The sequence below is a fragment of the Pseudorca crassidens genome, chromosome 10 (genome assembly GCF_039906515.1).
Source record: "Pseudorca crassidens isolate mPseCra1 chromosome 10, mPseCra1.hap1, whole genome shotgun sequence".
NCBI lineage: Eukaryota > Metazoa > Chordata > Mammalia > Artiodactyla > Delphinidae > Pseudorca > Pseudorca crassidens.
Genome location: NC_090305.1, coordinates 104,276,459 through 104,419,444, shown reverse-complemented (window position 1 = coordinate 104,419,444; position 142,986 = coordinate 104,276,459). Strand labels below are relative to the sequence as shown.

General features: G+C 53.0%; 2 protein-coding genes across 2 annotated transcripts; one reads left to right on the top strand and one right to left on the bottom strand.

The window, feature by feature from the left end:
- Positions 1–61,926: 61,926 nt before the first annotated feature.
- LOC137232939 (guanine nucleotide exchange factor subunit RIC1-like) lies at positions 61,927–62,548 on the top strand (the record flags this gene model as incomplete). Its single annotated transcript, XM_067755777.1, has 2 exons — positions 61,927–62,272; positions 62,361–62,548. Coding segments are annotated over 2 exons (534 nt in total), but the record flags the coding sequence as incomplete, so codon positions are not given.
- Positions 62,549–65,859: 3,311 nt separating this feature from the next.
- Positions 65,860–131,553, bottom strand: WNT7A (Wnt family member 7A). Its single transcript, XM_067755603.1, has 4 exons — positions 131,284–131,553; positions 126,383–126,609; positions 108,869–109,140; positions 65,860–66,673 (listed from the first exon to the last, which is right to left on the bottom strand). The coding sequence occupies exons 1-4, from the start codon at positions 131,352–131,354 to the stop codon at positions 66,194–66,196; spliced, it is 1,050 nt and encodes a 349-aa protein (XP_067611704.1). The 5' UTR covers positions 131,355–131,553; the 3' UTR covers positions 65,860–66,193.
- Between the last annotated feature and the right edge of the window lie 11,433 nt (positions 131,554–142,986).

The window sequence follows — 142,986 nt, the reverse complement described above, 5'->3', positions numbered from 1 at the left end:
TAACGTAATTTAAAAACCCCAAGAGGAGAAAGACCATCTTTTGTATTTACCTATATTTTTACTCTTTCTGTTCCTCTTTCCTGATGTTCCAGAAGTTCCTTCTTTTATCATTTCTTTTTTCTTCAAGAACTTCCATAAGCCATCCTTTTAAACAATTTCTCTTATTTTTCTTCTGAGAATGCCTTAATTTTCCCTTTATTCCTGCAGGATAATTTTGCTGGATACAGGATTCTAGGTTACGGGTTCTGTTCTTTGAGTGCTTTGGAAAATGTGCTACTTCTTCCTTCTGATCTCTGTGGTTTCTGATGAGAAACCCACTGTCATTTGATTTGTTTTTCTCTTTTAGGGAAGGTGTTGTATTTATCCTACTGCTTTCAAGATTTTTTTTTTGCCTTTAAATTGAAGCAGTTTCATTGTGGTGTGTCTTGGTGTGAATATCTTTGAGATAATCTTATTTGGGATTTGTTCAGCTTCTTGAATCTGTAGGTTTATGTCTTTACCAGATGTGAGGATTTTTTAGTTGTTATTTGAATACTTTTTCAATCCCACTGTCTTTCTCCTCTCTTCCTGGGACTTTGATGATGTGAATGTAAGATCTTTATTATTTTTTTAATAGTCTCATACATCTTTTTTTCCCCCAGTTTATTTTCTCTGTTATTCAGATATGGCAGTGTCTACTGTTCTGTCTTCAAGTTCACTGATTATTTCCTCTGTCTTATCCACTCTGCTGTTGAGCCCATCCATAGGGTCTTTACAATTTCAGTTATAAAATTTCCATTTTGTTCTTTTATATCTCTTCTGTTTCTTTGTTGAGACTTTGTATTTCTTCACTGAAGCTTTGGGTTTTTTCATTTGTTTCAAGTGTGTTCACAATTGCCTGTTGAAGCACTTTTATAATGGCTGCTTTAAAATGCTTGTCAGGTCATTCTAACATCTGTGTCATGTTGCTATTGGAATCTGCTATTGTCTTTTCTCATTCAAGTTGAGATTTTTCTGGTTGAGATTTTCTAGGTACGGTGAATTATTTTCAGTGGTATCTGGGACATTTGTGTATTATGTTAGGAGTCTCTGGACCTCAGTTAACTATTTTGTTTCAGCAGGGCTCCTCTGACACTGCACTGCTGGGGTAGGAAGAGTCATCTCAGTGCTGTCAGGTGGGAAAGGGAATCCAGGTTTTCTAATAGGCTTCAGTTGATAACTTCGAGGCTCCTGCCTTGTTATTGCTGGGCATTGAAGTTTCTCACTAGACCTCTGCTGACATATGTGGATGTGAGGGAGAGGGAAACTTTGTTACTGCTCCTCACATGGTCCCCTTCACATTGAGGGGGTGTCTCATCACACCGAGGCAATGGTGAAGATCCTGACTCCTACTTGTCCACCTCTGACACCTCCCCAGAGGGGTGGGGGTGAATGCTCTGGCCTCCCACTCAACCTTTGCTGATAAGAATGGGGTGGGGGCACAGTTTTTTCCACGAAGCAGTAGGCTGGTTTGGCTAGAGGAAGGCAGTTACCTAACAATTTTCTGCCTGGCTAGGTTTGTTCTTTCTTGGTTCTTTCACTAGAAAAATCAGACTTTTTGAAGTACTTTTAAATTTCTGTACCTCTTGGTATTTCTGCTGGCTTTTCCAGCACCCAGTCTGAGATCTAGAAGACAACAAAGAAGACTCGGGAAACTCACTGCCACGTCTTCTTGAGTCTCGAGGTCTCTAGCTGGTCTGCTTCCTTCTGTCCAACTTTCAGAGTATTTATTCTCTATATGGAAGAGGGTTTTTAGTTGTCCTTAGAGGTATAGGCATCTTGTCCTGTGTGAAATTTTGATTGGTAACTCATTTATTTACTTGTTATAATTCTTTCAGATTTTTATTTTTCTTTAATTAGTTTTTGGTAATTTGTGTCTTTTGATAATTTACTCTAAATTGTCTAATTTGTTGGCAAAAAATGTTCATAATGTTCCCTTATTATCCTTTTAATTATTAAAGGATGAGTAAGAATATCTCTTCTTTCATTCCTGATTTTGTTAATTTGTATTTGTATCTTCCATCTTTTTTTCTTAGTCAGTCTAGCTGAAGTTTTGTTGATCTTTTCAAAGATAAAAATTTGAGATTCATTGGTTTTTCTCTGTTGTCTGCCTATTTTCTATTCCATTGATTCTGCTCTAATCTTTATTATTTTATTTCTTCTGCTTGCTTTGCATTTAACATGGTCTTCATTTTCTAGTTTCTAAAGACAGAAACTTATGTTATTGATTTGAGATCTTTATGCTTTCCTGATATAGGTGTTTAAAACTTTCAACATCCCTGTAAGCACTAGTTTAACTGAATCCCATACATTTTGATATGTTTTGTTTTTGTTTAATTCAGGTCAAATATTTTCGAACTTCCTTTGTTGCTTCTTCTTTGGCTCATAGGTTATTTAGAAGTGTGTCATTTAATTACTAAATAGGGATTTCCCATATTTCTTTCTAATTTAGTTTTGTGGTTGGAGAGCATATTTCATGTGATTTTCATTTTAAAAAATGTATTGAGACTTGTTTTGTGTCTTAACATGTGTTCTATCCTGAAGACTATGCCATGTGCACTTGAGAAGAATGAGTATTGTCTTCTTGTTGGGTGGACTATTCTGTAGATGTCTGCTAGGGCTAGTTGGTTTATAGTGTTTGGTGTTCTATTTCCTTTTAGCTCATCTTCCTAGTTGTTCTATTATTGGAAGAGGGTATTCAAGTCCACCCACTGTTGCTGAATTTCTGTTTCTCCATTCATGTCTTTTAACTTTGTGTATTTTAGGGGTCTACTCTTAGATGCAAACATGTTCGTTTGTTTGTTTTTGATCTGGACCTTTTTTAAAGGCTTTATTGCATTTGTTACAATATTGCTTCTGCTTTTTATGTTTTTGATTTTTTGTCCCTGAGGCATGTGGGATCTTAACTCCCCAACCAGGGATCGAACCCGCACCCCCTGCATTGGAAGGCAAAGTCTTAACCACTGGATGGCCAGAAAGTCCCTGCAAACATGTTTTTAATTGTAGTGTCTTCCTGATGGATTGGCCCTTCTACCATCATTAAAATGTTCTTGTTTTTCTCTAGTAAGAAGTTTTGTCTCCAACTATTATTGTTGAATTGCCCATTTTTCTTCCAATTATTTCAGGTTTTGCTTCATGTATTTTGAAGCAGTACTGTTTTGAGGCTCTTGTTAGGTATATATATATTTATAATTGGTATATCTTTAGTTGATCATTTTATTATTCTGACATGTTCCTCTTTGTTCCTTTAGTAACATTTTTTGGCTTTAAGTCTATTTAGTCTGATTTTAACATAGCCACTCTAGCTTTCTATGGTTGCCGTTTGTAGAGTATATATATTTCCATCCTTTTTCTTTTCAACTTGTCTCTTTGCATCTAAGGTTTGTCTCTTGTCAGCAGTTTATAATTGGATCTCACCTTTTTATCCGGTATGACGATCTCTGTCTTTAGATTGGGATGTTTAAACCATTCACATTTAATATAATTATCAATATAGTTGGATTTACATTTGCCATTTTGCTATTTGTTTTCCATGTCTCTTGTCTTTCCTGTTTCTCTGTTTTCCTTGACTGCTGTCAGTTGTGTTAAGTAAATATTTCTTAATGTACCATCTTAATTTTTCTGTGGATTTTTCCCCTACATTTCTGAGTTATTTTTTTAATGCTTGTTCTAGGGATTTTAATATGCATCTTAACTTATAACAGTCTCCTTCAAATTAATACTAGTTTAATGCTAGTAAAATATAAAAGATTTGCTCCAGTATAGCTCTATTCTCCTCCCCCTACTTTATGCTGGTATTTCCATATATATTACATCTAGATATGTTGTAAAGCCAAGAATACAGCATTATAATTATTACATTATGCATTATTTTGTATTTCAAAGGCATTAAAAGAAGACATGAGAAATATATATTAATAGAGTCTTTTATTAAATTAAGTATTTACTATTCCAAGTGTTTTTCATTTCTTCCTGTGATTTGAGTTACTCTCTGCAGTCATTTCCTTTCAGCCTGGAAGACTTCTTTCAGAATTTCTTTTAAGGTAGGCCAGTCAGCAGTGAATTCCGTCAGTTTTTGTTTATCTGGGAATGTTTTAATTTTGCCTTAATTTTTGAAGGGTAGGTTTGCTGGACATAGTAATTTTGCTTGACACCATTTTCCTTTTATCACTTGGAATAGGGCATACGACTGCCTCATGGTTTCCATCATTTTCTGATGAGAAGTCAGCCATTAATCCTATAGTTGCTCCTCTGTACATAATGAGTCAATTTTCTCTTTCAAGATTTTTGCTTTCTCCTTGGCTTTCAACAGCTTTAATGTGATGTGTCTATGTGTGAATATTTTTGTGTTTTCCAACTTGGAATTTGTTGAGCTTCCTGGATGTGTAGTTAATGTTTTTCATTAAATTTGGGAAGTTTTGGCCACTATTATTTCAAAAAATTTTTTCTACCTCCTTCTCTTTCTTTGCTTCTTTTGGTGCTCCCATTACACATATGTTGGTATGCTTCATATTGCCTTATGCAGGGGTCCCCAACCCCTGGGCTGTGGACTGGTTCCGGTGTGTGGCCTGTTGGGAACCGGGCAGCACAGCAGGAGGTGAGCGGTGGGCGAGCAAGCAAAGCTTCGTCTGCCGCTCCCCATCATTCGCATTACCGCTGAACCATCCCCGCCCCCCCGGTCCATGGAAAAATTGTCTTCCACAAAACTGGTCCCTGGTGCCAAAGAGGTTGTGGACCACTGGCCTTATGGGTCTCTGAGGTTCTCTTTATTTTTCTTCAATCGTTTTTACTCTCAGTTCTTCAGACTGGATAATTTCTTTTGATGTATCTTCAAGTTCACAGATTTTTCTGCCTCCTGAAATCTGCTGTTGAACTCTTACAGGGATTTTTTTCATTTCAAATGTTGTGCTCTTCAACTCTACAATTTGATTTTGATTTTTTCCTATACTTTGTATCTCCTAATCAATAATCTTTTTGTTGATTCACTGTTGTCATACTTTCTTTTAGTTCTTTAAATATGGTTTCTTTAGTTATTTGAACATTTTTGTAATAGTTTCTTTCAAGGACTTTTTTGCTAAATCCAACATCTTTTGGCACAGAGGGTCTTCCAGGGTGGGCCAAGGTTAAGGAGGCTCCCTCAGTCTGGAGCTGTGGGTGATGCCCGTGCCAACGGGCGCTGGTGATGGAAGTGATGATCTCAGAATTGGAAAAACAGGGAGAGCCAATGAGTTTATTATCCTGAGTTGTGGTTGTTGGTGGGGTAAAGATATCCCTGACTGAGGCTGCGCATGTGAAGCAAAGAATGGAGAAGGTCCAAGCTATTCACAGACTCCTGGTCACCTGATTTGAGGAAACAGGAAATGGCCCAAGCACAAAGGCCACACAGCTTTCCACTGTTCTTATCTGAATCTCAGCAGTTTTTCAAGCATAAGAGCTTCTTGGGTTTGGGGCAGTGAATGGGGGTAGGAGAGGCAGGGAAGTAGGTTCCTTTAAAGACCTACGTGATCCCGCTGTCCTGGCAGAAAGAATTCCAGGTGATTTGTCCAGAAGGTCCCTCAAGCTGCCCCTCAGGACCACAGATGCCATTTGTGTACCCACAGGACTGAAACCATAGCCGTGGAAACTGAGGCCCAGGGTGGAGAAGGGGATTCTGAGTGGGGTGCAGAAGTAGGATGCTGGCTGTTCCCCCAGGCCACAAACCACCTCAGTGGAAACTTCTGTGACCCTTGAAGTGTCTGATCCATGAGAAGAGCAGATGCCCCTCCTACCCTGGCATCCCCTGCAGCATGGATGACACTGCCCCCACCCAGCTCCTCTCACTTCTCTCTCTGACCCCCGCACATGTTGGGCTTGTCCAACACCAAGGCCTCTGCCCCTGCTTCTCTCGGCCTGGGGTGCTTCTGCCCAGTTCCCCACAGGCCTCACCTCCCATGTCATCCTCTTGAGAAGCTCTCCTGACCACCCAGCATGAAGCGCGTCTCCCTGGTTGTCCTTCACAAATCTGAGTTTTCCTCTTTTTCAGTCTCTAATCCCCATCTGCAGTTACGGAAATCATTTACATATTTGTTTCTGGTTTGCTTCTCTCTTTATGGAAGGAAGTTCCCTAAGCTCAGGAACCTGGTACCGGGGCTGGTGAGGAGACAACAGTCACACCAACGGATGTGGGGTGAAGGCTCAAAGGGGGATGAGTGAGTTAATGCCGTGATCCCCGGGCCCTTAGTGTGAAACTCCTCTGTGAGGGGTCAGCCCTGTGTGGCAGGAGGACAGTGACGGGGCCGTACCCTGCTGAGAATAGGGAGGTGGCTCTGTGTCTGTATAATCCCAGGCCATTTAATTACCCAGCGAAGCTCTACTTACTGGGGGCCTATAATATGCTAGGAGTGAATACAACCAATAACATTTCCTGCCATTCTATACACACAGGATAAATAGCTCCATCATATAATATCATTTAATATCTGATATGATAACAGCTGTTAGAAATAAAACAGGGAGATGAAGAAAGAGTTGGGGGGACCAGCTGCAATTTAAGGCAACATACATACAATGGCATGATCTCCAGCCAAGGGAAAGAAGGAAACCCTGCCACTTGTGATGGCGTGGGTGGACCTGGAAGGCGTCATGCTAAGTGAGAGAAGCCAGACAGAGAAAGACAGCTACTGTGATATCACTTATACATGGAATCTAAAAAAGCCTAACTCATAAAAACAGAGAGTAGAAGGGCGGTTACCAGGGGCTGGGGGTGGGGGAAACGGGAGACGTTGTTTAAGGTACAAACTTGCAACCAGTGGATAACTAAGACCCGAGAGCTAACGCACAGTTGAGTGATGAGTTCAGTCAACAATACTCTACTATAAACTTCAGAGTTGCTAAGAGACTAGGTCTTAGTAGTTCTCAGTACAAAAAAGAAATGATAATTATGTGACATGATAGAGGCGTTGGCTAAGACTACTGCTGTTGTGATCCTATTGCAAAGTGGAAATGTACCAGATCAACACTGGTACACCTCAGACTTACACAGGGTTTATGTTGATTATATCTCAATTAAAACCAGAGCTTAACGCATATACCTCCCTGAGCTTAGTACATACAAATATTGATTATATCTCAATTAAAAACCAGAGCTTAACGCATATACCTCCCTGAGCTTAGTACATACAAATATTGATTATATCTCAATTAAAAACCAGAGCTTAACGCATATACCTCCCTGAGCTTAGTACATACAAATATTGATTATATCTCAATTAAAAACCAGAGCTTAACGCATATACCTCCCTGAGCTTAGTACATACAAATATTGATTATATCTCAATTAAAAACCAGAGCTTAACGCATATACCTCCCTGAGCTTAGTACATACAAATATTGATTATATCTCAATTAAAACCATAGCTTAACGCATATACCTCCCTGAGCTTAGTACATACAAATATTGATTATATCTCAATTAAAACCATAGCTTAACGCATATACCTCCCTGAGCTTAGTACATACAAATATTGATTATATCTCAATTAAAAACCAGAGCTTAACGCATATACCTCCCTGAGCTTAGTACATACAAATATTGATTATATCTCAATTAAAAACCAGAGCTTAACGCATATACCTCCCTGAGCTTAGTACATACAAATATAGTAATGTATAATCATAGAATTTCGCATTCATTGTATCTAATGTTATATGAAGTATGTTATGTAGTATCTGTGTATGTTATAGTGTTGTATCTAGTATACGATACCACGTATGTAATCATACTATAAAATTATATCATATGATAAATTATATGCTGATTGCACATACGTGATTATCACATATAACAATGTAGGGTATTGTGTGTAAAGAGTACTCAGAATTAGAGAGATGGCATAATCATGACACAATAGTACCCCCTCACACCTCATCACAGTCAACCAGCATCAAACTCTGTGATCTTATTTTATCGTAATGTCTGTATCTGTGTGTGTGTGTGTGTGTGTGTGTGTGTGTGTGTGTGTGGAGTGGGTGGGAGGGGCGAGGGGTTACCTGGCATAATTACAAGAAAAGGGAATCCCAGACTTTAAAGATACGGATTTTTAAGAAGTAACCACAAAACCATCATTGCGTCTGAAAGAATGACAATAATTCCTTAATATTTTCTAACTTGGAATGTATTCAGTCCTTCCTGTTCACGTTAAGTGGTTTTTTTTCCCCACACCTGATTTAATCAAATCAGGATCCAAGCAAGACTGACATATTCCATTTGGTTTATGTCTCCTGTGTGTCTTTGAATCCATAATATATTCCCCCTTTTTATTTTCACGCCATTTATTTCTTAAGCAAACCAGGTTATCTGCCCTTTAGACCAGTACGTGCTTTAGAATGAATGAATGAGTTAGTGAACAAATGATCACTCACATCCTCTCAGGCACTTTTTCAGGAAAAGTGGGAGAGTACTGAATTCAAACTCAGGCTTTGGAGGGTGTGTACAGCCCATGGGGCTTGAATTTACTTATTGGTTGTTTTTTCCGGAAATCCTTATTTCCCGAAACTTGTCTAAGCAGCTGACCTCTGGCAGGAAATGTGGAAACGGCAGCGTCTCCCAGACCATCTGCAGCTCCCTGGACTGAGCAGGGATCCTCTGAGGGGCTGGGCGTTATTTATGGAGATGTCCGAGTGACAGGGGGAACTTCTGGCCAGGGACTGCCCGTGGTGTCACATCCTTAACCTGCTGACATCGGAACGCCCTGGAGGGAGCATTTCTCCAAGGAAAGGATGGTGGGTCAGGAGCCCCCATGGCGTCTTTTCAGAGCGATAATAGAGATATCAAAAGGGCAATCTGTCAGGCGCAGTCGGTGGCAGGGATCACTGCGGCTGGGCAGGTGGTGCAGAGGAGAGGGACGGGGCCCGGAACCAGATGTTACATTTCCTGAAAATAGACATGTCAGGTCTTTGGGGCTGTCAGGTGCCCCCTCATTAGCCCATCAGCCTGAACGGAGCCACGGAGCACTGACATCTCACTCAGCCGTGGCACCCGGCGGGGACCCGGGTCCAGCCTGGGACCCAGGCCTGGGCTTTGAAGAGGCTGGGGAGGTAGGGCTCCGATGGCCAGTCCTTTCCCCTTGGGGGAAACTGAGGCTGAGACCCCAGCAGAAGGTACTGCAGAGCCCGATGGGCCAGGGTTCAACTCGAGGGACCCGGAGGGATGATTCTGTCTGTGACTCGGGACCCATGTGGGAGGGTTTCTAGTGCCTAGTTGTTCAAGGCTCTCCTGAGCGGTCCCTGAGCTGCACGGCCCCTCCCCATTTTTGCCATATTATGGAGCACTTGTCCTTGGACTGACCTTTCTTTAAGCACATTCAATTTTTTTTTAAATTTAAACAAGTGGAAACTTGATAGACTATCTTAAAAACCCACACAAACCACCACCCCAGCCTCACCTACTAAAAATGAAAGGTAAGGGCAGAAATAAACTCAGTGACTCTTAAGCGACAGTGGTGCTGAGCCAGCAGGTCGGTCTCAGGACGCCTGGCCTGAGGTCTCCTCTCGGTTCTGACAGCAGAGGGCGGCGTGGAGGGTGCCGATGACAGGCAGGCAGCAGGCTCCCCACGGAGCCCTCGGGGGAAGGAAAAGCCACGGGGACAACCTGCTCGCCATGCACAACGCCAGCGACACCTAATAGCCAGGTCCCACCCAATGCCACGGTCCAGACGGGAAGCTCCGAGGTCGGCGAGGACCCCACTCAAGGCCACACAGCCACCGTGCTGCTGCCAGGAGTCTCGTGTCCAGGAAGGTCCCTCTGCTTCCCTGCGACCAGCTGGGCTGTAGTGACTGCTGTGTGGCCGTGACCCTGGGCGGACTGCCCGCCCTCTCTGGGCCTCGGTTTTCTCTTCTGTCCAGTAGGAACAAGAACCCTCCCTTTTCCAGGTTGGTTGTGAGATGTTAAGAGGAACCCATTCATTCAGCAGATACTGACTCAGCAGCCTGTGTCTGGCACCTAGTAGGTGCTCAATACATAGAACCCCTTCACTTCTAAAAAGTGACTTTGTGGCATAATGAACACCAAGTACCAGCACCTACTCCACGCCAGCACCTGCCTTGGGGCATCACCCATGCTCCACTCAACAGGTATCACGTAACCATTTAACTGACAAGGAAGTGGAGGTTCCGCCTGGCACAGAGCAGCGCTGGGACTCGGACCCTGACACAGGCCCAGGGAGACCAGACCCGCCCGCGGCCTTGATTCGAACATCCAAGCTGCCTGCCAGCGATTGCAGAGGCAGGTTCTGAATTTCCAGACCCCAGAGAAGAGCGAGCCTGTCTCCAGCCTCTTGGGGGAGAAGATGTGTAATTATTTTGGGCAGATTGAATGCTTCTGACAGAAAGAAGGAGGGAGGAGGGAACACCTAGCCCCACGTTGCAGGCCGCCGGTATTTCTCTTGCAACGAGCACTGCAGCCCGAGACGCTGTAATTAGGACCTGGTAATAACAGGCTCGGTATCTCCTGCACCCTGTCAGGGAGAAGAATCCATCTTATAGGTAATTGTAGGGTTGGCGGTTTCTGAACGTCTCTTTCCGCTAGGCCGGGCCTTTCCCGGGGCGGGGGGGAGCTGGCAGGGCTCTCTGCTCAGAGAGAGCCTGGGCTGGGGTGAAGGAGGGTTGGGGGAGGAGCCTCCCTCTGAGCTGAGCTCAGGGCCCCGAAGCCACTGTCTGGATCCTGGCCCCGGCCTCCTAGTCTGGGTTCTCTGTCCCCCACCCTCCCACTACCCACCCTCCACAAGCAGCCAGAAGGCTGCAGCTACACTGGGAGTCACACCACGTCCCTCCTCTGCCCCGCACCCTCCGTCACAGGCAGCCACAAAGCCCTCCAGTGGTCTGCAGGCCTGCATCATCCGGCCTGGCCCTCTCTGTCTCCTACCTTCCGCTAGCTCACTCTGCCCAGGGCCACTGGCCTGCTTCCTGGGCTCGTGCCTACACAGTCCTGCCTCAGGGCCTTTGCACGTGCTGTTCCCTCCTCCTGGAATGCTTTTCCTCTAGAGACGTGCTCCCTCGCCTCCTTCAGATCCTGGCCTGGATGCTCCCGTCTCAGGATCATCCCCTCCAGGGCCTACAGCACCTCCTTTATATTTATTTATTTTTTATTTTTTGCGGTACACGGGCCTCTCACTGCTGTGGCCTCTCCCGTTGCGGAGCACATGCTCTGGACGCGCAGGCTCAGCAGCCATGGCTCACGGGCCCAGCCGCTCCGCGGCACGTGGGATCTTCCCGGACCGGGGCACGAACCCGTGTCCCCTGCATCGGCAGGCGGACTCAACCACTGTGCCACCGGGGAAGCCCACCTCCTTTATTTTTCGCCCTCTATGTTTCTCCTTACTCTTTGTTTCCCCACAAGCCTCTCAGCTCCAGGAGGCCAAGGGGTTTTGTCTGGCCAGCTCACTGCTGTGCCCCAAGTGGCTGAAACAGTGCCTGTCACACAGTGGGTGCCCAATAAGTGGCTCACAGCTGGCTTGGCTCTCGACCCACGTGTTCTCTGCTTCACATGAAGTTCTGATCATCACCGAGGATGCACCCACAGGTCCCCTCCTCTAGGAAGGCTCCCTGGAATCTCCTCTAGGAAGGCACACCCTCCCTGCCCAGGCTTGTCGAAGACACTTGACCTCCCCACACTCAGTCACCGTCTTTTCCTGAATCGGTCGCCATGGACTCCCCAGGGCCGGGGCCAAGGCTGATGTCCTCTGGGTCTCTAGGGACCGGCCATGGCCCTGGATCCTAGCAAGTGCTAAATAGATATTTCTGACGAAATGTGGGCATGAAGGGGGTGAGTGGCTGGGGAGGTGGGTGACCAGGGAGAACAAACAGTAATGACCACTGAAATTAATCAAGAACGTCCCATGGCCAGGCACTGCGCTGTGCGCCCTGCCTGCACCTGCTCACTCCTCAAAATAGCCCCGTGAAGCAGCTATGGTTAGCATCTTGCCCATTTTACCAAGAACAGAGGTTATTTTAACAGGTGAGGTCCAAACTGTTTTGGTAGCACACACTTATTGGTTAAAAAAATAAATGAGTATAGATCTCTATTTTTGCCCTTTTTTCATCTATAAATTATATATATATTAATATTTATACATACACATGCACAGAAATAGAAATATTAAAGAGATGGATGTTGATAAAGAGATGGTTTTATGTGTTCTTCCTTTCCACAACGGATCTTGCACAACCTCTGGGTCTGCACATCCCATTTTGGAGCCAAATATGCCACAGATGCGTGATGCAATGAACGAGGGAATGAGTGAATGCCCATGAACCATGGTGTTCAAGAGCTGAGGCTCTGGGCTCAGATTGTTTGGTTGCCTTCTTCACTTATTAACTGTGTGTCCTTGGGCAAGTTACTTAACCTCTCTGAGCCACAGTTTTCTTATCTATAAAGCGGAGATGGAAATAGTCTTGGCTTCACAGGGCTGTGGTGAGGACTAGATGAGACGGTCTACATAAAGTACTTAGAACAGGGCCTGGTACCTCGTTAGCTGTTGCTCTTGGGAAAGTAGTTCTTCCCGGAAATAAGGCTGAAAAAGTGGCCAGGGTCAGAAAGTCAAAGACTGAGAACACTGGGGAGAAAGCTCGTCATCAAGTCCCCTCTGCTGTTTGTCTACACTGACATGGGCTGGAGCTGAAACCCCTCTTTGCAAACAGCATGTGAGGGGAGAGTGTGGAGATTGGGGAAGACTCAGCCCCGTCTCTAACTTGTGTGTGGCCAGATCGGGCTCTCTGTCTTCACGGTGGGATGGAGAGCAGTGCACAGCGGCTGGATGACTTAATGGCGTGAATGTGCTCTGCCAGTCGGAGGAGAGTGTGCCGGGCTCTGGGTTGCTTGGCGGGGTCATAACTCGTTCTTCTTCTGCCCAAATTGGCATCCTCAGTTCCTGGCTTACAGGGATAATTTTTCCTCAGCCCGGCTGTGGACAGAGTACATCAGAATCACCTGGAAGGCTATACACGTATAAAACCAGCAACCCTGGCCTTATTACAGAGGGTAGACTCGGAACTCTGGATTTATAACAAGCTCCTCAGGACTGTGCAGCACAGCCGACTTGGCAATGGTTGTATTACGTAATCCACATTGCCTGCGTTATAATGTTTAAGGGGCTCAGAATTTCTCTCTGTGAGGGGCTATAGACCAGTGGGCAGGATTAGACAGGGCTAGGGTGGAAATGTACCAGCAGTGTGACTTCGGATCACTTGCTTTATGGCTGAGCCTCGGTTTTCTCATCTGTAAACAGGGGTAGTAAGAGCACCTGTTTTCCTAAAGCCTCTAGCAGAGGCCTGCCTGGTAAGTGCTCAGCAAGTAGTAAGTATGCTTATTATTGCTATAATAATAATAAAAAATTGTTATTTGATGCAAGTATATATAAAATATAATTTTTTAATTATAACATAATTGTATATAATTGCTATAATTAATAATAAATTAGTTGCTATAATTAATACAGCAGAATCGACCCCTCCTCTGTCTTCAGGCACCTCTAAGTGTGTAACGTACTGTGCGTAGGTTAACCATTCTGTCTTTCTGTTTAATAAGGGAATGACTGCATTCCCAACAGCTGAAGCTGAAAAAATGATACAGCAGATTATTAAAACAGACACTTTTCAATGCAAATACGCTCAAAATTTTTCACAGTAAAATCGTTTTCTTTAATTACTTTAAAAGACAGCAGTGCTCTGTAGTTCACATAGTATTTTTTAAAAAGCAGTTAAAAAGCCCTCTAATAAGTACTTAATGAAAATAAATTTACCGAAGGGTAGTGATGATGCCTTTTGCATTAACAGTAATATTTGGAGGGTAGGTGGAGAAAATATCAAACAAGAATATAGACATTTAAAACTGCATCTTATCCAGCCTTTATCTGTTTACTAAATCTTGCGTGTATTAGAAGAGGTGATTCAAGACACTCAGCTTCAGTCGTACTTCAAACGCCCAATAGACTTCGGCATCATTTGACATCAGCAAAGTCATCGATTGGCACATATAATAGGAACTCTTAGATGTTTAGGTCTTTGACTGGCTAGAGTCTCTCAGCGAGGACTCTGGCCTTGTAAACCTTTTCTTTGTCCTCGTTGGTGTGTTATAATTTTTAATTAGATAAAAGGGCATCTTATTGTGGGTACTGTGATGGCGGCTGTTACTGATAAAATAAGAACACACTTAAGAAAAATTGAAACGTACGACCCACTGTCACAAGAACTCTCTAAGCAGACTCAAGGGTGGTTTGAAGTTTCTCTATGTGATTTTTTAAATGTTTCATGCAAAGCGGTCATTGCCTTTGTAATTACCCGGATAGTTCATTTGAAAATTTTCTTGTCCTTTCAAAGCTAATACAATTGGAGTGAAATTGCAAAAAGAATACTTAGCCCTTGAAATCTCGTTCAAATGAGTATATTTACAAAATCAAATGTTCAGTGAAAAATGCCTTGAAAACTTAGCCTAAGACCAGGGATTTGGTATCTGGGCTTTCCCCGGGTTAATGCGCAGAATTAGATGATGCAAGACATTTCTGTGGGCATTTTATCTTGAAGGGTGTTTGCTGGTTTCTGTAGTGAAAGAGCTGCATTTAATACCAGATGAGACTCATCATGATCTCAGCTACCCAAACTGATAATCAGAGAACCTGGTTTTAAAGAACAATGCGGGAAGGATGGACGAGTAGAATCTGCAGACATTTCGTGATTATTTCTGGTACTGCATTTTTCATCGTTCATGGACTGACGGTCATTTATGAAAGATGCTGGGAGTCATAGGAAATCACCACCACCAACTAGAAGAATTATCAGGGTGTATGATCAACCAGGATTAAAGTGAGCCTCTAGCAACGGAGGGACCAACAGATACCACCGCAGTATGACCTTTTATTAGACCCTAACATCTTTGGGCCCTTTTAAATTGACTTGAACATTTAAAAATAGAAATAAATTCCGGCCTTACAGACTAACCAAAAACAAAAAAAGAAAAAAAAATTCCTGTGACATCATCAGAGTTTATCAAAATTTTGACCAAGAGAATTTGGGATATGGGAAACGCAAATTTAAAAAGCTATTTTCCACATGTTTCTTAGAAAGGCAATGCTTTCGTTCTTCAGGTGTCCATGATTTCACCAAGTCCTGTCCATCCCTTTAGCAAAATGTCTTGTCTATTGGCTCTCAGCATCTGTGGATCAGTTTGTCTTTTCCAGTACTTTAAAAGCGTTCTAAATCCTTTAGGCCTTCAGTATGCTGGAGAAATACACATCCCAACTATTTGCATCTTAAAGAAATGCAGGTGGGTTACTTTCCTCTCGAATGATCTTCAGAGGAGTTGGAGCCCTAGCTTGAGTAGGATGAACTTGATCAGTGCAGCATCCGCGGTCGTAACCTTCACAGCGCGGTCCTGAAACCTCACCCCACAGGGGACTCCCAGTGCAGGAGGCCACGGACCCCACTTTGAGAAACAGCTCTTTACAGCGCTTGTCTGTTTTTCCTTCGGTGCTAGGTGCGCCACTGACAGCGTGATTTATTACCTTGTGGGCCACTGGAATGAGAGGCACACAGACATTTGTGGAATGTCATCGGTGGTATTTTCACGGAGGCTCATCACTAACGTGGTAACGCTGGCGCCAGATTTCACTGAAACCCCAGGCATCCCTGTCTTGATCACTGGAGTTCTTAACACATCCTGGTATCTGATAAGGCAGGTCCTTGACCCTCTTCTTCAGGCATGTCCTGATTCTTCTTGCATTCTACGTAATTTTTGTGTGTTTTATTTATTCGTGTTTTAAATTGATATATCATTCACATATAATAAAAATCCATCATCTTAAAGTGTTCAGTTCAGGGTTTTATGTTATATTCACAGGGTTATGCTTCCATCACCGTTATCTACTTCCAGAATGTCGTCACCCCCAAAATAAACCCTGAGCCCTTTAGCAGTCACTGCCTATTGCCCCTCTCCCCAGGCAACTGCAAAGCCACTTTCTGTCCCTATGGATTTACCTGTTCTGGACATTTCATATAAAAGGAATCACACAATACCTGGCCTTGGTGTCTGATCTCTTTCGCTGAGCATAGAGTTTTCCGGGTTCATTCCTGTTGCAGCAGGTGCCAGTACTTCATTCCTTTTTTATGGCTGAATAATATTCCACTGCGTGGATAGACTGCATCTTGTTTATCTGTTCATCAGTTGATGGACATTTGGGTTGTTTCCACCATATGACTACTGTGAATAGTGCTGTAATGACATCCATGTACAAGCTTTTGTGTGAACATATGTTTTCAATATATACCCAGGAGTGGAATTGCTGGGACATACGATAACTTATGCTTAATTTTGTGAGGCCCCTCCAAACTTTTTACCACAGCGGCTGCACCATGTTGCATTCCCACTAGCAGTGTCTGAGGTCTTCAGTTTCTCCACATCCTCGCCAGCACTCCTCATTGTCTGTCTTTTTTATGACAGCTGTCCTGGTGGGTGTGGAGTGGAATCTTCTTGTGATTTTGGTTTACTTTGCCTTATGACCAAGGATGCTGAGATCTTTCAAGTGCTGTTGACCCTCTGTACGTCGTCTCTGGAGAAATGTCTGTTTAGATCCTTTGCACGTTTTTAATTGGGTTGTCTTTTTCATTGTAGGAGTTCTTTATAAGGTCTGAATACTAGACCCTTGCCCGTCTGTTTGTGGATTGCCCCTTCTCCTGTATCAGTTACTGGTACCAGGATTTATCTTCCTGACTACATAAGAAGCTTCAGTAAAGACTTAGAGTGGCCACATGATCTGCTGGAGCGGGGAGGTTGACTTTGAGCTTATACAGCTGGGGGATATCGGGAAAGTTATGTACGGTATCTGTGCCTCAGTTTCCCCTCTCTGTAAAATGGAGATGATAATAATAGCGCCGACCCCCATCTGTGGCCGAGGGGATTGCGTGACGTAAGGAATGTGAGGATGCCCGGAGGAGTACCTGGCCGGTGGCAAGGTCTCAGTCACTGTTCGGTTGGAGTTGCCATCCTCCTCCGCATCGCCATCTCCAACCTTCTCCACAGTGTGAAACAGATGACTGTGGATTCAGTGGATATGTGTCTGAATAGTGGACAGACCTCTCTGTAGCCCCCCCTTACCCCTTCTCTGCAAAGTGCCAATCTTCACCTGTGAATTCACGCCTCTCCAGGGGTCAGCCCCATGGTCCTGGTGGGGCCACCCTAGCTCCAACCCTGACACATGTCAGTCTGTGCGTCACTGTCCCAGCCACAGCGATTGGGTCCCGGGTTATCACATGCCCGAGGCCTGGCCAATCAGAAATAACCAGGCTCTACTCTAGATCTTTTGAGTTCTCTTGCCCCCAAGGACCTAAAGCTGGAAGGGGTGGGGTGTTGACACCTCTGCATCCCTCTCTTCACCACAGCAGGGGACCTGCCTGGGCAAAGAGCCAGTGCAGAGTGGGTGACCGCATAGAGGAGGTGAGAGAAATCAGTAGCAGTGACATACCTTGACCCCTGCATTAAGCCTCACCTGAAGGCGGATCTACTCTTTGCCTTTTCAATTGGTGAGAAAAAAAATCCCCCTTATGCTTAAGGCAGCTTGGGATGGGCACCTGAACGTTTCCTAACCCATAGTTGTTCCAAGTCTCTGTGACATACAGATTTACATGTATTGCTACTTGCGTTTTTAAAAAGATTTGTTCCGCAAATGTAAAATACGGTGCAGCCGGTGCTGAAATCGCAAGATACTTGGCCTTTGACGAGCTTTTGAATGCCTGTCTCCGCACCTCCCCCCCTTCTGAAAACCGCTGGGTTACCTGCTTCCCTCCACACCCTGCACGCATCCTGAGCTGCCGTCATGTGCCAAGCTGTCTTGTGCCAACACTGCCATCCTATGGCCACGCAGTGTGGGACTCAGTGTTTCCTATACCTTTTTCCTGTCCCAGGAAGGAATTATTATCACCTCTCCCCTTGTATCGCTTCTTATTAATAATCAATTCAGCCCACTTCAGGCAGCTTCCTTTTGACCCACACGCTGCCCTTCTCCTTGTCGAATCCCTTCTGGAAATCACACCCCCCAAACCCTTGATCCGTCCCTCTGTTTCTCTAGCCACTTGTGTGTCTCCCTTCACCCCAGAGATGCTCTACTTTCCATTATGACCAGGGAGCCTCGAAGATGCTAGTGATGTTGGCAGAGATGTGATTTCTTTTAGGAGCTCACCGCACCTCCCCCAGTCTGTGATTGACCATCTGCGTACCCCCTCCCTCACGGGCAGAAGGCCCGATCCAGAGGAGACCCTAAAAGTGTTTGTTGAGGGAACACACTGCAAGGCTCTACCTGAGGCATATACAGTGAGCCTTCCTCTGGGCCAAGGCCCTGTGGCTTGGAGCTGAGACCCGCTGCCCTCCCCCCTCCACTTATAAGTATATTGCAGTGGTTCCTCTTCTCCTGAAATCGAATTCATAGATATTATTCACTACTTGCAACCCATAATCTAAACAAATCAATATAATGCCCCAGTTGTAATATTAAAGAGAAGTAAAAGGAAAATCATTGTAACCAAATGATACCTATTTCATCACGCGAGTGCTCGGGCAGGACTCAGAACAGAGGATAAAGTTGTCAGGTGATTGTGCCAATTTGTAATGAACATGTTTAGATTTAAGAGAAATAGGACACCTTTAACTGAAAAATGTAATACTTTCAAACAAGGGCTAACACATGTATTTACACATAGGCATAGGATGTACCATGTATACAACAGCTGCAGATGCAGACGGACACAGGTGTGGTTTATAGTAACTGGGGAATGCAAGTGATGTTACGAAGCAGCGAGCAACTCTTGGCAAGGTCCTGGGAGAGAGAAAGCATCGCCTTCCCTCGATTTACACAGTGGTTCCACCCCTGGCAAGATCATATGTATTAAAAACAAAAACCTTGCAAAAAATAATAAAACTGCTTTGTGTTCAGATGCAAAATAGAGTGAGATTCTAGACTCTGGGAATCGCAGAGAGGGGTGCCGACAGCTCTTCCTGGTGGGACAGTCCTGTGTGTTGAGATGTCCAGCTTCTGGGATCCTGTCTGCTAAGTGGGAATAGCTCCACCCCCCAACTACCGGGATGAACATAAACACCCCATAAAAGTCCACATGCCCCTGGGAGATAAAACTCCCTTTGAGAAATCCTAGTTTAGAAAGAAGTCTGGCAGCTGCAGGGGCCAGGGTTGACTCTGTACAGCCTCGGGTAAAGGGCTCCCTGAGCCTCGGTTTTGTCCTCTGTTGAATGGGGCTTTTTGATGTGAGGTAAGATGGTGAGTTGGTGCGTGACAGGTACCCAACAGGTAGGAGCTCTCTCTTCCCTCCCCTGTAGTCCTCGGCCAGGCCTCGAAGCCCTCACTCTTCCTCCCACTCCAGGAAGCTGGGCTTCAGGCCCACCTAGCCCTGTGTGCTTCCAGAAGCTTCTGTGGGTTGGCCTTGCATTGCATCTGAGATCCCTTGCCCTCCTAAAGCCTCTGCCGGCCAGAAGCCTGAACCTCTCTAGCCGTCTGATTCCTTCACTCAAATGTTGCTAGAGCACCTGCTTGCTGTGCGCATGGGAAAGCCCGGGAAGGGTATGAAAGGAGCACAGACTGGGGCTCAGATTTAAGGCACAGCCGAAGCCCTGTGCTGTCCGAAGGCAGCACAGAGGGCTTCCTGGAAGAGGGGGTACCTGAGCAGGGCCCAGCAGGTGGGGAAGGTTTGGACATGGAGCTCTGAGGACAAGAGCATCGTGGGTAGAGGAAGTGTTGGGGTCAGTGGCTGAGAGGCCGGGACATGGGAGGTGGTCCGAAAGTCACTCAGTTTGTCAGGGGCCGAGTTCAGGTCTGCTGTGCTCTGGCCTGTGCCTCCCTGGTGTCCTGGCTTCCAGCGCGCTCCTCCAGTCCTCCTCTGATCCTCTGCTAAGGGCAAGCTTCCCCAGTTTGCTGTTAACCTTGTCCAGCCCTGCTCAGACCCTCCATGGCTCCCATCTCGCACAGGGTGTTCAGCTCCTTGGTGACTTGGACCCACCTCCATGCTTCTTCATACCCTTTAGTTTATTTGTTTCTTCATTCAGTACATACTGAGCACCTACTACGTGCCAGATCCTGCTCTAGAGGCCAGACAATTAGTAAAACCCCAACACAGAGGTTCCTGACCTGATGGGATTGACACTTCGGTAGGGAAACAGACAATAAAGAAAACACAAAAATATAAGATGAAGGAGTTAAGAGCAGGTAAGAAAAATACAGCAGGGTCAGGAGACAGAGAGCAAGGAAGGAGTTTTCTTAAATATGTATATTTTATGGGCCTTCCCTGGTGGCGCAGCGGTTGAGAGTCCGCCTGCCGATGCAGGGGACATGGGTTTGTGCCCCGGTCCGGGAAGATCCCACATGCCGCAGAGCGGCTGGGCCCGTGAGCCATGGCCGCTGAGCCTGCGCATCCGGAGCCTGTGCTCCACAACGGGAGAGGCCACAACAGTGAGAGGCCCGCGTGCCGCAAAAAAAAAAAAAAAATTAAAATTAAAAAAAATGTATATTTTAAATGTTAAGGGTTGATCAGATACCATTTTGTCATTCGTGGTTTTTTTAAAAATCCATATTTTGTTCCTGTGAAAGTTTTGTGTCTAATTCTGAGGATGAATTCTGACTGGTCTTGGTTGATCTCGGCTGTCCCACTCCCCTTGGCCAGGGATTTGTTCAGGGATGGGCACAGGTCCATTTTGGCCAATAGTATTTAATGGAAGGACTGCCAGGGGCTTTTGGGAACAATTTTACTAGAAAGAGATATGCATGGAGAAAGCCTTTTGGCCATAGCTTCCCTTACTTTTTGCTTGAGCTGCTATCATGAGAGGATGTGATACTGGGGACTGTGGCAGCCATCTTGTGACCATGAGTAGAGATAGCATGGCATGCAAAGAGTGGCAGAGTGGCAAAGTAGAAAAACTTGTGACCTCAGTGACATCACTGAACCCCTGAATAAGAGCAGGGCCCCTATTCAGTCAACACTAATGTTTTAGATAACACTTTTTTATTAGCGGGTGTTACTGGTTATAGGTGTGCTGAATTATGGCTTCCCGCAGGCCTCAGGCAGTAGAGCAGGCTGAGTGGCTGGAGTCCCAGGCTGGTAGCTTCTGACCTCAAAAGTGCCTTCTATTTCCCCCGGTAGCCAACCCACAATATCATCCCTCTGCACACCCTGGAGGGATGGGGCAGAGGTTGGGAAGCCCTGCTTGATGCCCAGCAAGTCCACCATCCTGCTGTTGTCAACCATGCCCATCTTCAGTGATCGCCCTCTGCTCCAGTTCTTTGGAATTACTCATGGTTCCCCAGACAACCCCAGGCCCTGTCTAGCTCCATGCTTTTGCACTTGCTGTTCTCTCCTCCTGAATTCCCTATTTGCTCAGCTCTTTCTGGCAAACTCCTACTCACCCTTCAAAGCCCAGTTTGAGATTCAGTGTTGCCTCTTGTGTGAAACTTCTCCAGACCTCTGCTCCCGTGTCTCTTTTGCGCTACCCTGCCACTCCCTCCCATCGGTGGATGGTCTCTCCAGTTGAAGGCCTTCCAGGGACTGGCTTTCATTTCTACCTGTGGTCCCTGTTCCTAATTCAAGGACCAGAGGGCTCAGCCCAGAAGCTAATGGTTTTTGTTGGTGAGGGAGTGAGCGAGTGAATGAATGTTCTCAGCTGCCAGACTGAGGGCAGAGGCTGGGCTGGCCTCTCCTCTGCAGAGCACAGCGCAGAGGTGGTGCTGGCACCGTGGTTGTTCTGATGATCTGGAGGTGATGCTCCAGGAAGGCGGGGCAGGTGGAGGCCTGCCTGCTCCCAGACCTCCTGCTTTCTCTAACCTCCGCTCTCTCCCTGCATCGCGGGTGGGCAGCTTCCCAGGGGCCAGTTCCACCCTAGTTCTTCCCCAGGCCTCTGCCAGCTGAGTTATACTCTCTGCCATCTCTGGGATTCCGGGAGCAGCCCCCCCTTCCTTCGGGTGTGCTTGGGGGGTGGAGTGGGACACTGGAGAGGAGACAGGTGACAGTCCTTGCTGCTCCGGGGAAAATTAATTAGCCTGGGTTCTGCAAAGCACTTTAAAGACAAAAGAAAAGAAAGAAAGGAAATTCACGCGGCAGTCCCTTATCGGGACAGTTACTACCTGGAGGCTTACCTCTCCCCTCTGCTAGGGCAGGCTGTGTCCCCATTCCATTACATACCTGTTTTTCTAGAAAATCCAACTTCTGAAATCCAGGCACTTCGGTGCACAGAGCAAGGAGAGGCACATTTGGGTTCCCTCTAGGTGGGGCCCCAGCTGCTGAAAACCGGTTCCCAGTTGCCGCTGGGATGCTGGGCTTCACATAGGATCTAGGATTCCAAGGCCAGCGACCCTGGCCGGGCCTCGCCTATTTGAGCCTCCGGATTGCAGCAAAATGGGGGTGGTGATGCGTCCCTTGGAACCAGGGTATGACAAGTACTCAGTACACTGAGCTCCCGGCCTCTCCTGTCGGGACAGAGCAGACGGAGTCCGCGCAGCCCGCAGGTAAAGGCTGGGCCTGGAGTCTGGGCTTGGTTCCCCACAGGCCACCCAGCCAGCCTGCCCGCTACAGGGCGGACTCCAGCTCTGAACCGCAGAGCCAGCTGCCCGCCGCCAGGATGCCAGCTTCCTCCACACAGTAGGAAGGGCCTCGCCGGGCCACAGGCAGGCGACATAGTGGACTCTTGGATGACCAGAGTCATCTCCTTGAGATACCCTGGAATGTTCCCTCTGCCCTTTCCTGAATTGGAAGCAGAGGCTCAGAGAGGTCCAGTCTGTGGTGAATGGATCCCCAGCTGGGCTTCCCGGCTTCACACCCCAGCTGGGCTGGGGGAGGGGTGGCCGACAGGGAGGCAGGTGAGGTTTGGCAGAGGGAAGCTCTGTGAGCTTTTTTTTCCCTTACATCTTTATTGGAGTATAATTGCTTCACAATGGTGTGTTAGGTTCTGCTTTGTAACAAAGTGAATCAGTTATACATATACATATGTTCCCATGTCTCTTCCCTCTTGCGTCTCCCTCCCTCCCACCCTCCCTATGGGGCTTCAGAAGTTTGGCGTGGTTCAGCTCAAGGTGGGTGACGCTTCCTTCTTGGGGACCCCTCCCCTTCTCGGGTGCTGGCATACCTGTCAGGCAACAGGTGGGCCTCAGAATCAGCTCATTTATGGTTCCAGGTGAGTGATGGGGGGCCCCCCACTGAGAACTGGGGAGGAGGGGCCTCGGGCTCCAGATGAAAGGCCAGAGGTGCCCCCCCGCCATCTCCACCCCTCCCCACCTGGAGCTCAGGACGCAAGAGCATTCTGGGAAACCAAGGCGCTTGCTTCGCCATTCTGTGCCCCACGGGGGCCCGCCTCTCCAGCTGGGTCCCTTCTGCCTTGGAAGGGGCATCACAGGTGCCTGGTGGGTGCAGGCCTGCACAGGGCGCTTCAGGGGCTCCTGGACAGGATGCGCTGCTGGCGGGCATGGTCTAGAGCAGGTCCCTCACCTCGCTCAGCCTCAGCGTCCTCTTCTGCAAAATGGGGGTAAGAACGAACGTCCCCCGGCCCCACAACAGCGTCACTGAGAAGATGAAGTGAGATGAGAAGTGGCTGAATCAGGGGCTCCCCGGCACTGGCCCAGCTTGTGCAGGCACAGGGGATGGAGAGAGAGTGAGCAGAGGGACACCACGTCCTGAGGGCAGGCGACACGAGGGCTGTTGTTGGCGTCTGCCTGCTGACAGACTCTGAGCCCGTCTTTGGCCCCAAGGAAGCCTGGAAGCAAGGATGACGGCGATGGGGCGCTTGCTATGTGCCAGCCCCCGTTTTAAATGCTTCACCTGTTCTGAGTCATCTAACGCCTCCACCACGCCACCCAGGAGGCTGGTATTTTATGGCCATTCTCAACCCTGGGGTGAGGGACTGAAGCCCAGGGAGGTTGGGTCGTGGCCTGAGGATGCCACACGCAGCTGCAGAGTGCAGCGCTAGGATCCGAGCCTGTCAGGCTCTGAAGCCACTACTTCTACCCATGGGATCACTCTGCCTTCCAGAGAACAAATGCTCAGGATCTCTATACAGCAGAGAAGTATAGGATCAACGTCGTAAAGCAGAGGGAAGCGGAATCTGGGAGATGCCCGTTGTTCTTCGCCAACTACAGCTTCTCCTGCTCACGCCCCGTCAGGGGCTCCCCAGTGCCTATGGGACCAGTGCAGGGCCCTGGGTGCCCTGACCCCTATGTCCGCCTCACCCTCCACCACCCACGTCACCTGCTGGCCACTCCTTGTCCAGCCTGGTCTCGCCGACCCCGTTGCTCCACCGACACTGCTCTCTCTGCCCAGCCCCTCTCTCCCTTTCCACAGGCCCAGCTCCCTGGCTGCCTGGGCTCCCGGGTCCCTGTTGCCCCCCATCCCTCCTTGGCTGGTGGGTTCCTGGTCCTGCCAGTGAGACACAGTCGCTGCAGGAGGTTCTCAGACCTGCCAGGTTTAATACTGTGATTGTTTTATCACATTTTTCTGTCTTCTTTTTAAACCCTTGAGGGTACCGTAGATACGTAAGTATCATGTAAAGTCAGGAAAATAGAGAAGCAGAAGGCAGAGAAGGGCTCTTAAACTGCACCCCTCCCCAGGAGATGGCCGCTGTTACTGTACCTGGGGTCTGGCCAGCAGGCCTCCTCTCTTTTTTCTACTCGTGTGGTTTCAAAGCATTTCCTTAAACTTCCGCAGGCAATGGGAAGTCCCACCTTTTCCTTTCTTATTTCAGGACCTATCCGCAGGGGATGAGTAAGTCCTCCTGCATCTAACCTACATCCCTCTTATGGGGTTCACCGCGGGTCCTGTTCTCCAAAGCAGTGGACCCCTGAGAAGCTGCCGTCCTGGGTTGCAGTGGTGGGCAAGAAAGAGGGTCTTCACTGGAATCTGGTCAGAGGGTCAGGGGCTCCAGGAGCCCCATAAAATGAGGGATGGAGGGTCACTAAGTAACCTTGGCAACCTGGAAGACCAGCTCCAGGGGGGCAGTGCCTCTGCCTATCCTGTCCGCTCCATATCCCCATGGCCTGCAGCAGGGTTCCCAGGGCAGGCGCTCCTGCTTGTGGAATGAAAGAGGCTAGGAGTGCCATGTGGAGAGGCGGGGAGATGGACCAGACCAGGGAGGAGGAGACCTCGCCCACCGTCTAAGGCTTGGACATCAGGGGCTGGGCTGTCCCTGCAGGGTCGGGGGCCAGGGTAGAGTGGAGGGGCTTCCTGGCAGCCACCCAGCCATCATCCAAGAGGAAGTGGAGGCTACCAAGTCAGAATGCCTGAGGGCAGCCTGGCTTTGGAGCCATTTATCACCAGCAGCAATTCCAAGAATGCGGAGCCAGAGGAGAGAGGGAGGCTGGGGGAGCGGGGATGCCCCGCCTTTCTCCAAGAAGCAGAGAACCCAGACCCTTGGCATCTGGAGAAGGCAAGTCTCGCCCGAAGACTCAGACTCACAGAGCAGTGGGGGACGCTGGCTTTTCGGGGGTGCCCACCGCATGCCAGGCACTGTCGTGACCCTTATGGCACTAAGTGCTGCCACAAGCCCCGAAGGTCACACCCTGGGGCCTGGCAGAGCCAGGACTCACACCCAGAGCTCACACATTGATGGAGAGCGCTCCGCTGGAACCCAAGCCAGGCGGGGCCTGCTGTCTGCTCAATTGCCTACATGGCTCCCATCTGCTCAGAGGAGAAGCCAAAGCCCTCACAGTGGCCACAGCGCCCATGTGCTGCCTCAGGGCCTTTGCACTCGCTGGCCCCACTGCCCGGGATGCTCCTCTCCTGTTACCTGCTTGGCTCACTCCCTCTCCTCCAGGTCCCTGCTCAGAAATCACCTCCTCCAAGAGGCCTTCCTTGGCCGCCGTGATGTGACCTGCTCTCAGACAGCAGCCACCAGTTACTTAAAATATGCGACTCAGAATCCAGGCGTGTCATGAGTGTCAAATAGGCACCCGATTTCCAAGACCTGGTGTTTAAAACAAATGTAAAACAAATCACTAATAATTGTTTGTATTGATTACATGTTGCCATGATAATATTTTGGATCTATTGGATTAAATTAAATATATCATTAGGATTAATTTTGTCTTTCTTTTCACTTTTTTCCAAGTGGCTGTGAGAAAATTGGGAATGACGTGGCGCTACCTTCACTCCGACCTCTTTTCTCCCAGCGCTCACCCGCCTGCCTGTTACAGGCGCCCCTGCCTGTCTGTCTACGATCTGGGCCTCCCAGGAGGACAGATCCACTCCTGTTCCCTCGGCTGTAGCCCAGCACACGGGGCAGTAGCTGCTGTTGAACAAGGTGCCTGCTCTGTGTCTGGCGTGGCCCTGGGCTTTGTTCCTGAGCATCTGAGCTTGGGGTAGGGGTGGAGAGTCAGGGGAGGAGGGCTGAGGTCCACAGGGGTGGGGGGACAGGGCACGACGGGGATTGGGGTCCAAGCAATGTCCCTGGCTCGCTTTGTCCCTCTGCATTTTACTGTCTGTCCTCTGAGGCCCTCGTTCTGCGCAGAGGTTCTGATGGGCTCCCTGGGGTTGTGCCGTGAGCTCTGGAGGGCGGGAGAGGCTGGGGAAGCTGCCGTCTCCGCTGATTCACACCTGAACCGGGCAGCATGGTTGAGCGACCAGTGCCCCGGGGAACCGCCGCCTTTAACGTGGCCCCGCGGCGGGCAGTGGGAATGGAAGAGCCGGCGATTTGGGTAGGAGGTCCCCGCACCTTCTGGGGTACGGGGACAGGGGCCAGACAGAGGGGCCTGGGGACACACACAGGTGGACATGGCCTGGTCCTCCTCCTTGACAGGGGTCTCGAGAATTCCAAAGAAGTGAGGCAAGGGCAGGGGGTCCGCAGAGAGCGGCTGCAGGATTCCATTGGCGAGTGTGGCCTCTGCCTGGCTTGAGCAGAGGATTCCCAGAGGAAGTGACGTTTCCCCTGGGTGGGGAAGGCTGGGTGGCACCTGAGGGCAGCTGAGCAAAGGCATGGAGGGGTGTGGCGTGGGCAAGGAGGTGGTGACGCTGAAGCCGAGGCCCCTGGTGGTGGTGGGAGCCCAGCCAGAGGGGTTGTCAGGGGCCCGGGTGCCCTCGAGGGGACCCCGGCCTGCCCCGGGGCTCCGTGGCAGCTGCTCGGGGTCTGCCGACCAGAGGGCCCAGGCATCCCTGCTAAGAGGATGCCAGGAGGTCGGCCAGCCCGCAGTTCGTCTCTGCGTACCCAGATGCCTGTCCAGCCACAGCTCGCACACCTCCACTCCCTCCAGGGTGGCCCATGGCTGGGAGAAACGTCTCCTCGTTTAGGGGGATCTCAGGGGGCGGGGAGAATGCTTGGACTCCGAACAACTTCTAAGTGTCTTGATTTTTGAAGAACCGTTGGTACCCTAGAGTGTTCAGATGCCTTAGAGCAGGGTTTTTCAAATGTCTCCTTTGTCTCTACCAATCTGGTATTGTTCTTTGGTCTTTGGTCATTTATATTTTGTTTTATGTTGTGAAAGAATGCTTGTCAGTTATTTTGTTGACAGACCTTCAGCGTGAATCTGTCTGGTGTTTTCTCATGATTAGAAGGAGGTGACGCATTATTGGTGAAGATGCTGCAGACACGCTTCCTGGAGCCTCTTATCAGGGGTCTCCACCTCTGCTGTCGTTCGTATTTTTATTGAAATGGGTCCCCTTTTTAAATTCACTGCCTGACTTAATCTAACCATAAGAAACACTGTCCCCCGAATTATGATGGGTTTGATATGCGATAGCTGTTGAAATGGAAAAGCTTTTTTCCTGTTCCGCGTAAAATCAACTCGATGCCCTCCAGGGCGATGTGCACCACTTTTGACAAATATTGCTTTAGATTGTGTAGGATCTTTGGAACTGCGCAATGTTGCTCTGGTTTATTTTATTATTATTGTTTTCAAAGAGTCCTCATAGCTGTCAGAACTGTTTGCCTCCTTGATCCCTCTTAGATTCAGTATGTTGAGAACTTTTAGGAGTTCAGGCCCGAGTCCTCCGTCTCTGCTCCTACCCGGCCTCCTCAGCTTCCCAGTTGCCTGGAGGGGTGTAGCTTGTTCAAACTGCACACTTCTTTTTTTTTTTTTTTTTTTTTTTGTGGTACGTGGGCCTCTCACCGTTGTGGCCTCTCCCGTTGTGGAGCACAGGCTCTGGACGCGCAGGCTCAGCGGCCATGGCTCACGGGCCCAGCCGCTCCGCGGCACGTGGGATCTTCCCAGGCCGGGGCACGAACCCGTGTCCCCTGCATCGGCAGGTGGACTCTCAACCACTGCGCCACCAGGGAAGCCCCAAACTGCACATTTCTTGACCCTGAGAAGCCTTGGCCAGTGTGAGATTCCCACGCTGCCCCCTCAGCACCCTGCAGAGACGTTTATCACGCCTCGGCTGGTATAGAAATTCCAATCAGGAAAAGCAGAGAAGCCTGGGGAGCTCTGAGGTCTGGCTTCCCAGAGTCAACCACGCACGACCCGGGAGCTTGTGTGGATGTCTGTGGAAGCTGCCACGTGAGCCCAGGCCACGCCAGAGCCACGTCCACTCTGCCACCCCGTCTCATGGGAATTCCGCTCCCAGGAAACTCTTCCCCCAACAGGACGGGGAAGGGACCCTGGGAAACGCTGTTCCCAGGCTGTGTGGGGTGTGAGGCTGGGCAACAGCCATGTTTCATCCCGTCGGCTTCCGCAGACGTGCGTAACGTGTTCCCTTCTGTTTAGCGATGTGACAGCACCATGCGTATACCTACCCTCCCACCAGCGGAAGGCAAAGTGCCCCCCACCCCCGAAGAGGAAGCGTGGCGTCTGTCATCGGGTCTCTTCCAGCCGAGCCGCGAGCCCTTTGACACTGCGACTTGAATGCTGAGATTCGTGTGCCTTGGATCACGACAGGATGGAGTTGGGGGTCGGGGAGGAGAAAACTAATGGGTTAATATATGCAAGGATATTCATGTGAAAGCAAGAAAAATGCACATAAATCCTAGTCATCATTTCTGCCGTCAGCCCTGTGGCCTCAGCTGCGTCTGGAGCTTCCTTTCGCCCTCGCCGTCCCGTGTCCCGTTGGCTCTCATCTGAGCGTGGCTCCTGGCCTCATGGCTGTGTTCCTGAGTGAACTGTGCCACTCGTGCTTCTGCCTGTACTGACTGGGCTGCTGTAGTTTCCTAATAACCACAGGGCACGGGTGTACCTAGAGGTGGCCCTGCGTCCAGAGGCCTGCCCTGTCATTCTGCTGCCAGCACCCCAGAAACCTCCGCTTTAGGAGTGCCAGGCTGCTCCCCTGATGAGCCCCGTGACAGGGAGCAGCCCGACTAGGAAGGGGTCCAGTGGGGAGCAGAAGACGGGGCATGTCCTGATGGGTGCCGGACAGCAGCCCAGCTGCCCCCCACCCCATGCGAGGTTTGAGCCCAGCTGCTCCAGGCGCTTCAGGAGGTGACCTGGGGTCTCTGGAGACCCGCTTGGGCCTCTTTTATCTTGCCCTGCCCCTGAGCCCTGCTGTCTGCCACCCAGGAAGCCGGGCCAATTCTGGGCTTGGAGTGTGGGGAGGGCAGCCTGGCAGGGCCGCCAGAGATGCTCTGTCTCTCGGGGATGGGGAAGGATGCACTGTGGGGTTCGGGCCGGGGCACGAGCAGTGCAGGCCGCGGTGGGTTCATAAAGCGCCCTTTCACTACCTTGCGGGGTGGTGGCAACTCGGGGGATCCACAGCAGCCTTGGGGTGTGGGGAAGCCAGTTCCCAGGAGACAGCTTCAGGCCCGTGTGGCATGACGTCTCGGTGGGTGACACTCCTCCAAGATGCGCACACACAGAGCCTGAAGCCGAGGCCTCAGGAACACTTCCTCTGGGCACCACGTCTGAAACTTCTCACTGTCTTCCAGGACATGTTGCATCTTCCTTCCCAGGTTCATTGTCACTCTTCAGCCTTTTTTTGAAAGGCTAATGGCCTTTCTGGTGTGCTCTAACACACCAGACACCCCAATTACATTACATTACATTCATGGTTACCGTTTGTCCACAAGGACAGGGTTATTTTTGTTTGTTTTTTATCCAATACATCCACTGCCATAACTTCAGCAGCTGGTGACTGCTTTGCACGTAGAAGGTTCTCAATGAAGACTTATGGAAGGAACACATGCTGTGTGCTTAGAGTAGGGATGTGGGAAGCTGTCTCTGTCCTCAAGGAGCTGACATTCTTGTGGTGACAACAGATGCAGGAACTGGTGACTGCCATCTGGGAGGCGGCAGAGCCTCTGGCTGAAGCCAGCCCAGGGCTCAGAAGAGCTGAAGGGGGCGCTGGGCCCCTGGCTGGCAGGGGAAGGACATCGGAGTCGGGGGAGGAGCAGAACATGGAAATTTAACATTAATACCGCAGGACCTAATTCATGAAAACATCTAATTACAGGATGCCGGGGTTTAATTGTAATTTTGGTAATGACCTGCAACTGCATACAAATTATAGGGTAATCAACTCAGACGTGCTTACAGTTGCTGTAAATGCCGTTTAATCTAACGTGGGGCGCAGACAAGGGCAGGCTGCTCGGGTCGTCCTCCATTTGGCTTGTAATGTCACAGCCAAGGAGGTGACTAGCACGATGCTAGGCTGCAAGTGCCAGCTGCCGTGCATTCCCCCTCCCCCCCCCATGCATGAAGAGTGGCCTGTACATAGGCCCCAGTTTAAACTGCAGCAAGAGAGACTTAGGTCAAGCCCAGGCTGATCCGGAAGGGCTTGGAAGAGGAGGAGGGTCGGCCTGCTGGTTGGTTTGGGCAGGTGGGAGCCGGGAGATCGTTGCTTGGCTGGGTTGGCTTTGTTCGTACTCGCAGCGGGTGGACCAGTTAGAAGTTGGAAACCAGTGGCCATGGAGGTATTTTATTTGGGCTGCACAGCGTTCTGAAGGAGCGGATCTGAGAGCCTTGGACGGGGCGCCCGCTCTCTTGTAACCACATCCCATCTTGTCTCCTGTGGTCACCCTGCAGCCCACTGTCTTTCACCCTCACTTGCACCTTTACTGCCCGGGCCCTGGTGGCACTGAATCGCCCACACGCTTCCAGAGGCAGAGACTCTGGTAAGAGGAACATGGGCTTTGGGGCTGGACACCCAACGATTGAAACCCACACTCTGCCCCTTGCCGGCTGAGTGGCCCTAGGCAAGGAAAGGGATCCCTGAGCCTCTCCGTGTGTGAGAGAGATTATGCGCATGTATAAAATGCCCAGCTTTCAGGGTCAGCCGACACGTTCTCCAGCTGCAAGAGGCAGTCTAGCATCGTGGATGAGAGCGTGGGCTCTGGTGCCAGCTACCCGGGTTCCCATCCCAGCACTGGCATCTGTGAGCTTTCCAAACTTGCATACCCTTGGACGCCCTCATTTCTCTATCTGTAAAATGGGGATGGTTGTACAGAGTGCTGCCTAGCTCAGAGGGTTTATGGAATGAGTTCATGAATAGGAAGGGCTTAAAATAGTGCCTAGCACACAGTAGGCACTCAAGAAATGGTAGCTGTGAATACCTACCATGTGCGGGGAGCTGTGGGTAAAGTGGAAGACAGGATAGCTCACGTTCCCACACAGGCGCACGAGTCTCCTCTCCCTCTCCTTGAAAACTTTCCCTGGCTGATCTGCCTGGAGAACTTGTATTCATCCCTCAACACCCAGCTGGTTTTTCCCTCTTCTTTCCAGTCTTGGCTACTCCCCTCCTCCTCTGGGGTAATATCTGTTGGATGCTGGCTGCTCTGGTGGCATCCAGTTCAGGGGGCCATTGGCTTGTCTCTGTCTCCGAGTGGAAGTGTTCGGGAGCGTTTAGGTGGCTGGCCCCCCGGAACGCGGCACCCAGGAGAACTGCTAAACGTTGGTTGAACTGGTCCTATTGAATTAGCAAGCAAGGAGGCCCCTCAGAGGACTCAGTGCCAGGGTAGATGCTTTTTAATTCATTTTTTCTTTTAAAGGAAACATGTTTGTAAGGAAAAATGTATGTATTAACAGTAACTAATTATATAGGGTAAAAGTAAAATTTTCCTTCTCAACCTCTCGAATTCTCTAGAGACAGCCAGTGTTTATAGTTTCTAGTACTTCACCGCAGACATTTTCTATACATCTACATGCAGTATATATTTCTCTACAAATGGACCCTCAAAACACACGTCTGCATCTCCTGTTTTCAGTTGCTACTATTTCTTGACCATCCTTCAATTTCAGATTTCACAGACCACCCCCATTTGTTTCAGTGGTGCGTGGAGTTCCAAGGTACCGATGCCTCTTGATTTATTTAGCTGGCCCCCTATTCATAGACACTGGGCTGTTTCTGATTTTTGCTCCCCCAAGCCAGGCTGCACAAGCGCCTCTGTACATACCCGTCGGCATGCGTATCTGCAGGTGGTGAAGCAGTGGACGGCGGTGAGGTCTCCTGAGTGGCCCGGCCTGCCCCCCACTGCTGGGCCTTTCCGTTGCTTTCAGTCCTTTGCTGTTTCGCGGGTCTTTTAGCCGCTTAGTGCTCGTTCTGCACTGCTTTAGAAAGGGCCTTATTCCTGTGGTTCCCTCCGCCGTTCAGGAGCTCCGAGGTTCTGATGGGAAACACCCTCGAGGGTGAGACAATGGACAGACAGGTACACCTCTGCCATCTCCGTCCGCTCTCACTACCAGCCAACTGGGGCAACTCTGCTTTGCCCAGTTTTACGTGGATTTTTTTTACTATAAATGTGGAGTTTCTCAGCTACGGAACCATGTCCAAAGGCTCTTCTCTCTCCATGTTTTAGACCCAGGGAAACTGAGGCCCAGGGAGGGGGGCATGGAGGCTGAGGCCCTGCTCGGGCCTGGGGCGGGGGGGTTAGGGGCCCTTTGCCGGAGCAGCCCCCATCGGGGCCCTGCAGCCCTGTGCCCCGGCCTAATCCCGTTTTCTGCCCAGCTGAACAGCGGAGAAGGCTTATTTCTCATCCCATTTTAATGCAAAGGAGGCTGCCAGGCCTGGCTTGTTCTGAGCTCGGTGACAGTGGCCGTGAATGGGGACCCCAGTAACCGGGACAAAAATGTGACAGGGCCCTCCATCATGGCATTGTCCGACAATCAGGACATTATAGTTGCTCCTGGAACCCTCTCCGGGAAGGGCGGGGGCCTCCGCCTCGTATGCTAAGCAGACAGGGGCCGGCCCGCCTTGGGCCACCCGGCCTTGGCCTGGTCAGTACTTCCATTGTGTCAGGAGCTTGGACCTGAGCAATTCAAAGGGTCCCCCAGCTAGCCCCTCCCTCCCTCCCTCCTCCCGCCACGAGGCCTGGCCGTGTGCGTGCGGTGGAGGGGCTCCCAGACCGCCACCCGGGAGAGGCTGCTGCTGCCCCTGCCCTGCTGCACGACGGCAGGACAGGCGCTCCCCTCTCTGGGCCTCAGCGACAACAATAACGATCACCACCCAACAGCCGGCGTTTCTGAGTGGCATGGAGGGGCGCGGGAGGCATGGCTGGGGGCCCCCAGACTGCTGGGTGCAAAGCGGGGGCAGCGCTGTCCAGCAGAAAAGGGGCGCAGACCACACGTCATCTCAGACTCTCGGGTAGTCACGTTAAAAGAAAGTAAAAAGAAACAGGTAAGATGAATTTTAATAGGATAGTTTTTGGAAGTCTACCCAAAAAAGCATCTCAGCATGTAATCTATATTGAAAATACCGTTAACAAGACATTTCACGTGACTTTTTTCATACCGAGCCCTTGAATTCTGGTGGGTATCGGACCCACACTGCACATCTCAATCCCCTCGCAAGGGCCCAGGGTTCACACGTGGCTGCTGGCTGTCGTGCTGGACGGCTGAGCTCTAAAGGGGACCAGCGGGCACGCCCACACTCTGCCAGGGCTGCTCACCTACGCTGTGACCCCGGAAAGGGCGCTCCGCCTCTCTCGGGATCAGTTCCCCCTCTGGAGCTGCCTTCACAGCCGGTGACAGAGAGGAGAAAGGCGATCCCCGGGGCCCTGGCTCGTGGCACCTCGTGCGTAGGCCCTCTGCCAGGCCCTCTCTGGGCCCCCTGATCATTCTGCAGCCACGCCCCCCACCACGGGCCTTCCCCCAGACCCTCCTCTCTCCAGGCACCAGCAGAGCCCACGCAGCTTCTGTCCCACTCCTCTTGGGGGCTGGGGTGGGAGCGCTGGGGTAATGCAGGTCGGGGTGAACTAGATGGGTATCTCCTAAGCCCGGCGGCAGTCGCAAGATGGTTTCCCTTTGCTAAACCTCCCCTTGCTGAACCCATTTTGCAGATGTGGAAACAGAGGCCCATTCACACAGAGACACAGGGGGAGGGCGTGGCTGAGCCACTCTTTGACCTGCCTCTTGCAGAGGTTTAGCTAGGACAGTCGTCCCCACTCCAGTTTCTTCAATGATTGGCGAAGCTCCTTCACTTACAGATGCAAATGCCACTACTTTCTAGGGTGAAAACCCAGGGTGGGGCAACTGGGAGGGGCCTGCGATCAGGAATCATGCGGCCTCCGTGTGTGTGATCTACGACTGTAGGTAAGTCATTGCCCTCCCCACCCGGTTTCCGATGGGCAAGTCCAGGGTCTTGGCATCCAGGGCAGGGAGGGCGACATTTGCAACCTGTGAAGAGCAGTTCCCAGGCCAGGGGTGGGAGGGCAAAGGGAGCAGGTGTGGACACAGCACCTCTCTCTCCTCCCCACCACCCTCGCCAGACCCCTTGATCGCAGGAGGCTCCTGTCCTCAGAACCACAGGCTCGCCTGCTCTCAGCTCCCTTCCATTTGCGACTGGACAAGTTCCAGGGCCGGAGTGGGGCAGACAGTAATGGACCACAGAGTGAGTTATGCAGCCACGGGGGGGGGGGGCCACCTCGGAAGAGGTGATGGGGGCTGGGGGCACTCAGGTATGAAATGCCTCCGCCCTTTGCCTCCCTGCCTGGCCCATCCCCGATGCCCCAGTCTCCTCGGAGCCTCCCTCCAGTCCTCTCCCCCTTCTACCCCAGGGGGGCCGGGCAGTTCCATTATCCAGAATTGGAGACTGAGGCCTGGAAGAGGGGAGGGGCATGTCCAAGGTCACAGAATAAGTGACCTGTAGAGTCTGAGGTCCTTTGTCCTGGCGCAGAGGTGCCTGGGGACCCTCCTAGCAGCCTGAGCCATGAGCCCTCCCCCTACCTGCTCCAGTGCTGCGGGGTCCAGCCCTGAGGCTCCCAAGTCTGCTCTCTCCCTGGCCTTGGATTGGGTCTGCTGCTGGAGGGTGCTGGGCCCATGGCTTCACCTTTACGTGCTGTGTGACGTTAACCAAATCACTTCTCACATGAGTCTTTCCTCATGTGTAAAATGGAGAATGATTTTTACACCTGGTCACAGAGCAACTGGGGACAATGTGAGAAAGCCTCTTAGGGCCTCTGCCCTTCGGGGCATGCTTGCCTGAGCCCTGACGCTTGGCATGCTGGATCCTGGAGCCCAGATTCAAGCGGGGGTCCTGACAGCCCTGGCATAGCCCCGAGGAGGGTGGACCTCTGTCCCCCTGACCCCCTGGAGCTTCTGGGGCCCAGACCCTGGAGTTGCCCCCCGACCACAGAGGCGGCCTGGGCTCTGCTGATGCCTGAAGGGAGGAGAGGATGCCCAGACACAGTCTAGGGGAAAGGCCCCTAGGTGGGGTGCTGCAGAGTGATCCGGGGTCCCAGGGAAGCCTGCTCAGGGTCACCGAGAGGCTGAGCAGCCCAGGCGGAGCGTGAACGCGTCCCTAGGCCCTGAAGCTTGTCGTCCGTCACCTGCCTGCAGCGCAAGGTGGGCACGTGGGGGCCACGCACTCATTCCTGGAGCATTTATTGAGCACTTGCTGTGTACTGAGCACCAGGTGTTGTAGACCAGTCCCAGCCCCCAGGAGCTCCCAGCCCACTGGGGACCCCATCAACTGAGTAGGGAGAAGGGAGCAAATGCCGGTGAAAACCTGTACCGGTGTTGGAGGAAATGAGAAAGTTATCGGTGGGGAACAGGGGCTTAAGGAGCGCCCTCCGAGAGGAGACTGGAGCTGAGACTGGACAGCAGAGTTGGGAGAAGGGCATCCTGGGCAGAGGGACCACACGTGCCAGGGGCCTGAGTGGGAGCAGAGCCCAGGAACAGAAAGGGCCTGTGTGGCTGGGAGCAGGGGGGAGGGGCAGGAGTCAATGGCAGAGACAGGCCACGGCGAGGAGTAACTTTGTTCCCGGTGGGGTGGGGAGTCCTGGGCTGTTTTAAGCAGGGCGATAACCTGGACAAGAGATGGTGGTGGTGCATCCACGTGGCAGGAGACGGGGAGGGAGAAGTAGATGGATTCCAGATCTGTTAGGAGAAGGGAAGGGCAGCCTCAGGGGTCAGACATGGGAGCTGAGGGAAAAATGAGGAGCACTGCTGAAGTTGGTCTGAGCAGGAAGGTCTGGGGGGGTAATCAGCGTTTCCACACTGGCCTCATCAGGTTGCCTGTGAGACCTTCAAATGGACAGGACACGCAGGCAGTGGGAGGCCTGATCTCACTGGGGTGGGTGTCTCACAGCAATGATGAGATCACTTGGAAACAAACACGGAGAGAGCAGGGAGGATGGGCTCTTAGCCGGGCCAACTTGAACTCGGGTCCCATTAATCAAGGTCTATACCTAGAATGAGGGAGGTGTAGTTGTGCGTTAGGCTGCTCAGACCCCTCCTGGATCCTGTGCCTGGGGCTGGTTGAGAGGTACCAACCAGCTTTGGGCGGAGTCTGCAGACACCATTCTATAAGTGGGGCTGGGGAGCTGCCGAGCTCCGTCTGGAGTCTCTGCCGGCTGCCCCAGGCAGGGGAGGAGGTGGGCCGTGGGCCCAGAGGGCCAAGCTGGGCTCCAGCGGCCAGAGCACAGAGAGTCAGGCTCCAGCTTGGTGTGAAGGATAGCGTCATCCCAGGCAGACTCAGCAGGGATGGGGCTGGCTGCCCAGTAAGGGGGCAGTTCCCTGTTCAGGGAGCCTCACCTGGAGGGTGATGCAAGTGGTCTCCGGCATTGGGTGGGGGCTGGACTCCGCGATCCGCAGGGCCCCTTCTGCTCAAAGATGCGGCCTCCAGCGGGGAACAATGTTCCCAGGAAGCAGCAGGAACCACCGCTGATTACAAATTGCTCTGTGATTTTTCTCCCGTTACCAGGGCGACAGCAGGCTGAGCATCTTAAGCAGCAGCGGGATCCTTTAAAGCCGTAGATGATTTCTCTTCAGGGTTCTACGCCTCCTTCACTTCACAGCCTCCCCTTCCCCTTGTACCACCCTGTCTCCTTAACGCTGTTTGCTCCCTCCCTCCCTCCCTCCTTCCCTCTCTCCCTCCCTCTCACCAACCCTCTACTTGGCAGTAGGGATCATACCTGTTCCCTACTCACCTTCTAAATACTGTGCCTTCTCTCTGCAATTCATGCCAAGGCTTCTTGCTCGCAGATTCTCTGGGCCTCAGTTTCTCCATCTTTAGAATGGGAAGGGCATGAGCCTGGGCGACCCTCCCCGTCCTCACATGTCCAAATCAGCTCACCCTGCATATCCAGCACCAATACTTCCTCCTACAGGAAGTCTCTTGAGTGTCCTAGCCTGAAGCGAACACCCGTTCACTCACTCATTCATGTTCGCAGGCGTTCAGTACCCTGCACTGTCCAGTGCAGTAGCCACAGGCCACATGTGGCTACTGAGTCCTTAAAATGTGGCTGGTACCATGTTTTGAAATAATATTGAGTTAAATAACATACATTATCAGAGTTACTTGCATTGGTTTCTTTTCACTTTTTATTTTATTTTATTTATCTTTTTAAACATCTTTATTGGCGCGTAATTGCTTTACAATGTTGTGTTAGTTTCTGTTGTTTAACAAAATGAATCAGCTATATGTATACATATGTCCCCGTATCCCTTCCCTCTTTTCACTTTTTAGAAAATTTTAAGCGATCTATGTGGCTTACCTTGTATTTCTACTGGAAATGACATTAAACTAACATGTGTGACCACAGAGTAGCAAGGACAGTAACAGCTGCTGTGGACAGAGCGTGGGGACTCGTTTCAGCTGACAAAACACCGTGACGTGGTGTCCATACCGTTAGTCTGACTGACAGGGCGAAGGGAGGGGCTTGCTGAAGGTGCCCTGCTGGGTGGTTGTGCTGGGACCCCATCTCGGTGCGGGGGCTCTAGAAAACAAAGCCCCCAGATGCAGGGGTTTAAGGCAGAGACCAGGAGCCTTCAGAGCTGGGTGGAGGCTTCAGAGCTGAGTTGCAGCTTCAGGGCGTTCAGGTTGGTAGCAATGCCAGTGGCCACCCCCGTGTCCAGGGTGTCAGGTCGTGGTAAGCCCCAAGGGGGTCCTCACCAAGCCTGGAGCCCCTCCTTAACCTCATCGCCCTGAAACTCTGGCATCACCACCTCCTCCGGTTGGATCTAACACCCAGGTCCCACCTGCTGTTCTGTCCTGGCCCCGCACGTGTCCAGCTTTGTAGCAGCTTGTGTGATACCCTCGTCCGTGAGTAAGCTTGGTATATGCAAGCTTGTGTATATGCGCACGTGTACACACACACATGTACACATACATAGATCCAGTGCGTGTGCACATGCACATATAATCCCCCACACACATATATGGTGTATATGTGCACGTATATACATATACACGTATGTACACATTCACATAATACATGTATACATGTGTATACACATGTATGTATGTACGTATATAAAAATTGTAAAAACCATTAAAAAATGCCACGTAAGTGTCCAGACTGTGCCCTGCGGATGCCAGTTGGATGCCCGGGTAAGCCGGCTTCCGTCGCTGGATGGAGGATGGAATGCTTCCTGCAGCCTCCACGGCTCACCTGGCTCACTCTGTGTCCAGCTAGCGTCTGGCTCGGCGCCTCCAGTCCCCTGGACAGGAAGAAATGGAGGCACCGTATTCCTGGGACTTTGCATCGTCTCTGTGGCCAGTGCCAGGGCTGAGCACTTGTGAGGCGAGCTGGGGACCAATGGCAAGCGTGTGTGCGGGCAGGTGCGTGCGCCCTGCGGGAGCCCAAGCTCTGGCCTTCGCCAGCTCTGTGGAGACAGCTGGGCTGGCTATTGTCCATCAGCCCCTCCAGACCCCCTCGCATCCTGGGGCTGACCCCGGGGCTGTCCACAGCGTGTGAGTGGGGCTCCCTGGCCCTCCTGCAGGGCGGCAGGTGGCTGCGTCCACCAAGGCCTGTGACTCCTGCCCGGCAGCCCACTCCTCTGCTGCCGCTGGTCCCAGGGACGGCTTTTCTGCGCCGCAGGCCTCGAGAGAACAGCTCCCCACTGCTGCTAGCCCCCAGGTGCCTCACCATCCCTACTGATTTCTCTAGCCACTGCCCACGCCTCTGACTGTCCCCTGTGTTAATTACCCACTTGACTGTTTCCTGCCAGGACCCTGCCTGATGCACCAGGCACACCCCTTCCTGTAGCTGAGTCTTGCTTTCCGTAAAATGGGAGTGATCACAGGAGCTACACCTGGTTGAACAGGTTAAGTGAGAGAATTCATCCAGCAGCGTGGCCAGCCCATCACTAGTGCACGGTAAATGACTGTTATTTAACTGGGCCATGGGGGGGGGGAGGGTATAGCAGTGGTCAATGGCATGGACTCTGGAGCCAGACAGTCTGGTCTCAAATTCCATCGCGGCCACGTCACGGCCGTGTGACCTTGGGCCAGTGACTCAGCTTCTCTGTGCCTCACCTGTAAAATGGGGGTGGTAAGTATTAGAACACCTGTCACATGGGGACTAAGCACACTTCCCAGCTGGGCTGTGACTGCCATTCCCTAGTGGCCATGGACGCCCATGTGTGCTGGTGAGAGGCTAAGTGCCCGTGGGCTGTGGGGTGCAGTGGGCGCCCGCCTTCATTTACACCGTAGACGCTGACAAACACGGCACATGGGGCCTCTTCCATTTTCCCAGATTCTCCTCGGCTTCCTGTTCCATGCTGATGGTCGGGTGGATGTGGCCACACAGTCCTGGAGGGTGTGTTCATGTCCTCTCCTCTCTGAGTGAGGGGTCTTAGGTGAGGCCTCTGTGGCCTCTGGGCTCTCCCCCTTCCCTCCCTCGCGTGGATGGGCGGGGCCTCCCGCAGGGCCAGCAGCATCGTGGCCCCTCCTGGGGCGGGCGCGCCCCTCCCCTGTCCCGGCCGTGTAACCGGAGCCGCAGCCCGGGGAGCCAGTCCCGCGCCGGATCGCACAGGTATCAGCTGACCACCTGTGTCCCGTTTTCCTTCACACGAGGGCAGCTAACAATGGCTGACAGTCCTCACGGGGGGCCCGGCCCCCCCAGGGAGAGGCCCCTGCGAGCTATCGGGCCACACGATCTCGCCCCTTAGAAGGCCAGCCCTCCCTGCTGACACGGTGCACAAACGGGGCCTTCACCGGCTGCCAGCGCCCGGGGAGCGGCCGGAACCCGGGCCCCCGTGCCAGCCGGGCCCGCACGGCGGCCTCTTCCCCTCCATGTGAACCTGCCTCTCCACACACCTGACCATTCTTCTCCCCTCAGCCTGGATTACACCCCGTGAAAGCCCTTTGTTCCCGGCCCTGGACGAAACAGGGCCCGGCCCGGCGAGGGCCCGCCCTGCCTCTGCCCATGGAGCCTCCTGCCCCCCGCGGCCCTCGGGCTGTGACCGGCTTGGTGGGACACCAGTCCCAGTCCCAGGAGGCAGGTCGGGGGGTGGGGGTGGTGAGGCAGGGTGCTGCGGTCGCCTCAGGTGGCCCTGACTTTGTCTCTTTCCTGCCCCCAAGATGCTGGGCTCCTTTGCCCGAGGAATTTCTCCGCAGCAGCACCTGGGAGACTGGGATTTGTGGTCCAGCGGGGGCCAAGCTCTCCTGGATGAATGGGGGAATCCTCCGGCCCTCGTTGAACCTTCTCTTCTTCACCTGCAGGTCGGTGATGATGACGGCTGCCTGCCTCATTGCTGCAGGCCTGCCTGTTCACGGCAGCGCACAGTAGGCCCTCAGCTCACACTGGCAGCGGTGGCGACAGGCCTGGCAGCCGCACAGTCAGGTGTGAGGGTGTTCACACGGGGCAGTGAGAAGGCCAAGCAGCTCCAAGCACTGGGCTTGAGACCTTCAAAGCCGCACCTTTCAGGGCAGTGGGGAGGGCGGCCTGAAGAGGCCCAGTTTCAGGCCAGGACTGGCGTTTCTTGAGAGAATTCAGCCTAAGCGGTGGCCTGTCCCCGAAACAGGTTCTGAGTCTGTGGGAGCGCCAGGTCCTGGGAGAGCCAGACCATCCAATGCAGGAGCTGCTTGTCACGTGCGGCTACTCACATTTAAGAAAGATAAAATAAAAACTAGTTGCTCACTCGCACTGGCCGCATTGCAAGAGCTCAGTAGCCAGGCATGGTTGCCGCTGGTACCCTGGGCACTGCGGAACGTTCTCTGCGGTGGCGCTGCTTTAGAGCCTGCGGAGAGTGAACCAGCACACAGTGGCTGGGCACCTGCCGTGTGCCAGGCCCCAGCCAGGCTGTCCGTGAGCTGGCCGGTTACAGGCGCCCTCCAGCCTCACTGCTGCTCTTCCCACGCGCGTGTGTGGGGCACGCACTGTGCTAGCACCGGAGGGAGGGGATGCCAGCTGGGCCCTGGGCAGGCTCGCAGCAGGCAGCGGATGCATGTGGGGTAACATGGCCCTGGGGTGTGATGATCCCTGAGGGAGGTGCCGGCCGAGGGCTGGGGACCTGGTGAGGAGGAGTCACCCCCACTGGGGCAAGGGATGCTTCAGTTTCTCTATCCCAAAATGTGCAGGATGGGCTGAGAGTGAGTTCCGAGGTTTCAGGTCTGAGCTAAGCACCCATGACTCCCACCACCAGGGTTCTGAGTGGGCTTAAGATGTGCTTCCATACCTCCGGGGACGGGGAGATCACTACCTTTACTTTGCCAAGACACAGCCCAACCTGGCTGTGGGAGACAGGATAACAGTCCCCCAAAAATGCCTGGGTCCCAATACCTGGAACCTGAATATGTTACTTTGTATGGCAAAAGGACTTTGAATATGTGAACAGATTAAGGGTCTTGAGGTGGTGGTGGGGGCGGGGGTTGATCCTCAATTGCACAGGTGGGCCTGATGTTATCTTAATGGCTTTCTGAGGAAGGCAGGGAGTGATGTGCTCTGAAGACAGAGGAAGGAGCCCGGAGCCACGAAATGCAAGCGGCCACTAGAAGCTGAAAAAGCAAGGGAACGGATTCTCTTCTCAGAACCTCCAGAAGGAAGCAGCCCAGCTGACACCTTGCCTTCAGCCCAGTAAAAGTGATTCCAGACTTCTGACCTCCAGAGCTGTAAGGGGGTAAGTCTGTGTTGCTTTAAACCACTACGTTTGTGGTCATTTGTTAACAGCGAGAGGAAACTAATACACTAGCATAGTGCTCAGCATCATGGGTTTTGGCACTGGAAACAGGTTTGAAATACAGCTACTACCTCTCCTTTTTGCTTTTTTTAAAATATTTATTTATTTATTTGGCTGCACCGGGTCTTCGTTGCGGCACGTGGGATCTTCGTTGCGGCATGTGAGATCTTTAGTTGCAGTACGTGGGATCTAGTTCCCTGACCAGGGATCGAACCCCAGCCCCCTGCATTGGGAGCATGGAATCTTAACGGCTGGACCTCCAGGGAAGTCCCCCACCTACTACTTTTTCTAAGTGGATACTCTTGGGCAAGTGGCTCCATTTCTCTGTGCCTCAGTTTACTGTAGCTGGAAAATGGGTCTCATAATGATACCCACCTAATAGGGTACCGTGCAAGCAGACTATTCAGAAAATGTCCCCTGTTGGCATCATTCTTATTATCTCTTGAAAGGCAATATGTGGTTTCCTGAGCGTGTAGTGCCCAGAACTGGACCATCTGGGCTGTAAAATTACTCATAAGGATTTCTTTATCTGTAAAATTGCAGTGGTGATGGGATGTTATTAAGATTAAATGAGGGACTTCCCTGGTGGCACAGTGGTTAGGAATCCACCTGCCAACGTGGGGGACACGGGTCCGATCCATGGTCTGGGAAGATCCCAGATGCCGCGGAGCAACTAAGCCCGTGTGCCACAACTACTGAGCCCACGTGCCACAACTACTGAAGCCCATGCGCCTAGAGCCCATGCTCCGCAACAAGAGAAGCCACCGCAATGAGAAGCCCGCACACTGCAATGAAAAGGAGCGCCCACTCGCCGCAACTAGAGAAAGCCCGCGCGCAGCAACGAAGACCCAATGCAGCCAAAAGTAAATAAATAAAAATAAATAAACTAAAAAAAAAGATTAAATGAAATATACTGCATACCTCACTAAGAATAGTGCCTGGCCCCTGGTAAGCATTAAATCAATGCTAATTATTATTATTGATGTTATTGTATTCCCAGCCCCAGCACCCCATCCTGGGGGCCCCGTGGGCGTAGCTGAGCGTGTGGCCAGGAAGGCTGCTGGGCAGTGCCCTGCCCGGGGGACGGGCAGGATGAGGGTCTGGCCGGGCCTGGCTGTCTGCATTCTCTTGCTTGCTCTGCCCCGCGCCCCTCAAGCTGTCCAAACACGGGCCGGGCGCCCGAGGAGGACTCCCAAGGAGCAGCCCTGGGAAAGGCTGGCTGTCCACAGTGCACGGCTGGAGGAAGTGGCCCTTGTTTGCTTTCCTGCAGCCCCGGGAGCTTCCTTCCCTCTGCGTGTTTGCTTTACTTCCCAGCAGCTGTCTGCTGTGGAGGGCTGGCCACCCAGTGGACCCGGGCCCTGGAGCCCCTGATGCTTCCAGAGCTGCAGAGGCCGCTCAGAACAGCTCAGCCCCGGTCTCAGCTCCCAGACTCGGCTGGATTCCTGGCCATTGAGCTGAGTTGTAAAGCAGCTGAAGCCAGCATTGCTGAGCACCCACTGTGTGCCAGGCCCCCTTTGCGGCAGTCCACGTAGGTGAGCTCCTTGACCCCTCCCTGGGACACTTGGAGCTGGTACCTTCTGTCCCCATCGACAAGCCAGGAAGCCGAGGCGCAGAGCCACCAGGCAGAGCACCCAAGTTCTCAGCACTCTTGGGAGCTGGATGTGATCTCCAAAGCCGCCTGCTCTGTGTGGCCCGCCCTGGAGCTTTAACATAGAATCACAGGCTCAGAATGACGTTATGGGAGCATTTTAAAGCAGAGTCGTAAGATACAGGAATCCGATGATGGGAATTCTCAATGGTATTACAAGACCTTGTAGTAAAATCGGAGATCCTTATTCACAGCCTCCTTACATCTCACTACCGGGAGCCCCTGAATGTCCTGCGGTCCCCCTCCTGCTCTGTCCCTCCTAGGACGCATTTTCTCGCACTGCCCCACTGTGAGGCTCTCCCACCTCCCCAGCCCGCATGTCCTCCTAGCAGCCTCCCTCCCATCTCCCCTTCCTACTTGCCTGCATAAATTAGCACTCCTGCCTCTGAACATCTGGTGACAAACAGTGGCACTGATTCTACAAGTGCCACTGCATTTCTCGTGTGTATTTCACAGGGCATTCCCGGGGGAGGATGGGGGAGTGTCATCCCTAGGCTGAGGCTGCTCTAGTTCCCTCAGCAGACCCCACCCCCCCTTCAGATCATGGCTGTGAAGGAACCTCATGCAGGTCTCAGCCAGGATCAGCCTGCAGTAGGTTTGTACAAAAATAAAAGCTGCGAGTGGGGACAAATGAAAGGTCGTCCAGGGCAGCTCAGACGTTGATAGAGGAGCCCCTGTCTGCGGCACCCTGTCGAGTGGTGCTTTAAAAATCCCTTGAATTCCTCCAGCAAAGGAAAGCTCACTACCTCAGGGCTGATCCAGGGTCATCCTAGGGGATGATCGACCCCCTTCCTGGGAGGTCCATCAAAATGTAAAAGCCACCACCGTTTGACCCAGAAAGCCCACTTCTAGGAGGCAGCCTACGGCAAGGCTCACGCCAGCGTAGAAAGGTAAATGTTCGGGGGTCTTTGTTACCGTGTTGTCTGTGATGGTGGAAAAGTGCACAGGGCCCTTTCCTGTGTCCGTCATCAGGAGGCTGATGAAATCATTTGGGTCCCTCCATGCCATGAGATACTCTACGGCTGGTAAAAAGAAGGAGGTAAGTCTACGTACATGGATGGTGAAGTTAGCGGAACAGCCTGGGACACAGGCCCGGGGCGGGGTGGAGATGAGAATGTGCATGTCCCTGTTCACAGAGACACAGTGCGGTCCTGGGGCTTCCCTCCCGGGAGTAGGATTTTGGAGGAGACATGCGTATTTCTACCTTTTACTTTAGACACTTCTGTGTGTTTTTAAACCAGGGAACAAGTATTAACTTTTGTTATTGAAGATATAAAGAAAGAGGGCGTCCCTCCTGTGCCTGGAGCGAGCACAGGAGAAGGAAGCGCTGCTCGATTCATCCCGTCTGTCAGCACTGTCACCAGACTTAGGGCCGGGCCAAGCTGATGAGGTGGACACGGCCCCAGTCCCGCTGTTCCAGCTGGTCATTCCTGCTGCTCTAATAGCGAAACCTCGGCATCTTGGTGGCTTCATGCAGTCCAGGCCAGCCCCTTGCTTTTCCTAAGTCTGCAGAGGGCACATGTTGGGGTGGGTGGGGGTTGCCTCTGGGAACAGGGGCCTGCCTGGAGGGGAGGACGGGCAGAGTCCCCAGAGTGGGGATGAGCATGGCAGGTCAAACCCAGCCCGGAATCGCCGGCTCAGGCCGCCAGCAGGCCGTTCAGGAGAGGTGGGCTGCCGCAGGAGCCAGGTCCCGGGGCCCCTTCGGCCACTGTAAGGAGTTTGAATTTATTCCAGTTGTGACGGGAAACCAGTGGATGAATGAACGAGGCAAAAGAGCAGACAGGGGTGAGAATGCAGCGTGGTCTGTCCCCGGCAGGGAGAGGCCAAGCGCAGGGCACCCCCCGAGTCCAGAAGCCCCCCAGACATAAGGAGACGACGCCGGGGAGCAGGGAGCTCGGCCAGCCAGGGAGCTCGGGAAGGTTTTCTCAGGTAGTGGCCCTGGTGGGAAACGAGGCCCAGGGTTGTAAGCAAAGCCATTCACAGCAGAGGAGACAGAAAAGGCCCCAAAGCACGTGCAGAGATGGGCAAACTCACCAGTCTCACTTTCATCCACTAGACTGGGAAGGACAGGGCTGGGTGCTGCCAGGTGCGGGCATGGGTGTGGGCGTGGAGGACCCCTGGTGCCCTGCGCGGGAACAGCAGCTGCTGGAGCCAATCACGAGAGCCACCTCTGGGGCTCATGCAAATGAAGTGCCCCTGTCCTGGGACTCAGCAATTCTGCTCCTGGACACTTGTCCCAAGACTCCCTCACAGGTCCCTATGGCGCCCTGGGGTGCTGTCTGGGGCAGCGGGCATTGCAGGCACCTGGGTGCCCATCACTTGTGACTTGCAGGCACTGTGCCATGCACTTGACCTCATGATTCCACTGCAGAAAGAATCTCTATTGTGCCCATTGTACTGCCGAGGAGACAGGCTCAGCAGGTGGGACCCCTGGCCCAAGGCTGAGTGTCCAGAGCTAAGGTCTGACTCAGAGTCAGCTGTCCTGGTGGCTTCAGCTCCTGACCCCACTCCCCGTCACAGGGGCAGCTTCTGCAGGGATGGTGGCTGTGAGGCGGCAGGAGGTGGTCTTGCGCCCTGGCCATCGTCAGGAACCTGGTGTGAGTCGTGGCCCTGCTACTCAGCAGCCCCACAACTTCAGAAAAGTTGTCCCTTTGCTGGGCATCCTCAGGCTTCCCACCTGTGAGGTGGGCACAGGGGGACCCACCTCAGAGGCCTTAGTGGGTTTCTTTTTTTTTTTTTTAATTATTTATTCTGACTTGTTTTGGCTGTGTTGGGTCTTCGTTGCTGCGCACGGGCTTTCTGTAGTTGTGGGGAGCGGGGGCTACTCTTCGTTGTGGTGTGCGGGCTTCTCACTGTGGTGGCTTCTCTTGTTGCGGAGCACAGGCTCTAGGCGCGCGGGCTCAGTAGCTGTGGTGCATGGGTTCTAGAGCACAGGCTCAGTAGTTGTGGCCCGTGGGCTTAGTGCTCCACCACATGTGGGATCTTCCCGGACCAGGAGTTGAACCGAACCCGTGTTCCCTGCATTGGCAGATGGATTCTTAACCACTGTGCCACCAGGGAAGTCCCCTTAGTGGGTTTCTTATATCCAGCCCCTGACACAACTGATGTGTCTTCCCCTTCTCCGCAACTCCCCATGCACACGGGGGATCTCTCCCATCACCACCCCAAATTTCAATAAGAAAGGCTTCTCAGCCGGGGAATCATAGAAACTGGTTTTGCAGAAGTTGAATCCAGGCTGACTCAGTTGTGAGGCCTTCACTCTCGGGCCTCCGTCCCCACCAGTGTTAGGCCAGATGGTCCAGGGGAGCTGACACTCTGACCCAAGCAATGCTTTCTGTTGGGGGCCAGGAGCTCTGGGTGCTCTTGATGAAAGAGCCCGGGGTGGGGGGGGAAGGGAGACTCCCCAAGGGAGTGTGGACTAACCTGCACACCAACGTGGGGGCACGTGGAGGGGTTCACAGCAGCCAGAGGCCCCAGCCCTTTTCTCACCAGCAGAGCCTCACCCACATAACGGCCTGAGCAAAGACCCTTGGACCTGACACCCATTGTACTCCGCCTGGGCCTGAACAGAACAGAGAGGCCAGACACTGAGCTGCCGGCCTTCCTCGGGGGACAAGCTGGCCACCGGGCTGGGGTGGCTGGAACCTTCAGACCGTCAGGGAAGAAACAGGAACCAGCGGAGGGTGGCTCACGGTGAAGAGTCCAGGCACTGGGGCCAGACGGCCTGGTTCGCGGCCCGCCCACCTCCCACGGCTCCCTGGGCAAGTGTGTTGCCTGCCTGCGCCACCACAGGGACAGCAGCGGGGCCTAGTCACTGGGTTGCTGTGACCACGCAGCAGGGCAGTTGTTACGTTAGGCACACGACACAGGTGAGCCACTGTCGTTGTGATTCTTGCACGTCCACCAAGGCCTCTGGGGAACACGTGGGCCACGGCATCCCATTCATCAGGACTGTCAGTCAGGAGAGGCGAAGTTATGCTACGGTAACAAAAGCCCAAATCCCAGGGGCTTAACACAACAAAAGTTTATTTTTCACTCATTCAGCACGCCCCAAATGGCTCAGCTGTGGCTTTGCGCTGTCATCAGTCAGGCTGATGCGGCAGCCAGCGTCAGGAACACTGCCAGTTGCTGTGGCAGAGAGGAGGGAGCAGGGCTTGCTACTGGCTCTTAGAGTGTCTGCCTGGACGTGAGACACATCACTGCTCCTTGAAACTGACCAGTGCAGGTCACATGGCCAGTCCCAAGGGAGGACCACGGCCCTGGATGCACCTGGAGGATGGAGAGGCACCTTACGTATGAGCCACGCGAGTGACTGCCTGCCCAGCCAGCCTCCTTCATCACCATCATCACTATTCATTATTCTAAACGCTGGGCTCAGAGGGACCGAGGAGGCGGCCCCAGGCCACAGGGCAGTCACCGGCAGAACAAAAGCCATTCCCTTGGTTGATGATTGTTTATTGAACAGCTACTATGTGCTAGACCCTGTCTTAGGCATTGGAGAAATCACACAGAACGGAGCCAAAAAGCTCTGTGTTTAAAACAAACTTTATTTTTTTCTGGTGGTCATGGGAACAGAGACATAAGCAGTCAACATAATAAATGAGTGAGGGATAGCCTCAGTGAGAAGGTGGAAACAAGAGTCAGGGAGGGGAGGTTGGCGTCCTGGATGGAAGGAGGCCCTTCCGTTTTAAGGAGGGTGGTCAGGCCTCGTTGAGAAGGTGACATTTGAGCAAAGACTGAAGAAGGTGCGGGGGTGAACCATGGGGATATCTGGGAAGAGCATTCCAGACGCTGGGAGCAGTACGTGCAAAGGCCCGTTCTGTCACTCAGTCGACAAGCACTTATTAGGCCCTACTCGGGCTGGGCAAGTGCTGAGAGCACGGCACACAGAGCCAGATGAAATAATCCCTAACTCTGAAGACTTCAGAGCCCAGTGGGGAAGAAAGGAAAGGCCTGGTCATTAATGAGTTAATCATCCATCCATCCACTAAGCATTTATTTAGTGCCCACAGAGTACCCTGCTCTGTGTGGGGTACGGGGGCTTTGGCACAGGTGTCTGTGCCAGCCTGGTGGGGAAAGCAGTTGCCATCCAGTGTGAGAGAGAAGCACAGAGGTCAGAGCTGCCCAGAGAGGGGCCCGGGGCTTGGAGAGCTCTGAGACCTGGGCCACAGTCCCAGGGAAAGATGACGAAGGCTGACTATAACAGTGGGGCTGGAGGGGAGGGATTTAGGAGGTGGGATCAGCAGGACCTGGTGACTGATTGGATTTGGAGGCTGGGAGAAGGGATAACCCAGGGTGACTTTGGGGGTCCCACCTGGGGTAACTGGGAAGCTTGAGAAGGGAAGATTAAGAACGTGGGAGGCAAGATGAACAACACAGTCCTACCGGACAGCGCAGGGAACTGTGTTCAATATCCTGTGATAGACCACAATGGAAAAGAAAAAAAAAAAGAAGAAGTTGGGATGCAGAAACATCTTGGCACAAAATGATGTATAGGCTTGACCACATGGTGTCTGGTGGGACGTTGTGCTGCTTCACTGGAGGCCTGTGGGGTTCGAACCTGGGTCTGCCCTTGCCTGGCTGCACGGTCTGGGACGAGGCAGAAGCCAGTCCTTCTCTGAGCCTTATTTTGTCACTTGTAACCTGGGAATGAATATTATGTACTTTGCAAAGTTCTGGCGTGGTTGGGGGGCGGTTAACTGATGTCACCTATGTGCCGCATCGGTGGCCCTCAGCCTCAGCTGCTCACAAGAATACCAGGGAGCTCTGCGAGAACCCCACGCCCCAGCGGCTCCCCAGCCCCACTCAATCGCAGGGCGGGGGCGAGGCATTGTCCTTCCAGAGCTTGGCGGATGAGGCCAAGTGCAGCCAAAGTTGGGGACCACTGCGCCACCTGCTCTGCCTGGCGCACTGGGGAGCTTTTCGTGTTCAGGTTCGATGCTGTTATTTTCTGTACCACTATCTAGGTGGCAATATCGAGAAGGCAGCTGGAGAGCTAACTCTGGACGGAGGTCCAACCTGGTGCTGCAGACCCTGGTCTCCGGCCACGTGGGTCAGAACACTTCCCAGTGGGAGTCGCTGCCTTGGGCCTTCCTGAAAAGGGAACCCTGTGGGGATCGACTTCAAAAAATGGATAAGAAAGGAAGCAGATTGTGAAAACAGTTCCCACCCGTCAGTGTAACCGGGAGCTTTATTCCTCTCAAAGTAATTGAAAGTTTTTACACCAAATCGGAATAAAGGACAATTACAAAACACAGGTAAGGAAAAAGAACACAAAATGCCTAAGTCCACCACCTGGGGGAAAATCACTGTGAATAACCTTACAGGCAAGTCTCAGGTAAATATATTAATTATACACTTATAGATTCATATATATGTATGTATATACAAGTATTCGTAACTATGATACTTTTATTTCCACCAAAAATAAAACCAAACCCTTAAGCTTCAAGCAGACCTGGATTCACACCTGCCTTCACCTGTTAGGCAGGTAACTTAACCTTTCTCTGCCACGTGCTCCTCGTCTAAATGATAACTCCCACAATAGATGCGTCGCTGCTTGTGTTTAGACAGTCAGTTATTTTGAAAGACATTTAAATACTGCAGAATATCATCTTTTACATTTCCCCGTGGAGTCGCCATTTCCAGTGCAATCTGTTCCTTTGTGTAAATCCAAGTTTCCATCTGGTGTCATTTTCCTTCCTCCGAAAAGACTAAATGCTAATTCTTTAGCATTTCTTGTAGTGTTTGTTTGCTGGTGATGAAATAGTTTAGTTTTTGTGTGTTTGAAAAAGTAACATTTTTTTTCCTCTGGCTTCTTTTAAGATTTTCTCTTTATCGCTGCTTTTGAGCAATTTGATACGATGTGCCTTTACTGTGATTGTCCTCGTGTTTCCTATGCTTGGGGTTGGTTGGGTTCTTAGACCTATTGGTTTATAAATTTTCATGACATTTGGAAAGTTTTCAACCATTACTTCTTCAAGTATTTTTTCTGCCTCCCTCCCCGCCTTCTCCTTCCCAGACTCCAATGACTTGTATGTTAGGTGGCTGAAAGTGGTCTCACAGCTCACAGATGCACTTTTCAGTTTTTTTTAATTTTTTCTGTGTCTCTCGTATCAGATAGCTTCTGTTGCTGTGTCTTCAAGTTGCTACTATTTTCTTCTGCAGCATCTCATCTGCCTTTATCCCTGTCTAGTATATTTCTTCATCTCATAGTTCTTATCTTGAGAAGGTGTTTTTAATCTTCCACATTTAAAATTCTCAAGCTCGTGGCACCCAGTCACAGGAACTATTTTAACATCCTTCTCTGCTAATTCTGGTGTCTACGTCCGCTCTGGTTTGGTTTCGATTTAGTGGATTTTTTTTCTCTTCATCATGGTTGTGTTTTCCTGCTTCTTTGTCCCCTGGTGATCTTTGGATGCCAGACATTGTGAATTTGACCTGGTTGGGTGCTAGTATTTTTGTGTCCTATGAATCTTCTTGAACTTTATTCAGAGACGCAGTCAAGTCACTTGGAAATGGTTTGGTTCTTTCAGGTGTTGCTTTTATGACCTGGTCGGTGGGTCTGGAGCAAGGCTCAGTCTATGGCTAGTCATCCCCGGCTCCTGAGGCCAGGCCTTCCTGAGTGCACTGCTCACCGCCCTGTGAAATGGGAGGCTTTTGGTCTGGCTGGCGGACACAGGCACCATTCCCTGTCCTGTGTGATACCAGGCCACCGTCTCTCTGATCCCTTCAGCTGGCTCTTCCCCGGCCTCAGATAGCATCCTCGCACACCTGCACAGGTTACCTGCTGGTGCTCAAGGGGGCCCCTCCTTGGATCAGCAGGTTCTCCCTCTGGGCACTCTCTCCTCCTGTGCTCTGCCCTTGAACCATGGCTGCTGTAGTCTCCGTGTACCCCAGGAGTTCTCTGAGCCCTGTGAGCTCCCCTTCCCCATGACCCAGCCTGAAAGCTCTCAAGGCAACAAGGTGGGTAATCATACGAGCTCACTGTGGGGGCTTCCCTCGTGGTGCAGTGGTTGAGAGTCCGCCTGCCGATGCAGGGGACACGGGTTCGTGCCCCGGTCCGGGAAGATCCCACATGCCGCGGAGCGGCTGGGCCCGTGAGCCATGGCCACTGAGCCTGCGTGTCCGGAGCCTGTGCTCCACAACGGGAGAGGCCACAGCAGTGGGAGGCCCACGTACCGCAAAAAAAAAAAAACAAAAAAACAAAAAAAACCTCACTGTGTTCATTTCCTGTGTTGCAGTGATCATGGTCCTTTGTGGCCTGAAGCCAGTGTCTTGATAATCGCTGAGTCATGTATTTTATCTGTTTGGTTGGTTTGTTTCAGGTACTAAATCGGTCCCTGTGACTCCATCTTGGCCAGAGCAGACAACCCCCAGTGATTCTGGGCCTCTGCACCTGAATTAAACTTGTTTCTTCTCTCTCCTCCCTCTGCCAGCCAAGGCTGATGTGCACCCTGGGTCAGACCTCCTGCCACGCCTGAGGGAGGCCACATGGAGGCCCAGAGAGCCTTGGGCCTGGAGAGGTCCCAGCGCCTGGGGAGAAGGAGGGGTCACAGTCAGCACGGTCCAGGCACCTGGCAACACGTGTCATCCACCCCACCGTTCACAGGTGAGAAAGCTGAGGCCCAGAGAGGTGGAGCCCCCCCAAGGTCACACAGCACGAGAAGTCAGGGCAGGATCTGAACCCGGGCCTGGCGGACCGTAGTATTAATAGCTAATGTGTTCAGTACTTACTCTGTGCCAGGCACCGATCGAAATGCTTTCTGCAGCACAGCCCTGTCAGGCAGGAGTGGTTGGCTCAGTATTGAACCAGCACTGCTGCTGAGGGTTCGAGAGAGCGAGCGCCTCTGGAACCTGAGTTTGAATCCTGCTTCTAGCTTTTAAAGCATGTGTGCTCTTGGACCAGTCACTTAAACTCAGCCTCAGTTGTCTCACCTATAACTAAGTGTTAGAGGTTGAATTTTCCCCCCAAATTCATATGTTGGAGTCCTAGCCCCCAGAACTTCAGAATGTGACCTTATTTGGAATGAGGATCAATGAAGATGTAATTAAACTGGGATGAAGCCATTAGGGCGGGCCCTAATCCAGTATGACTGGAGTCCTTATAAAAAGAGGACATTTGGGCGCAGAGGCACGCATTGAAGGCAGACAGTGTGCAGATACTCGGGTTGAAGAGTGTCACGTACCAGCCAAGGAGAGAGGCCTGGAACAGATGCTCCCTCACAGCCCTCACAAGGAACCAGCCTGCTGATGCCTTGATTTTGGATTTCCAGCCTCCAGAACTGTGAGGAAAGAAGCTTCTGTTGTTTAAGCCACCCAGTCTCTGGTACTATGTTACAGCAGCCTTGGTAAACCCATATGTCAAGGCTGATAACAGTACCTGTCTCACATGGAGAGGATTACACGAGAGCAGATGTGTGAAAGTGCTTAGAAAAGGGCCTGGCCCACACCAACACACAATAATTGATGAGGCAGCTTAGGCCCAGAGAGGTTAAGCAACTTGCCCAGGATCACACAGCTCCTGTGCTCCTGATCTCTCGATCACCCTACTGAACTCCAATCTAAGTTCTCTCCAAGTGCGCTTTGTGGGGTTCCTGCCACCCTGGGCCTTCTTTGCCTGTAGTTGGTGCTTAACCACATCAATCGATCATGCTTTCAGAGGTCAAAGGAAAAAACTGAAACAGCAGAGAAGGGGGCCAGGCTGGCAGAAGAAGGATCTTACTCAAGGAAGTAATTATATATTAAGTGGAAAAGCCCAACAGTGTGTTCAGTGATTCAGCACTGCCACATCCTTGTCAGATGTGCAGCCCTGGCTGCCTTCCAGTGGCTAGAGCTGTGTCAGAGTGTCTGCTGTAAGTCACCTCTCTGCCACCATCCAGGTCTGCCGGCTTGTGGGGGCTGGAAGGTGGGCTGGAGGCTGCTCTGGGCAGAAGACGTTCCCGTGGAGAGGAGGGCGTGGCGTTTCAGGATGCAGCGGCCTGGCCCCTAATTAAGTGCTAAATCACAGGCCCTGGGAGCCAAGCCTCAGTTTCCTTGTCTGTAAAATGGGTGTCACTGTGATGGGGAAGCCCCAGGACCTGTGGACGTTCAAGAGCCTGTTGCCGGGTGGCACCTCCCCAGCCGTGCCCTGCTGGAGGCCAGAGAGAGTCAAAGCAAGGCTGCAGAGGACACAGTCCTTCCCAGTCATCCAGGGCTGGGGAGAGGGTGGGAGAGCAGATTGCAGCAGCTGTGGGACAACCTCTCCAAGTAGACCTGAGTGGCTATAGCGTGTGGGGTACAGGGGCGGGTGTGTAGGGTGGGTGAGTGGATGTTGTGGACACTGAATTTTAGGGAAAATGTTACTAGAATGAAATGTGCCCACAATCACCACAACTCTGCTCCTGCCACCCCCTCATCTCTGCTCTGGGGAGAGGGACTATAATGCAGATCAGAGAGGTGGAGGGACTGCCCCTGGGGTGCACAGCCAGAAAGTGGTCAGGTCATGCTGCCGAGGACAGATGTCCAGAAGGTAGGGGCCCTGAGCACCCAGAGCAGGCCTGGCACAGCTGGGGTCACCAGATTTAGCAAAATAAAAATAGAGGACACCAGTTAAATTTGAATTTCAGATAAACAGTGCATTAGTATAAGTCTGTCCCATGTAATGCTTAATATATAGAAGAAGGTGGGGTTTCGGGCGGGAGACTCTCAAGCCAGACCGCCTGAGTTTCAGTCCTGACTCTGCCACTTACTGGGCCCATGGTCAGTCCCCTCAGGTTACTGGAAGCTCACCCTGGGTTTCCTCCTCGTCTTCAGATCACCTTCTTCATAGGACTGGAGTGAGGATTCCCTGAGATGACCCTTCTAAAGCCCTCAGATGGGGCCTGGGCACAGTAAGGACTCAATACATGCTCCCTATCATTCACTGAATTTGGGTGCACAGAGGAACTATAATCAACCGTTAGCCATGTGTCTAAGGCAGCAGGTCTCAAACATTGGGGGTCTCAGGACTCCTTAGCTTTTAAAAAAATTATTGCAGACCCAGAGCTGTTGTGTATGTGTATATCTATCAGAATTTACAGTGATAGAAATTAAAGCTGAGAAAAATATAAATACTTATGCATTCATTTTAAATGACAATGAACCCACTGTGTTTACAGAAATAATACATTTTTAATGAAAAATAGCTCTTTTAAAACCAATGAAATACAATGAAACTCAGCGAAAAGGGTGGCACTGTTTTTCACTTTTGCAAATCTCTTGAACGTGTGGTTAATAGAAGTCAGCTGGATTCTCACACCAGCCACCACTTTCCACCTCTCGCGATATCACACCTCACGTAGCCTCTAGAAAACTCCACAGTACGCCTGTGAGCGTGTGAGTGTGAAAAATGCAAGTATCCCAGTTATTACCATGAAAATAGTTTGACCTTTTGATCTCCTGATCCTCTGAGAGAGGCGCCAGGACCTCGCTTTGAGAATCATTGTCTGAGGCTTGTTTGGGGCAAAGCCACCCTCCCGCCCCCCCGCCGCCGGCCCGCACGGCCCGTGAACCCACCCGGCCACAATGGCAGTGGGGCTGACCTGGGCCTGCGGTGTCGAGGTGGTCCGGGCGCTGCTGCTGACTGCGCTGCTAGCAACAGGGAGCCCCGCCTGGCATCATCCGTGTACCCCATCTCTCCAGGTAAGAGGGAGCGAGCTGTGGTTGGAACCCTGCGTCTGGGGCTGAGAGCAGGGGCTTGGTGGGGGGCACACTGCTCTGTGGGGGCAGGGCTCAGCCTCAGGGCCTGTCTGTCTTTACACACACACGTTCACACGCTCGCTGCGGGCCTGCCGCAGAGCAGGTCCCAGGGACCACAGGTGAATGGCGAGGTCAGGCCGTGCCCTCGCAGGTGATTTAGGTTGCTTAGTCCGTGTCTCGCCTCTGGGTGGGCGTGCATCTTGTGAGTGACCCTGTGTGCCTTGGGGAGGCCTGTGCGCGTCTCAGGGCCTCTTGCGGGGGTCTGTCTGGGGCTCTGGTCAGGGTGGATGTGTGTCTGCCCTTCTCGTGGGTGTCTGGCCTCTCCGTGGGCGTGAGGCCCTCCGGGTGTGTGCAGGCCCTCCGGGTGTCTTGTTCAGTCCGCCTGTGACCGTGGGTCCGTGTGTGCTTGCACATGAGCATGTGGTGTGACACTTACTCTGGGTCAGAGGTGGCTTGCCGTCTTGGAGGCTAAGCTGGGGGTGGCTGCAGAGTTCTCCCGTTGTCTTCAACACATTCTTCTGGGGCCAGGAGCGTCGTCATGGCAACCAGTGGCCACCTTGTCAATGGAATAGATGTGCCTGTGACCACATCCAGGGGGCTTGAGCTGTCTCTACAATCCTAGCCACTCCCTGAGCTGGCAGACAACCCTCAGGACAGGCCACCTCTTGTCCCCCAGCTCCTGGGCTCCAGAAGCCTGCCTAAGCCCACTGTCCCCCAGCCTGGATCGGGGCAGGGGCCGGGCTAGTCTGGGAACAGATCCAGGTCTTCATTCTTTCTTTTTTTTCCCTGTTTTTATTTTTATTAAAAAAATTTTTTTATTGAGATAAAGCTAATGTACAATATTATATAAGTTACAGATGTACAACGTGGTGATTCACAATTTTTAAAGGTTGTAGTCCACTTATAGTTATTATAAAATACTGGCTATATTCCTTGTGTTTATAGTATCGCCTTGTAGCTCATTTATTTTATACACAATAGTCTGTACCTCTTAATCTGCAACTGCTGTCTTGCCCCTCCCCACTTCCCTCCCCCCACTAGTAACCGCTAGTTTGTTCTCTGTATCTGTGAGTCTGTTTCCTTTTTGTTATATTTACTAGTTTGTTTTAGTTTTTAGATTCCACATGTTAAGTGATATCATACAGTATTTGTTTTTCTCTGACTTAACTTCACTTAGCATAATGCCCTCCAATTCCATCCATGTTGTTGCAAATGGCAAAATTTCATTCCTTTTTATGGCTGAGTAGTATTCCGTTTTGTGTGTGTGTGTGTGTGTGTGTGTGTGTGTGTGTGTACACCATACCTTCTTTATCCATTCATCTATTGATGGACACTTAGGTTGCTTCCATATCTTGGCAATTGTAAATAGTGCTGCTATGAACATGGGAGTGCATGTATCTTTTCAAATTAATGTTTTCATTTTTTTAGATATACACCCAGGAGTGGAATTGCTAGGTCATATGGTAGTTCTGTATTTAGTGTTTTGAGAAAACACCATACTGTTTTCCACAGTGGCTGCACAAGCTTACATTCCCACCAGTAGTGTACAAGGGTTCCATTCTTTCTGAGGTAAATAGCTCATTGTGATTTTTGCATTTCTCTGATGATTAATGATGTTGAGCATCTTTTCATGTGCCTGTTGGCTATCTGTACGTCTTCACTGGAAAAATGTCTCTTCAGGTCTTCTGCCTATTTTTTTAATTGGGTTGTTTGGTTTTTTTGATGTTGAGTTGTATGAGCTGTTTATATATTTTGGATATTAACCCCTTATTGGTCATATCATTTGCAAATGTTTTCTCCTATTCAGTAGGTTGTTTTTTCATTTTGTTTCCTTTGCTGTACAAAAGCTTTTTTTGTTGTTGTTTGTTTGTCTGGTTTTTGAGGTACACGGGCCTCTCACTGCCACGGCCTCTCCCATTGTGGAGCACAGGCTCCAGACGCGCAGGCCCAGTGGCCATGGCTCACGGGCCCAGCCGCTCCGCGGCATGTGGGATCTTCCCGGACCGGGGCACGAAGCCGTGTCCCCTGCATCCGCAGGCGGACTCCCAACCACTGCGCCACCAGGGAAGCCCAGCTTTACTTCTTAATGGAGCCTTTTAATTAATTTATTTATTTTCTTCTCTGATTACTGTGTCTAGGACTTCCAAAGCTATGTTAAATAAAAGTGGCAAGAGTGGGCATCCTTGTCTTGTCCCTGGTCTTAGAGGAAATGCTTTTAGCTTTTCACCATTGAGTATGATGTTGGCTGTGGATTTGTCATATATGGCCTTTATTATGTTGAGGTATGCTCCCTCTGAAGAGTTTTTATCGTAAATGGATGTTGAATTTTGTCAAAAGCTTTTTCCACATCTATTCAGATGATCATATGATTTTTATTCTTCAATTTGTTAATGTGATGAACGCATTGATTGGTTTACAGATATTGAAAAAGCCTTGCATTCCTAGGATAAATCCTACTTAATAATGGTGTATGATCCTTTTAATGTATTGTTGGATTTGGTTTGTCAATATTTTGTTGAGGATTTTTGCGTCTATGTTCATCAGTGATTTTGGCCTGTAATTTTCTTTTATGCAATATCTTTGTCTGGTTTTGGTATCAGGGTGATGCTGGCCTCCTAGAATGAGTTTGGAAGTGTTCCTTCCTCTGCAATTTTTGGGAATAGTTTGAGATGGATAGGTGTTACTCTTCTCTGAATGTTTGGTAGAATTCACCTTGAAGCTGTCTGGTCCTGTAATTTTGTTTGTCGGGAGTGTTAAAATTACTGATTCAGTTTCATTACTGGTAATTTGTCTGCTCATAGTTTCTATTGCTTCCTGGTTCAGTCTTGGGAGATTGTACGTTTCTAGAAATTTATCCATTTCTTCTAGGTTGTCCCTTTTATTGTCATTCTTTCTTAGTCAACCAATATTAAACCCCAGCTGTGTGCTGGGCACTGGAGACCCAGTGGCTGCAAAGAGAAACAAAGTCCTGCCCCCAGGAAATTTAGTGAACATGTTAATTAAACCTCACACTTCCTCAGTTCTTGTAGTGTACTAGGCACTGTGTTTTGCCATTTACATGTGTTAGTTCATTTAATCACTGTGATAATTCTATTACTGCTCCCATTTTACAAATAGGGACATGCTGACACAGAGAGGTTATGTTACTTGCCCTAAAACCACACAGCAATAAATAGCAGAGGCAGACTTGAACATAAGAGTATCTGGCTCCAGAGTGCATGCTCTTAACCACCTATACTGCACAGCCTTTAGTAAATGAGAGATAACATTTCAGATAGTGGTAAATGCCACAGAGAGACAAAAATAGTGGATGAGGGGTGCTGGAAGCCAGGGTGCTAGAGGTATATACTTGAAGTGTTGGCATTTGAGCTCAGTCTCATCAACCAGAAAGAGCCAGCCATACAGAGGTCAGAGGGGATAGCACATGCAAAGGCCCAGGGGCAGGGTGGAACATGGCATGCTGGAAGAACAGGAGGAAGGCCTCTGAGGCTGGAGCCTAGTGAGGGAGGGGCTCTGTGCTGTCACAGATGAACTCCAGAATCTCAGTGGCTCCCCACAACAGACGTGTTTTTCTTGCCCTTGGGTGTTCCTGATCAGCAGGTGGCTCTCCTCCAGGTGGCCATTCAAGGACGCAGGGCTCTTCCTTCTGGGGCTCCACTGCCCACACCTCATGGCCCGTTGTGTCAAGCTAGTGGAAGGGAAAGAGTGTGGGGGGTGCTGATGGGCTCAGAAGTGGAGCACACCACCCCTACTTCACGGTCCAGAACCTAGTCCCATGACCACTTCCGAGTGCAAGGGAGATGGGAGGCGTGGTCCAGCAGTGTCACCTGGAGGAAGAGGACCTGTGTGGCGGGAATTCAGCCAGATCCAGCCACACCAGTGGATGGTGGGTTTGCAGACAGAGAGGAGTCCTGTGGGATTTGCTGATGGCTGGGGGAGCGGAGGAAGACAAAACCCAAGACTGACTCTAGGACCAAGCAGCTGGTGGAGGTGGCTGAGGCTCTGGGGTGGGAGTGGGGGTCCATCAAACAGAGTGGCTGTGTCCCTGCCACATGGTCAGTGCTAACACTGTCTTCTGCTCAGGACAGCATGTGCCAGTGTCTTCACAGGGGTCCTGTCTCAAGTCTCCTGGTGCCACACCCATTGTTGTGTGGCTGGGCAGCAGCTCCCATTAAGAGACAGCGTCTCCTTCCCAATTCCTGGAACCTGGGCTGGCCCTGTGGCTTGCTTTGGCGCTTAGCATGTAGCGGAACTAACGTAGTGCCGGTGCTGGGCCTGGCCTCAAGGAGCCTGGCCCCTTCTGCTCCTATTTCTGAAATCCTTCTTCTCTGGTGTGAATGAGGCCTGCTGGAGGATGAGATCATGTGGGAAAAGACCCAGCCATCCTAGCTAAAGTTGTTCTAGATCAGCCTATAGCCACCAAGTCTGAAATACAGATTCTCACCTGTGTGTGGGAGTGATCAGCCTCCTAGGGGCTCAGGAAACATGTCACGGACTGGCTTGAAGCTGGCAGGGGACGGCTGTGCCTCAGGTGGAGAAAACTTTGTCCCAGGACTCTTCTGACCCGGGTCTTGCTGAGGGAGTCCCTTGAGTGGAGGGGCATGGGGCAGGGAGCGTGGGAAGATTGGGGGGTGGTCCCAGGCCTTCTGCCGGGGCACCCCCTGCAGAGTGGTGCAGGGCACAGCCCATCCCTGCGGGGCCGTGGGAAGGCTCAGCTCCCTCCCTGGGGAGCCTTGAGCTGATTTTAAACTTTAGTCCAGGGGGCACGTGAGAGTGTGCACACGCACGCGTACTCACACATGTATGTCTGAACAACACATTAGCCTTGGTCATCCCTCTACTGTGCTTGCTGTGTGGTCTGGGGTAGAATCCTGCCTCTCTCTGGGCCTCAGTTTCTCTGTCTCTGAAACAAGAGATCTGGTCCGAGTCCGAGGCTGCACGCCGCCGACACAAATGCCAAGTTCAGCTTGCAGTCATGTTTTGCGCCATCCTCATGGTGTTTGTCAACATACAGAAAAAGTAGATTTTACTTTAAAAACCTAAATGTTCAGCCCTTCTTGAACAACCAGAAGATCTGGCCACCGGGTGGCCCACGTTCCTATGTGGCCGCAACGGGCCTGTGCTGAGCGGCTCACTTCCCACAGTTTTGTTACACCTGGGCCCCGGCATCTGAGTGTTCAGCACACAGTCCTGGGGCTTTCTAATTTTTGATTCAGCCTCTTATGATTTTGGCCTTTTTAAAGTCAGTTTTCTGGAAAAGCCACTTTAGGAATAAACCAAAGAGGGGGAAAACACCTTTGCCCACCACAGAGCCAAATATTTATTACCATAAGCCATGTTTGAAGAATCTCATCATTATGGGAAGAATATAGTAATAGTAGTAGTGATAATTAATAATACTAATATTTAGCATTGATCCATTGCTCTGCCACTCAGAGGGCCGTGCAGTCATTACCGGGAGGGAGGACGTTCACAACAGCCCTGTGAGGGAGGGATTATTCTCCCCCTTTACAGATGGAGAAGCTGAGTCTCAGAGCACAGCTGAGCTGGGCACCTCGAGAGAAAAGGCAGGCCCCAGGCTTGGGAACTAACAGTACTCTAAGGGGCCACGGGAAGCCTGGCAGCCGACCTGGTCATTCTTCTCAAAGGCCTGGTTGCCCTCATGCCACGCCCGCTCCTCACCTGGATTGAAGGGGAATCATGGGGTGATTTCTGATATCATGTTATGTGATTAGCATTAAATGGTCATCTGGGGAGTCTGGTCAGAAACTCCCCCATTCTCAGGGGCCACGAGACCAGGAGCAGAGGGACCACAGGATTGGGAAGTCTCTGCTCATGGTAGACACTGTAGGTTTTCCAAGGCAGAGATAAACTGAGACATGGGGTGGGGGGCTTCAAGAAACTTCTATATGTTTTCTCCTCCCTTATCAGTCCACCCATCCATCTACCCATCCACTGACCCACCCACCTACACACTCATCCTTTATCCATCCATCTATCCATCAACTTGTCCATCCACCCATCAACTCATCCATCCATCCACCTACCCATTCATCCATCCACCCATCCATCCACTTATCCACCAACCCACCCACCTACCCACCCATCCATTATCCATCCATCCACTTATCTATCCATCTATCCATCCACCCACCCATCCATCCATCCATCCACCCACCCACACATTCATCCATCCATCCATCTACCCATCCACCAACCCACCCACTTACCCACCCATCCATTATCCATCCATCCCTCCATCCCTCCATCCCTCCATCCCTCCATCCACCCATCCACCCACCCACCCACCCATTCATCCATCCATTCATCTACCCATCCACCAACCCACCCACTTACCCACCCATCCATTATCCATCCACTCACCCATCCATCCACCTACCCATTCATCCATCCATCCATCTACCCATCCACCAACCCACCCACTTACCCACCCATCCATTATCCATCCATCCATCCGCCCACCCCATTCATCCATCCATCCATCTACCCATCCACCAACCCACCCACTTACCCATCCATCCATTATTCATCCATCCATCCATCCATCCATCCATCCATCCATCTACCCATCTACCCACCCACCTACCCACCCACTTACCCACCCATCCATGATCCCTCCATCTATCCATCCACTTAGCTATCCACCCATCCACTCACTTATCCATCCATCCATCCATCCATCCATCCATCCATCTACCCATCCACTGACCCACCCACTTACCCACCCATCCATTATCCATCCATCCATCCATCTACCCACCCATTCATCCATCCATCTACCCATCCACTGACCCACCCACCCATCCATTATCCATCCATCTACCCACTCATTCATCCATCCATCCATCTACCCACCCATTCATCCATCCATCTACCCATCCACTGACCCACCCATTATCCATCCATCCACCCATCCACTGACGCATCCACTTACCCACCCATTCATTATCCATCCATCCACCCATTCTTCCATCCATCCATCTACCCAACTACCGACCCACCTACCTATTATCCATCCATCCACTCATCCACTGACCCACCCACCTACCCACCCATCCTTTATCCATCAAATTATCCATCCACCCATCAACTCATCCATCCATCCACCTACCCTTTCATCCATCCACACATCCATCTACCCATCTACCAACCCACCCACTTACCCATCCATCCATTATCCAACCATCTATCTATCCACTTATCCATCCATGCTCTCGTCCATGTATCCATCCATCCATCCACCCACCCATCCACTCACTCACCCATACACCTACCCATCTACTGACCCACCCACCTACCCACCCAACCATTATCCATCCACTTATCCATCCACCCATTCATTCACTCATGCATCCATCTACCCACCGATCCATCCATCCATCCATCTATCTACCATCCACTGACCCACCCACTTACCCACTCATGCATTATCCCTCCATCTATCCAACCATCCATCCACTAACTCATCCATCCATCTACCTATCCATTCATCCATCAACCCATCCACTTTCCCACCCATTCATTATCCATCCATTCATCCATCCACTGACCCACACACCTACCTACCCATCCACTGTCCATCCACCATCCACTCACTCATCCATCCATCCATCTACCCACCCACCCATCCATGCATCCACCATCCACTGACCCACCCACTTACCCACTATCCATCCATCTATCCATCCACTTATCTATCCACCCATCCACTTATCTATCCACCCATCCACTCACTCATCCATCCATCCATCCATCCATCTATCCATCTATCCATCCATCTACCCACCCATTCATCCATCCATCCATCTACCCATCCACCAACCCACCCACCTACCCACCCATCCATTATCCATCCACCCATCCATCTACCCATCCAGCAACCCATCCACTTACCCACCCATTCATTATTTATCCATCCATTCACCCACCCATTCATCCATCCATCCATCTACCCAACCACCAACCCACCCACCTACCCACCCATCCTTTACCCATCAAATTATCCATCCACCCATCAACTCATCCATCCATCCACCTACCTATTCATCCATCCACACATCCATCTACCCATCTACCAACCCACCCACTTACCCATCCATCCATTATCCAACCATCTATCTATCCACTTATCCATCCACACTCTCATCCATGTATCCATCCATCCGTCTACCATCCACTGACCCACGCATTTACCCCCTCATGCATTATCCCTCCATCTGTCCAACCACCCATCCACTAACTCATCCATCCACCTACCCATTCATCCATCAACCCATCCACTTGCGCACCCATTCATTATCCATCCATCCATCCACCCACCCATTCATCCATCCACCCATCCATCCACTGACCCACACACCTACCTACCCATCCATTATCCATCCACCATCTACTCACTCATCCATCCATCTACCCATCCACTTACCCACCCATTCATTATCCATCCATCCATCCACTGACCCACACACCTACCCACCCATCCATTATCCATCCACTCATCCATCCACTCATCCGTCCACTCATCCATCCATCCATCCACCGACCCACCCATCATTATCCATCCATCCATCCACTCACTCATTCATCCATCCACTCATCCCTTTACATGCCTACACATCCTGACACCCATGTAAAGAAGAAAAAAATGGTCCAAGGGAAGAAGTCAACCAACTGTCCAGCCATTTTATTTGTCCATGCTGTGATCCAGGCCCAGTGCTAACGTTGGGGAGTCCAACACAGCTTAGACACTGAGGGGCTCCCAGTGTGTGGGGCCATGGGGCTGTGGTCTCAGAGGTATCTGAGTTTCATCAGTGTCTATGGGCACGTAGTTCAGAGGTGCCATCTCTTGGTGGCTCAACACAATCACCAAAGGTCCTCGCTGTCTGCTTCACACCACGAGCTGTCAACCGCAAGCAGAGACAACCCGGGACCAGCAGATGCACGGGCACACAGCAACCTGAATCTCCCAGGCACATGGAGAGAGATACACAGATAGCTGTGTACATGCAGAAGCACACAAGACGTACACACATCAGCACCCGGGAGGTGCTCGAGGGTGCCGTCACATGGCAACCCCGAGCATCCTTAAAGTCTCTCTCTCTCTCTCACACACACACACACACACACACACTCACAGGGAAATGCAAATGGACACACATTAGGACACCACACACTTCTGGAGGAGAGCTTTCCAGATTGAGAGGCACTCGATGTAGTTGGACCCAGTGTAGACCCAGGGATAACTGCCCTGGGTCTGTGACACCAACCAGCCATCCACTAACTCACTGCTGCTCGTGGGACCCCTCACCCCAGCTCTGCTGCCCCATAACTGAGGATACACGGCAACGGCAGGGCATCCTGGTGAGGAGCGGGCTCCCTTAGCTGGCTTCTGCTGAGTGACGATGACCTGTCCCTGTGATGGTCATGTGATGCCGAGGGCAGGAGCCTGCCCACTACATGGCTCAACTCGAGGTCACTGCTCAGGGACCCTGCTCAAAAGGCCTGAGCTCAGCAGGCTGTGGCCAGAGACCTGCTTCCTTCCTAGGGATACCGATGACACTGCAGCCCAGGCATCTGGGGCCACTTCTGCCCACAGAACTTGAGAACCCAGCCATGTGAGGGTCCCCGTGGGGCTGACCCCATACCCAGACCTCGCCCCTCCTCACCCCAAAGGGAGTACTGGAATTAAGAAGAAGTACAAGCCATGGAATGATACAGGCAGACTCAATATAAATAAAATATTCATATAAAAATAGTCTCTTACAAAATATTCTCTCTTATCCAGTGGCTCACTTTCCAAAAGATGGAAACTGCTGGGAGTTTTAGTATTACCTTTCCTCTCTACATATTCCAAACTGGACTTTTCTAATGGTGACGTTTGAGCTGGGGAGGACTACAGGATGGGAAACGTATCCTGGAAAACGTCTCTATTTCTGGACCAGCTTAAATCTCTGGAGAATTAGCAGCAAACAGCAAAAAAATATAAGTGTGTGTGTATATGTCTACATAGGTATACAGGATGTCTGCCCTTGCACTTAAACATCTAGTGCGGCAAGGGGGTAGTTGCGAAATCAACTAGTAGAAGTATCTGCAGAAAGAATCATTATGTACAGTTCTACTCAGCTCCTTGTCCTAGCGACAGAATTATCCCACAGGAAAGCAAGCGGTCCACTTTGATTGCAGAAAACGGATCCCGACGAGGTGGAAGGGTTCTTTTTAATTAAATAAATTAATATTATTTTTTATCAGAATAAATTGTTAAATATTGCTCTCTTGAGGCCCCGGAGTCCAGAGTTTCTGGTGCGAAGGCTCTGCTCCGGCCAAGGAGGCCCCAGGCAGCGTCTGGGGCCGAGGGAGCGGCGCTGGGTGTGGCGTGGACAACTCGGGGCCCTGGAGGGGTCCCCCGCAGGGGACCCCACAGCAGACAAGACAAGCTCAGCGCGGCTGCAGAGGTCTGGGCCGCGCCCGCGGCGTGGAGAGCGTCCGGTCCTCGCCGCCCCACATGCGGCCAGTGGGGCCGCCGCCCCGCCGCTCACTTGCACGTGTAGACCTCGGTGCGCTCGCTGCACGTGTTGCACTTGACGTAGCAGCACCAGTGGAACTTGCAGTTGCACTGCCACACGCGGGCGTACTGGTGGGTGTTGTAGCCGCGGCCGCAGCACATGAGGTCACAGCCGCTGGCCTGGGGGGCCGTCTTGTTGCAGGCACGGCCCTGCGTGCCCACGCTGCCCGTCACCGGGTCCTCCTCGCAGTAGTTGGGCGACTTCTCAATGTACACCAGGTCGGTGTCCATGGGCTTGCGGTAGGAGAGTGGCTTCTTGATCTTCAGGAAGGTGGGCCGCTTGTTGCGGCTGGCGCGCACGGGCTCCACGTGAACAGCCTCGTTGTACTTGTCCTTGAGCACGTAGCCCAGCTCGCGGAACTGCGGCAGCGTGGTCCAGCAGGTCTTGGTGGTGCATGAGCCCGACACGCCGTGGCACTTACACTCCAGCTTCATGTTCTCCTCCAGGATCTGCGGGGGTAGCAGGGAGAGCACAGCGCGTCACTGCGTGGCTGGCCGAGTGGGGCCCCTGGCCCGCCCGCCCCCTGCCCCGCCTGGCTGGGCTTGGCGTGTGTTTTTCTTTCTGGCGCAGGAAACTGAGACCTGGATTCGAACCACTCTCACCTGCAGCCTTTGTGCTGTGCCTTCCCCAGGACTCGCCTCCCCTCCCAGCCAGCCCACCCTGAGTGGTCCTCATGCCGGCGCTTACATAAGTTCAGGCCAGTCCAGACCACACATAGGTTCTCTCGGGGCTGCACAGGCTTAAAATCATTCTTGAACCAACATTTAAAAACCAGGAGACTTTCAAAGACAGACTGCCAGGTTTGTTGGCAAACAGAAAGGGCATCTGGCAACTCTGGAGTGATACTCAAATTATTTCATAACCAGTGCAGCTGGGCACTGACCTGCTGGCCACAGAGGCCAGCACGGCAGTCCTGCTGCATCTGGCTCCCCTCAGCCAGCATCATCGCATGGCATGATACCTGGAGTTCTATCAGCACCTGCCTCCCTCACGGGTCGGCATCCCTCAACTCGCCACAGTCCTTACCACTCCCTGTTGCTTCCCTGACCACAGGCTATGCTTTTTCAGAGGTCATCTGCTTTGATCACTTGTGGCAGCAACCTGAATCTCCCAGGCACATGGAGAGAGATACACAGATAGCTGTGTACATGCAGGAGCACACAAGACGTACACACATCAGCACCCGGGAGGTGCTCGAGGGTGCCGTCACATGGCAACCCCGAGCATCCTTAAAGTCTCTCTCTCTCTCTCTCTCTCTCTCTCTCTCTCTCCCCCTCTCTCCCTCTCTCCCTCTCTCCCTCTCTCTCTCTCTCTCTCTCTCTCTCTCTCTCTCCCTCTCTCTCTCTCTCCCTCTCTCTCTCTCTCTCTCTCTCTCTCTCTCACACACACACACACACACACACACACATACACACACCACACAGGGAAATGCAAATGGACACACATTAGGACACCATACCCTTCTGGAGGAGAGCTTTCCAGATTGAGAGGCACTGGATGTAGTTGGACCCAGTGTAGAGAGATGTCCACACTGCTATGGACATCTGAGTCTGGTAACCCTGACTCTGATTTCACCTTCCCTGACTCCCAGCCCGGATGATGTTTTCCTTCTTCTGAGTTCCCAGCACCTCTCGGGCATCATCACAGCATGAGGGGCAGCATTGTACAGGGAGTGAAAAGCAGAGATTTGGACCCTGGGTTTAAATCCCAGATCTAACATGAACCTGCTGTGTGCCCTCAGGCAACTTGCTTCAGCGCAGCTGCAGTTTCCCCACGTGCAGAACGGGGAGGATGATAGTACTTCATTATAATCGTACAATGAGATGCTGGACAGAAATGAGGATGAACTTCTAACACACAAGAAGCTCAGGTCTCTAAGATGTAATGTTGCATGAAAGAAGTTGGATGCAAAAGAGAATATACTGTGTGATTCCGCTGATAGGAAGTTCAAGGGCAGGCAAAGCTAACGACTGGTTTTCACTTAATCTTTATTTACATGTATAGGCAGTGGGCCAGAGATGGTCCACGTGCTGGATTTTGCTGACCCCTGCTTTGGAATATCCCAGCAATAAAAGAAGACACCATTTACCAAACCCCCCATCGTATAAGATATTTATATTGCTTTCAGGGTTTGTTTGTTTGTTTTCCAATTTTTCTCTTCCCTCCTTTCTTTCTGTTTTTTTACAAACTATATGTAATGTGTAAGGAGGTGTTTTTGGAACTAAAGCTTCTCCTACTTCCTCCTCATCTTCAGCCTGATTTCATCCTAATGGACACTTGCTGTTGTGTGCCAGGCAGTGGGATGGGGATGTATTAGTGAACGTGGTTTCTGGGTCACTTTCCTGCTTCTTCATCCAGACTGCCAAATTGCCTTTGCCTGTTACATAGTGAAAGAATAAGTGAATGAATGAGTAAGTGACTAGACATCTATTTGTCACCTGTGCACACCACACACTGGGTCCGTGCTTTTCTACGTGGCGTCTCATTTAACTCCATGGAGTTAGCGTGACTCCGTTGAACAAGGCAAAAACCGAGGCTCGGCTGACTCCTGGAGCGGGTCTGTGAGGTGTTCGGACACGAGGGTCTTACTGCCAAGGGGTGCGAATCGAGTGCTTGGTGGCTGCACACTTGCTCTGTGACCTTGGGATTGTCACATCCCCTTCTGCGGGCCTCAGTTGCCTTCAGTGAACGTGGAGTGAAGGCAATTCCATCTTTTCTGACAAAAGTTAGAGGGCTGGAACGAAATCAGATATCCCAAAATAGCCATTAGTTCTGCCTCTGGGTCTGGGCCTGTGCTGGTGCTGGGGACACAGAGGTGACAAGATAAGATTCCCGTCTCCAAGGATGGGCCCATGTCCAGGGTCCTCCCAACCCTGGATGCTCAGCTTCCAGGAGGAGGTGACCCGTGCTGGTCAGTATACTCAACAGAAGGGGAGACCACGGTGTCTGCACTTAAACAAGCCAGCGAGGCCGGAGCATCCCGAGTGTTTGGGGACAGGGATGGACTGCGGTCAGCGGAATGCCTGGTTCCAGGACACCTAGAGCGACAGAGCACATACTGTCCTGCAGCCTCCACACACGTGCAGCTGGTGGTGGGTGAGCAGCCCCCCAGATCACACAGATGTCCCTTTTGGTCATCAGTGAGGAGATAGTTCCCAAATGTGACCATTCCGTGATGGTCTAAAAAGCGTGGGGAAGAGCGAGGGGCAGAGGTGTGATGTGTGCCGGGGGCAGAGTTGGGCAGGCGTGTCTGAGGTCGCACGGCCTGGCTGGTGGATCTTAGTGTGTCAGAGACTCCAACACGGATGCCTGGGGGCAGGGGGCATTGGGAACAGATTCTGACACTGAGTGTGGGTGAGGCCACAGAGCACCTGGAAAGCTGAGATGCACAGAGCTGTGACTCAGAAGTGTCCCTTCCAGGATGTGTGCCCTAGAGAATCATATGCTTGTGCGCACAGGAAACAGGTTCAAGAATGTTCAGAGCATCGGCGTTCATTGTGGCTCCAAACTGGGCGGGACCTGATGTCCATCCACGGTTAAATGGATAAGCGGAGGCGTGTGGGCTCAGCGGGACACTTGAGGGCAGCGACCATGACCAGCTACGGCAGCAGAGGTCAACCTCAGAAGTACAGTGGGGAGGGAAAGAGGCAATCGTGGATGATTTCCACAGAATGATTTCATGTGTATCAAGTTCAAAGGCGGCATAACTGGACTGTGTTGTTTAGGGGCACATACAGAGGCGGTGAGTGCAATGGAGAGGAAAGAAATGAGGGTCATAAATATCAAGGCAGTGGTTGTCCGTCGGGTAGGAGGTGAGGGGCTGTGGCGGGTGAGGATCACCCAGGGGGCGCCTGGGGTCCTGGCAATATTCTGTTCCTTGATATGAGTGCTTTAAAATTATTCTTTTAAATCCACGTGGATGATCTGAGCGCTTTTCTGCGTGTAAGCTGTACGTGCAATTTATAAAAATGCAGTGGGCACAGCAGCCCACAAGCACAAGAAAATACGCTCAGCATCATTCGCTCCAGGGAAATGCACGTCAGCAGCACAGTGAGACACCAGTTCGCACCCACTGGGATGGCTACAAGGGGAAACACAGGTAGAACAGTTGCTGGCGAGGATGCGGAGAAAAGGGAACGAACCCTCAGGCGCCACTGGTGGGAATGTGGAATGGCGCAGCCCCTGTGGCAATGGCCCGGCAGTTCCTCAAAGTGTTGAACATACAGTTACCAAGTGACCCAGGGTTATGGTCGCAATGTCTGGGTCTCGCCCTCCCCACCCCTCAACTCATACGTTGAAATCCTAACCCCCAAAGTGATGGTATTTGGTGGGGCCTTAGGGAGGTTCTTAAATCATGAGGGTGAAGCCCTCGTGAATGGGATTAGTACCTCATAAAAGAGGCTCCAGAGAGACCCCAGCCCCTTCCAACTCGTGAGGACCCAGTGAGAAGGCCCCAGTTATGAGCCAGGAAGTGGGTCCTCATCAGGACTCAACCCTCATCTCGGGCTCCCAGCCTCCAGGACTGGGAGAGATCAATTTCTGTTGTTTCTCTGCCGCCCAGTCTGGGGCATTTTGTTGTAGCCACTCAGGCACACTAAGACACCCAGCAGTTCCACTCCTGGGCATATACCCAGGGGAAATGAAAACACACATCCACATAAAAAACTGATAAAACCAAGTTTATAGCAGCATTCTTTAAAATAGCCCCAAAGTGGAAACAACCCATATGACCACTGATGAACAGATAAATGAACCCAACTGATGAATAGATAAACGAAGTCCATCCGTTCAGCAGAATATTATTCAGCCCTAAAAAGGGGTGAAGTGCCGACACCTGCTACACCATGGATGGACCTTGAAAACATCATGCTCAGTGAAAGAAGCCAGACACACAAGACCACATACTGTATAGCTGCGTTTATAGGCAATGCCCAGAAGAGGCAACTCTGTGGAGACAGACGGTAGACTAGTGGGCTGGGAGGAGGTTGGGGAAATGGGAAGAGACGGCTGAAGAGGGTGTAGGTCTCTTTTTGAGGTAAATTGATTGTGGTGATCGTTGCGCATATCTGTGAATATATTAGTGTTGACCTGTACGCTTTGAGTGAGGGCATGGTACAGTATATGAATTAGACTAATTAAGTTGGCTTTTTAAGAAAAAGTCCCTGGTAGGACGTCGTGAAGAAGCATTGGGTTGTATTTGTGCGTCTGTGACACTGAATGTGTCCTCGGTGGTGGCCCCTGAGCAACGAGCCCCAGGGCCAGGGCCAGGCGCCCAGGCTGGGCAGGCAGCTGCCTTCCTCTTCTTCTGTGGCCACCATGACCTGAGGCCGTGGCGGCATTTGTGTGGGCCCCTAATCAGATGACACGCAGCCCCTTCATGCCGCAAACTCTGCATCTTGAGAGCCTCAGTGATCACATTATGTCCGCATTAAGCTGGGCATAATCACAGCCGCCCTGGCCAGGGCTGGTCACCCAGATGGGCACCGAGCCCTTTGCCCAAAGCAGGGGACAACAGCAGAGGAAGTGGGTGGAACAGAGCCACGCTGTGCTCCCACCGTGAGGCCAGCTGGCTCCCAGCTTCCAAGCTGCCCAGGGGGACTTCCGGGGCACCCCCCTTACACTTGAAGAGCTTGGGACACGCCGAGCACCTGCTGTGTGCCGGCACCGTGCAAGGACTGGGGTCTCAGTAAAGTTAAGGCCACGAAGCTGCCGCCCTTGTAAAGAAGACATGCTGTGGGGAGAGGGGAGCAGGCACCCACTTCAGATAATAGAATAAGTGAGACGGAGAAGGTGGGAGAGGATCGGGGCTGGAGAGCGCGGGAGGAGGCAGGGGCGGCTACGTGACACTGATGGTAGGGGGACACCCGAGCAGAGGGCAGCACAGACCTGTCCCCTCGTTTCATCTCCACTTGAAAGATGGACTGAGGCAGGGCAAAGGGCCCGAGGCTTCTGCACAGGAGGGCAAAGGCCTTGCGGTGACCGGGCTACAGTGCAGGTGCCCAGGTGGCACAGGTAGGGGGGCCCATCCCAGAGGCTCTACCAACCATGTTAAGCAGGTGCGACTTTTTTTTATTATTCAGTGTTTTTTTGTTGAACTTTTAAGTTTTATATTTACGGAAAAATTGTGAAAATAGTACAGAGGATTCCCATACATCCTGTATCCGGTTTTGCCTATGACTAACATCTGACATTAGTGTGGTAAACGTAAACTTATTAGTGTGGTAAATTAATTAATTAGCTAATATTAATTTGCTATTATGAACTGAAGTCCATACTTCATTCAGATTCCCTTGGTTGATAAGGTGCGTCCCTTTCTGTTCCAGGATCCCATCCCGGCCACCGCACGGCATTTAGTCGTCCTGTCTCCTTGGGCCGGGAGACGGGGTTTTACTGCGTGTGGACAGGGCAGCCAGTGCTGCCCGGAGCAGGATTTACGATTTTAGAAAGGCCTCACGTTGTCTGTAACAAACCCAGCACTCACGCTGGTGCTGGGGGACTGTGTGTGTGTGTGTTTGGGGGTGGAGGGTAATATGGGAAAGCTCTGTACCTTCTCCTCAGTTTTGCTGTGAACCTAAAACTTTTCTGAAAAAATAGTCTATTTAAAAAAAAATCCCAGGAGAGGAGGAGGGAGTTTTTCTGGAGTCAAGATTTGGTTGTTTCTGCAGCTGACCGGCTGGATGTCCTCACTGGGCCTGGGTTTCCCCATTTTGAACTCAAGGGTTTGAAGTAAATGATTTACGAGGCTGCTTCTGACTCTCTCTGAGAATCCTGACCTCATATCCACACTGCTTTTTAACCCAGACCAAGCGTTTTCAGAGCTCTGATGGCATCTGGTAGTCTGACACCTGCTGAGAGATGGGCATATCCATCCCATTTCACAGGTGAGGAAACTGAGTCTCAGAGAAAGGAAGGGACTTAAGACCACAGAGCAGGCTGGATCTCCTCCATACGTCTCTCCAGAGCACTCCCCACCCTTCCCCAGGAGGCTGGACCAGAGGGTGGCACCCCTGAGCTTGATCTAGTTCCCTGATGGCTATCGGTGAGTGGCCTGGCCCAGGGCACACCGGCCGAATGCAGCCGCGCCCCTTCCAGGTGGGTCTGGCCAGTGGAAGGCACTGGAGGGAGCCCTGAGGGCAGAGCAAAGTCCTGGTTAGTAGTCCTCCCGCTCCCCCCTGCTGGCCCACAGGGTGGCTGTGTTCCTCTAGCAGAGGTCATGGCTCCCACATCCTCTCTGTGAGTCCCCCTGGGTTCTAGCAGCCCGACCACCCTAAGGAGTAATGGGACCCCTGGCGCCAGGCCCAGGGTGCTGCACCATCCCCCTTGGTTCCTTTAACTTTGTCCTTTGTTTTATTAGCAACCTCTTCTTTACAAAACAGCTCTGTTGCAATATAATTCACATACCATACGATTCACTGTATTAAAGTACACGATTCAGTGGTTTTCAGTATATGCAGAGCTGTGCAACCATCACCACTAAGTTCAGAACATTTTCATCACCCCAGAAGAAACCCCATGGCCATGCGTAGTCGCTCCTGTTTCTCCCTTCATCTCAGTCCCTGGCAACCACTAATCTACTTTCTGTCTTTATAGCTTTGCCTGTTCCGGACATATAAATGGACTCATACAATATGTGGCCTGTTGTGTGTCCAGTTTCCTTCACTCAGCATAATGCTTTCAAAGTTCATCCATGGTGTAGCAGGTGTCAGCACTTCCTTCCTTTTTATGGCTGAATAATATTCCATTGTAGGGGTATGCCGCACTCTATCCACCCATTCATCAGTTGTTGGCCTGCAGTCTCTGTTTAAAACTCTCCCGAATTTCCTAGTCTGAATGTGCCTGTTGCATGGGCCCTGACCCCGGCGCTGCACACCATTCCTCGTGGCAGAGCCAAGCACGAGCCCACCCCGGGACTCCCAGCCTGTCCTCTTTCCCCTTCGTCCACCTCTGGGCTCTGCACCTGCCGGCCCTTATCTGGAAGGCCAATCTTTACTGCCATTATAGAGGCTCAAACCAACAATTCCGCCACAGAATATGTACCCTCCGGGGAGGCTCATGCATGTGTAAAATGACAGCCTCAGAGAGGCATTATCTGAAATATCAGAAGGCCGAAAGGATCTAAAGATCACCAATGGGGACTGGTTCTACAAATCATGGTGCACCGATAGACTGGAATGTCCTGCAGCTGCCGGAGAGAATGAGGCAGCCCTGCACTTTCTAGTGAGGTACACAGTGGAGAGAACAGAGGTGCAGGAAAGTATGCAGAGCAGGAGCTGTTTGTACGAGACAGAAAAGACCTGTGCGTGCGTGTTCCTAAGAACACAGAATAACATCCCTGGAGGAATACGTGAGACACTGGTAGGAGTAGCTGCCTCCGGGGAGGATACCAGGTATCAGGGGCCTTACTTTTCATAGGACTGTTCTTTGTACCATTTGAATATTCTACACTGTCAGAAAAAAAGTCACCTCCTCCACAAAGCCTTCCCTGATTGCCAGGGCAGTCGTTCACTCCCTCATGGTTTCCATAACTGTCCTGGGCTGTTGGGTAATTTTCACTTTGTCCCTGTGGTGACTGTCTACCTGTTAGCTTCCCCCATCAGGCCAGGAGCCCTCTGTGGTGGACATGGAGATATACCACCCAAACCCCCTTCAAGGGAGGTCTTGCTTCACAGCTACATGTAGAGATGTGCTGGTGAACAGACTCTCAAAAAAAAAAAACAAAAGCCCTGTTTTGTAGTGTTTGCCAATTCCTGTGGGATAAATCCTCCCACCATGGCCAATTTTAAGCTACCGGAGGTTTCCCAATCAGCTTGCAAATCTCTAATATTTATTTAATACTGCATCTTACGAGTGATAAGCCCTGGCACCAGCACACCATGGGACAGGGAAGGCTCCAGCTGTCAGATCCTGCAGGGTCTGTCCCAGCTCCAGATCCCTTCAGCCCTCTCTGGGGACAGAGAGAGGCAGGGGTCCCAAGGTCCGGACACTCCCACCGCAGCTCCAGAGCACCCACCGTGGCTTTGCAGGCCAGCATCACAACTGCACTTCTGCCCTGTCCTGCTCCTCCCACCCTCTTCACTGACCCCTAATAAACAGCTTAGACCGAACTTCATCTCGGCCTCTCCTCCTGGAGAACCCTACCTGTGACACTCCTGGGGGGCTGGGGACATTCCCCTCCACCTCCTAGCCCCGGGCAGAGAGCCTGGCGTAGAACAGGTGCCGGCCAACTGCGAGGGGAAAGAAGGACCTACTGTGTGTCTGCTCTGATGTGCATTCATTCACTTGCTCACTCATTTTGCACTGAGCACCTACTGTGTGCTGCTGGCATCACTCCTGCTGTGGAGGCCCTGGGAGGACCATGATACAAACAGATGCTGCCCCTGCCTTCTCTGAGCCTGCAGACCCACACCAGAAGCAGCCATGGAATTAATACTCCCCCCAAATCTAATTACACGTTGGTGAGTGCTGTGAAGGAGTGACACAGAGAGCGAAGAAAACTTGACCCAGGAGGAGCTGCTCTGTTTGCAGCAAGGGCCAGATACCAGGAAGGACACATTAGAATGAGCTAAACTCAAGACCATACAATGGAGAAAAGACAGGCTCTTCAATAAACGGTGCTGGGAAAACTGGACAGCTCCATGTAAAGGAATGAAATCAGAACACTCCCTAACACCATACACAGAAGCAAACTCACAATGGATTAAAGATGTAAATGTAAGACTGGATACTGTAAAACTCTTAGAGGAAAACATAGGCAGAACATTCTAGGACATAAATCACAGCAAGATCCTTTTTGACCCACCTCCTAGAGAAATGGAAATAAAAACAAAAATAAACAAATGGGACCTAATGAAACTCAAAAGCTCTTGCACAGCAAAGGAAACCAGAAACAAAACGAAAAGACAACCCACAGAATGGAAGAAAATATTTGCAAACGATGCGGCCGACAATGGATTAATCTCCAAAATTTACAAACAGCTTATGTGGCTCAATATCAAAAAAACAAACAACCTAATCAAAAAATGGGCAGAAGACCTAAACAGACATTTCACCAAAGAAGACATACAGATGGCCAAGAGGCACATGAAAAGATGCTCAGTGTCACTAATTATTAGAGAAATGCAAATCAGAACTCCAGTGAGGTATCACCTCACACCAGTCAGAATGGGCATCATTAAAAAGTCTACAAACAAATGCTGGAGAGGGTGTGGAGAAAAGGGAACCCTCTTACACTGTTGGTGGGAATGTAAACTGGCGTAGCCACTATGGAGAACAGTACGGAGGTTCCTTAAAAAACTAAAAATAGACCTACCACACGATCCAGCAGTTCCACTCCTGGGCATATATCCGTAGAAAAACATGGTTCAAAAGGATACATGCACCCCAAAGTTCACAGCAGCACTATTTACAATAGCCAAGACCTGGAAGCAACCTAAATGTCCATCGACAGGAATAGATAAAGAAGACGTGGTACGTATATACGATGGAATATTAGCCATAAAAATGAATGAAATAATGCCATTTGCAGCAACATGGATGGACCTGGAGATTATCATACTAAGTGAAATAAGTCAAAGACAAATACCATAAGATATCACTTATATCTGGAATCTAAGATGATACAAATGAACTTACAAAACAGAAACAGATTCACAGATTAGAGAATGAATTTATGGTTACCAGGGGGGAAGGATAGATTGGGAGTTTGGGACTGACATGTACACACTGCTATATTTAAAACAGAAAATCAACAAGGACCTACTATACAGCACAGGGAACTCTGCTCAATATTCTGTAATAACGTAAATGGGAGAAGAATTTGAAAAAGAACAGATACATGCATATGTATAACTGAATCACTCTGCTGTACACCTGAAACTAACACAACATTGTTAATCAACTATACTCCAATATAAAATAGAATTTTTTTTTAATTCAAACTTGGAATAATATTTTTTAAAAAATTTCTATGGAACCTGAGAAAAGTGAAGAAACGTAAAAATGTAAAGGAAAAGAAACTAAAATCTTTCTAAATAAATACCTGACATTAAAAAAATAAAATAAAATCGATAACCAACAAGGACCTACTGTATAGCACAGGGAACTCTGCTCAATATTCTGTAATAACCTATGTGGGAAAAGAATTTGAAAAAGGATACATGTACATGTATACGTATAACTGAACCACTTTGCTGAAACTAATGCAACATTATTAATCAACTATACTCCAGTATAAAATAAAAATTAAAAAAAAAAAAAGAATCAGCCAGACTTAGGGGGATGGGGCAATGGCAGTTCAAACCAGGGAAGAGCACACGCCAAGGCCCAGAGGTGGGAGGGATGCAGCCCGACCCCGAGAGGAACGGAGCAGACACGGCTGGGGCCGTGTGAGAAGAGATGGAGCGGGGAGGCGGCAGGGCTGGACGCTCAGGGTAGGGATGCACCTGGAGTACCTGTGAGCCAAGGGGCTTTCGTGCAGGGAGTGATGAGGTCTGACTGATACTCTGAAAGATCGTGCCAAAGAGAGTGGAAATTAGGTCAGAGAGTCAGAGTGGCAGGATGGAGATCCAGAGGGAATGTTCCCATCACCCAGGCCAGAGATGACGGCAGCTCCGATGAAGAGGGTGCAGTGGAGGGAAGAGAAGGCAATACTCAGTGGGGGAGGATTGCGGGGCCCAGGGGTGACTCATGGGCCTCTGATGGATACGGAGGCCGTGCACTGAGACGAGGGACCGGAGGAGGGTCGAGGCTTGGGGAAGGGCTTGTGTTGAGGGTGTGATGAGAAAATTGGGGGCACAGTGAGTGGCCGGGAAAAGGGGCCTCTCGGGGAGCAGAAGGGTCTTTTGGTGCCACTGAAATCTGGCCCCAGCCAGCTTGGGTGTCCACAGTGGATAATCCCAGTCAGGATTCAGTCACTTCCAAAGACTAAATGAAACGTGTGGTTGAAAACAGCCAGAAGTAGGACGAACACCTATAATTTTTGGTATTAAAAAAAAAAAAAGATTGCGGAAGCACAAGATAGGAGAGACTGAGAAAGACGGAAAGCTTTAGCTGACCACCAGAGCACTATGAACTCAGAGGCTGCGAAAAAGCCAACCATCTGAAGCCGTATTAACAGAGGTCTAGCGCTCACAACACCAGAGGAGATGGTCTTGCTCTATCGTTTCCAGAACTGGGCTACGCCCCAGCAGATGGACAGAACCAGAGCACACGTGGAGGGGAAGGGACGGGAGAGCCCAGGCTAAAGGAGCTGGAGCTGTCCCGCCTAGCGAAGGCAGTGTCTGGGGTCCTGATCACCGCCCCATACATCCTGCAGGCCTGTCCTGGGGCAGGGTGAATAGGAGGGACTGTGTCTGTTCCGAGGACAGGACTGGGACCCCAGCTGGAGGGCAGTCATAAGGCAACAGATCCCAGCTCGGTGAGATGCCAGCCGTCCCCACTAGGCTGACCAGCACTGGAGGGGCCACCAGGGGGCGGGGGGGGGGGTGCTGGTGAGCACCTGTCCTGGGAGGGTGTGGGGTCTGCAGTGGGGATTCCTGAACCAGGTGGGGCAGGGCTGCTCTCACCCTGCTTCTCTGTCCCCCAGCCCAGCCCCAAACCTGTCTGGAGCAGTAGGAAGGATTTTCTGCATCGCTGGAGGGAAGAAAATCAATCTCCTTCTGACAGGTCCCCCAGGAAGTGCCAACAATGTACCAGGTGCTGCCCAGAGCCCAGAATTACCAGGGCGGGGCTCCCACGCCTGGGAGAGGCCTCCGGAGAAACTTGGCTCCAGAAAGATTCCTGATTCATTACACCCAACAGATACCATCAAGGTTGGCCTCCTGGGCTGTCCAAACTCTCGGGGCTGCCCAGATGATCTAGGGGTGAACTTACTGGAGGAGGAGGGGTTCTCAGGGGAGGGAGGTCAGACAGCGACCTCTGGCTCCCACACGTCCCCGCCACATGGTGCTCCTGGGAGCAGGAGCCTCTGTCACCTGCCACAGCATTCTGAGAGGCATCTGAGTATTAAAGCCAAAAGCTGTTTGCCAGTGTTGAATTCCACCGCCTCCCTTCACCTCTCCGCCAAACTGCAGTCCCCAGGAAAAAAACAGCCCAGGAGGATTTCCACCTCAGGGCAACCGGTCCTCCTACCTGCCCTCCTCCAGAAATGCACCTCCATTCATCCCGGCATGGCCCAGTCCATCCCAGCCTTTCTAGGGCCTCGGCAAATGCCACCTCTTCCTCAGAGTGCCCTGCCCGCGCCCCGCCTAGCCCCAGGAGGACTCCTCCAGCACGGACCTCTCCCGACCTCTCCCACTCCTGACGCCCTTCTCTTTGTGCCTTGTTTTACAGCGAGCGCAGCTGGGCCTCCGAGTTCTGCAAACTCTGACTCCTCGGTGAGCCTTTCCCCAACCGCAGATGCTAAAGCAGTCCCACAGGTCATCACCCCCAGATCCTACGGGTCATCACTCCCAGTTCCCACGGGTCACCACTCCCAGCTCCCACCGGTCATCACACCTAGATCTCCCTGGTCATCACCCCCAGATCCCACGGGTCACCACCCCCAGTTCCCATCGGTCATCACCCCCAGTTCCCACAGGTCATCACCCCCAGTTCCCACGGGTCACCACTCACAATTCCCACCAGTCATCACTCCCAGTTCCCACGGGTCACCACCCCCAGTTCCCACCGGTCATCACTCCCAGTTCCCACCAGTCATCACCCTCAGTTCCCACGGGTCATCACCCCCAGTTCATACGGCTCATCACTCAGATCCCACAGGTCATCACCCCCAGTTCCCACGGGTCACAACTCCCAGTTCCCACTGGTCATCACTCTCAGATCCCACGGGTCATCACTGCCAGTTCCTACGGGTCATCACTCCCAGTGCCCACCGGACATCACTCCCAGATCCCACGGGTCATCACCCCCAGTTCCCACAGGTCACCACCCCCTGTTCCCACGGGTCATCACCCCCAGTTCCCACGGGTCACCACCCCCAGATCCCACGGGTCACCACTCCCAGATCCCTCCGGTCATCACTCCCAGTTCCCATGGGTCATCACCCCCAGTTCCCATGGGTCATCACTCCCAGATCTCACTCGTCATCACCACCAGTTCCCCCCAGTCATCACCCGCAGTTCCCACCGGTCATCACCCCTAGATCGCACGGGTCATCACCCCCAGTTCTCACGGGTCATCACTCCCAGATCCCACAGGTCATCACCCCCAGATCCCACAGGTCATCACCCCCAGTTCCCACGGGTCATCACCCCCAGATCCCACAGGTCATCACCCCTAGTCCCACCGGTCATCACTGCCAGTTCCCACTGGTCATCACGTCCAGATCCCACAGGTCATCACCCCCAGTTCCCACCGGTCATCACTGCCAGTTCCCTCTGGTCATTGCTAGGTATGAGCTGGTGACTCAGGCAAGTCAGGACGAATCAGAGTGAGTCCTGGGGATTTGGTGTGAAGAGAAGTCAAGAACTATTGGTAATTTCCTGCCAGAGGAACAGGATGGGATACCGAGGGCAGAGCTGTGGACAGCTATGGACAGGCATCTCGCAACGATGTGGGTCTAACTAAGAAAGCAGAGCTGAGAAACAGAGAATGAGGGGTGTGTGGACTTGGTTCCTGGGAGTATCATTTGTACCCTGGATCAAGCTGGCCCTGAATCCATTAACTCAGGACCATTTGGTTCCATGAACTAACGAATTTCCTTTGTTTTTAAGCTGGCTTGAGTTGGGTTTGTCCTTTATGGATTAAAATGTCCTAACTGTCCCAGAGGTCCTTTCGTCTGTGCAGTAAGATGTTTTACATAGACCCAAGAGCCAGTCCTTACTTCATGGGTTTGAAGTCACAGCAGGAAGCAGATCTGAGGGCCTTGGGGAGACCAGGCCCTGAAGGTGGAGGCTGCGGGTTAGCTGGGCATCTGCTGCTCTGTCCGTCTGACCCCCCCACTGTTGGCCAGCCTGACTCTTCTGCAGGGAGAGGTCAGTTCTGGGCCGTGTGCACCCCAGCTGGTGAGCAGTGACCCAGGCAGTCAGAATCAGTCTCAACATGGCAGCACACTGTGACAAAAGGCAGCCTGAAGCAGGGGAGAAGGCACCAGTGTCAGAGCCAGGCAGCCCAAGAACCTGCTTCGAATCCCACCTCTGGGCACCACACGCTGGTGATAGCAGAACTAGCCAGAGGGAACAGGGCACACCTCCTGTCTGGCCCTCCACGGCCTAACCACAGCTTGCCTGCTGCTGACCACAGAGGCTGAAAACACAGGGAACTACCTGATAAAAAGAGAGACCTGAGAGAGCAACTTCTTGTTTTCCGTCTTTGTATGCTGTGGTGTGAAAGCGTGATTCTGGGAGCTTAGGCAGCCATATTGTGATGCCGAGGCAAGAGAACCAGAGGCCAACAAGGTGACAATCTGCAGATGGGAGGATGGGAAACAGCTTGGGCCTCGAAGAGATTGTTGAACGTCTGAAAGAAACTACATCCAGATTTTCATTTTGTAAGAAAAAGCCAGCTCCTGTCAATGAAGCCACATCTGGTTAAGCATTCTGTTACTTGGCACCCAAGCCTCTTCAGTGATCTGCTCCTTGTTGTAAAGTAGGAGCAATTCTTTCCTCAGAAGAAATGGTGGGGATTAAGGAGAGAAGGGCTATCAGGGCCTGGTGTGGCGCATCTCACACTATAGGCCCCTAACCCGTGAGTTCTTCCCGTTTCCACACAACGAATGCTGGGGGTGCCGGGGTGAGCGTGGCGTGGTGCTGGAGGGGCCGGGGGCAGGGTTATGGGGTGGAAGGAGCCGGCAGGCGCTGGTTCTGCTTCTGCCTCCACATTGCTGTGTGGCTGCGGGCAAGGCCCTTTCCTTCTCTGGGCCCCAGTTTCCCCTGCCTGTACAATGAAGGCGCCGGAGGGGGATTTCCAAGAGAGAAGACAGTGACACAGAAGGACAAGGAGGGCACATTCTCCCAGACGTTGCCGGGTAGGAGTCGACCTCTGGGTAGTGCGGTAGTGCAGAGACATGAGGAAGTGACCGTCCCCCTGGGGCCACCGTGAGTGGCCAGTGGGCCCCCTGAAGCAGCTCGGCCCGTCGCCCTGCCTCCTGCCTCCTCCCACACGCAGATGCCTGTCCTGTTGTGACCCGCACCCGCAGCTCCTGCAGCGCGTCTGCGCTGCTGCCACCTGCACGGGAGAGCCTCCACGGTCACCTCCTCCTCCCTCACCCCATCTGCCCCACTCCCGGCAGCATCCTTGCCCGTCCGCGTTACCGCTGTGCCTTCTCCCGCTCTCAGCTCCCAGCCACCCTCCCCCAGCAGGAAACCTGGCTCCCGAACCTTCTCCAAACCCACTCTCCACCTGACCCGAGGCAGCCAGGCCACCTGGGAGAGGCGGCACCAGCAGGGAGAACACAGAGAGCAGGAGGCAGATCTGCTGGGTGCCGAGGCCTCCTCCTCCGGGGCTGTGTGGTTTCCACAGGAGGCCCTGCCTGGGCTAGACTCAGGGGACGCGGGCAGGAGGTGGTCCCCGCGTCCCGCTACTTTCCTCTTCCAGGGCTCCCGGCCCCAGCTGCCCGTGACCCAAACCACCTGCAACAAGAGGCCAGCACTGGTCCTTCGTCCTCTGTGTGTGACACAAGGTGTCCCTCGCTGTGCACGTGCTATGGCCATGCCCTGTGCTGGGCCCCTCATGCCATCTGCCTAAGGAGCCCCACAAGGTGGGGGCCATGCTGGAGTCAAGGCTGAGGGCCTGGATGTGCTGGGCACCTCTGTGCCCCCTTCTCCGGCCCTGGAGGCTCACCTGTGTACCCTGCGCCCACAGGCTTCCCGTGCTCCAGCGTCTGGTCAGGCCCAGCCGGCAGTGGGGAGCAGGGAGTCCTGCAAGAGACTGGACGGCAGGAGGAGAGAGGGGCAGGGACATCTCTTCCCTGGATCCCCTCTCTGTAGGGCCACGTGGTGGCCGTTACCCCGTTCCTCTACCTGGGGCCACGGCTCCCGCCAGGTGGCCCCTCTCCTCCAGCTGCTCGCCCTCCAGTCCACAGCTCCCCTCTCTGCCCCACAGGCCCCAGGCAGTACGAGCTCCCCACGGCTGCCAGCCCCAGGTGCTGCAGCACCCCTCGGAGGACAGCCTGGATGCTACGTATGCCCCGTAAGTAACCCCTTCGTTCAAGTTCCTTCCGTGATCCCAACTGTGCCACTGACCGGACCCCGGCTGGGACACTGGGTGAGTGCCACCCCTCCACTGGCCTCGGTTGTGTCTCCTTGTTCAACAGAACACATCCAGTGGTGGCAGCATCAGGACCCAGTGACCAAAGGCACGGTGCCCGGCCGGAGGGGCCCTCAGGAAGGGCCGCTGTGTCATTGCGGTGGTTAGATTACTGACGGCACTGCATGAACTCCCTGTGTTCCTGGATAAGAGTAGAGACAGCTGCTCACACAGAGGCCCATGCCTGCTCCACGCCAAACTGCCCTGTGTCATAACTTCCTGTCTGCACACCCATCCCTCCCGCCAGGCCGTGAGCCCCACGAGGGCAGGAACCGTGCCCAACTCCAATAAAAGCCACTGACAGCATCAGCTGGCATTCCAAGCTCTTAACAGACAGCAACTCGCTGAATCCGCACAGTAACCCTATGAGGCAGATTTATCCCCATCATCCCCATTTTACAGGTGAGGAAGCTGAGGCACCAGGGGCCACAGATGGGAAGTGCTGGGCTGGTATGTGAACCCAGGCAGTCTGGCTGTAGCACTACGGAATGCAGCTGAACAGAAGGAAGGCAGGTGTGCCGGGATGGCGTTGCTCCCCCAGGCCACGGTCACAGGACTGGAGAGTGCTGTGGACGCCATGGTGCCCCCCCAGGTCCTCCTCCAGGACCACGCACTCGCTGCCTGGCTGCCCGGAGTGTCAGCCGCTGACACCCTCAGCCGCATCCCTCCTGGAACCGTCCTCCCATCACGGGAGCAGCCTCACCCGCGGTCATGGCCCCTCATCAGGGCAGCCCCGGGAGTGAGTGGCCTGGCCCAGGCCACTTTGCTCTGCCCTGAGGGCTCCCTCCAGTGCCTTCCACTGGCCAGACCCACCTGGAAGGGGCACGGCTGCATTCAGCCGGTGTGCCCTGGGCCAGGCCAATCCACTGGCTGATGCTGGGGACAACTCTAAAGGGCCATTCCAGCCCAGAGCCACTCATCGGACCAGCTGAAGCCTCTGTAGCTGCTGCATCACAGCCCAGCTTTGCTCCCACTTCCTGGGAAATGCCCTGCATGCAGCGGGCCTTTCCAAGGACGTTGACCTAAGACAACGTGGAAGCCAGCGGGCAGGCAGCCGTGGACACTGCCCTCACAGAACGTACACAGGAGACGCGAGGTGTGAGCGCCGCCCTGGGAGGGGGCTGCAGGCTGGGGGCCCAGAGCTGACAGCACCGCCCCTGCTCTCCCGCTGCCCCCGCCCCTCTTCCTCCTCCACCTGCCCTCCTCCTGCACGTCCATCCATCGTGAGCAGAAAGCTACCTTTCTTTCAGCTGCAGCTGTATTCCTCTGGGCAACTCAGATGAAAGAGGGGAAAAGACAGCTTTTTTTTTTTTTAGTAAACATTTGGAGTATTTTCTTCTTGGTCACATTCTTTGAGTCACACTGGATGCACCGACTTCAAGCAAGTATTCCTGTCTGCCTCGGGTGGGGATGGCAGGGGAAGCTGCGTTCCACAGAACAAGGCCGCTGGAATGCAGCTGGGTTAGCCCGACGGCACGGGAGGCGTGGACTCCGGCCAGGGCCTCAGGAAAAAAAGGGGTGTCAACCCCATCCCGAGGGACAAGCTTCCTGGTTTAGACTGGGACCTCCTGAAAGGAGTGTTCGCCAGATCACGGCTGCTCGAACACTGTCTCTGGCTCCCAGTCTTCCGGGGGTTGAAGCCCAGAGTCCGTGGCCTGGCTCTCGAGGCCTCCACGAACTGGCCTCTGCCACCCCCGGGGTCTCGGGGGAACCGTTTCTTGGGGACCGACACCCCTCACCCCCAGACTTGTGTCTTTCTTGACGTGACTCTCACAGTCACCACCCCCGACACAAGCTCACACACAGATTCTTGGATGGTGGAAGCCAGCAGGGGGGGTCCCCATGCGGCCCCCCAGGGCCTGGGCAGCCTCTGCTGTGCTCGCCTGTACCCGGGGCCAGCGCGGCCCACTGTCAACGTGGAACAGACAAGCCCCACGGGCAACCCTGCCCCAGCCCAGCCCTGCCACCGCGCTGGCTGCGGCTCTCTCACCCGGGGGTGGCCTCTGACGGGGTCTGCCGCCCTGGAGTGTGGACTGCGGACTGAGTGAGGCAGTCAGGGACCCCAACTATCGCCTGAGGGGCAGGGAGGCCAGCGGGAGTAGGTGGAGCTATCAAACACACGCCCCTCCCGACCTCTGACGCATCAGCGGGTTGGCCTTGGCATTCATTCATTCATTCATTGACTCACTAATTCATTTTTCTACCACATGTTAATTTAATCCCTGGCCTGGGTGGGCCTGAGGTTGGTGGCCAGGTGGCAGAAAGAGGCCAGGCCCCTGCTCTCTGGAAGCTTACGCTCTTGGGGGATAAGGCAACCATGCATCCAAATGTCACATGGGCATGAGGCCAACGCCAGCCTCCACCATCAGCGGCTCTGAAGGAAAGCGCGTACCTGCCCCTCCTGTGGTCACAGTCCCCCAGCGGTCCCCCGCTCCACAGCCCAACTGGAAAATGTTTCCAAGACAATGGAAGAATCTGAGTCAGGTGGGGTGTTACAAAGCCCTGAGGGACTGTTCACGTTGCTCCGAGTACTAACGCTGCCACTGTTATGTTCTTAAAATCCTTATTGATTAGAAATACACAGTAGGTGAAATAACATCTTGTTGGATTCGCCCCATACCATTCCAGTTTGTGGGAGCTTCGGCGTGGAGACTAGAACAATGCTGATGGCTGCTGGCCAATGCTGGGGTTCTGTGCTGGGTCCGAGGGGTCCCGTATCCCTCTCCACCTACACCCCGTGGTCCCGTACACCGTCCTCTCTCCACCTACACCCGGTGGTCCCGTACACCGTCCTCTCTCCACCTACACCCCGTTACACCATTCTCTCTCCACCTACACCCCGTGGTCCTGTACAGTGTTCTCTCTGCACCTACACCCCGTGGTCCCGTACAATGTCCTCTCTCCCACTACACGCCGTGGTCCCGTAAACCGTTCTCTCTCCACCTACACCCCGTGGTCCCGTACAGTGTTCTCTCTCCACCTACACCCCATGGTCCCTCACACCGTCCTCTCTCCACCTGCACCCCGTGGTCCCGTACACCGTCCTCTCTCCACCTACACCCGGTGGTCCCGTACACCGTCCTCTCTCCACCTACACCCCGTGGTCCCTCACACCGTTCTCTCTCCACCTACACCCCGTGGTCCCTCACACCGTTCTCTCTCCACCTACACTCCACGGTCCCTTACACTGTTCTCTCTCCACCTGCACCCCCTGGTCCCTGCTACCTCTTTGGCCTCATCCCCTATACCTTTGTTCACTCCACCCTAATCGCCATGGGCTCCTTGCTGCTCCTCCAACACACCAGGCATGCTCCTGCCTCAGGGCCTTTGTACAGCTCTCCCTCTGCCTGGAACTCTTCCCCACCCTCTCCATGGCTCCCGCCCTCCTTTCCTAGGGGCCTTTGCTCAAATCTCACCTTTGCAGGGACTCTCCCTGACCCCCGCCCTGGTTCGTTTTGCTCCCCACGGGCATCGGTATCTGACATAGCACACATTTCTGTCTTCGGTTTCTCTTGTCTCCTACCAGAATGCCAACTGCCCAAGGGCAGGGCCTCGGTTTGTCTGCTCCTGCCGTGGCCCCAGCACTCTGACTGGTGTCCAGAGCACAGCCAGTGCTCAGCGAATACTTGCTGGGTGAATGGCTGAGAGCAGGAACAAAGGAGCCCGACTGGAATGAGGAGGTGAGGAAATAATCCCTGAGCTGAGACAGGACCTGAGGAGGGCCAGACTGGACAGAAAGCAGGAAAGGGCAAGCCGGGCAGAGGGAACGGCACGGGAGAAGGGCAGCGCGGAAGGGAGCAGGGGGAGGCCAGAAACGGGAAGGAAGCCAGCCGTCGGGGGGAGGGCCGACCCGCTGCCAGACAGGACGGGGTACTTGGCACTGCAGAGGCTCCCTCAGGCAGCCACGTGGGGGACAGACCAGAGGCCCGAGCAGGTGCGGGAAGAAGTAGGACAGTGGCTCAGCCAGGCAGAACCACAGATGGGGAGCAAGGAAGCACAGAAGCCGGAGGCCCGCTCGCCGCTTTCCAGGGGCAGCCCCCGCGAACCAGCTGACGGAGGCCGAGCCAGTGTCCACGGCACCTGCTGGGCTGCAGGGCTCTGGCCAGCCCCACGGGGATGCAGAGCCAGAGTGCTCAGGGCGCAGGTCCCGCCTGCGTCTGTCCAGACCCTCCTCCTCTCTTGACCCAGAGACATGGCTTTTTCAGGGACAGCCCTGAAGAGGATGGACTTCAAGGATGTGTGGCACTGACCACAGCGCGGCACAACAATCAGACCAGAAACACGCGTCCAGAAACACACAAAACTTGTCCATGCGTGTTCACAGCAGCACTATTCAAACAGCCAAAAGGCGAAACAACCCAAATGTCCATCAACGGATGAACAGAGAAACTAAATGTGGTCTATCCATACAGGGGAGTATTATTCAGCCCTAAAAAGGGGTGAAGTGCCGACACCTGCTACACCATGGATGGACCTTGAAAACATGATGCTCAGTGAAAGAAGCCAGACACCTGAAGTCATATATTGTACAATTCCGTTTACACACAATGTCCAGAATGGGTAAACCCACAGACACAGCAGATTACTGGCTGCCCAGCGCTGGGGGAAAGGGGGATGGGGAGTCACTGCTAACAGGTACGGGGGTTCCTTTTGGGGCAATGAAAAGTTCTAGAATTGCTTGTGTTGATGGCTGTGCAGCTCTGTGAATCCCTCCGTGCACACTTAATGCCAGGCCCTTCTGAACCACTCCAAGCCCCCAGGGCTTCTGCACCTGCTGTCCCTTCTGCCTGTGACACCCTTCTTCCGGTTCCTCATCTTTCTCGTTCAGGAGGCACCAAGACGAGGCTGAGATGTTCAGCAAGCATTTGCTGAATGAATGAATGAGCGAATGAATGAATCCACCCTGGCTCGGGAGCCTGGACGGCCATTTCCTTCACGCGGGGGTCTGGTACGAGAGGCCCTGGCTCAGTCCATAGAAGATCAAGCTGGAGCCCCCAGGGAGGGGCTGTGGGACAGAGGACATAGGAGCGGACGCCCCAGAGCACAGAGGCATCCGCCCTCCGGCTGACCACCCTCTGTGCCCCCGGCCACGCCCAGATGAATTGCCCTGACCTCAGCAAGGCCCTGCCCAGTGACCAGGTACCACTGAAGCCCTCTGAAGCCCCCATCCCAGAGCAGAAGCTCCTTTTGTGTTGGTGTCCAGGAGGGTGGCTGGTCTGGGCCGCCGTTCCTGCTGCCCTGCAGCCAGGCCTGAGGACACGGGCGCAGGGGCACCTCCCCTCAGATAGCCTCTTTCCTGCCCCAGTGGAGTCAGGTTTTTTTCCAGGCCAGCGACTGGGAAAAACACCCTGGGTTATCTCTATCCCAGGGCAGTTTCCAGCCGAGATGGCGGGGGCTCTCCCCCGGGCAGGGGGTGGGCATGGTGGGGGGACGAGCTGCTTCTTACTGCTCTGTGGCAACAAGGAGCTGACACAGGATCTGAGCCCCGGGGCCATGTGGCTTCTGATGCCCACCCTCCTGGCCAGCGCTGCGGCTCCGTCAGTCCAGGTGGGCCGGCCCTGTGTGCCTGGAGGAGCTCGAGTGGGCCAGGAAGGACCTGGAGCCTCTGACAGCAGAGGGAGGAGAGGTCTCAATGTCCTTACTTGGAGCCCTAGCTCTGCCACCTCCTGGCTGGGCGATCAGGGGAACAGCATTGAAACTCCCTGACCCCGGTTCTTCAACAAGAAAGAACAACAACAGAGACCATCGCTGAGGCAGAGCGCGTGAGGGGCCTGCTCACAGGAGGGAGCCGGAGGGGAGGGCTTCGAGGGGCCCTCCGCATTTTTGCAAGACGGTTCTCTGCAGAGGATGCCAACCAGCTCGGAGACCCAGGGAGTGAAGCTGGCTCTTCCCAGTTGGCCTGGGGGCAAATCCCAACTAAGAGCCTGTGGGGATGGAGTGAACGTCCCAGGAGGGAGGGAGCTCCCTGTCACCAGAGGTATTCAAGCCACATTGAGATATGTGCCATCCAAGAGGGGAGCCACCAGCCACACGAGCGCCTGAACTGTGGCTAGTCTGAACGGAGATGTGCTCTAAGTGTAAAGCAACTACCAGATTTCAAAGACGTACGGAAAAAAAAAAAGAACGCAAACCATCTCAGTATTTTCATATCGATTACACAGGGAAGTGACAATATTTTGGACATATTAGATTAAATAAAAGATATTATTAAGTTCACTGTCATCCTTTTTACCTTTTTGATGTGGCTACTAGAAAATTTAAGTTACCTGTGTGGCTCGTATTAATTTCTATTGGACAGCACTGATGAAAATCCTTGAGCTCAAAGACTGGTCCCAGGGCATCACCCGGGAGCTTGTTGGAAATGCAGACTCTCAGGCCTCATCCCAGACCTGCAGAATCAGAAGCTGCGTCTTCACACTCCTCAGGTGATTCGTGTGTAAATTAAAATCTGAGATGCCCTGCAGATGCCTTGGCTGGGGGTCTGAGGGACCCCGCTTTAGGGGTCAGTGAGAGCAAACGGCCTGAAGTCCAGCCGTATTCTGTGAAATATTAAGTAATGGATACCTTCGCCCCCTGAGTCACACACTCGGTCCAGCTCGCGCTCACCAGAAAGCAGACACAAACCTTCAAGAGAAAAGGGCAGCTTAGCGGAGACTAGGCTCTCTTAGAAACGAACGATGTCCCAGAATACACCATTAGTTGGCATCCTGCAACTTTTTTAAAGTCTGGGCAATAATCTCAGAAAACAACTGAAAAATGGATCTACGTGTTAAAAAAAAAAAAAAAGTAACCAACTCCCCCTAAATTCCTCCTCCTTTTTCTTTCTGAAAACTTGGCCTAGAGGCATTAAACAGCACTAAATATAGAAATGGTGAGCAAGTAAATCTCTCCGAGGTGCCACCCGTGGCCCAGGGCCTGTTTCACCGCTGAGCTGTAAACCATTGAGAGCTGGGAGCTGTAATCAAAATGCTGACAGCCTCCCAGCTGTGAAGAGGCCAGGAGGATGCAGGGCTGGGACCCCCACCGAGGGGAGCAGGGAACACAAACACAAATCGGCCCAGGTTCAAAGTCTGCCATTGGTTTTCCGGGACATAACCAAACCCACACACCCTCCTTATAGGGCCCAGAAGGTGATCTGCCCATATCCCCCAACCGGACCCCAGACTCCAAACACACCATGTGGGACCTCATCTCCTCTCTCCCTCACTCAGTGACACTGGCCTCCTTGCCTTGGGCTCTTACATTTGCTGTTCCCTCTGCCTCAAATGCTATTCCTCAGACGGCACACTTCCTCACTTCCTGTTCAGAACTCGCCTTCTCAAAGAGGTCTCTCCTGACTCCCTAAGATAAAATGCCCCCTCCATCACCTTTGCCCTCTCGACCTGCTTTACTTTGTCATCATAGTATTTATTAGTCTCTGACAGCAGATTCTATATATATTTGATTATTTGTTTGTCCTCTGCTTTCTCTCTGGAATGTCAGTTCCATAAAGGCAAGTACCATCTAATACCAGAGCCTAAAATGGTACCAGACACATAAATAGGTGCTTAATAAACATTTGCTGAAAGAATGAATGGATTTCCGTCCCTTTCTTTAAGCTGTTCTGGTGATCTCACTGGGATAATGTCCAACTTGCCAGCAATGAGCTCAGCTTTTTACCTATCCATTCACCCAAGCATGCTTCCAAATAACTATCCATTCATCCATCTACCTGTCCATCCATATAACCATTCATCCAACCATCCTTCCAAACACTTTCTTTCTGTCTATCCACCTACCCTTCCAAATACCTATCTATACATCCATCCATCCATCCGTACATCCATTCATCCAACCATTTTCTAATATCTATCCACCTAATCATAAATTTGTTCATCCATCCATATAACCATTCATCCAACCATCCTTCCAAACACTTTCTTTCTATCTATCCACCTACCCTTCCAAATACCTATCTATCCATCCATCCATCCATCCATATATCCATTCACCCAACCATTTTCTAGTATCTATCCACCTAATCATAAATTTGTTCATCCATCCATATAACCATTCATCTAACCATCCTTCAAAATACTGTCTATCATCTATTTATCCATCCAACCATCCACATATCCATCTGCCCAACCACTCAGCCATCGACCCATCCAAACCAACCCCCAGATGGTTAGACCTCCTATCCCGGGGTCCCAGAGTCCCCTACCTTCTCCTTTACCCTATTCAGCTCATGCTGCCATGATTACACGCAGTAATTCACACTTTCCCTCTGTTATTAGAATGTAAGCACCTTGAAGCACAAACTGTGTCTTATCTCTGATTTCCAGTGCCTAACAGAGGGCTGACATTTAGTAGATGTCAGTGAATGTTTGCTGAATGAATATATTTTTCCCTTCCCCTTATTTATTTGTTTTGCATTTCCTACTAGACTGTGAGCTCCCTGATAGCAGAGACCTTTTTTTTTGAATTTTATTTTTTTATACAGCAGGTTCTTATTAGTTATCCATTTTATACATATTAGTGTATACATGTCAATCCCAATCTCCCAACTCATCCCACCACCACCCGCCACTTTCCCCTCTTGTTGTCCATGCATTTGTTCTCTACAACTGTGTCTCTATTTCTGCCCTGCAAACCGGTTCATCTGTACCATTTTTCTAGGTTCCACATATATGCGTTAATATACGATATTTGTTTTTCTCTTTCTGACTTACTGCACTCTGTATGACAGTCTCTAGATCCATCCACGTCTCTACAAATAACCCAATTTCAGTCCTTTTTATGGCTGAGTAATATTCCATTGTATATCTGTACCACATCTTCTTTATCCATTCATCTGTCGATGGGCATTTTGGTTGCTTCCATGACCTGGCTATTGTAAACAGTGCTGCAGTGAACACTGGGGTGCATGTGTCTTTTTGAATTATGGTTTTCTCTGGGTATATGCCCAGTAGTGGGGTTGCTGGGTCATATGGTAATTCTATTTTTAGTTTTTTAAGGAACCTCCATACTGTTCTCCATAGTGGCTGTATCAATTTACATTCCTACCAACAGTGCAGGAGGATTCCCTTTTCTCCACACCCTCTCCAGCATTTGTTGTTTGTAGATTTTCTGATGATGCCCATTCTAACTGGTGTGAGATGGCAGAGACCATTTTTTAGTCATCTGCTGGTCTCTAAAATCTTGTGCCTGACACAAAGTAGATATGTTATAAATATTTAGTGAATGATTAAGTGAATGAATGCACACAAGAGAAGAACTATAGCAAGAGTAGAGACTCTGGAGCCAGACTGCCTGGATTCAGATCCTGGCTATTTTTTTAGCTGTGTGACCTTGGGTGAGTTAGTGAACTTCTCTGTGCCTCAGTGTCCTCATTTGTAAAAGTGAGATAATACTACTTACATCATAAGTCAGAAGGAGAAAGACAAAGACCGTATGATATCACTTATATGTGGAATCTAAAATACAACACAAATGAACCTATCTACGAAACAGAAACAGACTCACAAACATAGAAAACAGACTTGTGGTTGCCAAGAGAAGGGGGGGTGGGGGAGGGAAGGATTGGGAGTTTGGGATTAGCAGATGCAAGCTATTATATATAGGATGGATAAACAACAAGGTCCTACTGTATAGCACAGGGAACTATATTCAATGTCCTGTGATAAACCATGATGGAAAAGAACATGAAATAGAATATATATATATATTTATAACTGAGTCACTTTGCTGCATGGCAGAAATTAACACAACATTGTAAATCAACCATACTTCAAAAAAAATTTTTTTGAAATAGTACTTACTTCACTAGGTTCTTATCAGAATTTTATGAGTTAATATATATGAAGTACTTAGAATAGTGCCTGGAGTAAGATAAGGGGACATAGGAATTTAAAAATAAAATCTCTATTTACTACCGACCCTCTGGAACAAATACTGAAGACATAGGTGAGAGGAAAGCTTCTGTCTGAGCCTGTACAGTTCCCACAGAAGCCTCCTACAGCACTTTTTCCCCAGCCACGCTGGGATCACTTGGCGACTTACCAATATTATGTCAGGTGGTCGTAAGTGCCATGTAGAAAAAGAAAACATGACAGCGGACAGGAAGTGGTGAGGCAGATGGGGGGCAATTTCAAATAGGGTGGTCAGGAAAGGCCTCCTTAAGAAGGTGATATTTGAGCAAAGACTTGAGGAGGGGAGGGGGTGGGTGTCCAGATAGCAAACGCTCCAGGCAGGGGGGAACAGCAAGTGCAAAGGCCCTGAGGTAGGGACACACCCGGTGTGTTTAAGGAACAATGCAGGTGGAACAGAGTGAGTGAAGGGGAAGTAGGAGATGAGGTCAAAGGGGCCCAGGGGTCCAGGTCATGAAGAGCCTTGTCGGCCTTTGTGAAGACTTCGGCTTCTCCTCTGATTGAGTTGGGAGCCACTGTGAGGTTATGAGCGGAGAGGAGACGATTTAACTTACATTTGAAGAGGCTGCCGGGGCCAAGGTGGAAGCAGGGAGACGGGTTAGGAGGCTGTTGTGCTACTCCAGGTGGGAGATGATGGGGGCAGGGGTGCGGGCTGTGAGACAGGGAAGGTCCTGGACAGATGTTTTAGGCAGAGCCAACATGCTGGATGTGGGGTGTGAAAGGAGTCAGGATGAAGCCAAGGTTTTGGGCCCAGACAACCGGGAGGACGGGGCTGCTGTTTCCTGAGCTGGCAGGGGATGGAAGGCAGGAGCATGGCTGTGGGAGAAGGACCTGCAGCGAGGTTTCGAACAGGTGGGTTCCGGGCCAGCAGACGTCCAGGAGCAGGGGGCGGGGGGCAGCTGGATGCACGAGGTTTGAGTTTGGAAGGAGGTCTGGGCTGGAGACTGGACTTTACAGACAACTGTGCAGGTCCCAGAGTGTGGCACGGGCTTGGGTGGGCTCTCTCCACAGGGAGCAGCTCAGATACCCCCAAGAGACCCAGATGGACCTCACCTGTCACAAAGTGAGGAGGGCCAATGTGGTATTGCAACAGCGTTCTCCCCAGCGACCCCCTCTTTTCAGTGAAGTGACAAATCTCCGTGGATTCCCAGACATCTCCTCCCCAAGTCCTCCTAGCAGGCTACACGAATGGTACGTGGGAAGCATGGAGCTTCAGAGCTAGAAAGATCCTACAGAATGGAATATAGGAATTAAAACCTAACTGTGGCTTTAGAATGACTACTGCTGCTACCACCACTAATAATAGTAATAACAATATTCATACCAATAGCTACCGTCTTCTGAGCACTCACCACCTGAGAGTGTGGGCCTCGGTACCCCCCGGGCATCATCTCATTCACTCAGCATGATGGCTCTGAGAAGTGCAGGTTATCACGGCCTTTCTGCCACTGAGGAAACCAAGGCTGGGGGAGACTACCCAAGGGCACGCAGCAAACAAATGGCAGAGTCAGGGTTTTTCTGGCCACTTTTCTCAGCCGTGTCATTCCTGCTAGGAGGCCCCGGCCTCCCCCCAACCCAGGACTCTATGCCCCGCAGAGCCCCCCACCCTGCAGGCTGAGCGGTGCCCGGCCTGAGCCTCTGGTATGTCGCCTGAAAAATGGGCACATTTACACCGCTTGCTTGGAGGAAAGCTGTGAGGCTCGGCCAGAGAAAAGTGTTAGAAAAGGTCTCGCAAATTATAAAGTGTTCTTACAAACGTTGTGAGAATCATTATTTCAAAATACGACCAATCCTTCCAGGTCTAAACTAGACACACACACACTTGAGGGCTAAGAAGAGACCCAGAGAGGACGGGCAGCGCGTGGGCTACAGAAGCAGGATGGCTGGGAGGGAATCCTGGCTCGATGTTTTCCACTTGGGCCACCTTGGTAAACCCACTCTACCTCCACTCTCCTCATCTGTAAAATGGGACTAACCACACCTTCCCTGGGGGATCATTTATGGAGAGCACTAGGTGTGGGGCAGCACATGGTGCATCAGGCCTTGGGAGAGGCGCGCAGAGCAGCTGAGGGCTGGCCTGACCCTGCCCACCCCCAGCCGGCCCTGGGCCTGCCCCCTCCACACGACGTCCTGGGGAGATCCTGAGATCAGGTGAGCCCTTGATCTGCTGCAGCGGGGGCTGCCCTGGGACGCTGCTCAAGTCACTGGCTGGACCTCAGCTGCCCATCTGTGACATGGAGTTCAGAAGGACCCCCAAGGTGGTCGGGCCAGTGAAACGGATTCACTCGTGTAGACAGAGCACGGGATTAGTGTCTGGAAGGCACACTGCAGGGTGAAGACTTGAAGAAGGCCCTGTGTCAGGTAAGGGGTCCTTTTTCGGGACATAATAGTACCTGGATTTCTCCTCAAAGGACACACAAGTGTGCAAGATTAGGGCAAGTGACGCTGCCGCCTGGGTGCCAATTCCTCCTCACCCCCCGCCCCGCCCCTGCCCACCCTCCACCACTTGGCTCCCTGTCCCCTGTCTGGGCAGATTTGATAACACCCGAGAGTCCCACTCCCCCTGCAGAGGACAAAGGCGGTAATTGTCCCTGGTGGGCGCCTTTTGACTTGGTCTCACCGTGGTGTAACCGAGCCCCCTCGGCTGCACCTCACCTGGGAGGCCTCCCGGGGCCTCGCCACGCCGCCCCCTCCCACCTCAGCCGGTTTCAAATGTGCCCCCTCTGAAGGGCCAACAGCCATGGTGGGGATTCCTTCCAAGAGAAGTGACACGGCCGCTACCGGAGACCCCGCCTTGGGCTGGCAGGGGCCCAGGGAGGTGAAAGGATTGCTCCCCCGCGCTGCTGAGACTTTTCCGGGTCCCTTTAGTAGTGACACCAAAGCCCGAGCCCAGCACCTGCCGCTCCAAGCTGGTCTGTCCACCGGACCTTCCTGCAGCAAGTCACGAGCCACGTGGCTACCCAGCACTGGACGTGAGGACTGAGGGGGTGAATGCTCAATCTTATTCATCTGTGATTAATTTAATCTAAATAGCCCCACGTGGCCTGTGGCCACCACACAGGACAGCAGAGCTGCAAGCACTTTAAATGCATTTAATCTTTTAACCCTCACAACACTCTACAAAGCGATCACTGTCCCTGCTTTACAGATGGAGAAACTGTGGCACAGAGAGGCAAGTGAACATGCCCAAGGCCACACAGCTGAGAAGCAGGGAAGCCGGGAATGGTCTCCGGAGGCCGCCTCCCACACCGGGACAAGCCATCCTCAGTCCATCCCCATCCACTGCACAGCCGTGCCCAGGAAGGCAGAGGACACGCACTCCCAACCCCCAGGCCTGCCAATCCTCTAAGTCCCCTTCTGGATGCCAGCCTCGCACTCACGTCACGCCACGTCGCTGAGAGCACCCACTGGGTGCCAGGCTCCAGGCTGGGCTCTGGGAGATGGCGAGGTGTCTCTCACGCCTGCCCGGAAGGATGAGAGGATCCAGCAGGGGGACAGGATGTGGGTCCCCCACTGCCTTCCCTAGGCTGAGCCAGCCCAGAAAACCCGTGACAGCAGGAGGTGTGCCAGGTCTCTGCACAGTGTGGGCACTCCTGGGGACCTCCTTGCCCAGCCCCTGCGCCCCCCATGGTGGTCCAGGCCCCCTCTCCTGCTGGGGAGGGGCAATGCACAGAATCTTCTTCTCCACGTGGCCAAGCTCCCTCCTGGCCTGCAAGAGGCCTCTCTCAGGCAGACGACAGTGGCCCAAGGGCCGTCCCAGGGCCGCAGCGACCAGGAGCGGGGAGCACGAACAGTGCCAGAATAATCTACAGTCCCCAAACCACCAGACACTGGGGCCTTTTGGGGGCTGGGGACCCCAGAGTCTCCAAGTTGCCCCAAACAGGGGATTGGAGAATCTTAGGACAACATTTTGGAATGGCAGGATGTGAGAACTGGGTCTGAGGATAAACATATCTGAGTCCAAGAAGCCCCAGGGCTGGTGAAACAGTTCAGAGGTCAAGAACTGGGTCTGGAGCCAGACTACTTGGATTCAGACCGTAGGGCAGCACCTGCCAGCTGTGTGGCCTTGGGCAAATTTCTTTACCTCTCTGGGCCTCCGTTTTCCCATTTGTAAAATGGAGAGAACAGCGGAGAACGTCAGCCTCACAGGACTCGTGGAGGTTAAGTCAGTATGTACCCCATCGTCTACATTCTCCCATCAAACAGGCACCTGCCCTCCGGCTTATCCCATTTTTCTCATCACAGCTGCAACCTGCATCTTCCCACATTCCTCTACTCCATGGTCCTGGTCCTGCCTGCCGCCCTCCCACCGTCCCCGCCCCCAGCCCTTCACTGACTGCAGGACAGTGACAGCCCCCCGAGGTGGCCCACTCCAGGCTGAGTTCCCGAGCCCCTCCCAGGCTGGTGTGTCCAGCTGCCCCCTCTGGGCCTGCCCCAGGCCGCCCACGCCCACCCAGACTGGGGTCGGGAAGGGGTCTCAGTAGCCCAGAGCAAAGTGGGGTGCTGAGGACCAGGCCTCACGAGGCTGGGGACCCACAGACATTTCCCTTCTCTGTGAGAAGGGCTGCTCCTACCCCGCCCCGGCTCCCCACCCCCGTCCCCCCCATCTCATCCCCTCCCTTCCCCGGCACCATCCACTGCTATCATGGCAGCATCACCCACCGGACCTGGCTGGGCCCTGCCCTCGCTGTGTCATCGGAGAAAACTGGAAAAAAACCCTCAGGCCTCGTGGGCGTCCTCCACCCGGGCCCGAGTTGGTTCCCCTCCAGCCCCTCCTCAGTGGCTTCCGCTCCGGACCTGTCTGACTTTTTCCTCCAGGCCTGCACATCCCGGCCTGGTCATCCCAGTGGGCATTCCCCAGTGGACACGTCAGCCCCGCCCAGCCCCACCTGCCCCGGCCAGTCATGTGGGGAGGAGGGGGCAGGAGGACCTGGGAGCCAGGCCCTGGGTGTGAATCCTGCCCCGCCCCCCTTGCTGTGTGTGAATCCTGCCCCGCCCCCTTGCTGTGTGTGAATCCTGCCCCGCCCCCCTTGCTGTGTGTGGCCTTGGCAGGGCCTCCGCGGTGGTGTCAGTCTCTCATCTATTAAATGGGCCCAAGGAAGGGAGTCTGGTTCTGAAATGATTTTTCTCAGTACTGTCTGGAGACCAGCCTCCTCCACGGGGCAGCAGGGGCTGGGCAGGGGTTGCCAGGCTGAGAACATAAACAGACAAAACGATAACCCTGACCTAATATATGCACCTTATATAAAAGTTAATTCAAAATGGATCATGGAACCTTGAAGACATTCTGCTCAGTGAAATAAACCAGCCACAAAAGGACAGACACTGTCTGATCCTACTCACATGAGGCCCCTAGAGCAGTCAGATTCATAGACACAGAAAGTGGACGGTGGCTGCCAGGGCCTGAGGAGGGCGGAGGAGAGTTAGTAGTTAATGGCAACAGTTTCAGTTTGGGAAGATGAGAAAGTTCTGGGGATGGATGGTGGTGACGGCTGCACAACAGTGTGAATGTACTTAATGCCACTGAACCAGACACTTAAAAATGGTTGGCATGGTAAGTTTTATGTTATGGGTATTTTACTATAATAAAAAATAAATACATTTTAAAAATCAATTTCAAGGGGCTTCCCTGGTGGTCCAGTGGTTATGACTCTGCACTTCCACTGCAAGGAGCATGGGTTCGATCCCTGGTGAGGAAAGTTCTGCATGCTATGAGGTGCGGCCAAAGAAAATAAGAAAAAAAAAAAAATCAAATTTGCGAACTAAAAATTTCAATTTAAAAAAGAAACAAACCTTAGTTGGTTGATTTAAAATTAATTAATTTTAAAAAACAAAAGACTTAAATGTAAAGCTACAAAGCTTTTAGAAAAAAACACAGGGCAAAATCTTCAGGACCCAGGGCTCAGCAAACAGTTCTTAGCACAAAAGCACTATCCGTAAAAGGAAGAACTGATAAATTGGACCTTATCAAAGTTAAAAATTTTTGCTTTGCAAAAGAGCCTATGAAGAGGAGGAAAAGACAAGTTATAAATTGGGAGGAAAAAACTGCAAACCACGTGTCTGACAGAAGACTAGGATCCAGAACATACAAAGAAATCTCAAAACTCAACAGTAAAAACCTAATCTAATTAGAAAATGGGCAAAAGACACGAACAGACATTCCACTGAAGAGGACGTACAGACGGCAAATACGCACGTGGAAAGACGGTCCACATCACTAGCTGTTAGGGAAACAGTCATTAAAATCACAGTGAGATGTTGCACACACCTCTCAGAACGGCAAAACCAAAAAACAGTGGTGACCGTCAACGCTGGAGGGGATGCAGCAAAACAGGACCCCTTGCACATTTCTGGTGGTAATGTAAGACGGCACAACCACTCTGGAAAAGTTTAGCCCTTTCTTACAAGGCTAAACGTACAACTACCGTACGATCCAGCAGTTACACTCTTGGGCATCTAGCCCAGAGAAATGGAACCCTGCGTTCACACCAAAACTGTTCACAGCAGCCTATCTGTCATAGCCCCAAACTGGAAACAACCCAGGCGGCCTTTTAACAGATGAACGGTTCCATGCTGTGAAACACCACTCGGCAATAAAAAGGAACAAACTATTCATAAATGCAACAAGTTGAATGAATCTTGAGGGGCTTATGCTGAGTGAAAAAAGCCAATCCCAACAGATTACACACCGTACCATTCCATCTATATAACAATCTTGAAATGATAAAACTGTAGAAATAGAGAACAGATTAGTGGCTGCCAGGGATTAGGAGGGGATAAAGGAGGGAGGGAAGGAGATCTGGCTCCAAAAGGGTAGCACAGGAATCCTCACAGTGGAATGTTCTGTGTCGTGACTATACTGATATCAATACCCGGTTGGGATACTATATAATTTTACGAGCTGTTGGGGAAAACCGGGCCAAGGGCACATAGGATCTTTCTGAATTCTTGCAACTGCACATGAGTTGACAATATCTCAACATAAAAATTTGAATTTAAAAGTGCAAGAAACCGGGGCTTCCCTGGTGGCGCAGTGGTTGAGAGTCCGCCTGCCGATGCAGGGGACACGGGTTCGTGCCCCGGTCCGGGAAGATCCCACATGCCGCGGAGCGGCTGGGCCCGTGAGCCATGGCCGCTGAGCCTGTGCGTCCGGAGCCTGTGCTCCACCACGGGAGAGGCCACAACAGTGAGAGGCCCGCATATCACCAAAAAAAAAAAAAAAAAAAAGTGCCAGAAACCCATTTAAGTTTTAATTTGAGATAAATAATGAATAAAGTTTTGCTATAAGTATGCTCCACACAATATTGGGGACATACTTGTACTAAAAAATATTTGTTATCTCAAGTTTAACTGGGAGTCCTGTTTTTTATCTGGCAACCCTACTCCTGGGAAATTGCCCCAGGTAAGAGGAGACACCTGTCACGTCATTCATTCACTCAACAAATATTTCTTGAATACTTACTATGTGCCAGGCACTGTTCTAGGCACAGGGGATACAGCTGTAAACTCAGGTCACCCCTACCCTCGTGGTACTGACATTGTAGTGGGAGGACAGAGGGAATAAAGACGTAAAGAACTGTGCAAATAAAATCGTTTCATATGGTGTTAAGTGTTATAGAGAAAATAAAGCAAGACAGTGTACAGACAGAGCCGAGGTGGAGAAAGGGGAGGAAAGTCAGAAAGTGAGAGAGGGCTTCCCCGGGAGGGCGACGTCTGAGCAGAGACCTGAAGGAACAGCAGGAACTAGTTATGCAAACATCTGAGGGAAGGGCCTTCCAGACAGGGGAAACAGCATGTGCAAAGGCCCTGAGGCAGCAACAAGCTTGGCGGACTGCAGGAGCGTGTGGCTGGAGACATAGTTGGTGTCCAGTGGTCCTAAGAACCCTGTATTCCCTACCCCCACATGTCAGAACTAGAAGACCCTTCTGAGACACGAGGTCCCACCATGGGAGAAACTGAGGCCCTGGAGGGCCGGGATCTGCCCAAGGCCACCCCTGGTCCAAGTCCCTCAAGTTCCAGCTGGAAGCCTTTGCATCTGGGAAGGGAAGAACCCACACCTGCACCAGAGCTGGAGCAGGAAGGGAGGGCACGGCGGCCTGCGGAGGCCTCCTCACAGCCCGGCCTGGTCAGCTGGCTTCAGGCCAGGCAGGGCCTGGCTCCTCGGGCCCTCAACGTGCCACCACTGACCATTCTATCCGGTCAAATATGCAAGTGGCCCTCGGGACAGCAGAGGAGAGCATAGCTGAGCAAGCCTTATCGGGGCCCCGCCCCAGCTGCCAGAGGCCAGGTCCCTGGTGTCCCCTGACTCACAGGCCTGCCTGCAGCCAGGGCAGGGTGGAAATCCAGCTCCCAGGAGCACCCAGACCAGACAGGGCAGGGCAGGAAGGGACAAGACCAGCACCCTCCGCGCGCAGAGGCTGGGCAGGGACTGGGAGGTGACTCTCGTTTGGGTGGAATTCCATCCCCCTGAGCTCACCTCCCTTGGAGCACATTCCAGCAGGGGCCAGCCCCGTCCCAGCTGGGCCCCCATCCCCAGGGCTGCCTCTCTTGGGCTCAGTCACCACGCTCCCAGGAAGGGGTTGTGGAGGCCCCCTCCCTCCCTGGGGCCCCCAGAGCTCCCAGCACACTTTGCCCTCAGTGGCCGGCAAGGCCTCGACGGCACCCCCGGCCCGGTGCAGTAGCATCAGCGAGGCGTGGAGAGCCCGGACCCCCGGCCCCGCAGCCCAGCTTCCAGAGCCAGGATGCAGCAGAAGGGGGCTCTGAGCTCAGTGCTCAGGGATGCATCTACAAGGACCCACCTCCCTGTCTGCTCTTCTGTGTCCCATAGCCCTCCTGCCCCAGTGCCCATTTCCTCAGGGCTGTGGCCGGCTCTGGGCTTTCCCACTAGAATCTTCCTGCTGGCCAATCCTGCCAAATGCCAGGGCTTTGGCAGCTGCCTCGCGTTGGTGGCTGCCAGGATGTGGCTCCAACCAAGACCTCTCTCCAGGCACCAGTGGCCCCTGGGCCTCTCCATGTGATGCCCACAGGCTCTCCCACTCACATGCCCAAAAGCACCCTAATAATCATCTCCCCTCAAGTCCAGACTCCACACGCCCCAGTGCCTGACCCCAGTGAGGTAGAGCGCCCACCTATCCACCCCAAGTGCAACCCAAGGCGGGTCCTGCCTCTTCTGCTCCAAAACAGCTATCCCTCCTGCCTACCCGTGGTCCCTGCTGGGTGGGGCACCAGCTGCCACCCTGGCAGGCAAGGCCCTGCACTTGACCCCAACCACCTCTGCAGTCTCATCACCCATCATCCCCTCTCCCCAGATGCACGCAGTCCGCCCCCACCTAATCATGCCTTTTCAGGACTTCATGCTTTTATAGATGCCGTTACTTCTCCCTGAACTGCCCTCCCCCCCACCTGCCTTGTCCACCTGGTGGACTCCTACTTATCCTTCAAAGCCCTACTAAAGGGTCCCTTCTTCTTGCCCCAAAAGTGTCCAGACTCCTCCGAGAAGAAACCGTGCCCTCCTATGAGCTCTTACGCACCTTCTGTGTTGCATTTCTCCTGCGGTGTTTAGCCCTGAATCATCATTTTTGCTCCTCTTAAATGCCTCTGTCACCAGACAGAGCACCTTGAGGGCAAGAAGCACGGTGAGTTCATATCCTCACTGCCCCAAAGGTGGGAAAGAAACGATTCAAAGCCACAAAGATTCCACCATCCAAAGATTTCAACCCGGGGCTTCCCTGGTGGCGCAGTGGTTAGGAATCCTCCCACCAATGCAGGGGACACAGGTTCAAGCCCTGGTCCAGGAAGATCCCACATGCCACGGAGCAACTAAGCCCGTGCGCCACAACTACTGAGCCTGCACTCTAGAGCCCACGAGCCACAACTACTGAGCCCGCGTACTGCAACTACTGAAGCCCACGCATCTAGAGCCTGTGCTCCACAACAAGAGAAGCCACCACAATGAGAAGTCCACGCACCGCAACGAAGAGTAGCCCCCGCTCACAGCAACTAGAGAAAGCCCGCACGCAGCAACCAAGACCCAATGCAGCCAAAAATAAATACAATTTTTTTAAAAAACAAAGATTTCAAACAGCAATTTAAAGTTTTCTTATTGGCTCCTTCGCACTACCACCAACTATGAGCTATACCTTCAACCGTTAATAAGAAATACAATTCAAAGTTACTCCAGTGCAAATTTCTTGTGAATCATTTTTTGTTTGTTTCTTAAATTGCAAATTTAAAATTTAGATTAACTCAAGTTAATCTAAAAAAAAATGACTTCATTAAAATGTACCTATACTTAAAAAAAAAACAAAAAGATTTCAACCCACCGCTTCTGACGCCTCTCTCCCTCCCAACCAAAGATCCTGATTCCAAGCCCCCCATGTGAGGGTGTAAACCTAACATTCTACAGTCCCAACCTGAACCGTCTGTGACTTCAAAGCCAAAATACCATGGCCCTAAAATTCCAATAGAGATAGACTCTGATTCAAAAATCACGTCCCCAAAGGACCTGTTGGCTTCCCCCATTCCTGTCTTCTACTGTGACCCCTCTGATTCAACCCTGCAGACCACACAATTGCACAAGACAGTGCCGGGGGGAGGCAGGGCACAGACACCCCCAGCCCTGCGGCCACATCTGCAGGTGAAACCCTGGCTCTGCCTGGGCCGGACCCAAACCGGAGACCTGTGAGGGCAGGTGCCCCCCCGCGGCATTATTCCTCTTGATCTGCCAGCTGAGTCGGGGGCACCCTGCCACCCCAAGGGCCGCCCGGAGGACAAGCCCTGAATCTCCGCTCACTCAGCGGGCCACCACCTCGGCTCACTCAGCGGGCCACCACCTCGGCTCTGGGACACGCACCCCTTCCCCACCTCCCCCTCCCCCTTTTCTCTCGCACCAGCTGCCAACAAGCCCCAGAGCCTGTGGTCAGGTTGAGTCTTGTCTTCTCACAGCAGGAGGAGGGAGCCGGTGATAAACACATCTGTGATCCTTCCCGAGACGCTCAGCCAGGGGCGGCTGCGGGCTGGCCCCTCTCCTGCCGGTTCCAGCTCCACTGTGCATGGGGCCCACGGAAGCCTGTTGTGGGCAGAGTTTCTGGAATGGGGTCCCGTGCCTTTGAATAAATGGCAGGCCGCAGGATTCTGGGGGTCTCCAGTGTGTGCCCTCGCCTGGCCCTGACTAGCACCTGGGATCCAGAACAGACCAAGGATCATAGTGCCATTTGACAGATGAGGAAACTGAGGCCCCCAGAAGGGATGGAACCCAGAGATGATACACACTGAGCCTTACCTTCCCCAGGCTAGGCGGCTGCCCTGCTCCTGGCCGCTCGGATCTGTGTCTGGGCCCTTGGGGTGCCCCACGTCTGGGAGCGAGGGGCTAGGCTGGGAGACCACCTTCCTGCCGTGCCCTGGCCAAGGGGTGTGGCCACTGCCTTGCATAGCTGAGGGCCAGTCGGGATCCTTTCTGGGCCTCTGTTTGCACCCCCAAACCACAAAGGGGCTGGACTGGTGGTTAATCAGGCCTTTCCTGTGTCCACTGGGGAGTCCCAAATTCTACCTCTTGGCTCTGGAAAACATATAGTGCCTGGCTGAACTGCCCTTCCAGGAGGTGACCCTCAAGCGTCCTCCTGAACCAGAGTGGAGCTAGGCAGCAGGGGATGGTGGGAGTGCAGGGGGCACCCTGAGCTGGGAAAACCATTCCTGCTCAGAAGTGTCAAGTGAGGCCCAACCTGCGCACCCCATCAAGGATGCCCACACCCCGTTCCTGACACCGCCCAAGGCCTCGCTCTGCTGCCCTGGAGTCAGTCTCTGAGACTTCTGACCCGCTGCTCCAGAACCATCAGTGGCTCCCCAGTGACCGTAGGGGACTCAACCATTCACTCCGCACGTACATAGAGCGCCTCTATACACCAGGCCCTGGGGTGCAGCTGTGAATGTGATGCATGAGGTCTCTGTCCTTAACAAGCTTATGATCTGGGGAGGGGAAAGGCTAGGAAGGGGTTGAGAAGGAAGTCTCTCTGAAGAGGGGATATCGGAGCTGGAACTCAAGCCGTAAGGACAGGGCAGCCCTGAGGGGAAAACTCACGGCTCTCACTCCCTGGCCTGGAAGGTGACCTTGCAGCCCTCTGGCTGCAGCCACCCCTTCAGGGGCTCACAGACCAGCCAGTCTGGGCCCCTGGACTGGCCCCAAGCCCCTCCTCTGGGCCTTTGGCCACTACCTGGGTTGCCCCTACCTCTCTTCTCTGCCAAGCCAAACCTTGGAGTAGGTGGGGTCCACCTACTCCAAAAAGGCCCCTGAGGTTGACCTTACAACATATGATGGTCCCATCATCTGCATCACCCCAGAGCTGCCCTGAACAGCAAGCACAGCCTCAAGCCTGCTGGCGCTGGTGGCTCAGGAAACCCTCTCCCATGTGGAGAGAAGGGAACCCTCCTACTGTTGGTGGGAATGTAAATCGGTACAGCCACTATGGAGAACAGTATGGAAGGTCCTTAAAAAAAAAAAAAAAAAAAGAACTACCAGGGCTTCCTTGGTGGTGCAGCTGTTGAGGATCCGCCTGCCAATGCAGGGGACACGGGTTCAAGCCCTGGTCCAGGAAGAGCCCACATGCCGCGGAGCAATGAAGCCCATGCACCACAACTACTGAGCCTGCGCTTTAGAGCCCACCAGCCACAGCTACTGAGCCTGAGGGCCACAGCTACTGAAGCCCAGATAGCTAGAGCCCATGTTCCACAACAAGAGAAGCCACCACAGTGAGAAGCCCGTGCACTGCAACAAAGAGTAGCCCCTGGTCACCGCAACTAGAGAAAGCCCGCGCGCAGCAACGAAGACCCAACACAGCCAAAAATAAAATAAAATAAAATAAATAAATAGAACTACCATATGACCCAGCAAGGCCACTCTTGGGCATATACCCGGAGAAAACCATAATTCAAAAAGACACATGCACCCCAATGTTCACTGCAGCACTATTTACAATAGCCAGGACATGGAAGCAACCTAAATGTCCATCAAGAGACGAATGGATAAAGAAGATGCGGTACATATATACAATGGAATATTACTCAGCCATAAAAAGGAATGAAATTGGGTCATCTGCAGAGACGTGGATGGACCTAGAGACTGTCATACAGAGTGAAGTAAGTCAGAAAGAGAAAAACAAATATCATATAATATCGCTTATACGCGGAATCTAGAAAAATGGTACAGATGAACTTATTCACAAAGCGGAAATAGACACACAGATGTAGAGAACAAATGTATGGACCCCAAGGGGGGAAGGGGGTGGGATGAACTGGGAGATTGGGATTGACATATATACACTACTATGTATAAAACAGATAACTAATGAGAACCTGCTGTATAGCACAGGGAACTCTACTCAGTGCTCTGAGGTGACCTAAATGGGAAGGAAATCCAAAAAAGAAACCCTCTTCCGCCTGATGTGCGTGGGACCTTCCTTCCCCCAGCTGAGCGCTCTCTCCCCTCATTCTCACTGTGGCTGGACCAGGTAGCCACACAGGAGGAAACAGGGGGAGACGGAAGCCACTTGTCCCTCTCCTGTCCACTCCCAGGGATGAGAGCTTCAAGGCCAGGAGGGACCCCATGACCTATGACCTCAGCCCTAGGAAGTGATCTGACCGTAGAAATCGGGAGGGATGAAGAGCTGAGAACCCTGGAGGAATGTGCCGCCCTGAGCAGGAGCTTCCAGCACAGGGCAGGGCCGGCGGGGCCTTGCAATCTACCCCGGCCATCATCCTAGGACAGACCAGGTGAGCAGCCTGCTGCGTGACTCACCGTGGCCGCCTGGGAGGCTCTGACACACCAGATGTGCCCGGAGACTGCAGAGGAGGGAGGGAGGGAGGGAGGGAATCCCAAGGCAGGAGGAAGGGCTCCTGGTGCCTCCCATTCGTCTGTACACGGGTGGGCAAGCCACCCCCCAACACCACTTACCAGACAGCTCCCTCCCTCGGTCTGGGGTCACACCCACCCCGTGCTGAGGACCAGCTGTGTGCCAGCCCTGGGGAAGGGCTCTCCTGCCTTCTCCCCGCGAGGACACTCCTGCCATCTCTGCTTCCTTCCCAGGAAGAAGCGAGCAACAGAGCTCGGATCTGAACCCAGGCAGCCCACCGCCAGCCCGCACTGTGCAAAGGACACCAACCCGAGAACCAGACGCCAGGCTTCACATCCTGGCTTTGCTCCCGATTAGCACGTGACAATCCCCCTGTTCCTCCATCTCTTCACCTGCAAAATGGGATAATGAGGCCACCGTTCACAGGGACGCTGTGAGAAGCACAGGGAACTCAGCTTGTCCTGTTTCATGCACAGGACTGAGCGAGAGGACTGCTGGCCCACGGACATGTTCTAGCCAAACCAGGTCAGCTGGCACCCAAATGGGCAGCTCGAGGCCCACCCTTAGCCAGCATGTGTGTGTTTGAGCTCCTATAGCAATCCTCTTTCTTTTTTCCTTTTTCTACATTTTTTAAGAGTCACTGGTGACGACCAATTTTAAATGCCAACGCCTAAAAAAATAAGTGCTTGTGCATGAAAATCTGGGTCTAAAACCAGAGGATGAGGCCACCCTGGGCCGGCATTCCCGCACAGCCTCCACGGGCTGGAGCCAAGCTGGGGGCCCCACGGATGGGGCCTGTGTTCCTTGGTCTCTACAGCCCTGGGCACGGTTTCCCCCATTCTCTTCACCGCTGCTCCTGCCTGGCCCCCCCAGTGGTGCCCCCACACACCCTGTCACTGCAGTGGTCCGTCCTCCACCCCGGCGGCATGGAGCCCTCCCTCCCTGTCTGGCCTGGCCCATCAGAGCCCCTCCTTGCCCAGTACCTCCGGGGCCTGCGGGTCCTCACACAGGCAGGATCCACCCTCCTGTGACAGCCCCACCCCATAGGCCCTCACTGTACTCTGCCGGCAAACCTGTCTGCTCCCTTGCCTCACAGGATAGGGTGCCCATCCCCTTTGTAAGCCAGCCACCTCCATTAGAAACATCCTGGCACAGCCTGGACTCTCTTCCAAGCTGAGCCCAGAATCTAGGAGGATCTGAGGAGGCGGTGAAGAGGGAATGGTCACCTCCATTATTTTGAGCTCCAGATCTTGGTTAAGGTGACCAAGGATACGTCACCAACCCTGGCATCTGCCCTACAGCAATGACTCCTACTGCACTCACCTCAACTCCTCCCCACAATCAGAGTTTTGTACAGCTGATTTTGTGGGCCCGAGGATGACAGTTCACATCCGTCCCTCTTTCCATCTTGCTGAGTTACATCCAATGTTTAAACAGAGATTCGATTATTCAACCTTGTCAGTAACTGACAAGTGTCATGCCACACAGAAATCCTGACCAGCAGCAAATCGACAACAGATGCAAGCAGAATGAGGCTACGGGCAGAGCCCTGTGGCCCATCGCCAGACACCCAACACCAGTTGTTATGAATAAGCCATTTTGCAGCGTCTCTGCAAGAGCCGCCCGGCTCCCCTCCCTAGCTGCCTACCTTTCGGCCTGCCTCGTTATTGTGTAAGTTCATGAGAGTCCGGGCATTCTGCTTGATCTCCCGGGCATCCACAAAGACCTTGGCGAAGCCGATGCCGTAGCGGATGTCGGCAGAGCAGCCACCCCACTTCCAGCCCTCGTCCCGGTGGTACTGGCCTTGCTTCTCCTTGTCGCAGCCGCAGTCGCTCAGGTTGCCCTGGGTGCAGGCAGCAGTGATGGCGTGGGCCACGCCGGCTGCGATGATGGCGTAGGTGAAGGCGGCCTCCCGGCTCCCTGCGGGGACAAGAGTAGAAAGGCTGGGCTCAGGTCCAGGGCGTCCTGGGATGGGAAGGGAGGCTGAGCTCACTGTCGGGGCACCACAGAGACTGACTGAGCGCCCGTTCCTCACTCCGAGAAAGCTCCGTCCCAGGCACCCCCATCACGCACATCCCCGTTGAATCCCCAGTCACTGAACGCCCTTGGGGAGTCGACGGGGCAGCGGAGGAGAGAGGCTGGAGACCAGAAGAGGGATTCCTCTGTGGATGGCCACCCACTCCCCCCAGGCTGATGTGGCCATGCCCGCTGCACACACGCACAGCACTCGTGGCACCTGGTGACAAACTGTAACACAGCACTCTGACCACCACAGTGCACCCAGGCTCTGGAGCCAGAGGCCTAGGCTGAAACCCCAGAACATCGGTCTGTAGCTCTGCCACCTTCAGCCGCCACCACCCCCTCCCTGTGTCTCAGTCTCGTCGCTGGAAAGTGGGGACACAGCAATAGACCCTTTCTCACGGGGATGATAAGAGAGTAGAGTTTGTCCATGTGAAGCTCTCAGCGCCCTGCCTGGCTCGTGGCACCTGCCTGACACAGCAGCTCCTGTGCTCGTGGCCTTGCTATCGCTGCTGTGTCACCTGCTGTCTAGAGGTCTGGACCCCCGTGGCCCCCTCACTCGACTGTGAGCATCTCCAGAGAAGGCTGGGACCTGCATCCTCGGGACTCCGACTGACACAGGGGACAAGGGCTGCGGGAGGGGAGAGGGACTGCTCGTGGGCAGGCAGGAGGGACAGGATAGCAAAGGGTCAATGGGGGCCTGGGGAGCTGCTGAGGTGTCACTTCCCCGCAGGGCTTCCCAGCTACGTGGAGGTGGAGATGGCCCTGCTGGGGGGCTGGGAGCCACATGTTAAGAATTTACAAGGGCCCTGCAGGGCGGTGCTGAGCTGTTAAGTGGGGTGGAAGGGTCCTGAGTAGCTGGGGTGCAAGAGTGGGGGGCGGTCACTTAGGCCTGGTGCAGATACGCCCTGCCACCCAACCTCCCGGCCTCCCTGGGTCCCAGAGCGGCACCTCCTGCTGGGATGGAGATGAACCCAGACCCCGTGCCTAGTGTAGGCACTCAGCACGTTCCCTCTCAGAGCCAGGGTGGGTGCAGGTCAGGGAAGCACCCTAGAGGAAGAGGCCCCAGGGATGGAGAAGTCTCTCAGGACACCGTCACCCCGACTCAGGTGGACCTTCTCACCCGTCCCTCCTTCACTTCGCAGCCCCTCACCCAGGCTGCTAGGATGCCAGCAACCTGCACGCCGACCCCTGGCCACCGCATCCGCACCCTGCAGACACGTAGGCCTGTCCACCTGCTGGACCGACGGCTTCACTGTGCCGACGCCTGGCCCTGACATTCCACGGCGGCCCTGTTAATACGGGGGTGCTGGAGCCCATACGCCCAGATTCAATCCCAGCTCTGCCACTGACTGACCGTGACTTGGACCAGTTCCTCCTCTGCCTGAGCCTCCGTCTCCAGGCACCAGCTCACACTACTGAGAATCAAACCCACGAGAAAAGGATACACTGGAGGAACCAGGTGACAGCGAGATTAGACCCTCACAGACATCAGAGAAAGAATCATCAGGTGCAGAGTATACAGAGAATAAGATGGGGGAGGAAATCTCTGTTCCACCACTTTCTGGCTGTGTGACCTTGGGTGAGTCACCTAACTGCTCTGTGCTCCAGTTCCTCCTCTACAAAATAGGATGACAACCGCTCACTTTAATTAGGGAGGTCGAGAGAACTAGAAAGAATTAACAAAGGTAAAGCATTTAGCAAAGGGCCTGGCATGAGACAGTGACCCCAAATATTAGATTTATTACGATTTCTATTGACGATGGTAATAACGGTCCCTTATAAGAAGGCTGTGAGGTATGGAGTAGGAGTTTTCATTTGTTGAAGAAACTGAGGCCAGGAGAAAAGTCTGGTTCACCCAGGCCACCCAACTGGTGGGCAGCAGCGCTGAGCTGCAGTCGTGGCCTCTGGACACCCTGTTCAGACCAAGAACTTTCTCCGGGGAGCAAATGACTGCAAAGCGCAGCGGCCCCACTGGCAGCCTCCGGCAGCTAAAGGGAAACTGTATCCCCTTTATCAGACTCAGAACAGAACAGCAAATTGAGGAAGGGTCGGAGCCTGGCCCGCCACCTGAGACTTGCCCTTCCCCCAGGCTCTTCCCTGGGGGTGGGGGTGGGGACAAGTGTGTGAGGTTCTACCATGCAGCAGGCGGAGGTCCCAGGTATCTCTGAGCCCTCTGAGCAGCGCATGCAATGCAGATGGCTTCTGCTCCTACCCAGGATCCCCCAGCACATCCCAAGGTGGGTGGGAGAAGGGCGGCTGCACCCGGCACACACACAACTCCCTTGAGTTCAAGGTGCACTCCTAGACCAGAGTGAAGTCCATCCTGGGCCATGGCCTTCCCTCCCCACCAAGCTGGCCCTCACCTCCGCACCCACGGCCCCCGAGAAACAGAGGGACCGTTATTCTTAGCTTCTGAGCTCCCCGGGACCCAGGTACTGGCTGTTGCAGTCCAACGCTTCCAGATGCTAAAGGGTCACTGCTGACCCCTGCCATTGACCTTGACCTGGGCCTTGCCCACCAGTGTTAGACTAGGACTGCCCAGTCCCCATACTTCCCCCTCCTCACTGATCACCAGGAAAGCTGCCCTGGGCAGTGGGCTGGCCGTGTAACTAATGTCAGGCCTGTCAACCTGTCTAAGCCTCTGTTGCTTCCTCCATGAAATGGGCTTAGCAGCATCACGGGCTGGTGAGTGGACAGCGCCCGGCATGGGGTACGTGTTCCGTAAACACTGGCCACTGCTGCTGTGATCACGATTACCACCAAGTCCGTTTTGCCTCGTTGAGCTCCATGATGCACTGAAGGACACGATAGCCTCACACAGAGGCCAGTGTGTGGGGCTGACCCAGACTCCGGCTGCCCAGCCAGACTTGGGGGGCCCCGAGGGAGCAGGGCCCGTGTCTGTCTGTCTCCCATTGTTTACAGTCCCCACGACAGTGTGTGACAGATAAAGGAATGAGCAGACCTCACTGCCAACCCCACCCCGCCAGAAGCTGGGTGACCCTGGGCAAGTCACTGGGCCTCTCTGATCCTCCATTTCCGTATCTGTGACTCTCACCCAGCTGGCACCCAGCGGGTGGGGGTCCCAGGTATCTGTGAGCCCTGGGACCAGTGCATGAATAAACGATAGTGAGTATTATAATAATTACAACGGATGGAATTAAAGGCCCCCTGAGAGGTACAGAGAGAAACTCCCCCGCTTCAGTTTTCTCCACGGCCCTCCTGCCATTTTAGACTTATTTGTTTGTCGTCTGTTTCTCACACCACAGCCACCACTCCTGCTGCCCCTACAGCATAATGCCCTTGAAGGCAGCGCTTTGTCATGTGCCCTTTGTGTCCCCAGGGCCTGACATGTAGGAGGTGCTCAGTACATATCTGTTAGATGAATAGATGGATAGATAAATGAATGAATGAACGAACGCTCCAAGCAGTGGCCAAAAACCAGGTGAGCTTCATTTAGTGCTTATTACTGGCCAGGCTCCGCGCTAGGCGCTTTGGGAAAGTGTTCTGGTCACCTGTTTATAGGGAAACCAGCTGACTGAGGTTCAGAGAGGCTCTGACCAGGCAGGTGCAGAGCAGCGATGGGCTCCACCCGTTCGGCATGACCTCCCCCAGGGCATCAGGACAGAGTCTGCCCAAGGCCTGGGGTTTCGGGGCTTTTCAGTGCGGGCAGAGGGTAGAAGGAAAGTAAGCTTTGTTAAGCACCTGCCAGACCCACCCTTGGGGGTGTTGGCCAACAGCCCCGTTCAGTGGCCACCATTCTCCACAGTGTTACCGATGAGGAAACCGGGGCTCTGAGGAGTAAACTGATTCACTGAGGCCGCCAACCCAGAAACCAGCCAGAACTGGGATTCCAGGCCCAAGCTGGCAATGTCCTCCCTCAGCCCCTGCTCCAACCACCCTTCCAGCTCCTCGCTGCGTGGCAAAGCCCACGGTTGAGAGAGATTCCTTTGCCTTAAGGCAGCAACCCTGATCAAAATGCCTTTATTTCTGCCATTCAACTGTTACCAGTTAAAACATCAATAAATTTATAGGACGCATTCAAATAGGATGGCCTCCTGAGAACAGGGTTTGATGGCAGAAAGAAGGTAGACGAGCATCCCAGAATCTTACCATCGCAGATTCCTTGCGTGAGAGGCCATCTTAACCTCCATCCGTCCATGCCTCCTTCGCCCATCCCAGGTAAGCAGCAGTTCCTTACTGTATCTGTGGGCAACTGAGGCTCGAGGAGGTGACTTACAGAGGCAGAGCCAGGATGCAAACCTAGGGGTCACAGGCCTCCAACCACTGCGGAGGACACCCCCGACCCTGACCACGCTCGGAGCTCCCGGGACAACCCCACCCTCAGCCCGGGGAAGCCCCTCCAGTTGGGCAATTTCCCGAAGCTGTCTATTTGTCTCTTACTGGCTTTCTGCACGGGCAGTTCTAAGGTGTGTCTTATTGCTGCAGAAACAGAATGAGGTGATGGTCCCAATGGCACACGGTTCATAAGAAGAACAGCAAAGTCATAAAATGCTTACTATTTGCCAGTCTGTTTCCTAAGCACTCAATACAGATCAATTCGCTTCACTCTGGCGACACTATGAGGTGCGGAGCATTTTTATCTCCATTTTACAGATGTGGAAACTGAGGCCCAGAGAGGCGTGTACTCTGACCAGGATTCAACCCTGGTCAGCCTGGTTCCAGAGTCTGACCCTGTCTCCTGCCTTAAGGTTACGACACCCACCCCAGTCCTACTGACTCCTGGCCCAGGCTCTTGCCCGACTCTTCCACATGGGGCCAGTAAGCAGAGGACACTGGGCTTGGCTTACTGCCCATCACTGACCATTGCCCCTCCAAGAACAGACCTAGCCCCCTCCTGCCTTGACCACCTATCTCTCCCTCCTGTGCACGAGCAGAGGAAGAACCTCCATCACACCTTGCCTCTCCTCGGCCCCCCTGACCGAGCCACGTGCCCTGTTCCTTCACTCAACAGATATTGCTTGAGCACCTACTATGTGCCAGGCACTGTGCTGGGGGCTGGGGAAACTGAGAAGAGGGATTCAAACATGGCCTTGGCTTCTGAGGGGGCAGAAAGCAAGACACATCACTCACTCAGCGGCAGCGGAGGACTCTGCAGACGCAGGACAGGGAGGTGACGGGAGCAGGGACCACCTGGGGTGGGGACTTTTGAGCCGGGAGGAGCCAGCCATGAGGCTGTCTGAGGGGAGAGGGGGCTCCCGACTGATGGGCAGACCCTGCGGTGGCCCTGACCCGGCCTGGGCAGTGGCGGGAGCAGGTAAGCCCACGGGGGTGGGAGGAAGTGAGGCTGTTGGGGCAGAGGCAGGTCCTGCAAGCCCTACCATCCTGCCCCAGCACAGGGCCCTCTGTGCCCGGAACCAGAGAAAAGTCTCCCAGAGCCACAGACATAAGGCCCGTGGGTTCATCCTGGAATAAGAGAGGTTCACAGAGGCCGGGAAACGTGCCCAGGCTCATCAATGACTCAGCAGCGAGACCTGGGGGATTAGGACCAGGGTCTCCTGGCTCCCAGCGTGGAGTCCTGCCCTCACCTCCACCACAGCTTCTTTCACTCTCAATCCACCTGCATCTCCAGGTAACTTTCCACGCAGAAGCTCAGGCAGCCTCAGCTCAGAACTTGGGTAAGATGGAGCCTATTAGTCCCTCCGCCCTGCTCCTTACTCAGGGCGGGGTGACCCTGAGCAAGGATGCTGGCTCCCCGGCCTCAGCTTCCCCACCTGTGAAATGGGATCCACCAGGAGGACACGGCCAAGCTGCCCTGAAGACGAAACGAAACCTCTGTGTACAGAGAGGCCCCGTTCCCCAGAAGGTGCTTAGTAAAGACCGTTGTTATCACTGAGATGAACCCGGGGAGCCCGGCTGACGCCCTCCCCACATTCCAGCTCCATAACGACCCCGGCGGGTACAGAGGAAACAAACTGATGTCCAAGCCTGCCTGAAAGATTCCATTCCACCGCCCTGTGCAGCCACTGCAAATGGTTTGCACCGGAATATTATCTGGGTGTATTTACAGTATCTTACTGGAAACCACAAAGTGCATTGTATTTTTTTCTATTTTGCTATTTAAAGCCAATGGGTCAGAGGGTGAGCAATCTGCAGTGACACCAGCTGAAATATATGATGATTTGGAAAATACACAGACGGAAAAAGGTTGCCTTTGCCAGCCCCAGGGCATGACACTCACAGCCCTTCTGGGCTCAGAACGCCACATCTGGCTGTCTCCGAGCAGAGGAACTAGGGGGCCTCTGGATGAAGAGACAGAAGAACGGGGGCTGCAGGGGGCACGTGTCTGGGCGGGGCCTGGCTGACGTAACAGGCCCACAGAGACGGACTCTGGTCTCCCAGCCCCCGCCCTTCTCTCCCACCTCCGTTCTATCCAAGCGTCTCTTCCCAGCAAGGAAGGCCAGACCGCACTGCTGCCACCCGCCAAGGGTCAACAACCAACTTACAGAAGATTATTCAAATACCTGAGTTTTTTTTAATACTTGTACAGAGGAGTAAATAGGACCATGAGTGTATTAAAATGTAAGTCAAAGTAGCCATGATTGACTGATATCATGTAAACTGTATCTTTCTTTTTCTGATTTAATAAAAAAATTTTTACAAAAGAAGTGCTCAGGGCATTCCTTCCTTCCTCCAAGCCGTCCTGCCCCCAAGCCTTTCCACACGCGGCTCCCTCAGTCGGTAAATGCCCTTCCTCTCCCACGGGCTTGGTGAAAGCCACGTAGCTCAGTGGTTTTCGAGCAGGGCCCTGGGGGCCGATCAAGCCAGGCTAGCAGCCTGGCTCCACTTCCCGGGGGGAAGGATCGGGGGAGTTGACTGACCTCTCAAGGCCTCGGTTTCCTCCTTTGTAAAATGGGAATAATAAAGCACCTGCCTCCTAAAGTCATTAGGAAGGTGAAACAAGACAAGACCACACCTGGAAGGGATCAGTGCGCAGCAGCTCTTACTAGGCGTGGCACTGGTTAACTGTCTCCATCAAGACACTGCTCAGGGTCCCCTGTCCGAGGGCCTTCCTGACATCCCCTCCTCGGCTTTCGGCTCAGCACCTTTGCCATCCTTACTCTGTGTTAAATTGAAAGATCAGTCTCTCCCCACAAGGCTGTGAGGACCCGGATTATTCATCTGCGAAGCCTCGACAGTTGAATGAATGAATGACTGTGCATGTAAAGGCGTGGGAGTGTGTGTCAACCATAAGAAAGCTGGCAAGAGAATGTTCTAACAAAAGACTCATCTCAAAGAATGGTGTCAGGAGAGCTAAAACCCAGGATGAACTGAGGCTTGCAAAAAAAAAAAAAAAATGCACGCGAGACAAAAAGTCCTTTGTTAGCTGCGTTCTAAGCAAGAATAGGGAAAGAATAGGTCTTTTGCTCCGGCAAGATGGCGTATTGTTAAGAAATGGCAGAGAGAAAGTGGAGCTGGCCTGCCCCTCACTTCTGTGTCTCTCACCGGAAAGGTCTTCAAATCATCCCTCCAAGCAGTCATCAGCTCACCAGACATGTGCTCCATCCACCCACCCTGCCCGAGACAGACAAAAAGACGGAGCCACTGTGCGAGGCATACGGATTCTCAGACCTGGGATCCTGGGCCCAGCCGGTCACCCGAGGGAGAGGGGCGAGCTGCTGAAGCGACCACTCGGGAGGAGAAGCAGTGAAACGGGACAGGAGCGGAAGCCCAGAAATGCATCCAAGTTCCCCGGTTGGTAGACAGAAGAGGGTGGCCCCTAGGGCCTGAATCCTAGGTCATCTGTGCCCTTCCCTGGAAAAATTCCACAGGGGAGTACCAAACAGGAGGTCGTGAGTATGTGAAAAAGAATGCAGCCGTCCCCAGGAGCACACATCAGGAAATCACCATTTCTTTGTTGATAATAATGCTAGACTCATAGCAAATTTCTATATGTGCTAAGAATTTGATCATCTTCCCACATCCTGTCTCTCCCCAGAGACAAGGGAGAGAGATTCTTCGGACAGCTCCCCTCCCAGGCAAACCCTGTGGGATGGATTTGTCTCCACTACTCTCTCCAGCCTCTTTCTGCCCTCCCTGGCCCCCAGCCTGGAGCCAGTGCCCAGATCACTCTAGAGACCCGGCTCTGGCTGGGTCACACCTGCAAGCCTGCTGCGGCTGCCCATCCCCACCACACCCTTCCTCTCCTGGGCTGTGGCGGCCCATTTTAGGTGACCCTGTAGGCAGCCTTCCACGCTCCAGTCCAGTGCCACCCGTGCCCTCTGCTCTTCTACCAGCCCCGACTCTGCTGTCTGTCCCCAACAGACGGTGAGCGCCCCGACAGCAGACCCTGTGGCCGATTCATCAGCCACTTACCACGCTGAAGATTCTAGTAAACATCTGTGGGACCAACGAATGAGTGAATGAATGGGTGGACATACTGTGGGTGGCAGGGGGGGTGTCCCATGAGCACTTAACTTACATGAATTCAACCAAATGCACCCGGGGAAAAGTAAATTTAACATACTGTACGTGTGGGAATGTAAGTCGGTGCAGCCTTTATGGAAAAAGAATATGGAGAGTCCTCAAAAAATTAAAAATAGAATTAGCATACAGCAATTCTACTTCTGGGTATTTAGCCAGAGAAAATGAAAATGCTAACTCAAAAACATATTCGCATCCTCGTGTTCACCACAGCACTATTCACAATAGCCAGGACATGGAAACAACCTGAGCCCATCGACAGATGAATGGAGAAAGAAGATGTGATACACACACACACACACACACGCATATGTGTATAGATATGTATATACACACAATGGAATATTATTCACCCATAGAAAAGAAGGAAATCCTGTCATTTGTGACAACATGGATGGAACTTGAGGGCATTATGCTAAGTGAGATAAGCCAGACACAGAAAGACAAATACTGTACGATCTCATGTATATGTGGAATCTTAAAAAAAAAAAAAAAAATTGAACTAAAAAAATAGCGTATGAATACCTTGGATGGGGTGCATTACTGTATATACGTTATACACACACGTGAATGTCTTCCTACTTGTATAGAAAACTACGTATTCTGAATTTTGTGGCTGATTTCAGGGACTTTGCAGAGTGACGCTGACTCGTATAGATCTCATCGTCCACGTCCATATCAGATACTGGAACATGCCTCCGCTGTGCCCTTGCGGAAGGAGGTCGGACTTGGTGGTGGGTAAATATACTTTGGGTGGATTCCTGGTTAGTCCAAAAGCCACAGTACGAGCATGGCCAATCTGTGAGGGTCTCCAGAGCAGTGTTTCCTGGCGTGGGTGCCTTGGAAGAGCAGCTCCACCAGATGGCCAGTGAGTCTGAGGTCAGAGGAGTGTGGACCTCCAGGGAAGCCTCCTCAAGCTGCTCTCTTGTCTGCAGGACTTTTCAGAGCCTTTAATACACTGGATCTCTCTCTCAAGCAGGGAGTATGGCATGCTGAGTTCCCAAATTTATCATCCAGGGAGCCCTCCTTTTTACCCCAGAGCAGCGGGTGCGGGTGGGGAGGGATAGAAACCAGTCCGCTGAACAGACTGGGGAACAGGTCCTCTTGAGTCACGCCATGGAGGGGGGATCTCCCCTAGGCCTTGACCTACTCAACATTTGATCCCATTTGAAGCCAACGCAAATGTGGGAGGAGAGCTAACAGAACGCTGGCCTCACATGGATCAAAATGCTCACATGCAGGAATGAACGATCAGTCTTGTATTTTGGGTCAGAAATGGAAAGCATTCACTCAACAAAGAGAACAGAGCACTTCCCATGTGTGCGGTGCACCCAGACCTGGGGCCACAAGACTAACAAGACCCTGGAGGGCTCAGAGCAGCTGGGCCTGTAGGGTAGAGAGGAGCTGGCCTGCCAGGAGGGCGAGCATCTCTCCATGTGTTTCCTGAGCATCTACTGTGTGCCAGGCCATGGGCCAGGTGCTGGGGGTCACAGAGAGAAGACGACTGACAGGCCCGGGCTCCATGGACTTCCCCACAGCCAGGGACCGATGGCAGACACACACAGCCTTGCAAAAGTATGCAAAGTCACTTCTGGAAGTGGTAAGTCTATAAAGACAACAGCACAGCATGACCTACAGGGGAGGCTGTCTCGGCCAGATGGTCAAAGGAGGCCTCCTGGAGAAGGCGGCGTCTGGGTGGAGGCCTACATAATGCTGGGGTATGCAGGTTACCCACCATCGCTCAGCAGTTTCTCCCTGTGGCCCTTCTGCTCTGACCTCTGCTCCAGAAGGAGCTGGGGCGGGGGTCTGCACCAGTACCTGGGGGTGTACCACATCCACTGAGCCCTTCCGGCTGGAGAGACTCAAGAATAACATAGCTGTGATTTATGGAGCACGTCCTGGGTGCCTCGTGGGGTGTAAGTAATCTCAGCTGCCCACACCTGCAAGATGGGTATATTATCATTGCCGTTTGGTCCTGGTCCACAGCCAGGCAATGGGGAAGCTGGGAAGAGAAGCGGCAGGTAACTGCAGGGCTGAACTATAATTCTGGGCGGCACAAATGAGCAAATAAATAGAGGATGTGCCCTGGAGTAGTAAGTGATGAGGAGAAAAACATGGAAGGTGAGGGGTAGCTGGAGAATGGAAGGTCTACACTACACAGGCGGTCCTGGTGAGGGGCTGCCGTGTGAGCTGAGGGTGGAAGGATGGCAGAGCACCCAGGCAGAGAGACCAGCTGGGCCAAAGGCCCTGAGGTGGGAAGGACGTAGTCACGTGAGAGGGTGGGAGAGGGTGGCAGAGCTGGGGTGGAGAGGGGGTCGGGATGCAGGTCACGGAGGTCAGCAAAGCACCAGGGGACCTGCTGGCATTTTATTCTCAGAGCGAGAGGAAGGGTTTCACACAGGGAGACACCGTGGTCACAGCGACCGTGGGGAGACTCTTTGCTGGGTGCCAGGTGGTTGGGGGGGTACGTTAGGGGGCTGATGGAGTTGGGTGATGGCTCTCTGAAGATGGAGATTTGAACAAGGAGATGATGGGGGAGGTGGTGAGAAGTGGACAGACTGGCAGATGCACTTTGTAGAATCAAAATGATGAGCTCAGGTTAGAAATGGGACCAAGAGCTCCTCCCCTTTCTACTCCACATCTCCCTGTCCTGCTGCACCAGGAATAGAATCCGGAGCACCCCCAGGTCCTTGAGTTCCTCTTCACAGGAGACAGGCACGTGGGCCTCCGGGAAGGGTGAAGGGACATCCTTTTGGGGCCCTAACCCACCAGGCGCTAGGGTCTTACGTCCTGTGAATACTGCTCTCACCTGACAAGGTGGGCTGCGTGACTCGGATGTCAGTGCTCGTGTGGCTGCCTCAAGCCCACCAACAAAACGAGGTTGTCCAACACACGGCGGCCTCAAGAATCTCACGTGTGGCAGAACCACACAAACAAGAACCCCTCCAGCAACAGGGAACTCGCCGGCCATCTCAGTCTTGCCACAGAACACCCACGTGACTTGGTCAGCCTCCACGTGGCTCTGAGCTGAGATGTAGGTGGACATGCCTCCTTTCAGGGATGGAGAGGACCCATGAGGTGATGGACCCAGAGGAAGGGCTGCCTCTGCTCCTGGCCCTCACCCACCGATCCTCCACGAAAAGATGAAAGACAAGGGTGTGAAGCCCCATGGGACCCACCCTCCCTGGGGTCCTGCCTGATGCAGCCCTCACTCTTCTACCTGTGACACGAGCACACACAACCGGATGGAAAAACAGGCAACGAGCACGAATAGGCAACTCACAGAAGAGTCAACCTGCACGGCCAGTAAACATAGGAAGGGATTTCAACCACACGACTTCTCAGGGAAATGTAAATCAAGAGGACAGTGACGAAGCATTTTACACCCATCCCCCAGGCAAAAATGAAGACGTCTGGGCAATCCCGTGTGTGAGCGAGGCCGAAGGTCAACACTGCCGGCTGGGGGAGTGGCACGTGGCACGGTCACTGCAGAAATCAGGCCCATCCTCATACCCTGTGACCGGCAATTCCATTCCTCAGCATACACCCCAGAGAAGCACACACGTGGGCCCCGGGAGACGCGCACAGGGAGGCCCGCGGTGGCACTGTGACAGCAGGTGCTCAGAGACAACCCAGATGCCCCTCAACCAAGGCATGGGTGCACAGATGGGGTCTATTCACCACAGCTGAAATGAATCAACAACAGCTAAGAAGAACAACACAGATGAGCTTTGTTAATACTGAGGGGAAAGAAGTAAATTCCAAAAGACTGCCTCTAGCGTGATGCCTTTTCTCTGTAAAATTAAACACAACTCAAACTAAATAATGTACTTCTGGGGAATATATCAGTAGCATAAATTAGACATCAAGATTCAGGATAGAGAAAGTGTGACTTGGGAGGCGGGAGCAGGAGTTGTCTGAGGGACGTTCACAGGGGTGCAAGCTACCGGTCCTTATTCTAATTGTCATGCTGGTGGTGGATTCAAGGGGGAGTTCATTGTTTTATTTACGAAAATGAAAAACCTGGAGTGGGGTGAACACCTTTTTGGGTCCCCAAGGGCCACACTGAGCCTGGTTAGCAGTTGATAAACTTGTCGTGGGGTCACATAAGCCCTGGCATTTAAGACCCTTGAGAGCTGGCCTGTCACCTCACCTGAGGCTGCAGACCCCCGCTCGCCATCCCCTTCGCAATCACACGTCGTCTTTGTCCTGATGTTCCCTCTGCCTGGGATCCCATTCACTGACCCGTGAAACTCTTCCCACCCTTCAAGACCCAGACCAAGGCCATCTCCATTGGTCCAGTCTGCTCTTTCCACCTGGGAATCTCACCTCCGAGCACCCACCACACCCCATATGTTTTTCCCTAAAGTGCAGACCAGGCTGCTCTCAGGCTGCTTGTTATGGGCTGAATTGTGTCCCCCCCCACCCCAGAATTCATATGCCCAGCCCTAACCCTCAGTACCTCAGAATGTGTCTGTATCTGGAGGTATGACCTTTAAAGAGGTGATTAAGTTAAAATGAGGCCATTCAGGTGAGCCCTCTTCCAACCTGACTGGTGTCATTAGAAGAGGAGATTAGGACACACAGAGACATCAGGGCACGTGCACAGAGGAAAGACCAAATGAAGATACAGGAAGAAGGCGACCCTCTACACACCAAGCGTAGGGGCCTCAGAAGAAGCCAATCCTGCCAGCACCTTGATCTTGGACTTCAGCCCCCAGGACTGTGTGTGGAAGTCACCCCGCCTGCGGTCGGTCCTCATTCCGGCCACCCGAGCTGCCTGAAAGCCCCACAAACAGTCCCCCTCCCTGGGAGATGGTGCAGGTGTGGCTCCCAGGCCTGGACAACAACAGCCCTATTGTCAGTGGTCCCTGTGATGGTTTGGGATGGACACACGCCCAGAAGTCAGGCCCCAGATCCAATCAGAGTGAGCTCCAGGGCTCTTGCAGGCGCTGCCACAGAAAGGTCAGGCTCTTTCCTGCAGGACCTGAGCCTGGAGGTTGACCCCCCCCGACAGACACCTTTCTGCCCCAGAGGAAGCTGATGCCAGCTCACATCCCAGGGCTCCCCAAGTCGGCACCCCGACCTTCAGTTCCCGAGGATGCCCAATTCCCCTTCCCGCCTGAGGCAGCTTGAATTGGGTTTCGGTTTCCAGCATCCCAGAGGGCCTTGCCTGGTCCTGCCCTGGGGCCCTCTCCTCAGATCTAAGCAGTAAAATCCAGAACACTCAGGAGGGGAGACAGAAACATAGGCAGAGTGGGGACCGGACTGGGCGTGAGGAGGTGGAGAACGGTGAGCCTTTGGGTCTCAGCACGGGATGCAGAACCCGTGAAGGGCTGCTGCCCCCCACCAATGTCAATTTCCTCCTTCCTGCTCCGTCACAAACCCTTAGCTTATCTCACAGCCGCTCAGAATTAAAAGGAAAAAAAAGACTACATTTCCCAGCTTCCCTTGCAGCTAGGTGTGTCATGTGACTAGGTCCTGGCCAATGGGAAGTAGGCAGAAGTGTGGGGTGGAGCTTCTGGGAAGTCTCTGCAAAGGCCAGCGATGTGTTCTGCGTCCAGAGTGTGGACTTGATGGCCAGAGTGCCCAAAGACTACAATCCTGATCCCTCACCCCTACAAGGCAGCCCCAGCTGGCTGGTCATTCCCAGAAAGAGGCAATCCCATGAGGGCAGAGCAGTGTTGAAGAGCCTGGAAAGCATAAATCTGAGCCTTGCTTCTTGCTGTCCTGGAGCAGGTTGCCTGTTTACACACACGGAAGCCAAGGCTCAGAGGGGAAGTGACTCCTCAGACTTGCAGGGGTCTCATCTTGACCTCCCCTTCCTCTGCTCCCACTGCCACCACCTGAGAAAGCCAGACCAGGGTAACTCCTTCCTAACCAGCCTCCAGATTGTCAGTCTCGCTCTATCCTGGCAGCTCACGGCCAAAACGGGTCTCCACTGCTACCACTTTGCCAGCTCCTGCCTGGAAGACTGGACCAGACTCCTCACTCCCACACTTGCCCCTCCACTCACCAGAGGAAAATCCAAACCCCGGGCTTGGCCTGACAGGTGCCACAATGTCTGCCTCCTGGCTCCTTCTCTGACCTCTGAGTCTCTGTACTCCAGCCACGCCAGCCTCCGTGCTGTTTGTCAAACCACCAAGCATATTCCTGCCTCAGGGCCTTTGCACCTGCCATCCCCTTTGCCTTCCCCCAGACACCTCCCTCACAAATCCAGAGGCCTTCCCTGACCACAGAGGCTGAAAGGGCAGCCTCCAGCCACAGAGAGCACTCAAGAAATTTTTGGTGAACGCATGAGTGAGTGAATGAATGAATTCTGTACCCACTCTTTAATGACTCTTCCAGAATTCCCATTGGACTGAATCACATAATGTTGTTATTTTTGTGGGCCTGAAACCACTGACTTGTGGCAATTTCATATAGTGCAACCTTACTTTGGCAGTCATGCCCCTGCTCAAAGTTCCCCGTTATCTCCTACCACCTAGAAATAGAAACTGCGAGCCGTGACCCCACACACCTCCAGGCTCTGGCTCCCACTCCCCTCCAGGTCCCGCAGGCCTGCTGTCCAGCATCGCAATCCCAGGGGTTTTCTTGGCGCCTCTGTTTGCTTAAATCCCCTGAGGCCATCCTACCCAAGTCCTCCTCTCAAAGAATGCTCCTTGCCCCAGGCCTCTGCTCCTGCTCAGTGTATACTGGTATTATAAACTGGTGGGGGCTTCCCTGTGGGCGCAGTGGTTAAGAATCTGCCTGCCAATGCAGGGGACACGGGTTCGAGCCCTGGTCTGGGAAGATCCCACGTGCCGTGGAGCAGCTAAGCCCGAGTGCCACAACTACTGAGCCTGCACTCTAGAGCCTGCGAGCCACAACTACTGAGCCCACGAGCCACAACTAGTGAAGCCCACGTGCCTAGAGCCCATGCTCTGCAACAAGAGAAGCCACGACAAGAAGCCCACGCACTGAAACGACAAGTAGCCCCCACTCGCCGCAACTAGAAAAAGACCACGCACAGCAACAAAGACCCAATGCAGCCAAAAATAAATTAATTAATTAAAATTTTAAAAAATTTTTTAATAAATAAATAAACTGGTGGTGCATACTGGCGGTATTCCCCCGCCTCAGCCTGCAACGGATCCCTCAATCCTACAACTCTGGGCAGCTGGGGGCTTCTGGACAGCAGGGACTCCTTCATCCCAGGACTCCCTGCACTGGAGCCCTCCTGCACCCTGCACCCTGGCAGGCATTATCACAATGCCACCAACAGGCTAGCTACTCCAGGACTGCGAGTGACACTGGGATCAGCCCAGTCCTAGGAGACCCTGCCACTCACTTTTTGCTGACCTTGGGCAAGTCCCCCTGAGCCTCAGTTTCCCCATATGTAACATCTCATATGTCAACAAAGACACAGCTCAAAATAACGCCAGAGCCCAGGTCTGGGTCCCAGAAACAGGGGGCATGCGTGTGAGCAGGAGAAGGCAGGAAAACCATAGCAACCACAAGGGAAGGTGCACAGGATGGTGGGAGATGATACCAGGCAGAAGGAATGCGTGGAGCCGAGGCCCCCAAGCAGGACCCAAACAGTGCCGTGTGCTTGGGAAACAGCATGAGGCTGGGTGGGCAAGGGGGACAGGAAGATGGGAGCGGATGAGGACAGAGGACAGAGGGCAGCGGCGGACCAGTGAGAAGTTGGGATTTCATTCTGAGGCCAGGGGGAGCCTCCCAAGGAGGTTAAGCAGGGAAATGACAGGATCTGATTTCCACTTACAAAGGACAACCCTGCCCGCAGGAGGGTCTGCAGGATGGCCGGAGGCTGGGAGGTGCCACCTGTGTGACCCGAGGGGGAGCGAGGGAGGGCGTGGAGCAGTGGCCAGACTTGGGGTGGATCTTTTCAACATGACCTGGATTTGCTGATGTCGGGGCTGAAGGAGACAGAGAACCCAGGGGTGCCCTGTGAGCAGTCGAGCAGGCTGGGTGAACCACTGCAGCCGAGGGACCTGAGGCTGATCCGACTTTCAGGGAAGTTCACTGCTCGATTCAGCAGTGAGGCTGCAGGCTTTCCGGCCCCCCAGTCCAGACGCATACAAGCGAGAAGACATACAACATGGCCTTCCCCACATCGACCGGGGCCTCCTGGCAACCAACATTGTTCCCGTGCCCTTTCCACCAGGCTTTTACACATTCCCATAAAACAGGGGTTGGAAATTCAAATGCCCACAGTGGCCAGGCAAGGCAATGCAGAAGGGTGGGGACTGTGGCAGTGAATGGGCTGCCCAGTTTCCACCTAAAGGGCGCTGTGTTCTCAGCTGCAGCCCATTAGTAACTAAGTGGACACAGGTGTAAGCTATCCTAGATCTGCCAATTTTTCAAAAGAAGCCAGAAGTCCATATTTTTAGGCGAAACAGATAGTTTCTAAATTTGGGCTTCAATTTAAAAAACAGTATCAGTGCTGTATCAGCCAGTTAGCATTTAGGCCACTGGCTGCTGGTGTGCAACTCTACTGGGAACGGCTGGTGGTGGATTCCAATCGGAGAGCTGACCCTCGTCAGCAGACCTAAATTCAAGTTGTGGCACCTGCAGGACCCCTTACCTAGGGCGTTCCAGCCTGCAGCAGAGAAGGGGGTCCCAGAGCACTCCCGAGGCAATTTGGTCTCCCCACAGTTTATAAGACCCCGCTTGGGGTGTCTGGGTGAGCACATACCCACTTTGAGCTCCTTTCCGAAGACGGTGCGCTCCCCCAGCGCCGAGCAGTTCCAGCGGCCATTGCGGAACTGAAACTGACACTCGTCCAGGCCCATTTGCGAGCCTTCTCCTATGACGATGATGGCGTCGGGCCGGCTCTGGCAGATCGCCCGCTGTCTGGGAGCCAGGCCTGGGATCTTGTTACAGATGATGCTCGCGCCCAGAGCTACCACCGAGGAGAAGCCACTGGAGCAGGGGACACAGAGAGATGGAGCGTTAGGCCAGCAAGGTGGGGGGCACACCTACAGGCCCTCCCTAGGCGTCCAGCCCTGCCCTCCCCCTGCTACTGCTCCCAGCACGGGTCTCTCAACTTTTTTGATACTGCACCCCCAACCCATGCTCACTCATTTATAATTCCTATCGGTACTTGTACCACATGTATATTCAATATTAGTGAGGCTTAATTTCTTTCTTAGACACAAAGAAAGATGATGCGTGTCACAAACATACTGTCAAATGAGCTAAGCCTTTGCATCTATGGGAGAATTCAACTGAGATGAAGTTTAAAATCATGCAAAATGGAACTGCACTGTTTAGGGGTCATCTCTGTGCGGTAAAACTGCAAAGGTAACCACCAAGTTTCACGTAGCGTTTGCCTCTGAAAGGGGGATGGGTGCACAGATGTTGATTAAAGAACAAAAACTGTTCAGACATGTTATATATGGACAACATAATGTATGTATGTATATGTTTTATTTTTAAAAAATCTTTAAAAAGAACTGTGAATAAAAGTTGTAGTATTTCCTTCCTGCATGCCAATGGAATATGTGTATCCCACTCCAGGTATAACTGGCCTAGAGGACGCTTATGACTATCACAGCAAGGTTCCTGTCTTCCCAACTCAGTCACAGGTACGTACTAGGCACCTATCAGGGCACCAGGCTCCCAGGCACCATGCTGGGAGGCAGGCAAGGCCCTAACTTCGAGGGGCTATGGAGGGAGACCATGCAAATGTCTCAAATGAACACAACACAACATTCAGTGACATGCACTACAAAGAAAATAAATGAAGATGCTGTGATAACAAGTAGTGGTGGGTCTGAGAGGGAAGGGAGAGGGGCTGCTTTAGCATGAGTGGTTGAGGAGGTAACAGTGCAGCAGAGACCTGAATGGTCAGGAACCAGCCATGGGAAGGTCTGGGGAAGAGTATTCTGGGCAGAGGGAACAGAAGATGCAAAGTCCTGGGAAGGGAACAAGCTTGGGATCGCCAAGGAACAGAAAGAACCCACAGAACCCAATGCAGAACCAGGGCTCGGTTGCGGGGGGGGGGGTCTGGGGAGAGGACACGGCTCAGGGCTGATCTATCTCGGTACATCAAGAAGCACTGAAGGGCTGGAAGCAGGTTACTGACAGGATCCCATGCCTCCAGCCCCAGCGGGGAGAGGACTGCAGGGCTCCAGAACAACAGCAGGGAGAGTGGGCAGGCCAGAGGCGGCGTGGCCTGGGTGGCCGCAGATGGAGGCGACCCAGCTCGCTGATGGATGAGGTGGAGCCGATGGGAGGGCTGGGGAAGGGTACAAGGGAAAGAGAGGCGTCAGTGTGGCTCGTGGGTATCTGGCCTGAGGGTGGGCCCATTTCCTAATATCAAGATAACCCCAAAGAGGCTCCAGTGGTAGCCCTGACAATGCAGCTAGCCCTCCCTTTACACAAAGATGGCCCACTTGTCTGGAGCTTCCTTTTGTATAATCCTTCAAAGGTCATCAAGCACCCTTTGAAAGAGAAGACCTCACTCTGGTTATAATAATGAGCTCCCATTTACATGGGCCATGGTCAGCCGCTGGGCTAAGTGCCTCGTCTTTCCAGTCCAGGCTCAGCTGTGGGAAGTTGTTCTGGAATTGGGATTTCTCAAGGCGAGGGTCCCCTGACCAGCACCACAAGAGCTGAGGTGACCCCACTCCTCTCGAAGCACATAACTGCCGCTCCTGCCACACACCAGCCCTCTTCCTGCCTCGGGCAGGTCCCTCTCCCTGAAAGCTCTCTCACCCCCTGACCTTCACACGGTTGGCTTCTTGCCATCATCCAAGTGACCTCAAGGGTCCCCTCCCTGACCATCCCACCTAAGGGAACCTGCCTCTGCACCCCATCCCTCCTAACTTTCCATCACAGTCTCTGTTTTGTTTACTTAGTACTCTTGATTACTCATGGTCTTCTGAAATGTTTTAATGTATGTGTTTGTTTTTAACCTGTGTGCTTGCTTTTTTATCACCTGTCTTTCTCATTAGACCAGCAGCTCCTCGAGGACAGGGAGGCTGTCTGCTGGGCTTGCTAAATGGATTGTGGAGCTTCAAAAATGTCACTGCCGATTACACAGCAGGTGCCCCTAGTTATGCCTTGAATGCATCCGGGACCTTCTGCAGCACCTCTATTATATGCAAATGCAGTATGGCAGGTGCTACCACTAACTCTAGACCAGTCGGCCTTTCTAAACAGCCCTATAGGGCAGGAATCACCATCTCCATTTCACATATCCACTTTGCAGCTGAGAACCGAGGCTCACCGAGGTTGAGGCCTGGAGGCTAGCAGGTGATGGATCTAAAACAGGACCCTAGCAAGAGCTCTCGGTCATTCGTCTCAGCCACTCAAAGAGAGTCTAACACAGAGCTAGGATATTTTAAATGTTTCAGGAAGACGCAGCACAGAAAGAGGAGGTCAAGTGGAGATGTTCTGGCCACAAGTCAGGAGGAACCTGTCGACACCTAGTTGACCACCAGGAAATCCCTACACCGGCAGAGAGTGAAACTATATATTGGGGTAAAAATGCACAGGCACCATAGCCTCGCAGCTAAGAGCTCAGGTCTAGGGCGCCATCTAAGCTTCCTTCACCTAGTAGCTGTGTGACATTGGGCAAGTTACATCCCCTCTCTGTACTTCAGTTTTCCCATTGCTAAAATGAGGATATTAACTGGACCTCACCTCATAGGGCTGCTGAAAAATTAAATGTGTCAAAACATGGGAAGTGCTCTGAACGTGTCAGGCACACAGTGAGTACTCAATAAATGAGCTGCTGTGGTAGTTATTATTATTGCATTTGATTGTTAGAAAAAGGCTAGTGCTTGAGTCACTTGAACTATCCAAGTAAAATAAGAATACCACAGGTGCCCTGCCATCCATCCGCGGAACCGAAAGGCCTCCCATGCCCATTTTACAGATGGATAACCCGAGGTACAGAGAGCAGCAGCAGGGCCTGGCCCCAAACCACCCTGCAACTCCTCCCGACCTGGCCCTCTCCCCACCCCAAAGGGCGGCAGCGGGGCGGAAGGCCGGCGCCCTCCCTCCGGGCAGCTGGGCCCCTGCGGGGACTATGAGGTCTCGGCGCCGCCGGCGGGAGGTCGGGCGGGCGGGGCGGCCAGGGGAGTTATTTTCTGTTGTTTTCCCTTTCTCTCTCCCCTCCCGAGTCCCTCCGCCCCGTTTCTAATTAAAAAGGAGATAAAGCCGCACGCGGCCAGCGCCAATCAGCCCCACCGGCTTCCTGGATGCTGGATGCGCGCGGGACGGCGGGGCGCGGGCCAAGATGAAGATTAAAGCAGGGGAAAAAAAAGAAAGCCACCCAGATGCGGGCGAATCAATAACACTTAAAACACACCGGCAGGCAGGCAGCGCGCGAGCCTCGCAGCCGCCTCTCGGCCCGCGGTCAGGGCTGGCAGCCGCTTGGTCCGCTCTGTGCGCACCTGCTGGACGCCACGGCCGGTCAACTTGAGAAATCCCCACGCCAGAGCCGCGGGGTGGTGAAACGGGGGAGTGGTAGTGACAAAACACAAAGGATGCACCACACACACACACCATCGCCGCAGCCCCTGCAGTCCGACCTCTCCCCGAGCGGAGCTGGGGGAGCAGGTTGCGTGAAACCTGCCAAGGTGGCCCTTGAGCGTTAGAACCTCTACCCATCCCTAAAGCCCCCGCCCCCACCTCCTGTGCTTCACGCGTATTATCCCCGAAGTACAAAGGGTGACTGGCCGCGCAAATGCAGCTCCAAGACGCGTCCCGAGCCGCCCCCTCCCACCTTCCAGCCAGCGCGCCGCCCCGGCCCCACCTCCTAGAAAGGCTGGCGTGAGGCAGGGAGGGCTGCTCCGCGAGCGAGCCGGCCGCCTTGGGTGCCCAGTTTTAGGGGGCGGGGTGTCCCGCCTCTCTCTGGCGCTGGCTCTGCGAGCTTGTCTCCCTGGGTGTCTCGGGCCATCTCTAGTTCTACCTTTGTGTGCGTCTGTTAGGGTGGTTGGCGCTGTCCCCTTCGCCTGGGATGGGGCTCCGGGAGTCTGAGGGTCCTTGGAAACCGGGTGGTGCCAAGGCTCTGAGGAGCGGTTTGTGTTTTTGCCAGCGAACGTCCCTCCCTCCGGGTACCTGTTCTCTATTCACGGACCGGCCCCGCCTGCCGCCCGGGGACTGCCCTGTACTAGGAGCGGCTGTGCCCTCGCCTCTGTGTACAGAGCTCCTTTCGGGCTCTGGGGGCTGAGCTCCCTGCGAGCGGCTGTGGTCCTGGCTGGGTGTTCCCGCTGGACCTGCTGTTCCCATGCCCTGGTCTGAAGGGTCCTTGGGAGACGCTGACCTTTGCAGCGGCTAACACTCTTCAGAGTCCCCCAAGCTGGAGCGTCCCTACTGGCTGTCCTTGGGTTGGGGGTCTTCCAGCCTCAGGCGTTCTCAGGACGGCTGGTCCCCCTGCCCGTGTCTCTGGAGCTGTGCGCGCCCCTGGGGCTCCCGCCCGAGGGGGGCCTTTGTGCGCCCACCGCTCCCGCACCGCGCCCACCCGGCGTCTCTGAGGAGCCAAGGAAGTTGGCGGCCGGCGGCGGCTCGCGGGCGGCGCAACCCCTCCCCAAGCCACGCCAACTTTGCCGGGACGCGCGTGCAGGAGGTGCGAGCGGCCCTTACCCGATCCGGAGGTAGACCATGCCCAGGCTGAGAAAGAGGTGGCCCAGGCAGCGCCGCGCTTTCCGGTTCATAGTCCCCGCTGGCCGCCGGGGCCGCGGGCCGGGCTGTGCTGATCCCGCGGGCCGGCCCTGGCGGGGCAATCAACATAGCCCGCCCGGGAGGCGCGGGCCGAGGCTTCCCGGGGCCGTCTGTCGTGCGCCCGTCCGCGCGCTCGGCGCCTGAGCCTCGCCGGGAGCGCGGGAGCCACGGAGCGGGAGGAGCGAGGGAGGAGCGAGCGCGGCACGGGGCGACGCCGGGCTGCGCGCGAGCGGCCGGTGCAAGTGTGCGAGGCGCGGAGAGTGCGGGGGCGCTGCAGCCGCCCGCCCCCGCCCCTCCCTCCCTCCCTCCCTCCCTCCTTTCTCCCGTCCTTCCCCCGCCCCTCCCCCACCCGCCTCCCCGGAGCGCCCGCCCCGCGCCCCCGCGCCCGCGGGACAGGGCCGCCTGCTCCAAGCGCGCTCGCGCTTGCCCCACGCGCTCCCGCGGCGCCCCCTCCCGGCTCCGGGGCGCCGAGCTGGGTCCGGGGCAGTGGGAGTCCGGAGGGGCTCCACCCGACGCTAACTCGTAAATTGCGGGGCGAGCGGACGCGCAGGGACTGCCCTCGGGTTGGCGGGAATCGGGGCTCAGCCGAGAACCCTCTCGCCCTGGCCTGCCTCCCCGTCCCCGCGGCCCGGCCGAGCGCTCGGAGCTGTGGGGTGTTAGGGCGCACCCAGGTTCCTCCCTCCCCTTGGCTTCCAGCCCAGCTTCAGGGGAGGGCGCCCCCTTACGCAGGGCTACTGGCGGAGCGGGGAAGACTGGCTCAGAGCATTCCTCCCCGCCCCCGTCTATTCGAGGCGGGGAGGCAGGTGGGTGCCCAGGTGAGACAGCCTCCTCTGGAGTCCCGCTCCTAGAGGAAAGTCGGAGTCGGGCTGAGGCCTGGATGCCCCGCACGCAACCCAGACGTGGGGCGCCCGAGTAGCCGTAAGGCTTCGGTCGCAGCCGGCTGCTCAGCGCGCTCTCGCGGCGACACCTGGCGGGCGCGACGGGCGGTGCAGCTCCGCCTCGCTCCCGGGGACAGCGTCCAGGCTGACCAGAGGTCTTGATCCTTTCCTGTGACAGACACCCCAGTCCAGTGAGCTAGGGGGCGGTTGGACTCAAGTTTCAGCTGAAGAAATCGAGGCTCAGGGGCGCAAAGGTGTTTTCCCACAGTCACCAGCTGGTGAATGGCAGCGCCAGATTGGAAACAAGGCGTGCCTGACTCTAGTTAACAGCCCCCTCCCCAGGGCTATTACTTCTGGATTGCTTTTCTAAATTACACACACGTGGGGACTTCCCTGACGGTCCAGTGATTAAGACTCCGCGCTTCCACTGCTGGAGGCTCGGGTTCGACCCCTGGTTGGGGGAACTAAAATCCCGCAGTCTGGGGAACTAAGATCCTACAACCGCATGGCACAGCCGGAAAAAAAAAAAAATCATACACGTTCCCTGAAAACCACTATTCTTGCCTTCATTCCCATTCCACAGATCTCTGTGCCAGGCACCAGGGTGGGCACCGTGGATACTGTGAGGAACAAAGACAACGTCCTGCTCTCGGAGCTGGTGGAAGAGGCAGACCAGAAGTAAACAAATGTATCATTTGAGACATCACAGGGGCAACTGCAGACAATAAAGCAGAGTGATGGGAGAGGCACTACTGGGCTGGAGGGTTGGTTTTAGATGTGAGGAGGTGGCCTAAAGGACACGGGAGCCAAGGGCCCGGCAGCGCACGAAGGAGGCAGTGCAAAGGCTCAGAGGTGGGCGGGGCCCCAGGAGGGCCAGGGGCTGCTCCAGAAAGAGAAGGAAGGGCAGCGGGCCCCAGGGAGGAGATGGGGGCATGCGGATCCCACAGAGTTGTGTGGGCACGTGCGGAGCTCAGCTTTCAGCACAGAGTTTGGCGGGAAGACGTTGGAGGGATCAAAGAAAGGGGGACTCATGTGACTTATGTGTTGAAAGGTTGCCCTGTGGAGAGTCCACGGGGGCATGGAGAGGGCTGGGCAAAGTGGGACACAGCAGAGAGGAGGCCACCCTGTGATGCAGGTTCCAGACATGGGTGGCTTCACTTTGTGTGGCCTCTCAGTGAGAGGCGGGTCCTCCGTGTCTCCCTGCTTGAGTCTGGGGGGGCCGGTGAGGGCTTGGTAAGGTGACCGGTAAGATGACAGAGTGACACCACAACGCGCCTTCTGTCTTGTTGCCTGGAACACTGCTGTGCAGCCCTGAGCCACCAGGGGAAGAATCTGCAGGCTGCCATGTTGGGAGGAAGCCCAGGCACATGCAGAGGCCCTGGGGGGCGTTCCAGTCCACCGTCCCCGTTGAGGTTCGCCTTGGAATTACCCCAGCCCAGGCGCCAGACGTGTGGGTGAAGGAGCCTCTAGAAGAGCCCGGCCACCAGCCATCGTGTCTTCCCATCTTCTCGGCCGAGGCACTGTGGACAGTGGCTTCTGTGGTCATCCCAGTGTGCCCTGACCAAGCTCCAAGCCCCATAACCTGCGAGTATAATGCAATGGTTATTTTATGCCACTGTGTCTTGGGGTCCCTTGTTGCATAGCAATTGTAACTGGAACAACTAGGGTGGACATGGGGTGCAGACAGGAGGGAGGAGGCTGGCACATGAGCAGCTCTGATGGGACTTGGAAGGAGTCAGTGGGGAGGGGCAGAGGGAGAGAGAGAGAAGCGAGGAAGCCGCAATGTCCCCCATGCTGGCTGGGGTGCCTGCGTGGAGAGAGGTGGCAGTGAGTGACTGGGGCGGGGACGGAGCCACCCAGGATTTGGAGCAAAGTCACAGGTCTTTCCTGGCCATCTTCTTCCTCCTGTCTTTCTCCCAGCCCTGAGCAGTCTGCCTCCAGAACATCACTGACATGTTCTCTTTCTTTTCTACATGCGCTGTCATTCTTAGACCAAAGATGCACTCATGTCACAAATGTTAGGGGATGTTCAGAACCAGGACGTTGGAGCAGGTGCTGGAGACATAACAGTGGATCAAATAAATTCAGAGTCCGCCCTCCAGAAGCAACTAGTTTGAGGACCAATTTAATGATCAGTCACATAGGTAGCACGTGCTACGTGCCAGCTGCTGTCATTAAGAGCGTCAGTGTATTAACTCATTTAGTCCTCTAACAATACTATGAGATAGGTGTTAGTCTTCTAGCTAATACAATGATTGTCAGAATTATCATCATTTTACAGTATGGGAAAAATGAATCATGGAGGGATTGAATATACTCCCAAACTCCCATAGCCAGTACATGGCACACCTGGGATTTGAACCTAGAGAGTTTCCAGCTTTAGCGTCTGCTCTTAGCCCCTCAATTACGCCGCCCACCTCCTGGAGAAGAGAGACTTAGGCCATTGCAATAGAAACGGTATCGGGCCTCAAGATGGGGGACACACAGAGAACTGTGGGAACACAGAGAAGGGGGCTCCAAATCCAGCATGGGGCATCAGGGAAGGCTTCCTGGAGGAGGTATACCTAAACTGGGATCCGGAAGAAATGTGTTGGTGTGAACCAGGTAGAGTTTTTGGAGCCAGGGGAAGCAGGCCTGGAGAATGGAGGAACGGAGTGGGGGCGGGTTGCAGAGATGAGGCCCAAGAGAGGGTCTGGGGATACATTCAGAGCGTATTCATAAGTTTGGGCCTTCTCAGAAAGGGTCGCAGGCGGGTGATGGCATCTGATTTGTGTTTCGGAAGGCTCATGGTAACTGTTATGGGACCAGTAGAAGGGGGCAGAAGAGAGGCAGAAGGTCTTAGTTATCCAAGGAGAAAAGGCCCAGCCCGGACAAGAGTCAAGGAGAGAACTGGGTGGACCGGAGGTGGTGTGAAGGCAGGGTAGACAGGGTGAGGAAGCCCCAGGACAGGACCAGTGTGGCTGATGAGGACAACCCAGGAGAAGCTGGTCTGAGGCCCATGAACTTGGTTTTGGAGGTGCCGAGTTGGGTGTGTCTGTGGGTCACAGAAGGGACAGGGGGACGTGTGTGCCGGGCACGCAGGACGGAGGGTGCCCGGGGTCTCCACAGCTAGAAGTGGGCAGTCGTCAAGCTGAGACGGGGATGGAGTGCTGTGCGGGAGCCACAGGGGCTGAGCGTGGTGTAAAGAGCAAGCTGGGAGCCGGAGCTTCAGGAACCGGTTGGGAGCCCCTGAGAGAAGCAGGGGAGGAGCAAGGAGCTTGCAGGGTCAGAACCTGCAGGGGAGGCAAGGACTGAGAAGGGGCCACACTCAGCTCCCTGGCGTTCAAAGATCCCCTCTTCAGCGGCTTTCCCTTTCAGCCACCCCTAGCGGGCCTGGGGCGGGGCTTGGGGCTGGGGGCTTTGGTGCCCCCTGCTGGACGCACAGAGTGGCTGCTTGGATCCCAAGACTGGCATTAGCAGGTATTAACACACTGGGTCGGCTGCTTGCCAGACACTGCTCTAAGTGTGGGCTGTAAGCTGGGTCCACGTTTATCTCTGTGACTTGGGAGAGCTCCTTACATGTCTCCTTGCCTCGTCTGTAAACTGTGGGTAACAGATTCTACCTCCCGAGGGTGGTTGTGAGGTTTGAGAAGCTAAGGTAAAGTGCTTAGAAGGCTGCCTGGAGCACGGTGAGGGCCGTGGATGCATTTGGGACATTCAATTAATGGGGAGGCCACAGCCACCTCTTGGTGACACCACCGATCAGGAAAGGACATCATGTTTAAGGCAGTCTCTGCCTTCATTTGGGCTTATAGGAAAAGGTCAGCAACCCAAATCAGAGGGGAGGCTTGCATGGCTGCAGTATTTGGAGCAGCTGGGAGCAGGGGGAAGTGCATGGAGATTCCTGAGAGCCAGGCCCCCAGCGACCTGCTGCCTGGGGCAGCCTGTCGTGAAAGTGCGGGCCTTTCCAGCGTGAAGGAGCACAGGGCTGTGGGGTGTGGGGCAGAGCTCTCGTGTGGGAGCCAAGAGAGTGACATTCTCCTTTGTCACTATTCTGCATGGCTTCAAGGGAGTCGCTACATGTCACCTCCTCAGAGCCACCTGCCCAGGCCACTCAACCTCAAGTGGCCTCCTCACCAGCCTCCTTCTATCCCTTTGCCCGTCCGGCTCCTTCACAACGCTCGCTGCTGCAGGGGCCCTGCCTTCCATTCTGGGCCTCTTTTGTTTCTTCCTCATCCATGTCACCTGTACGTGAGCAGGGAGGGCAGTGACAGTCCCATGTGGGTTTTCCAAGCAAGCGAGCCTCCATTAGTTTGTGGCTGCCCGGCACCTGGCCCCCTTGGGACTGACACAGCAGTCTCCGCTGGGGGAGCCCCCGCTGTGGGTCAGACCGGTGGGTGTGGTGCAGCCCCTCCCATGGAAGCTCTTCCTCCCTCTTCTCCTGTCTCAGGGCTGTGGATTCCCCCCCAGGTCCTCTCTCCCAGGACGGGAGCACATGGGACGAGAAGGGGGCCTGCAGGCCACACTCCCAGGGCTGGGAGCGGCAGCAACAGAGATGGGCCATCTGGTACAAAAAGGAGCCGCCCCTCCCTCAGAGCTAGGCCAGCACGGTTTACTGAGCCTCCGCTATGTGCCAGGCCCTCCCAGTGGACCCTTTCTGTGTCTTTGCCCCCTGGAAGCACTCTTCTCCCAGATAGTTTATCAGTGGTCACTCCATCCAGCTAGTCCCCAAGCATCCATCCTGCCCCTCACGGCACTTTCTAGACACCTCTTATCCTGGCTTTGTTTCTCTTCCTAGCATTCATTGTCACCACCCCCAACTTTACATGGTATGTTTATCTGTTGACTTATTTGTGTCTGTTTTCCCCTGCACTACTGGCCCTGTGAGGTAGGCATATTTGTCACTTCACTGCTGCATTTCCCAGAACGATGGCTGGCACGTGGTCAGACCTCAGTGGAGGATCACTGGAAAATTAGTAATTGAGAGGGTCTCATTTACTCCTTATAACACCCTCATTTTCCAGAAGAGAAAACTGAGCTGCTGAGTGGCTAAGTCCCTTGCCCAGCACCTAGCTGGGTGCCCGGCACACAGTCAGTGCTTAATAGCTAACTGTCAATTCCCTTTCTGTCTCCCCCTCCCCATCTCCCCACCCCTACCAGGAATGGGGGCCTCCACGCTGTTTTCATCCACATCCCAGCCCTCCCACTCTCCGGTGAGTGATTCAGTGCTGAACACAGGGGGCCAGGACGGTAGGGCAGAAGCATCCTGACCAGGAGGAGTTGGAACGTGGGCATCAGGCCTGGAAAAGCAGCGCCTCACTCCTGCTGCCAAAGTCCTGTTGACTGCCCACCTAGGCAGAAAACCCAAAAGGCCTGTTTGCAGATTTGGGACAGAGATCGTGGAGCACAAAGGATGCAAGAGACTGTCCATTCCATACTTGAGGAGACTGAATACTGAAGCCGCTACAGGAGGCTCCGAAGACACACGGCCAGCTTGAGGCAGGGTCAGATGTGAAACGCTGCTGAGGGCGTTGGGGCAGCAGGTCCAGCCTTGAGTCCTGGCTCAGCCACTTGCTGTGTGACCTTAGCAAAGTGATTAACCTCCCACAGCCTCGGCTTCCTCCTCCATAAACTGGGATGATTATAATAAGGCTACCTGATGAATTCCATGCTGTCGTATGTGTGAAGCATTTAGCAGAGTGTCTGTTATATACCATGCATGAGACATACGATAGCTACTTGATGATGATGATGGTGATAACAATGCGGGTGAAGAAGGTGATGAGGATTTTGGTGGTAACATGTATATTGGAATCCAGCCCTAAGGACCTTCAGGAATCTTAAAGGTCATCTAAGTCAGTATTTCTCAAGCTTCCGTGGCATCAGGATAAATTAGTTACAAAAATAAAAAGATGCCCAGGTCCCCCTCCTGGACTTCCTGAAGGAGGTTGTCACCTCTCTGGTTATAACCAGCTCCCCAGGTGCCGGCCACGTCGGGGGAGCTAGGCCTTCGGGGAACCCTGCTGCGCCCAGTCCTAACGCAGCGCCCATCCTCCCTCAGTGCCATCCCTGCTGAGTGGTGGCCACTGTGCGCAGACCTCTCGCAGGGAGCGCAGCTTACTTTACTTCAGGTGAGGCCCTGGCATTCGAGGACAGCAGCGGCAGGTTCACAGTTCTTCGTCAAACCAACGGGAAAGCAGCTGATGGGGGTCAGAGGGATCAGAGAAGGGAAGAGTGGGTCCCCACCTTCTCTGGGCCTTGATTTCTCCAGCTCAGACATGGGGCCAGGCGTGGCTGCCCTAAGTCTGCATCTCCCCAAAAGGGACTTCTGCAGACCCTTAGTTTTCCAGAGACAGGCTCAAGGCTCCAAGAGTGAGAATTTTTAAATTGTCGTTTCAATTCAATGGGAATCTAACATCCACGTACCTTGGACTATCGGGATGACAGCTTTCTGACTGAGGGCCACCCTCCGCTGAGTTCCCTGCTTGAGTTTGTCTCTGTGTTGATTGTAGTTGTCTATATTTAATCTGGAACTTGCTGATTTTAGAAGAGCCTGTACGTAGTTTTATGATAGTGTATATTAAACGATGGAATACAGGTAGCCTTCTGAGTTACTGTGGGTTCGGTTCCAGACCACTGAAAATCCAGACAGTAACGCAAATATCACAGTAAAGCGAGTCACAAGAATTTTTTTGTTTCCCAGCGCATATAAAAGCTACGTTTACACTATACTATAGTCTGTTAAGTGTGCAATAGCATTAGGTCTAAAAAAAGTACACACCTTAATTTAAAAATACTTTACTGCTGAAAAATGCTAACCATTAACCGACACTTCAGTGAGTCATGATCTTTTTGCAACCATAACACCGATGATCACGCACCGCACATTACCTTAACAAATATAATAATAAAGTTGAAATATTTCGAGAATTACCAAAATGTAGCACAGAGACACAAAGTGAGCAAATGTTGTTGGAAAATTGGCACTGACAGATTTGCTCAACGCATCGTTGCCACAGACCTTCAATTTGTAAAATCAAAACAAAAACAATATCTGCAAAGCATAATAAAACGAGGTATGCCTGTAATAAAAATTGGTCAAACCACCATTTGGTGCAGGGGAGGAGCACACAGACAGCTTTCTCAAATTCGAGAAACACTGTCCCTGTTGGTTTCCAAGGACCGTCATGGTTTATGAGCTCGTAGATGAGCCACCACATGGGATTTTCCACTGAACTTTGGGCTTAGAGTCATTACGAGCCATTTTACACTAACTATAGTGTGGGTGGGGGAATGGGGAGCTTGGAGTTCAGTGGCATCAAAATCCCCTTTGCCCCCTCTGGACTCCACCCTTCCCATTTGGACATCAAGGGGTTTGGACAAGTCTAGTGCCTCTTCTAGAAGCAAGCATAAGACTCGAGGCCTGGTTTGCCATGAGGAGTCGAGAGCCTGTGGTTTTATTTGTGAGACTTCACATCCAGGCCGGGAGCTGCGGGAACAGGAGGGCAGGAGCTCCCTGCTTTGGGAGGAGCTGGCGGCAACAGATAGGCAGACTCCCACTTCAGATCCCACCTCTGCCCGTGTGACCTTGAACGAGTGACTTATCCCCAAGTCTCTGGTTTTTTTTTTTTTTCCTCATCTCGAACGTGGAGGTGTTCATCCTCATGACGTAAGGTCACCAAAAAGCCTCTTCTGGAAAGCACCTGGAACTATTCTTAGACACAGCTGAGTGCTCGAGCCACACGTGGCCTCACTGATCACTGACGTGGGCTCTGGTCACCTTAGGAGGAGGGTGCTTATCACAATTCCACCCCCAAGGTCTTCCTCAGGATAATCTGTCCCTGGTGATTCATCTCGTGGGCTGGGCCCTTCCTCTCAGGCCTGAAATATCTCCCTCCCTCCACCGTTCCTGGGTCAGGCCTGTGACCCCCACCACGTGACTTCCTCCTGGGACTGGCCCTGGGCCCCTGCCCGCCTGCCAGCCCTCCAGTCCCTCGCTAGGGACCCATTCTGGGCCTGACATATCAGGCAGGGCTCAGCTGGGGAGGAGGAAACCCACAGCTTGTTGTGCTGGGGAAAAAGTGCATCCCCACGTCCTGCCCCGACCTGGGCCCAGCCACACCTCTGCCTTCAGCGGGCTGGGCTTCCGCTGCACATCCTGGCCTGGCCCGGCCCTTTATCACCCGGCTGCCACGTGGTGCCCTGCCCCTCGGGCACACACATTCCCAGGGAGGTTTCTGGGCTGGCTGGGGCAGAGGGGTTGGCCAGTGTACCCCCCAACTTTATGGAAACGATCTTCTTCTGGAGCCAAGGACAGCTCTTTGGAGAAGGTAAAGAGATGTGGACACACATCCCAGTTCCACCGTGAACTTGCTGTGTGACTTTGGGCAAGTGAGTCTACCTCTCTGGATCTTAGTTTCCCCAATTTTAAACAGAGAGAAAAATACCATCTCCAGTTGCTGTGAGGGCTAAATAAGGTAATACAAGTACACAGATGCCCAGGCTCTACCCCTCCAACCAATTAAGTCAGCATTTCTGAGGGGCAGGTCCCAGGCACTGGGCACAGCAAGGAGTGGAAAAATTGTAAAGAGCCGAAGTTTTAAAGTAAACCAACATGGGTTTGAATTCTGACTCTCTTATATAAGCCTTGAATAGATCGTTAGCTTCTCAGAGACTCCGTTTACTTGTCCATAAGATGGGGAAAATAGTGCTTACTTCCCAGGGCTGTTGGGAGAATTAAAGGGAGGAATCACTATCAGGTGCTTGGCACATAGCCCCCAAGTGACCCGTGTGAGGACAGACCCTTGTCTAGTCACCACTATATACCCAACAGCTGGCTCTGTGCCTGACCCACGGCTGGCACTTCAAACAAACATCTGTGAGTGAATAAATGCAGCTGTTGTCGTCACTGTATATTAAAAAGTGATGATGAAATATCAGTTATCATGAAGATAAAGCTTCTGTCTTTTGACCTAAAAACCTACATTTCCCAGCATCCTCTGCAGGCCTCTGCTCTGGCCAATGAGACTCAGGTGCAAGTCTCGGGGCTCCTAGTCCCTGGGGTTCCCCCTTCCTCCCCGACCTCTGGCCACCAACTTGAGAAGGAGGCCAGAATGGGAAACAAGGAGGATCTGGGGACATGGCCGAGCTGCCACAGCAGCCCAGACTGCCCACCTCTGGGCTTTATTTTTTTTCCCCCCCAAGTGAAAGAAACTTGTCATTGCTTAGACCCCTGGTTGGGAATTCTTGTTTCTAGTAGAAGGAAAACAGATGCTTTGAACTTCCTCATTGTCCTACTTTCTGTCCACAGTCCTCAGCCTCCAGATAAATATAGGACAAGAAGATCAGCAGCCGGTGTCACTAATTCCCTCCTCAGACCCCTGGGGCTGGGTTAGGAAACCTGCCCTGCCTCAAATCTGACCTCTTGGGCAGAGTTAGCCCTGTGTCCTGTCCAGACTCCTCTGGCCTCCCAGAAGGTTCAGGAAGAGAGAGTGACTGTCTCATTCCCCAGAGGCCAACCTCATACCAAAAGCTCCCATCTCCTGAGCAGTCTCTGGAGTCAGGAAAATCTAGCTCAGACTCTTGAAGCCTGCACTGGATTGACTCCTGCACTGATCTGCCATGGGCAAAGTGTCTTTGAACGAATCGCGATGTTCACATTTGTCAACTGAGGCTATGGCCACCAAGAAATAAATCTAAACACGGAACTCAGAGAGGGAAAAGCCAAGGTAACAGGGATAGAGGTGAGTAATGCTTCCAAATAAACCCAGAACTAGGACTAAACATCCCAGGGAAGGGAGGTGGCAGAGTAAATGTAGATATTGAAGACCTTGGCATTATGAAAACAATAGCCCAACGGCAGAATGTTGGGCGTGGGCACGGAAGAGAGTGTGAGGGACTTACTTTTCTCATCCTCCACAGTAGGGAAAAATCGAGCCAAGAGTGAAACATGTAATTTAAGAAAATAAATGACCCCCAACCTCTTAATGTTCTTCATAATCTTGGGGGAGTCTTGTAGGAAATAACATGTCATGGTAACAATAAGTAAAATTAGCAACTGCTTTTAGTTCATTTAAATTTTTTTATTTTGTTAAATTCAAGTATAAATAAGCTCCATGCATTTTAAAATTTAGCAAATAGAGTGTGATCCCACTTTATAGAATTCTTTCTTTTCCTTGCTTCCTTTTACCCTCCCTCCCTTCCTTCCACACAACCTTCCTCCTTTCTTCTCTCCTCCTTGCCTCCTGTCATATACATGCCTAGAAAGATATCTGGAATGATGCTGCTAATATTAATACTGGATATTTGGGGTACTAATATTCACAGTGATTCTCCACCCCCCATTTTTGCAGTATTTTCCTGTAAAGCTTGAAAGCATTTAGCAATTTTATAGAGAAAATAAAATCATTTTCCCCAAAATTAATAGCACCTATTTTTGTGGGGTTTTGTAAGCACTGAACAAGAGGGCCAGGAAAGCATCTGGCGTAGTGTGGCAAGCAGAATTCTGCGATGGCCCCAAGATCCCTGCCCTCTCATGGACATGCCCTGGACCTGCTTCTCCTACCTGGAAGGCCTTCCCTCTCCCTTTGACAAATTTCTATTATCCTTCAAAAGCTACTCCAGTGTGAAGAATTTCCTGACACCACATTAATCAGATCCTCTCTCTGGACACATAGTCTGAGCAGTGGCAGCCCAGTGTCCAGGGGTGACTCTTCAGAGGTTTTGGGTACTGAGACCACCTGGGGCAGCCCAGCTGCTGCCTTGTTGA

Excerpts from the sequence above, each read along its gene's own strand:
- WNT7A (XM_067755603.1), bottom strand. The coding sequence starts at position 131,354 with ATGAACCGGAAAGCGCGGCGCTGCCTGGGCCACCTCTTTCTCAGCCTG. Across the intron at positions 126,610-131,283 it reads ATGGTCTACCTCCGGATCGG|TGGCTTCTCCTCGGTGGTAG; the intron begins GTAAGGGCCGCT and ends CCCCTGCTCCAG. Across the intron at positions 66,674-108,868 it reads ATAACGAGGCAGGCCGAAAG|ATCCTGGAGGAGAACATGAA; the intron begins GTAGGCAGCTAG and ends CTACCCCCGCAG.